This window comes from Heptranchias perlo, chromosome 18, assembly GCF_035084215.1.
Source record: "Heptranchias perlo isolate sHepPer1 chromosome 18, sHepPer1.hap1, whole genome shotgun sequence".
Lineage (NCBI taxonomy): Eukaryota > Metazoa > Chordata > Chondrichthyes > Hexanchiformes > Hexanchidae > Heptranchias > Heptranchias perlo.
Genome location: NC_090342.1, coordinates 36362452 through 36472404, shown reverse-complemented (window position 1 = coordinate 36472404; position 109953 = coordinate 36362452). Strand labels below are relative to the sequence as shown.

Below are 109953 nucleotides of genomic sequence, written 5' to 3'. Positions count from 1 at the left end.
TAACTCTTTTCTCGCTGGTGGAGTTACGTGTAGCGTGACATGAACCCAAGATCCTGGTTGAGGCCATCCTCATGGGTGCGGAACTTGGCTATCAATTTCTGCTCAACGATTTTGCGTTGTCGTGTGTCTCGAAGGCCGCCTTGGAGAACGCTTACCCGAAGATCGGTGGCTGAATATCCTTGACTGCTGAAGTGTTCCCCGACTGGGAGGGAACCCTCCTGTGTGGCGATTATTGCACGGTGTCCGTTCATCTGTTGTCGCAGTGTCTGCATGGTCTCGCCAATGTACCATGCCCCGGGGCATCCTTTCCTGCAACGTATGAGGTAGACAATGTTGGCCGAGTCACAGGAGTATGAACCATGTACCTGGTGGGTGGTGTCCTCTCGTGTGATGGTGGTATCTGTGTCGATGACCTGGCATGTCTTGCAGAGGTTGCCGTGGCATGGTTGTGTGGTGTCGTGGACGCTGTTCTCCTGAAAGCTGGGTAATTTGCTTCAAACAGTCACCTAAACTCAAACAGACCATTGTTCGCAGCAAATTACCTAATCGTTCGCAGCAAATAATCGCCACACAGCAGGGTTCCCTCCCAGTCGGGGAACACTTCAGCAGTCAAGGACATTCAGCCACCGATCTTCGGGTAAGTGTTCTCCAAGGCGGCCTTCGAGACACATGACAACGCAAAATCGTTGAGCAGAAATTGATAGCCAAGTTCCGCACCCATGAGGACAGCCTCAACCGGGATCTTGGGTTCATGTCACGCTACACGTAACCCCACCAGCGAAAAAAGAGTTATCTGTTTTTAATACAACTGGTCATTCTCTCTCTTTCTCTTCCTTTTGGATGTTTCTCTCTCTCTCTCTCTGTCTTTGGGTTCTGACTATTTGTATATTCAGTAGTCCTGTATGTAATGTCTCTCTGTCTGAACACTTTGATTGCCTTGACAACGAGCAGTTGGAAAGATTATCTGTAATCACCAGGCATTGTTCTCTGACTATATATGCGGTAACCTTCATGGAATCCCACACTCACCTGACGAAGGAGAAAGCCTCCGAAAGCTTGTGATTTTCAAATAAAACTGCTAGCAAATTATGACCAAATGTGATTAAAAAATTGTTGTCGACAAATGAAAATAGGCCATTGGTAATAGCAATCACTGTAATCATTCATGATTATAGTAGACTATGGAAATATGTCTTTAAGGGCAGGCCACTATTTGAAGATATTAACTGGGTTCCAATTTGTCCTTCCAGTAATCACCCAATAAAACTGTATTGACTTTATGCTTAGTTTGCTCAGGTGACTCGTTTGCCTGGCTAATACAATGTACACTTGATCAGATCGCAAAGTTAAGAGAGGGTCAAAGAAGGTGATTTAAAGCAATCTGTGTTCTCGTCATTAAGAGTTACATATTGAACTAAATGCATGCAAATAAAATGGGGCATTTAAAATTTGCATGTACAGTAGGTTGTAAGTTAGCCATTGTGATCTTTTAAGATGGTCATAAATATAAAATAGTCACTAATAAATTCAATAGGGAATTTAGGAAAAACTTCTTTATCCAAAGAGTGCTAAGAATGTGGAACGTGCTACCGTAAGAAATAGTTGAGGCAAATAGCTTAGATGCATTTAAGGGGAAGCTAGATAAGCAGAGGAAGGAGCGTATGTTGATAGGGTTAGATGAAGTAGGGAGGGTGGAGGCTCGTGTGAAGTATAAATGCCGGCATAGACTAGTTGGGCCAAATGGTCTGTTTCTGTACTGTAGTTTCGATGTAACTTGATGTAAGATGCAGATTTAAACTCTTTATAACACCCATGCAAGGAGATAAAGCTTGCACTGGGGAGACGTATACCCTACATATATTTATATTATTTCTGTAATACTTTATTTATCAAGATTTATTTTTATTCTGTCATCAAGCTGTAAATCTTATTCCATTGACTTTCTCAATCCTCTCTGATATATCTCTTTTCAGTCACCTGATGATTACTAGTAATTGTACTGTAATAGACAGACAAGCATTTGTAAACCCTCCATGTTGTGTAACTCACTCCAACCATGTCTTTAAGTGCCACGGGTACATTTCTAGCTGCATGTATTACAAGCATTGCATCTAGTTAACATTTTGTGGTACCTGCAGACATGTTTTTGAACAAATTTGTGAACTATTTTGAGTTTAATGGTTCAATCATCAGGATCGTAATGACGTTTAAATTTCTGCAAGTTTTCAAGATGAGTTCTAGTGTGCTTTTGTATTCATAGAAATCTAACTGACATTTGTCTTTATTCGTTCATTTTGCATAAAGACAAATCGCATTCAGTCTGTTACGTCTAAGTAACCTAGTATCGTTTGGTGTTATTATGCACCGACTCAATCCTAATTGGTTGTATGCTCTTGTGGGTATAACATTCACCTGGTCACTCTTATTGCTTGTAGGTCTGTCATTTTTTTTTAGTGGCACATAAATCTCAGGGGCAGAAAATTGTTTGCATTTCACTACGTTTTTGGGCACAAAATCGGCATTCCACTTACCAATTTTGTGATGGGACACCCTGTGCTGGAAGTGTGTACAAAAAGTGGTGGCTGCCATATTGGTTAAGGCACTCCTTAGGAGTCTGTGGTGGCTGCCTGAAATGAATGCTGGCCTCATTAAAATATTTAAATAGGGGTCCTGCGCTTATATTAGGACCCTTTTTGGAAATTGGTGCCTGGGATCTTTTGATTCACTCATTCTTAAGCCTGCCCAGAAAAACATGGCGCTCAGCAAGCAGACTGAAACAACGATATTTAAAGGGACCCCCTACCTTAATTCGGTAAGTCTCTGCATAGTCATCTTTGGCTGCTGGGGCTTTGTGGAGCTATTTTATGGCTGCTTTTGCTGACTGTGGAAAGTCCTTCATACTAAACAGCTGTTTGAGGGCTGACTTTTGGCTGCAGCTGTACCCTGTCACTTCACTGGCTGCAGGACTACTGGAAAAGATGGGAATGTTGCTGGGATTACCATTGAGACTGTCACAGCAGCGACAACAGCAGCAGCAGTCGTGGCAATAGCAGCAAGCATGGCAGCATAGACTTGTGCAGGCTCAAAGAAGAGAGCGAAGGAGGCCTTGCAGCATGTGGGTGTTTTGCAACAGGATGTCTTACCTCAACATGACAGAAGGAACAGTGTATGAAGAGACTGTGCTTCAGCCGGCAGGCAGTCACTGACCTATGTCACCTGTTGCAGCAGGAATTGGGTCCTCCAGCCTCATCACGTCCTTGATGCGACAAACAGCACTGCCTGCGGCTGTGAAGGTTACAGTGGCCCTCAACTTCTATGTCACAGGCACGTTCCAGGTTGCAACAGGTGACATAAGCAACATCAGTCAGTTTGCAGTCCATGTGGTCATCAAGCAGGTGACTGATGCTCTCTTTGCAAGAAGACAGCAAAACACCACCTTCCCAATGCAGGCTACTGATCAGGAGAGAGGTGTTGGATTTGCTTGCATCGCTGGCTTTCCCCAGATGCAAGGTGCAATTGACTGCACACACGTTGCCCTGCGCTGTTCCCGTCAAGAACCAGCCATATTTTATAACAGGAAAGGGTTACACTCCTGAATTTCAGCTGGTCTGTGACCACAGGTAGTGAATAATGCAGGTCTGTGCCTGGTTTTCTGGCTGTAATCATGAAGCCTTCATACTGTGCCAGTCCTCAATTCCTCCCTGTCTTCAGGCCATGAGGGCCTGGCTGCAGGCTGCTGAGTCTGGGCGCAGCCGGGTCAGCTGGTTGTGTGGAACCAACAAAAGCACTGGGTCGGAGGCTGGCAGGGGAGAAGGCATACTGTCATTCTAAGAGAGGACAGCATAACTCTCTCCCACGGAGCCAATGCCACTGTCATGGGGCTTCGACTCTACACTCCCTCTGCTCTGCGTGAGAACAGAGCAAAGTTGTGCAATGATATTCTGAAAAACTCCAATTCATGCTCTCCACATTCCTATCCATGCTCTCCTTCATGGATTAAATGGCTGAGGAGATGCTAGACCCCAGAGCCAGCGCTGACCACTCGTTCCATAGTTGACTGCACGGTCTCAATACCATGCTGGATGACTCAACACAAGTTAGAGCTGTACTCCTCTATGCTTGCTGCCATTGTGTGCAAGCTCACTGGCAGGCAGCCCAGTTCACTTTAAAGGTACTGGTATAGATCTTTGAACGTAGATTGTGCCCTCAAGATCTTCATCTGTGCCCTCTGCAGCAGGGCTAAGATACCAGCTCTCCATCTGGGAAGCTGCGTCCTGGGCCATCTCTTCCTTGTGCCAATGCTCCTGCGCACTAGTGGTCAGCGAGTTTCCCAGTGCAGACCTATTTAGGATTAGCATTTAGTGTCAAGGATAAGCAGAGACAGATGAGTGGCTACTGAAAGCAGGTTCACTTTGTCATGCATAGTGTGTGAGGGTGAGATTTCAGTAAGAGTGTGAGATAGCCAAGAACCCTGCAGGACAGGTCTCCAGCCTCACCATGCCCTTGATGTGACCCACCCCCACAATCTGCATGATTTCCTTCTCAACTGGTGAAAGGACTTGAATAAATGCTATCCCTCCTCCTGTCCTTGTCTCCTCACTACTATTCTTGTGAGCTTGCCTTGCTAGAAAGAAGTTAAGAGTGTTAGTGGTAGCCTAGTGAGCTGCTTTGAGGATGTGCATGTCAACGCAGAATAGTGGTGCTGGTGTGTGAAGGGGGCAGAGGTGTGAGGAGGTGAAGGCAGTAACAGTGAGGAGAGTAGGAGGTGCAGAGTGTGACATTAGGAGCAGAAAGAGGTTAAGTGTGATGTAGTGAATGGAGGAGAGAGCTAGTAATTGGGGGAGGGAAGAGTTGTGAGTGCTGGGGCTTCAGGTAGTGCAGGGTTATGCACAGAGTGATGTGAGATAGGAGTTAGGAGTCTTACCTGAGCAAACCTGGTCAGGTCACTAAATGTTTTCTTGCATTACCACTATGTTCTGGGGGCAATGCGCCTGGCCCTGATGCGCTCTGCCACCTGTGCCCACTGCTGCCAAGCAGCTTGGCAAGATACATTCCTGCTGCCTGATAGGAAGAGGATGTCCCTCCTCCTGCCGACCTCCTTGCCTAATGCTGTATCCGAGAAGCATGGCGCTCTTGAAGCTACTCCTTGGCCTGCCATTTTAGAAGTTGCCTGCAGCCAAAGTGCACCTCCCCTTTAAGAGGTGCAGGCTGCCTTTGAATAGTATCAGGAAAGCCCAATATGCATGCGCCCCCCCCAAACCCCTAACTGAATAGGTGGGCTGCCAGCACTAGTCGCTCTGTTGATCGGCAGCTCACCTACTTAATGATTTTGCCATGTGATTTGGGGAAGAAAATGGGGCCATACTAAAAGCGTACATAAGCCTTGTTTAAGTAGTATATAAAAATCAAGTTGTATGCCAAATTTTGTGACTTTCGGTGAGGGTCTGCCCACAGCGTGCACCTTGTCCATATAAAATGGAGACTGCTGGGGCCTGCAGTGCTTAACTATGCATCTTGAAGAAGATCATGGTTTCAGTTGCTGGTAGAAGTGATTTTTTTGGGGGTATTTTTAATTACATTTTGCTGCATGCATTTGTTGGTCTTGTTGGGTTCAATTTTTGTTTTTTTTTCCTGCCAATACATTCCTTCATTATTCTTTGTTGCTGCTGCCATTTAAATTGCACGATAGAAAGTGGTAAGGATAGTAATTCCTTTGGGAATGCTGAATATGCTGCAAGATGAGGAAGAGGAGTTCAATAAGGGGCAACTTATCTTGGTTTCATAGTAGGTACACCTCAGGAGGCGGCCATTTGGCCCATTCATGTCTGTGCCGGCTCTTTTAATCCCATTCCCCTGCTCTTTCCCCATAGCTCTGTAAATTTTTTCCCTTCAAGTATTTATCCAATTCCCTTTTGAAAGTTACTAATGAATCTGCTTCCGCCACCCTTTCAGACAGTGCATTCCAGATCATTACAACTCGTTATGTAAAAAAATGTTTATTCATCTCATCTCTGGCTCTTTTGCCTATCACCTTAAATCTGTGTCCTCTGGTTACCGACCCTTCTGCCACTGAAAACAGTTTCTCTTTATTTACTCCATCAAAACCGTTCACGATTTTGAACACCTGTATCAAATCTCCCCTTAACTTCTCTGTTTTTTTCTATATTCGTTCATGGGAAGTGGGCGTCGCTGGCGACGCCGGCATTTATTGCCCATCCCTAATTGCCCTTGAGAAGGTGGTGGTGAGCTGCCTTCTTGAACCGCGGCAGTCCGTGTGGTGACGGTTCTCCCACAGTGCTGTTAGGGAGGGAGTTCCAGGATTTTGACCCAGCGACGATGAAGGAACGGCGATATATTTCCAAGTCTGGATGGTGTGTGACTTGGAGGGGAACGTGCAGGTGGTGTTGTTCCCATGTGCCTGCTGCTTTTGTCCTTCTAGGTGGTAGAGCTCGCGGGTTTCGGAGGTGCTGTCGAAGAAGCCTTGGCGAGTTGCTGCAGTGCATCCTGTGGATGGTACACACTGCAGCCACTGTGTGCCGGTGGTGAAGGGAGTGAATGTTTAGGGTGGTGGATGGGGTGCCAATCAAGCGGGCTGCTTTGTCCTGGATGGTGTCGAGCTTCTTGAGTGTTGTTGGAGCTGCACTCATCCAAGCAAGTGGAGAGTATTCCATCACACTCCTGACTTGTGCCTTGTAAATGGTGGAAAGGCTTTGGGGCGTCAGGAGATGAGTCACTTGCCGCAGAATACTCAGCCTCTGACCTGCTCTCGTAGCCACAGTATTTATATGGCTGGTCCAGTTAAGTTTCTGGTCAATGGTGACCCCCAGGATGTTGATGGTGGGAGATTCGGCAATGGTAATGCCGTTGAATATCAAGGGGAGGTGGTTAGACTCTCTCTTGTTGGAGATGGCCATTGCCTGGCACTTATCTGGCGTGAATGTTACTTGCCACTTATGAGCCCAAGACTGGATGTTGTCCAGGTCTTGCTGCATGCAGGCTTGGACTGCTTCATTATTTGAGGGGTTGCAAATGGAACTGAACACTGTGCAATCATCAGCGAACATCCCCATTTCTGACCTTATGATGGAGGGAAGGTCATTGATGAAGCAGCTGAAGATGGTTGGGCCTCGGACACTGCCCTGAGGAACTCCTGCAGCAATGCCCTGGGGCTGAGATGATTGGCCTCCAACAACCACTACCATCTTTCTTTGTGCTAGGTATGACTCCAGCCACTGGAGAGTTTTGCCCCTGATTCCCATTGACTTCAAATTTACTAGGGCTCCTTGGTGCCACACTCGGTCAAATGCTGCCTTAATGTCAAGGGCAGTCACTCTCACCTCACCTCTGGAATTCAAATTCAGCTCTTTTGTCCATGTTTAGACCAAGGCTGTAATGAGGTCTGGAGCCGAGTGGTCCTGGCGGAACCCAAACTGAGCATCGGTGAGCAGGTTATTGGTGAGTAAGTGCCGATTGATAGCACTGTCGACGACACCTTCCATCACTTTGCTGATGATTGAGAGTAGACTGATGGGATTTATCCTGCTTTTTGTGGACAGGACATACCTGGGCAATTTTCACATTGTCGGGTAGATGCCAGTGTTGTCGCTGTACTGGAACAGCTTGGCTAGAGGCACAGCTAGTTCTGGAGCACAAGTCTTCAGCACTACCGCCGGGATGTTGTCGGAGCCTATAGACTTTGTTGTATTCAGTGCACTCAGCCGTTTCTTGCTATCACGTGGAGTGAATCGAATTGGCTGAAGACTGGCTTCTGTGGTGGTGGGGATATCGGGAGGAGGCCGAGATGGATCATCCACTCAGCACTTCTGGCTGAAGATGGTTGCAAACGCTTCAGCCTTGTCTTTTGCACTCACGTGCTGGACTCCGCCATCGTTGAGGATGGGGGTGTTTGCAGAGCCTCCTCCCCCTCCCGTTAGTTGTTTAATTGTCCACCACCATTCACGACTGGATGTGGCAGGACTGCAGAGCTTTGATCTGATCCATTGGTTGTGGAATCGCTTAGCTCTGTCTATAGCATCTTGCTTCTGCTGTTTAGCATGCATGTAGTCCTGAGTTGTAGCTTCACCAGGTTGGCACCTCATTTTTAGGTACGCCTGGTGCTGCTCCTGGCATGCTCTTCTACACTCCTCATTGAACCAGGGTTGATCCCCTGGCTTGGTGGTAATGGTAGAGTGAGGAATATACCGGGCCATGAAGTTACAGATTGTGCTGGAATACAATTCTGCTGCTGCTGATGGCCCACAGTGCCTCATGGATGCCCATTTTTGAACTGCTAGATCTGTTCTGAATTTATCCCATTTAGCACGGTGGTAGTGCCACACAACACGTTGGATGGTGTCCTCAGTGCTAAGACGGGACTTCATCTCCACGAGGACTGTGCGGTGGTCACTCCTACCAATACTGTCATGGACAGATGCATTTGCGACAGGTAGATTGGTGAGGACAAGGTCAAGTAAGTTTTTCCCTCGTGTTGGTTCGCTCACCACCTGCCGCAGGCCCAGTCTGGCAGCTGTGGGACTCGGCCAGCTCGGTCAGTAGTGGTGCTACCGAGCCACTCTTGGTGATGGACATTGAAGTCCCCCACCCAGAGTACATTTTGTGCCCTTGCTACCCTCAGTGCTTCCTCCATGGAGGAGGACTGATTCATCAGCTGAGGGAGGGCAGTCGGTGGTAATCAGCAGGAGGTTTCCTTGCCCATGTTTGACCTGATGCGATGAGATTTCATGGGGTCCAGAGTCAATGTTGAGGACTCCTAGGGCCACTCCTTCCTGACTGTATATCACTGTACCACCACCTCTGGTCGGTCTGTCCTGCCAGTGGGACAGGACATACCCAGGGATGGTGATGGAAGAGTCTGGGACGTTGGCTGAAAGGTATGATTCTGTGAGTATGGCTATGTCAGGCTGTTGCTTGACTAGTCTGTGGGACAGCTCTCCCAATTTTGGCACAAGTCCCCAGATGTTAGTGAGGAGGACTTTGCAGGGTCGACTGGGATTGGTTTGCCGTTGTCGTGTCCGGTGCCTAGTGGTCCGATGCCGGGTGGTCCGTCCGGTTTTATTCTTATTATGACTTTTCGTAGCGAGATTTTACAACTGAGTGGCTTGCTTGGCCATTTCAGAGGGCAATTAAGAATCAACCACATTGCTGTGGGTCTGGAGTCACATATATGCCAGACCGGGTAAGGATGGCAGGTTTCCTTCCCTAAAAGGACATTAGTGAACCAGGTGGGTTTTTACGACGATCTGGTAGGTTCATGGCCACCATTACTGATACTAGTATTTTAATTCCAGATTTTTTATTTAATTAATTAATTGAATTTTAAATTCCCCAGCTGCCGTGGCAGGATTTGAACTCAAGACTCTGGATTATAAGTCCAGGCCTCTGGATTACTAGTCCAGTAACATAACCACTATGCTACCGTACCCGGTACAATGCCATCTTCTCCAGTCTCTCCACATAACTGAAATCCCTCATCCCTGGTACCATTCTGGTAAATCTCTTCTGCACCCGCTCTAAGGCCTTAACATCTTTCCCAAAGTATGGTGCCCAGGATTGGCCACGATACTCCAGCTGGGGATAACCAGTGTTTTATAAACTTCCTTGCTTTTGTACGCTATGCCTCTATTAATAAATCCCAGGATCCCATATGCTTTTTTAACAGCCTTCTCAATGTGTCCTACCACCTTCAAAGATTTGTGTATGTGCATCCCCAGGTCTCTCGCTTCCTGTGCCCCCTTTAAAATTGTACCATTTATTTTATATTACCTCTCCTCATTTTTCCTACCAAAAGGTATCACTTCACACTTCTCTGAGTTAAATTTCATCTGCCATGTGTCTGCCCATTTCACCAGTCTGTCTATGTCCTTCACATTGTTTACTACATTTCCGAGTTTTGTGTCATCTGCAAACTTTGAAATTATACCCTCTGTACTCAAGTCCAGGTCATTAATATATATCAAAAAGAGCACTCGTCCGAATACTGACCCCTGGGGAACACCACTGTATACTTCCCTCCAGTCTGAAAAACAAGTGTTCACCACTACTCTCTGCTTTCTGTCCCTTAGCCAATTTTATATCCAAGCTGCCATTGTCCCTTTAATCCCATGGGCTTTAATTTTGCTAACAAGTCTATTATGTGGTACTTTATCAAATGCCTTTTGAAAGTCCATATACACAACACATGCGGGTGCAGCAACACATGAGGTACTTTGGCTGCACCTGTCACAATCTCAGTACCTGTGTTTATAAATCCCTTCACACGCACTGTAGAATTTTGGGAGTTTAACCTATTTTAAGCCTGGCAGGGATTTTATTTTAATTCATGTCATTATATTGCTGTAAGGGTCAGATTCAGTTTACCAGTGCTAACTTCCAAAGATACACAAGCCATTTAGAATGCTGATTAGGATGTCTCCAGACAGAGCAGCCATCAAGCTGTACATTTTCCCATCAGCTTTGAGACAACGGGAAGTCATTGAGTACATTTGATACTTAGGACCCACTTATATGAATAAATTAAATTTCTTGCAATTGTTTGCACTTTTGTGTCATATTTTCTTACTTCCTGTGTCACAATTTTATTCAACTTTATGGCACATAGCAATGTTTAAACATAACACTTGCTTATATTAATTTTAATGGGTAATGAATAATGCCTCCTTCACTATACTAGCCTTTCAATCCTCCTTCACTAGGTGGCGGTGCTACCGTTCTCTCACTCTACTACCTCTGTCAGTACCCTGAGTCTCCTTCCTCACTGCAACAAAGTTCAATGTATTTTATTTTAAATGACCTGTAAATAGTTTATAGGTTTATAAAGTTTATTCTGCTCAGAAATAATATTTTTGTGCCTCATATTGTCAGTTTCCCCATATTTTCATGCTGCCCATAAGTAAATCAATAGTTTGCTGTTGCCACAACTACTGGCTGATGGTGCAGTATAAAACAGATCAGGAAAGGACTTTTAGACTCTATAAATTGATTTAATTTTTTTTGTTATTCTGCTCCAAAATAATAATTTTGTGCCTCATATTACCTCATTTTTCAAAGAGGTACAACATGAGAAACTTACAAAGAGAAAGGTTCATATTTCATCTGGAAAACCTCTTAAAATAAATGTTCATAGTACTCAGCACAAGCATATAAAGATCTTAATGTACTGACATTGAATGTTCAAATTAGCAGGTATAATTTTCTGATTCCCTTTTAAAAAGTTGTTCACATTAAAGTTCTTTTTTGCCAGATTTAGTATGTATGATTATTTATCGCATTTTGTTTGTTTGTCATTTGCTGCCAATGTCCTCGAATAATTTTCCTCAATGGTGTCATTGAAAATTGACTTTTTGTTTCACTGTATGAAAGGCAGTGTGAAAGTTTCTCAATAGTGTATTGATATGGTATGCATATTATTGATGCAAGTAGGGTTGATAAGTGGTGTTGTCTGATGTGCAGAAACACACAATTTTTTGCTGTGGTGCATGGGTGGTGGTGGAGTTGGTACCTGTTACTTTGCTTAGGTTGAGTTTTTCTATTGAGGTTACATAGTTGCAAAAAGAACAAAATAACACTATGCAGTAATTGAAGTTTTGCTAACTATTCAGCTTCTTTTTAGTGTGTGTTACAAATTTTGGGTCTGCACTGGATATTCCCTTAAGTTTAACGTTACTGGTTTGTCCTTTAAGCAGATCCCTCATCCTTTCTGATCAGAAGTCTACCTTTAGTACACAATCACCTAGTCATACGATAGCATGACCCGGTGCTGTAACAATGAATTTTATCTGAACGGGATACTGTAATCTCGCACTTTCCATCTCGTGTTTCTCCTATCTTCCAAAAGGCAGACTGATTAACATTCTAGTGAGATGAGGTCAAATATATATCAATGAGTTGATTTATTTTTCATACAATATGTGCCTGTAAAAGTAACAATTTACAGTAAATTACAGCTTATTTCTTAACAATCTTTATAATACAGAAAAAATAACAAAAGCATGTCACACTGTCCCTGTTCGTGGGCTAAATACAACTTCTCTGGCTAGGGTTCTCACTGAATCTAGTTGGCCTGGTACTTAAGGAGAGAGTTTTTTTCTCTATAGGTCTTGTTTCTTTACTAAATCTTGCAGACTGTCCCTGCAGACCGTGTTTCTTTTGTTCCAACCTGAAGAGGAAACCAAGAACTAGACCTCAACCCTCTTTCAGCTATTTGGTTTGGGTATTGGCCAGCTGAGCTGCCAATTAAACTACCTACTGTCCCCGCCCCTCCAAGTGAGAGTTTTCTGGCAGCTATCCTCTGTTACCCTCATATGAATACAGGCCACCCTGAGATAATAGGTGTGACTATTTATGGGATGCCTAAATATCATATTCTTCTGGAATATCGAGATAACATTATATGGATCTTTGCTTCCCGCTACAGGAAATTGCCAAGTATTAAGGTAAAATGTTCAGACTTTGTTGTTAAATTAGCTCAATGTTGAAATCTATTTTTGACTACATCATCCAAGCCCTCTACTTACAACATGACAATTTTATCTTTTTTATATGTCAAACCTGTTTCCCCCACTGATAGCAGTGCTACACTCATTACACTATATTTTACTGATAAAAATCAATAAAACAATTTAATAATGTTCCAAAGGGCCCAGGTACTAGTTCCAAAGCTGTTGTATCTATACCACTTGCTGTTTAAATCCAGAACCCCCAATTCAGCACAGCCAGCACTCAGGACACTGATGTTCTGCTAAGTTCCAGATTCCTCAGTGATTTAAAACCCCAGGACCCACATCACGGTGTTGCCAAACCTCAGAACTTACCAGTTCTGAAAGGCTTCCAACCCACTGGATGACCCCTTCGATGATGCCAAATCTCAGTATCAGCCCTCAGTGCTGAAAAAAATCTAGGCTCCTATCAAGATGCTGCCAAACCACCCGCCCATGTGCTGTTAAACACAAGGTACAGTACTTACTTCCAACCTGGTACAACTTGCCTACCATCTTGCTGTGTGGAGAAGACAACGTAAAAATGCTAACATACTGAGATTATCTCCATAAAAGTGATAGTGTTGCCAACATTCGCAAATCCTGTAATGTTTGGAATGCTTTAGAATGCTTCTCCAATAAATGTGGAAAAGAGTTCAAGCATTTTCAATACAGTTTCTAGTGGACATGGGCCTAAAGCACAAAACTATCTCTAATTTGGTACTAATTGGCAATCTCATTCAGAGAGGCCACAGAATGGCTGATATGAGAAATGGGGAAAAATGTCACTCTGGGGGTGCTCTTCTGAAGTTGGGGCTAAGGCACGTTGTTGGGGCTGAGTAGAGGGAGATTTATTCTACATCTGGCTGTGCTATTCCTGACTGGGAGTGCTTGATATTGAAACTGAGTCACTGAAATGGGATAAGGTCCATTCCCAGAACCTTGATGAACACATCTTCATGCTCCAAATGGTTGGACACCCCTGCATTAGTATATATAAAAAGAAAGTATTTTGAGCAACCAGCATAAATGCCAACTATCAGTTTTTTAAGCTGATAATTAGCTTTTCAACCCCTGTCAACTCGTCAGCAGTTTGCCAGAAAAGTCATTTTTTTTCGGTGGGATTGGAATTTGTCAAAATGAACCAAGTAGATCAGTTGGTAGGCACAACTGGAGGCTGTCAGAACTGATCAGATAAATTGGAAGAAGAAATTAAGGTTGATACATCCAATTTTTTCTCCCACTGTTGGTTGTACAAAAGCTTGAGACACAAAAGTTTTAAGATGAACTGATGGTTTCTGAGAATCACAATTCCACTAATTATTTGTCCCCAAAGAAATTCTTCATAACAAGTAAGCTGCTAAAATGCAGCTTTTAAAAAGTTTCAATTTTCTGCAAAGGAACTTTCTAGGCATGCCCAGTTATTGTCTTAGATACAGGTTTATATTCCTCAAGACTAGTTGCAGTTGCTTTTTTGCAATAAGGAAAATGTTCTCTGTTGTAAATGCATTAACTGGCTTTATTGAGCATTGTTGTCATAGCACTGGGAGAATTGCCAGGTTTTGGAAATAAAGACTGGGGTAGAAATAGTATTACAAAGAATTGCATAGAATGTACAGCACAAAAACAGGCCATTCGGCCCAACAGGCCTGTGCCGGTGTTTATGCTCCACACAAGCCTCCTCCTACCCTACTTCATCTAACCCTATCAACATATCCTTCTATTCCTTTCTCCCTCATGTATTTATCTAGCTTCCCCTTAATTGCCTCTGTTATTCACCTCAACTACTCCTTGTGGTAGCGAGTTCCACATTCTAACCACTCTCTGGATAAAGAAGTTTTTCCAGAATTCTTTATTGGATTTATTAGTGACTATCATATTTATGGCCCCTAATTTTGGTCTCCGCACAAGTGGAAACATCTCTACGTTTACCCTATCAAACCCTTTCATTATCTTGAAGACCTCTATTATGTCACCCCTCAGCCTTCTTTTTTCTAGAGAAAAGAGCCACAGCCTGTTCAATCTTTTCTGATAGGTATAACCACTCAGTTCTGGTATCATCCTTGTAAATCATTTTTGCGCCTTTTCCAACGCCTCTATATACCTTTTTATAATATGGAGACCAGAAATGCGCACAGTACTTCAAATGTGATCTAACCAAAATTCTATACAAGTTTAACATAACTTCTCTGCTTTTCAATTCTATCCCACTAGAAATGAACCCCATAGTTTTGTTTGCCTTTTTTATGGCCTTAATCTGTGTCACTACTTTTAGTGATATGTGTAATGAGCTTTACTTAATTAAACCAAATTACATAGAGATTCCTATATTTACTACAGTGTATCGCTGTACTGTGCAATCATTGGTTTGTTTGTGGGTAAGTTGCAGTACCCAATTACGTTCTCTAACTTCGCTGTTTTCAGTTTTCACGTGTTCAAGGTCCCTTTGTTACCGTGGAGTAACTAGGGAAAGATGCCCACATCACCTATATTATAGCAGTCACCATCCACTGGGAGATATGTGGAGTAATAATCAACAAGAGTATAATAGATACCCCCAACCCGGAAGTAGTTAGGCAGGTGCCTCTGCGAGCTCGAAGTTTATCTCCCTGGAAACCAAATTTTTGTGCACTACATTTTTTTAAATAACTGCAGAGTATAATGATTTCTATTCTCATGAGAAAAAAATAAACCCTTTTAATAGGTTCCAAAAAGCAAAATAGGCTAGAAATCACTATTGGTGATAATAGTGTATAAATACTTAATGGCCCAGAAACTTAGGCCCGTCCATCTTTGGGTGAGTGAGAGGGGATGTGCAGAGTACATTCCCTGTGCCTGAATGGTGAGGCCAGGGGCGCCCAAGATTTTGGGCCTCAGGCCTCATTATAATGGAGCCGACACAGCATCAGAGCCCACCAGCGAAGAGTTGGGCAATATCAGACCGTTACTGGCATCACAGCAGCCCTCAGGTAAGTGGGGCTGAGTGTTGGGTCCGGGATCAGGTTGGGCCGGAGGTCCGGGAATCACGGGCACTGATTGGGGTCGGCAGAGGAGACCATGGGCCCGATTTTAGCAGGGGTGCGGGTTCTCGGCGGGTGGACAAGCGGGTGCGTGGGTAACGTGCCCGGTGAAATTAGTGGGTTTCCCGCGCGATCGTAGCAGGCAACGCACTAATTGGAGCCACTTACCTGCTCCTCCGGGTTCCCCGCTGCTGGTCTGCGCGTCGGGCGGGCTGCGCATGCGCAGTAAGATCTGTCAGCTGGAGGCACTCTATTTAAAGGGGCAGTCCTCCACTGACAGATGCTGCAAGAAATAGCAAAGATGACTGCATGGAGCAGCCCAGGGGGAAGGCTGCTCCCAGTTTAATGATGCCTCACCCCAGGTATCAATACATGGGGTGAGGAGGAGGGGGAGGACAGAGATCTTCCACCTGGCGGGCGGGAGGAAGCGGCCTGCCTCTGCCACCAGGAAGGCCTGGCTCAAGGTGGCAGAGGGGGTCACCTGCGCCACCAACATATCGCCCACCTGCACACAGTGCAGGAGGCGGTCCAATGACCTCAGTAGGTCAGCCACAGTGAGTACACGTAGTCTTTCCCCTACACTCCGTCTGCCACATCACTGCCCCCACCCCACATCTCCTTCGGCACTGCCAACACTACTCTGTCACATCACCCCTCATACCCACTCAAACCCCATCCTCATCTTACCTGCACCTACTCACCCCGCCACTACCACGCAACCCAATCCTCATACAATCTCATGGCTCTATCCCATACTCACCCTCTCGTGCATCTCTCTCACGGCCAGCCTCACTCAACCTGCCACCACCTGTGCTGCAGCCACAGGGCATGCATCACATATGTGCAGTAGGCAGCGTAAGGCAAACGTGTCGTGATCATGAAGGGGATGCACAAGGGTGTTTGAGGGTTTGTCATGGTTGTTACTTCTATTGAATTTCAGAACAACTCACATCACACATTATATTGACACCACTACTGCCATGTCTTCGCGAAACCTGTCCGGTTTGTGCAATAATGCCCGCTCCTGGGTATCACTATGAGGACCCACCACTGATGCCACCCACTGTGTCACTGCAGAGTGGGTGTAGGTGTATTTGCAGGGCTCTTCTGCGCAGACGACTGAGAGACATTGGCGATGTCCCCGGTTGCACCCTGGAAGGCTGTGGAGGAGAAGTTTGGGAGGGCAGTGGTGACTTTGACAGCGACAGGTAGGAAGATGGTGCACGGGCCAGCCAGGAGCAGCTCGGCATGAAAGAGGCTGCAGATGTCCACGGCTACATGTCGAGTGACTCTGAGCCTCCGTGTGCACTGCTGCTCAGAGAGGTCCAGGAGGCTGAGCCTCGGTCGGTGGAACCTGTGGCGAGGGTAGTGCCCTCTGCGACGCATCTCTCTCTGCGGTAGCCCTCCCTCCTGCTGTACAGGTGGATGTGTCACAGCACTCTGTTGTGGAGCTCCACGTCTCAGAGGTGGACGGCGAGGCTGGTGATGCTGTTCGCCCTCCGAGGAGGTCATGACTGCAGCTACAGCGGCCCCCATCCGCAAGATGTACATCTGATTGGGTCCGCAAGGTAGGTACATGTCTCCGGACCCCGGGGTAAGTGTGCAGGTTGGTGACTTTGACCGTCAGGAGGAGGGTGGTGGAGGCCAAACTTTGTCCCAAGTGACAGAGTGGCCTCCTGCAATGGGTGAGGGTCTCCCCCCCCCCCCCCCCGCCCCCTGTCAAATGGACCTTTGCAGCTGCCACAGGCTGACAGCTGCAACACGTCCATTCGATCTGGGAGTGTTTCCCCCAGTGTGGGAAACAGTCCCATGTTGATCCAAAATCACACACAGTCCCTTAATCAGGTCAGTTAATGACCTGAAATAGCTACATAAATACTCTCAAGTGGCATCCCGCTGGCTTTAATTGCCTGCGGGATTCCCACCAGCGGGGGCTGCGCGCGCACGCCGGCGCGTCGGCGGGGAACCCGGAAGTGGGCGGGATCCGGTCGGGATCCTGGATTTTACCATTTTCGAGGCCCCCCCACCGAGAACGCACCAAGATCAGAAGGATGCCGGGGGGGGGGGGGGCCGATTAGGGCCGGGACAGGAGGTCGGGGGTTGGGAAAGGAGGCCTGGGGTGGGGGGGGTTGGGTGGTTGGTTGGGAGAGGAAGCCGGGGTGGGGAGGGGGGGGTTGTGCCGATTGGGGTTGGGAGAGGAGGGCAAGGGAGGAGGGCTAGTGATCGGGGCTCGGGAGAGGAGGCTGGGGGGGGAGAGGAGGCTGGGGGGAGGGAGCAGTGGAGATTGGGAGAGCGGCAGCGATGGGGGTGGGCAGCGGCACCGATCAGTTCCTTTAATGTGGGGTTGGGAGGTGCACTCCTGTTCCACATTCAGGTAAGTTACTTACCTTTTTGGTTGGCAGGCGAGCCCTAGGGCTGGTTTCCGAGTGCAGCCCACGATGGTGCTAGCAGCCTCAGGGCAAACCAATCTTGGAGAGTTGGCCTCGAGCAGGCGTTAGGTCCCTTATTTGCATATGTAAAGGGCCTAATGCCTGGTACAGGCATGGGCAAAGAACGCCTATTTCTTTTCCTTTCCCAATATGGGGGCGTTGCACGCTTCCTGCTCGCCATATTGGGGGCTTAGCAGGCCAGTTAGTGCCCATTTTCAGATGCTGCGTGGCCAACTTTATCGGCCCATGTTTTCATTTGACATTTCTCTATGTGTTATTTTAATGGATGGTGTTAAGCCATTTATTCTGACTTAGACTTACAAAAGATTACTTTTCTTTTCATTTTTAAAATAGCTCTAACCATCCAGGAGAAATTACATTTAGCTTGAAAGGCAGAAGCACAGTGGGCTCCAAAATGCTGGAAAATGCACAAAATAAAGTGTCAAAGATCAAAACTTTTTGGGAGGTATACCCCCCGATTCTGCTCCATTGCATACCAACCATCAGCATTTTACACCGACCGTCAGTGTTTTAGGGGTCTGGTCAGCATGTTACAAATAAATGTAAATGAAAATCTCCTGCATGTCCCACTCCTCCTGAGTCCACTGGCCATTGTAATGGACAGGTCCCGCTCCTCCTCTTCGCACCACTCTGAGCACCAATGGCCTGGATTGCCACCTCTAGCTACTGTAGGCAGGAACACTTGCCAGTACAGGAGTTGCCATCTATGGTATACAAATGCAGCTATCCCGGCTGTTAGCACTGGAAACACGTGAAGTGCATTAGCCACCGGACTCCGGTAGGGACAACCGGGGGTAAATGGATGCCAAGGGAAGGAGAGCTAACACATGACAAGGGGAAAGAAGGGGACAAGAGGGGGCAGAATGCGAGCGGAGGGTGCAGAATAAATGACGAAGGGGTGGGGCAGAATGAATGGTAAGGAGTGGAGGGACAGTGGGAGTGGATGGCAGTGAAGGAGAGATGAATGGGAAAATTAACGGCAATGAAAGAGAAGATAAATGGACAGCAGTAGGGGGAGGGGAGAAATATATGGTAATGAAGGGGAGATGGAAAGGGGCAAAAGCAGAGTGCTTTGGGGTGGAGGAGAATGGAGTGTGGGAAGGAGAACGAATGCCAGTATAAATGGAGTGGGGGGGCCAGCAAAAGTACCAGCTTGAACAGGGGAGCATGGAAATAAAGTTACATGGGAACAGGAATCGGCCATTCAGCCCCTTGAGCCTATTCCGCCATTCAATGAGATCATGGCTGATTGGTATCCTAATTCCATTCACCCGCCTTGGCTCCATAGCCCTTAATACCTTTGGCTAGCAAAAATGTATCGATCACAGATTTAAAATTATTAATTGAGTTAGCATTTACTGCTTTTTGTGGGAGAGAGTTCCACACTTCTACCACCCTTTGTGTGAAAAAGTGTTTCCTAACTTCTCTCCTGAATGGCCTGGCTCTGATTTTAAGGTTATGTCCCCTTGTCCTGGGCTCCACCACGAGCGGAATAGTTTCTCTTTATCTACAATATCAGTTCCTTTCAAAATCCTAAAAACCTTAATCATATCACCTATTAACCATCTATATTCCAGGGAATACAAGCCTAGTTTATGTAATCGCTCCTCATAATTTAACCCTTGGAGCCCGTAACATTCTGGTGAATCTGTGCTGCACTTCTTCCAAGGCCAATATATCCTTTATAAGGTGCAGTGCCCAGAACTCCAGATGTGGTCTAACCAGGGCTTTGTATAGCTGTGGTAAAACTTCTTCCCCATTATATTCTATCCCTCCAGATATAAAGGCTAACATTCCATTAGCCTTTTTGATTATTTTTTGTATCTGACCACTACATTTTAGTGATCTGTGTATACGGACCCTAAATCTCTTTGGCCCTCTACTGTTCCTAGATTTTTATCATTTAAAAAATATAAGGATCTATCCTCTTTTGGTCCAAAATGCATGACCTCACGTTTACCTGCGTTGAAATCCATCTGCCACAGTTTTGCCCACTCACTTAATCTATCAATGTCTCTTAGTAATTTTATGCTTCCATGTACACTACTTACTATGCCACCAATCTTTGTGTCATCGGCATACTTGGATATGTGGCTCTCTATTGTGTTATCCAAGTCATTTAATAAATACAGTGAATAGTTGAGGCCCCAGCATAGATCCTTGTGGGACACCACTAGTCACTTCCTTCCAATTCAAGTACATACCCATTATCCCTACTCTCTGTTTTCTCACCAGGTCAATAATTTGCTTCAATTTCATGAGCTTTAATTTTAGCTCACAGTCTCTTATGTGGAATCTTATCGCATGCCTTTTGGAAGTCCACATAAACTACATCCATAGACATTCCCCTGTCTACTACTTTAGTTACTTCCTCAAAAAATTCTATTAGGTTCGTTAGACATGACCTACCCTTTACAAATCCATGTTGGTTCTCTCTAATCAGTTCAAATTTCTCAAAGTGTTTGGTCACTCTGTCCTTAATTATAGATTCCAATAACTTTCCCACCTTTCCTAAATAATGGAGTTACATTTGCAATTTTCCAATCTATGGGGACAATTCCTGAATCGAGAGCGCTTTGGAAGATCACGGCTAAAGCATCTGCAATTTCCTCACCTACTTCCTTTAAAATCCTGTGGGGAAATCTTCAGGTCCTGAGGATTTGTCAGTCTTTATTGCCATTATTTTTTCTAATATTGTTTTCTTGCTGACATTAACTTTAGTGAGTTCCAGTCCTTGATTCATTATTAGTTTCCCTGGAATGTCCGGTATATTATCCTCTTTCTCTGCTGTGAAGACTAACACAAAGCAATTATTTAACAAGTCTGCCATTTCCTTATTCTCATTTGCAATATTACCCACATCTGTTTTCAAAGGGCCCATATTACCCTTGACTACCCCTTTTCTACTCATATAATTGTAAAAACTTTTGTGTTAATCTTGATATCCCTCACAAGTTTCTTTTCGTATTCCCTTTTTACAGCTCTTACTATCTTTTTTGTCTTCCTATGGTGTTCTTCGTATCTCTCTCAGTCCCCTGGATCTATACTGTTCTTTGCATTTTCCTTTAGTTTTATGTTATCTCTCATGTCTTTTGTCGACCATGGCCCCTCAGGGGTATATACTGTATTAATCTAAATTCTTTTTTGAACACCTCCCACTGTTCATCTGCAGTTTTACTTGATAACAATTTTGACCAGTTTGCTGTTGTCAGTCTCTTTCTCATTCCGCTAAAGTTAGCTGTACTAAAATGTAGAATCTTAGTAACTGTGTTACGTTTCTCCTTTGCAAACCTAATATTGAATTCGATCATATTATGATCGCTATTAAATATTCCCTTAATGTTAGATTATTAACTAAGTCTGGCTGATTACTCATTACCGGCTAGATTGGAGGGGAAGAACGGCAGGTTGAATTGTTGAGGTTGTGAAAGAGAACAATGCCACAATGAACTGGAAGGGTTATTTCTGTTAAAGGTTGTGGAGTTGGATTGGGTGCAGTATCTGTGTAAACTGGGTTTGGAGGTGACTGTTGGGGTAACTTTTGGGTCTAGTTGGTCTGTTGAAAATCCAAATGTAACTTTAATACATCACAATTCATAGTTTTTTTTAAAAGTGCTTAAAATTAACCATAATACATCACCTTTTAATGTAAAAATTCAATGATTTTCAGGGGACCAACACTCTGCACCCCCACCCCCGACTCCTCACCAGAAATGCAACATCAATTTTGACTTGAATATTTGGATTACCCTTTCAGGTTTTCAAGTATTCGTTCTTTTCTTCCAATACAAGTGAACAACAACAACTTGCATTTATATAGTGCCTTTAACATAGGAAAATATCCCAAGGCACTTCACAGTAGCGTAATCAGCCACAAATTGACACTGAACCCACAAAAGGAGATATTAGGAGGGGTGACTAATAGCTTGGTCAAACAGGTGGGTTTTAAGGAGAATCTTGAAGGAGGAGAGGGAGAAGGATGAGAAGAGAGGTTTAGGGAGGGAATTCCACACTGTCGGGCCTTGATGGCTGAAGGCATGGCCACCATGGTGGGGTGGAGAAGGGGAGATGGACAAGACACCAGAGTTAGAGAAAAGCACAGTTCTCAGAGGGCTGGAGAAGGTTACATAGATAGGGGGTGAGGCAATGTAGGTCAGCAGGAGTTGGCGCTTAATAGGATACAGGCAGCAGAATATTGTATGAGGTGAGGTTTATGGAGAGTGGAGGATGGGGAATAGTTGAGTCTGGAGGAGACAAAGGCATGGATGAGTGTTTCCAGCAGCAGGTGGCCTGAGGCAGGGGCAGAGATGGGCAATGTTACGGAGGTGGATATAGGCGGTCTTTGTGACGGAGAGGATATGGGGTTGGAAACTCAGTTTGGGGTTAAGTAGGATGCTGAGGTTGCTAACAGTCTGGCTCAACCTGAGACAGTGGCCGCCGAGGGAGTTGATGGCGAGGATATGGAGTTCATGGTGGGGGCCGAAGATGATGGCTTTGGTCGTCCCAATATTTCACTCAAGGAAATTGCAGCTCATCTAGAACTAGATTGCAGTCAAGCAGTCTGGCAACACAGAGGCATTGGAGGGTTCAAGAGGTAGTTGGGTGCTGTCAGCGTATGTGTGGAAGATGACCCCATGTCTTTGGATGATGTTGCCAAGAGGCAGCATGTAGTTGAGGAAGAGGAGGGGGCCAAGGATAGATCCCAGGGGCACTCCAGAGGTAATGGTGCAGTGGGTGTAAGAGAAGCCATTGCTGGAGGTGCTCTGACTAGGATCAGATAAAGGTGGAACCAAGCAAAGGTACTACCACTGAACTAGACATTGGAGGAGAATGGTGTGGTCAACGGTATCAAAGGCTACAGAGTGATGGAGGAAGACGAGGAGCAAAAATGCACCAGAGTCACAGGGTGTCATTGTGACTTTGATTAGGGCTGGTTCAGTGCTGTGGCAGGGGCAGAAATCTGACTGGAGAGATTCAAACATGGAGTTGCAGGAAAGATGGGCACAGATTTGGGAGGCAACATCATGTTCGAGGACTTTGGAGAGGAAAGGGAAGTTGGACATGGGGCAGTAGTTTGCAAGGACAGCGGGGCCGAGGGTGGGTTTCTTGAAGAGAGGGTTAATGATATCTGTTTTGAAAGGGAAGGGGACGGTACCATGTCAGCTGGCATGGGGGGGGGGCAGGAAGGGAGTTGGGTGGTCAGCAGTTTAGTAGGAAGTGCGTCTCGTGAATAAGATGAGCTTGGAGAAGGCATGGAGGGAGACAGGAGTGAAACTAAAGAAAGACACAGGTTCAGGAGTAGGGAAGGTGGAGGAATATTGTGTATACCTACCATTTATAGTACAAAACATCAGTAACTACTTGTTTTCACACCTCAGGCCTATTCTTGCGTTGTCGACTTCTTTAGAGCTTCTTTGAAGATGTTGGGAAGTTTTTACTAGTTTTCTAGATTAGTGCTCCTTCCATCTTCCTTTCACTTCAAGTAAACAAAAGGATTGAATAAGCTCTCAGCTATGTGTTGAAGCCATGTGTTTTGTGAAGCAAAAATGAAGAATGCACTGGCTATGTTGTAAATAGTAGCATTACAATGTTTACGAAAAGATCTGGAACTTCAACTCCCAGAAAGCTCACACAGCTTACACCATTTCCTCTCCCTACAACCGCTCGGGGAAGTGATGTGCCTCGTGGCGCCAACGTCGCATTCCTATTGGGCACGAACTGCTCAGGAGATGTCTGACGCTACAGAGCAACCGAGTCAAACCAAAAGAGATAAGGATATAGAGCAGGGACAGGTTGCGGTTTCTCTGTGTATTTAAAAGGAAGCGGAATATATAAAGAGAATCAACGGCCTCTCTATCGAACAGGTAATGTAAACAGGCAACTGTACTAGTCAGTGTAACCGCATTGACGCTTAAATCTGGTAGATGAAGAGATTAGTACGAAACGGACTGGGAACGAGAAGGATTCATTGTTGCTGAGGTCAAACGGTCTGAGATAGCCAACGGACACGGGGGAGTGTGTGCAGGAGAAGCAACAGACAGGGGGGAGCGCGAGCGAGAGAACCAACTGACACGGGGAAGCGCGCGCGAGACGAGGAGTGGGAGGGAGGGAGGGCAGGTGGAAGAACAGAACGGAGACACTGGTAAACTAGTAATATCAAACAACAGATGATCCATGTGCAGCCGCACCGCTGTCACACAGGTACATGCAGAGACATCTTTGGGTTTGAAGCACTGATTCTTTTGGTCGTTAAGTTTGAGACTTAAACAAAAGAGAATCGGAAAATGGGGAGCGAGATAAAGCAAAAAAAATACGTGTTATAAATAGAAGCCGTAAAGTGGCACAGATGCAGAAGTTACAGTGGCATATTTAAGGTTTGTGTGATGCAGGTGGCTTTAAAATGAAAAAGAAACATTACTGTTCTTTAAGTCTGGTGTAGGCAGTATTATTAGAGTACACTTGCATTTAGTTTGATTTTAAAAAAAAACTAATACAAATCCAAACTCTTTAAGAGTAGTCTAACTGAGCTGGGTGCATGCAATTTTTTAAATGATTGTAAACATTCCAATGTAATTGATGGCATTGGGCTTGATGCACTGTCGTCCAATTATCTCCCGTCACCTTTGTAACCACTGACTCGGACGGGACGGGTACTGTTCCCTCAGTACATGCAGCCTTCCAGAACTTCATTCAGGTGGCCGTTCCTCAGCTGAGACGGTACATGTCAGCGGGTTATTAAACCATGGGTGGTATCAAAGCTGACCCTGAACCGATCCACACGTAAAGACTTCCTGCAAATATAACAATGCAGAATCCAAAATAGACATCCATCAACATTGGCCCAAGTGAGGAATCTGCTGCTACTAATCTCTGAATCCTTCCAAATAGTGTGATGGTTGAGAAATTTGAGATTTACTTCTTCTTTGGCAGACCCTCAGGGTCGAGGATGACTTGCTTCCACTCCGGGAGGGTGGGTTCTGCAGTGACTGAATAGTCCAATCCTGGAGCCGCAGACTCTGCCACAGGTGGAGCAGGTAGTGTTTAATAAGGCGGGTGGGTGAGACGCTCTGGATTCTGTGCGCTCACATAGGTGCCAATGTGTGTTAGTTTAGGGCACAGCTGAAAAAGTTAGGAATCTTTTAGTTGTGCCTACAAAACACACGAGCTGGAAGTTGGTGCATCAGAAGTTTACAATAGCTTGTCATGTTAAAGAGTGAATATAAACTGGATGATTTGGTTAATCTGATTGTATAATACTCCTAAACATTCCTTTGTTATACACATACCCGCAAAAATAGAACTACCAGATCCGTGAGTAAAATTGTTAGAAACTAATATAACTGAGTATTGCCTGCAATGACTATTGACAAAGTTTGTTGAGCATCTCTTGGAATAACTGTGGCTTGGTGGCTAAGTGGCAGTTAGCTTTAGCCAGAATAAAAATCTCCATGTGATTAAAATGGCATTTGCTTTAGGTGATTACATTAAATTAATTGTAATGTAGAATTTCATCAATCAACAAATTATGTGTTGATACAAGTGTACCATAGCTTCTTTCAAAATGAAACTTCGTGACAAGCCAGTTGTTTGTTCCTTGTGCATTTATAAATGCATGCTTTAGATTTAAAAAAAATATTGTGACCTTGACATATTTGTGTTTTGAATCATTCAACTAACATACATTGTCTGTACTGTAGCTTAAGATAGCTGGTGTCAGGCTTTCAAAAACAGAAGTTTTAGAGCTATTTTCTGTAGTTGACCCTGAATTGTCAGTGTTGACTCCCAATTTGAACTGTTTGTATTCCATATCTGCATGTTGTGTATACACACTTGAATATGGAGTTGTGTTGATTTCAAGTGACAACAAAAATCTGTCAGAACATTGATGTATAAAGCACCATTATTGTCCTGTTACTGTAGACACATTTTAGGCTGGTGAAAAGACTCCTGTTGGTGGTGTAAATAAATGGGAGTTATCCTTTTGGTTCAAACACTACATGTGCAGCTGTGAGTAAGTTAGAGGCAAGACGGACAGGTGAGTTATTTATTGTGCACTTTAAAGTTTAAAATACAGATCTATTGGTGCACATTGTAAACCTCGGATGGCACTCCTGTAAAGAAAAAATAAGATTTTGTTTTGAATAAAGTGATTATAAATCTAAGTTGAACATCATCAATGCTGGTGAAGTTGCTCTGAGGGTGCAAGAGAAAATTAGTACTTTCAAGATGGACTGGATAATTCCTCAACAATCACATTTTAGTTCCAATGAAAAACCTATTTGAGAGGTAAGAATTAGGAACAGTTGTCCAGTGTTGACCATTCTGTCACTTTCAAATATTAAAACTGGTTAAACTGTCCATCCAAAGTAAAGTGTACCAGTTTCATTTGTGAGCAAGGTTAAAACTAAATTCAAAAACTGCAGTATAAAAGGTGGTGGTATCATTGCGGTAGATGCAGCAGAATCAGTCTAGTAATGCCCAGGTAGACTGGATATTTGGTTTTATTAATTTTAGTGTATTGAGTATTGCTTAAATAAAGATACAAAGTTGAGCAATCAAAGGATTACTTGTGAAATAAACCTGACATGCTAAATATGTTCTGAGTCACTGAGTTTGCTTGTGGGAGGTGTGTATTTTTGAAGTGGAAGAATAACATTACTGAAATCCAAGCTCTATAATGTAGGGAATTGCTGTAAGCATTGGAATTTTAGCAAATATATTTGATCACAGCATAAGGACTGATACTTGCAGACAGTTACCGATTTTAGATAGCTTCATTGTGTACTTGAGCTCATCCAAAATTCCGCTGCCTGTATCCTACCTCACACCAAGTCTCATTCACCCATCACCCTTGTGCTCGCTGACCTATATTAGCTCCTGGCCCAGCTACGCCTCGATTTTTAAAATTCTCATCCTTGTTTTCAAATCCCTCCATGGCCTCGCCCCATCCTATCTCTGTAACCTCCTCCAGCCCTACAACCCTCTGAGATCGCTGCGCTCCTCCAATTCTTGCCTCTGGTGTATCTCCTTAAAACCTACCTCTTTAACCGAGCTTTTGGTCACCCGTCCTAATATCTCCTTATGTGACTTGGTTAAATTTTGTTTGATTACGCTCCTGTGAAGCATCTTGGGATGTTTTACTTTGTTAAAGGCGTTGTATAAATGCAAGTTGTTCTTGTTGTACTGTTAAAATAATTAGAGTTGACCACAAAAGTTCATTTGTTTGAAGCACCTGAGAGCCAGTAAAGTGAATTTCTTAACTTTTGAGAAACTTGAGGTGGTGGTAACGTGATTAGATTTATCTCCGAGTAACGATCAGTCAGACCTATTGATCAATCTCTAATCCATATTAGCAGTGTAGACAAGTAATTTAACAATGGCTTATTATGTTTGTGTTAGTTCATTGTACAAGCTAAGTCCTTTTGCATTTGTGTGTGTTAAACTTGTCTATTTCAGTTTTGGTAGTAGCTAACTTCTCTGTCTAAGCGTAACTTAATGCAGCCCACTTTCTAAAAATTTGGCTTAGGGAGGGTTAATAGAATTTATTACCCCTATTGATTGGAGCTCATAAATACACATTACAACCCAATGACTGTAAATTTCAGCTCTTAGCCAATTTTACTCCTAACATTTTTTTGTATAACTGTTTTATACTGTTGTTAGTCTGCTGTCCAGATTGTGAAGTTTTTTAAATGAGGCATTATTTGGTAATGACTTACTGACATTTATTGTAAAATAGAGCATGTATATGAAATAACATATTCAGATTTTTTGTACATAGACTGTCTTGTATATTATCGGGTCACTGACATATTAAAAACATGGCAACTATCTCAGTCTATAGTGAAGACATGGTGTTCTTTAGAAGGGTAGTTAGGATTACATAATAAGACAGCACAATTGTCTTTCATCTTCGTACAATACAAGAGTAGTTTGAAATTTTTGAGTTGGATTTATAATTGGGCCAAATAGCCATGAATCCTTGCACTAGTTGAATATCAAAAGCTTTTGTAGTGTGTAATTGCTTTATTGCAGTGGATAGACTGGCTTGGGGGAAGATATATTTTAATGTATATATTTATCAGCAAATAGGTTTTTCCGCAGTAGACATTTGAGTATCTTTCTGTAATGTGTATTGTCTAAACTAGCTACTTTACATATTATCAAGAGGGTGAGTGACATGGTGTTCTTGATCTGGATTAGAAGATTGTCTAATCAAAGAGGAGTTCTGATGAAGGGTCCCACCTGAAGCATTTAACCTATCTTTTTCTTTTAGGTGCTGTTGTATGTACTGTGCATTTTTGGCTTTTATTTGCTTTAACCAAACTTGGTGTCATTACAGTAATTTCCTGATGCTTGTCTTACTTTACTAAAATTTATTAATCCACACTATGTGAAGATCACTTTTAACCATTGGTATTTAAAGGCCTATTGATACAGGCACTATCACGGTCACTTTTTAATCAATTTTCAGACATTCTCAGTACTCCAGTGTTAAATTTATATGTAAGTTTTTCATAGGGCTGCTCATGGTCAGTTGGAGCATATGTGTTTTTATGACAGATGGGTTGTTAATATAATTTTATTTTCAGCAGGTGGTACAGATAGCAGGGGGCTGCTGATTTTTTTAAAAGTTAGGAGCAGCAAACAGTTGAAATTAATGCACCCAGGAGGAGGAAATGGGGCTGGAGTTTTAGAAATTTTTATTTACAATTAGAAGCACATCTGGGACTAAAGCTGCAATTTTATTTTTAGGGCTGGATGATGCTGCATTTGAAATGGAGGCAGTAAATGGGGAGCAGGCAAAATCTTCTTTTTGGAAGGTAGCTGGGCAAAGAGTAGGGAGCAGGGCAACATTTTACATTTTCTTTTCTAGCTGGAGCCAGGAGGAGTGGAGAATGGTTCCTGGCGAGGCTGGATTTAATTTTTTTTTGTGTAGGTATGATCACAGACCAGGCCCAGTTTGTACGTTTCTAAGTATATTTTTTTCACAGGTACAGCAGGCTGTGTGGCCATGATGAGAATGTAATTTGTATTTTTTAAAAGCAGGGATCAGGGGCTGAATTTCTAAAACTTTTTTTCAGAGGCAACAGGAAGTGAGTAGCTGGCTTGGACAATGCTGTAAGGCTGAGTTTTTAATTTTTTTTTGAGGGAGGCTGAGTAACCAGTCAGCAGGGAATGGGGCTTTAGGATTCAGTTACCAGGAGCAGAATGGAGCTGTAGGCCTGAAGTAGGTTTTTTTTTAGCAAGGAGCTGGTCCACAGACTGGAAGTAAGCTCCTTTTTTTAAAAAGCAGGGCATGAACAGAACGGGGCCTAAATGGAGAGTGTTCGAGGCAAGTGGGGTGGGAGGGAAGGGCCAGAAGTGCAGTGTATGAAGGCTTGTGAGAGTTGTTAGAGGTGAATAGAAAAGGGCCAGACAGCATGAATAATGAAAATGTGTTTTTTTTAATTAAGTGATAATGAAATTCAAATTAAATTTACCTGTAAAATAAAAAAAAACAGAAAATGGGAGGGTGCCACAGTGCCACCAGTGGTGGGAGGCTTGCAGCTACATTGTGATAAGCACTGGGATTACCAATGAAACTGTTTACATATAAATTCCCATTATAAATGTTCAGTAAGCAGTTTCTATTTTAAATGTTAACATAGGGATTTATAATGGGAAAAATTAATAGGACGTTTGTGCAGATGCAAGATTTTTAATGTATTACAATAGATTCCCTTGTAGCGTTACTCAGTGAGTCAAAAGATTCAATGTTGTATTTTAGTAGAGGTGTTTGTGCCATACTGGGAATAACAGGGCCACTGATTTATAGTCAAATTCCATTTTTATTAAATTGTATTCTGGTATTTTTACTGGTGCTGTGGGAATTGAATTTCACCACTATGTCCATTATTCTGTAAAAATTGTGTATCATTGGTCTTTGTACCATTACCTGTGTGTTTAATTTTATTCCTTACCATATTTAAAACTGAATACACAGCAAGATGATATGCAAGATGAACTCTATGGAGGTAGATATCTGATATTTGTTAGTACTTGTGAGGGGCAATGGGGTTTAGCAGCACTTAGGGGTAGTCCTGTGCTTTGGTAGCACTGGGGAGTTGTCAAAGGGTTTGGCAGAGCGGGGTTGGGACTGTTGGAGTTTAGCAGCATGGAGGCTCCTTTGACCTGGCATCATTGTGGAGGGAGAACCTAAGCTTTGGCAGAACAAGGGGTTGAATGTGAGGTTTGGCTTGTTAATGAATTCCTTGTGTCTCAGCAGTGAGGCGAGGGGTGGGCACAGACCTCTTAGCACTAGGTGGCTGGAGAGGAGATCTCTTGTGTGTGAACCCTTGCTGGTTTGTGATTTCTAACGGATCTCGGTAAACATTGAATTTGATGTTTTGTGATTTGGTTCCTATGTGTACTTGTATTTGTCTGTCTCTCTTTTCTTGCTTTTCTCCAGTGTAATGCAAAGGCATGTAGACCGTAGGTCCTAGGTTTGATTCCCAGTCTTTGGTGAGATAGCTGATCTCATGTGGGGTGCTACAGTTAGTTATACTGTCCCCGGTAGGAGAAAAATCAGCAGGGTTCTTACTGCTAATTGCTGTTAGAAAGTGCTGGAAGAACCTGTGATGCCCACCAACGGTGCACTAGTCTGCTGATACTCACTGTGTAGGTTTACACATAAAGTATAGCAACTTGAACAAAGTACCAGAGGGATGCTGACACCTATGTAGCTGTACCGGCAGCAAGAATCGGTGCCTCTTAAGAGAGACGTTTACCATGGCACTGTATGAAACTCACTTGAAATAATTTGGACCCCTTCATCATCACACTGATAGCGAATGCCTGAGAAGTTAACTATATTAAAATCAGTTTTCCTATTTTGTATGATTAGCAAAAAAGATAGTCACAATACCAATGCAGTATTAGCTTACTGCATGTATTAAGAATGACACCTTGTTAAAACAGAATAGAAAATTAATTTGTCTATCCTTCTTAAACAGGTTTCTGAAATCAACTGCATTTCTGAACAAAAAATAAACCATTCATTTTTAAAGAAGAACTTCATATTGTTAACAAACTGGAAGGCCCACGGTTAGACGAGAACCTAAGCCCAGGCTTAAGGAATCGGAGGGAAGGAGTAAGAAACCTGATGTCATCTCAAGAAAATCAGTGTGACACTCCAAGCTCAGAGTTGAATGAAGTGAATCCATTTCTGAATCATGATTTTGACTTGCTGGATGTGAGTATAAAATGCAAATTGGTAATATTGTAACATATTTTGTCAGTAATATGTATCATTTGAAATGTTTGACCCTCAAAGCATGATGGGGAATGTCAAATATTATTTACATTACGTGGCATTTTGTTTGTTGGTTGGTCAAGAGATTGCAATATCCTGTGTTGTGATGAAAATAAACAACTAGCTACCCTCTTTATGTTTATGAATACTATACAGATGAATTCAGCAACAGTTCACCAAGAGTTTTCTTATGTTTTGATTAAAATGTTCTTGTAAAGGTGAAAAATACCCAAGTGACTCGTTATTGCATCCTTTATCAGTTATTCAATGAATTAATTTTAAAACAGCAGACATATCTGTTTTACATGAAATTGGGGTTGGTTTCGAATGTGTTCTAAAGCATAAAATTAGATAATTTTAGGATAAGGAATTATACAAACTGTATACTAAATACATTGTAGTTCACTGAAAACACATGATTCCACCTTGTATGTAAGAGTATCAGAAATTTGGGTGGGTTTGTATTTTTGGAATACTTTCGCATTTATAAACTAATGAGAGCAAAGAGCAATTTATAAAAAATATAACAAGTTTATGTTGATGTACCAGTGTAATTTCGTTAACTCCTAAAATCTTTTCACTAATGTATGTCATGAATTGTGTCTGCAACCGTAACAAATCTATTACCTGGTGCATAGACTCCCCCTTTAAATGAATAATCTCTTTTAATGGAATAGTCGGCCTTGAAATTAATTAATTTCTACCCTAAACCCAAGTTCTTCCAGCACTAACTGGGAAGATTTTATTCTGGGATTGTATCTGAATGGATGGGGGTACAGCATGCTGGGAAAGTTTGGTAATAGCAAGAAGGCACGTAAGTTTGTGGGCAGCAAGCTAGAAACATAGAAAATAGGAGCAGGAGTAGGCCATTCGGCCCTCCGAGCCTGCTGCGCCATTCAGTATGATCATGACTGATCTTCTATCTCAATACCATATTCCCGCTCTCTTCCCCATACCCCTTGATGCCTTTTGTGTCTAGAAATCTATCTAGCTCCTTCATCGATCTATTCAGTGACTTGGTTTCCACAGGTTTACCACCCTCTGAGTAAAGAAATTTCTCCTCATCTCAGTCCTAAATGTACTACCCTGTATCCTGAGACTATGACCCCTCGTTCTGGATCCCCCAGTCAGGGGGAGCATCCTCCCTGCATTCAGTCTGTCTAGCCCTGTCAGAATTTTATATGTTTCAATGAGATCCCCTCTCATTCTTCTAAACTCTAGTGAATGCAGGCCGAGTCGACCCGACCTCTCCTCATGTGACAGTCCTGCAATCCCAAGAATCAGTCTGGTGAACCTTCGCTGCACTCCCTCTGTGGCAAGTATGCCCTTTCTTAGGTAAGGAGACCAAAACTGCACACAGTACTCCAGGTGTGATCTCACCAAGGCCCTGTATAACTGCAGTAAGACATCCTTGCTCCTATACTCAAATCCTCTTGCAATGAAGGCCGATATACCATTTGCCTTCCTAACTGCTTGCTGCATGTTTGCTTTCAGTGACTGGTGTACAAGGACACCCAGGTCCCTTTGTACATCAACACTCCCCAATCTATCACCATTTAAATATAACTCTGCCTTTCTGTTTTTCCTTCCGAAGTGGATAACTTCACATATATCCACATTATACTGCATCTGCCATGTATTTGCCCACTCACTCAACTTGTCTAAATTGCCTTGAAGCCTCTGCATCCTCCTTACAACTCACGATCCCACCTAGTTTTGTGTCGTCAGCAAACTTGGAAATATTACATTTGGTTTCCTCATCTAAATCATTGATATATATTGTGAATAGCTGGGGCCTGAGCACTGATCCCTACGGTACCAAACTAGTCACTGCCTGTCACCCCGAAAAAGACCCATTTATTCCTGTTTCCTGTCTGTTAACCAATTTTCAATCCATGCCAGTATATTACCACCAATGCCATGTTCTTTAATTTTGTACACTAACTTCTTATGTGGGACTTTATCAAAGGCCTTCTGAAAATCCAAATAAACCATATCCACTGGTTCTCCCTTATCTGTTGTACAAGTTACATCCTCAAAAAACTCCAGTAGGTTTGTCAAACACGGTTTCCCTTTCATAAATCCATGTTGACTTTGTCTAATCCTGTTGATATTTTCTAAGTGTCCTGTTATCACATCCTTTATAATAGACTTTAGCATTTTCCCTACTACCGATGTTAGGCTAACCGGTCTGTAGTTCCCTGTTTTCTCTCCCTCCTTTTTTAAATAATGGGGTTACATTTGCCACCCTCCAATCTGCAGGAACTGTTCCATACTCTATAGAATTTTGGAAGATGACAACTAATGCATCCACTATTTCCATGGCTACCTCTTTTAATACTCTGGGATGCAGATTATCAGGTCCTGGGGATTTATCGGCTTTCAGTCCCATTAATTTCTCTAGTATTTTTTTTTACTAATGCTAATTTCCTTTAATTCCTCCTCACTAGTCCCTTGGTTCCCTAGCATTTCTAGGAAGTTATTTGTGTCCTCTTCCATGAAGACAGAACCAAAGTATTTGTTTAATTGCTCTGCCATTTCCCTGTTCCCCATTATAAATTCTCGTGTTTCTGACTGTAAGGGACCTACATTTGTCTTCACTAATCTTTTTCTTTTTATATGCTTGTAGAAGCTTTTACAGTCCGCTTTTATGTTCCTTGCAAGTTTACTCTCATGCTCTATTTTTCCCCTCTTCATCAATCTCTTGGTCCTTTTTTGTTAAATTCTAAACTGCTCCCAATCCTCAGGCTTGCCACTTTTTCTGGCAACTTTATGACTCCTCTTTGGATCTAATACTATCGTTAATTTCTTTTGTTAGCCATGGTTGGGCCGCATTTCCTTTTGTGTTTTTGCGCCAGAAAGGAATGTATAATTGTTGCAATTCATGCATTTGTTCCTTAAATGTTAGCCATTGCCTATCCACCGTCATACCTTTTAATGAAGCTTCCCAATCTGTCATAGCCAACTCACTCTTCATACCTTCATAGTTTCCTTTGTTTAGATTTAGGGCCCTAGTTTCGGTTTGGACTACTTCACTTTCCATCTTAATGAAGAATTCTATCATGTTATGGTCACTCTTCCCTAAAGGACCCCGCACAACAAGATTATTAATTAACCCCTTCTCATTGAACAATACCCAATCTAGGATAGCCTGTTCCCTGGTTGGCTCCTCAACGTACTGGTCTAAAAAACCATATCTCTCACACTCCAGGAATTCATCCTCCACAGTATTATTGCTAATTTGGTTTGGCCAGTCTATATGCAGATTAAAGATACCTATGATTACTGTAATACCCTTATTATATGCATCTCTAATTTCCTGTTTGATCCCATCCCCTACACAGGTGTTTGTGACATGGTGGTGGGTTTGGCATACACCGGCACAAACCTGATACGGGGTTATAAAGATAACTTTTAATGGGAAGTCACTGGTCTGGGAGTGCATGGTACTAAGATTGAAGTACCAGGATTGAAGAAGGTTGCAAAAGTCTTTTTCTAATCTTATGGGATCCAATGCCAAAAGGAAAAAAGGCCAAATTTGGAAACCTGGTGAGAAGATCAAGGATTGGTACTGTAAGTACTTAGTGAGATGGGATCCCTGCTCTGTTGGTGTTTGCAGTTGGGACTACGAATTTATTTTGGCCACAGGCAGACTAAGATCTCAGCCCGAGTTCGACATTGCTGATCTGTATGACCCTTCCACTGGCAACAGGAAAAATCTGCAGCCAGATTAGTAAAGTTATGAGCATTTACTTTGTAGCAATTGTACTAAGGCCTTGCAGAAACAATGAGTTGGAGTGGGATGAGATGTGATCAGTCTTCATTTTATTACAGTGGGGATGCAATAAGGACGAAGAGAATGTATTTGGAACTCAAGGGGAACCAGAGGAAAGTTTAGACATGCAATGACCATAATGGTATTTTTATTGATTTTTTTTTAGAAAGAGACAAAGGTTGGAGGCTGGCAGTGAGAGAAGGATCTGCTTTCAGAGGACAAGTTGCTAGCTCGTTATATCCTGCACTTAAATTAACACCTAGGCTGCCCAATTATGCTACCTTATCAAATGGCACTAGGTATACAAATCATTTGTCCACAATTTACATTTTCATCAACATTTTAGTGTCTGGTTTTTAAGATAGTTCACTTCCTGTTTTGCACTCTGAATTTGTGCCTGCAGAAGCTAAATTATGCAATGTTGTTTTGCAAAACAGGCATATATAACTCTATGTAATGCCTGTTTATTGGCAGCCTCATTTAATCAGAATCTTTGGCAAACTTGAGACTCAATTGCCTGTTCAAGGCCATTGGTTGATATTTAGAATTGTGCTAATGTGGTGATATCCTTGTCAAAAATTAAGGTGAATAGTTACTGTGTGTATTTACAATTTTAAAGCTTAACAACCAGACTAATATTACAACATAAACTGTATATAAAATAATTTAAAGAGCAACAATACTGTGGGAGGCTGTGAAAAATATTTAAAAATACTCCTTGTCATGCTGCTTTGATTTATAAATGCATATATTTCTACTACCTTTTGAGAAGACATTCTCAGACTTGTCATTGGGACAACTTGTTGGAGACCTGCTATCTTGGGTTTCCCAGTGGGAAAGGAGCAGTTTCATTTAGTAGGCAGACATATATCGATAACCAGATCTTGTCCTACCACTGAAATTCAGTAATAACTCCAGCAAGATGACTCAAAACCATTTAAAACTCTAAATTTCCTCTCAAAGATAGGAGAAATAACTTTCGAGAAACAATTTCATGGGGCACTCATTTCAATTTCATTTCAGTTTCAATGCCTCTCCTACTCTCATTAACCCCCACTCCCGGTACTACTGTCCATTAAAGTTCATAACTAAATGTTTCTTTTGCCCTCAACAACTCATAAACCTATAAACCTGACCAAGATTTGAATACTTCTGCCTCGTCAGGAGAGGCTTTTCTAACACCTCCCTTCCACTTTTGGACATGGGGAAACTAGCTTGTCATCTGACAAGTGTTCTATCCCTCCCTATGTTTCATTTGCAATCTTTATCATTCTTTAGTTTTATTCATACTATATTATGGTTATTGCTTTTGTGAACTTTTCAGCTCTTTGTGTCATCAAATACGTGGTGTTCCTTCTCCCTGTGTCTATGCTCTGTTGAATTTAGGCTCATTTATGCTGTCTCCTGGCTCCCAGGACCTCAAAATTATGAAACTCCTCAACTTCATCAGCCATCCCTTCTTAGCCTATGAACTTTTAAAGCCCAAGGATGGTGGTACTTAAACACCCATGGTTTCACTCCCTTTTTGAAGGCATAGAACGTCTCATATCTAAGCTTGCCGATGACACAAAGATTGGTGGCATTGTAAGCAGTGTAGATGAAAACATAAAATTACAAAGCGATGTTGATAGATTAGGTGAATGGGCAAAACTGTGGCAAATGGAATTCAATGTAGACAAATGTGAGGTCATCCACTTTGGATCAAAAAAGGATAGAACAGGGTACTTTCGAAATGGTAAAAAGTTAAAAACAGTGGATGTCCAAAGGGACTTAGGGGTTCAGGTACATAGATCATTGAAGTGTCATGAACAGGTGGAGAAAATAATCAATAAGGCTAAAGGAATGCTGGCCTTTATATCTAGAGGACTCGAGTACAAGGGGGCAGAAGTTATGCTGCAGTGATACAAAACCCTGGTTAGACCGCACCTGGAGTACTGTGAGCAGTTCTGGGCACTGCACCTTCGGAAGGATATATTGGCCTTGGAGGGAGTGCAGCGTAGGTTTACTAGAATGATACCTGGACTTCAAGGGTTAAGTTACGAGGAGAGATTACACAAATTGGGTTTGTATTCTCTGAAGTTTCGAAGGTTAAGGGGTAATCTGATCGAAGTTTATGAGATATTAAGGGGAACGGATAGGGTGGATAGAGAGAAACTATTTCCGATGGTTGGTTGGGGATTCTAGGAGTAGGGGGCACAGTCTAAAAATTAGAGCCAGACCTTTCAGGAGCGAGATTAGAAAACATTTCTACACACAAAGGGTGGTAGAAGTTTGGAACTCCTCTTCCGCAAACGGCAATTGATACTAGCTCAATTGCTAAATTTAAATCTGAGATAGATAGCTTTTTGGCAACCAAAGGTATTAAGGGATATGGGCCAAAGGCAGGTATATGGAGTTAGATCACAGATCAGCCATGATCTTATCAAATGGCAGAGCAGGCATGAGGGACTGAATGGCCTACTCCTGTTCCTATGTTTTTTCATCCTTGGTGTTCTGCATATTGGGTCTGCCCTTTCACTTAGATTGCACAACTTTAAAAAAAACTTTGAAAATAATTGCTAAATGCACAATTTGAAATATGATGCAATAAAGACAAAGGAGTGAACTTTGCAAGGATTTAAAAAAAATTTGTTCATGGGATGTGGGTGTCGCTGGCAAGGCCAGTATTTATTGTCCATCCCTAATTGCCCTTGAATGTTCACAGTGCTCAGACTTGCTGCCCAGGAACTGGATTTCTCAGAGTACATGGATCATTGCTGGTAGCAATGTAGCCATTCAACCAGCAAGTTCCTGTTGCTGTTCCTCTAGCACCACCACTTTCTCCTCCTCACCTGTGCACTCTGCCTCAACCGTTACAGTTTCCTCCAGTACCTCAATTTTCTGCTTGTGGATGCTGGATGCCATGTGATGCTGTTCTGGGTCACTGGTAGTGCTAATAAGCTGCATTTTCTGGCCTACAATGATATAAAAGGGACAAAGATTAGACTGGTGGCTCCGTGACATGGATTAAAACAAGAGTGTGCATTACAAGATACCGTGTGTGATATTTGTGTGAATGCCTGCGTGAGAATGATGGAGAAGATATAACAGGATATAACAGCAGGATGGTACTAGGCCTGAGTCTGGGTGAAGCCTGTTGCTTGAACTTTCCCTAGTCTATATGTTTTGATACGCCAAAATGTTAAGTCTGGCCTCCACCTAGGGAGTTCAGGGCTATGATTTGTAAGCTTTGGCCCAGTTGACACATGCTCCTTGAATTTTGTTTTATTTTGTTGTGCAAGCACAAAATGCAAGTTGAAGGAGCACATGTCAACCTATGTGTTAGTAAGTGACCATACATCATGCAGCCAGGTTGTGATAGTGATTTGATATGTGAAACTGTTGAAAGAGGTCAGTGTTCAAAGCTATTAGTTGGAGGCTGTATTCCGAATGTGTGCCCTGCCGAAGTATACTTGTGTGTGAGGTGCAATGAGAAAGTTGAAGATTGTGGGAGGGCTTACTTATGGGTGAGCTGGAAAAGTAGAATCAGTTGGCAGGCAATACTTAGTGGTATGCAGCCTTGGGTCTTTGACCTGGTAAACAGTACTGTTGATTGTTCTTATCTTGCTGCATTGCTTAAAATTGGCTGTCTTCTCCCATTTTTGTTCTGGCGTCATGCACAGACTGTTGAACTTGGTTTCCGCTTCCTACAAGGCATGGTGTACTGCAGTCCTCTGGTAAGCATGCAAAACATGGCAAATCTTCTTGCCTCCATTTTTTGCAGCAGTTGTCCACTTTGCCAGCTATCAAATAGGTAGCTAGGTGCTGCGGTGCTCTGCTACTTGGCCACCGACTCTTATTTTGTGACTTTGCATGGGCTTCATTTTACATTAGTTGTGCCTGACACTTCTTTTCTCCCATTGCCCCGAAGCCTTGGAAAAGGCAAATACTTAAGTCCATTTTGAGCCCTTATAAAAGCTGAAATATTTGCCTCTATAAGGGGCCACATCTCTTTAAATTTGATTTGCCAGGCAGATTTCCAGCATCCCCCAAGTGCAAGGCCAAATCTGTGCTGGGAATTCATGCTAATTATTCAATTGAGTTGACCCCAGAAATTTGCAGCCAATCGGCTTAATTTGCTTATGGCTAGCTTTGCAGTTGCAGCTAGCCATTCCCACTAGATTGTCAAATCAACCATAATGTATATTGGGTGACTAGGAGAAGAAAAAGCAATTTCATACTAAATGGAGTGCTTCTGTTTCAGAAAATAGAGAAACCAACCAAATGATCTCTCAATGAGCAACATGTATGATTTGATTATTAATCCATAAATTACTGGAGTTTGCAACAGGATTCAATGTTTGTGTTTTCATGATTTGGTGCTTTTTTTTTGCTTAAGAATTACAACACAGAAACGGGCGATTAAACCCAACCATCTGTTTGTGTTTATCCTCCACATGAACAGTCATCCTAATCCCATGTGCCTGCTCTGTTCCCATATCCCTTTATTCCCCATTTCCTTCAACCACCTATTTAACCTATTTTTAAATATTGATGTAGTCTCTGCTTCAATCAGTTACTCCTATAGTGTAATACACAGTCTTACAACCCTCTGTGTTTAAAAAAAAAAGTTTATTTTGCTCTCTGTCCTAAATCTCTCACATTTAATCTTGTATCTATGTTCTCCCATTCTAAACCCCTCAATCATTGAAAACAGTCTGTTTCTATCTACTCTGTCCCATCACTGAATAATTTTAAACACCTTCATCAAATCTCTGCTTAATCTCTTCCGTTCTAACAAAAACACCCAATTTTTCAAGTCTGTCTTTATATTTGAAGCTCCTCATACCAGGCAGCAGCAGCAGAGCCTATCAGGTGACCCAGAGCGGCAGAGGGGAAACTCAAAAAGTGACATCATAGTGAGCACAGAGGAGTGGCGGAGCCAAGGAATTAGAGCTAATTGTTTATTAAGTATTAAGAGCATAATATCCTTTAGCGCCGAGGGTAGGTCAGTGTAAGTATTTAGTTTTTAGTGGATATTGTGTTTAGTGGTTAGTGTTTTTCAGTGGTTGGTTAGTGTTTTCGTCAAATAGTAAAGTGCCTTAAAGTTAAACAAACAGTTTAAATAACTGTTAGCTGACATCGCAGGAGAGCTGGGGCCCATCGCATGCACATCCTGTGCCATGTGGGAACTCCAGAACACTTTGTGTGTCCTGGAAAACCACATGTGCAGGGAGTGCTGCCAACTGCTCGAGCTCGAGGGGCGGCTAGCGTCACTACGGTGCATATGGGAAGCTGAGAGTTTTGTGAATAGCACATTTCAGGAGGTGGTCACCCCACAGCTACTGAGAGTTCAGGCGGAGAGGGAGTGGGTGACCACCAGACAGACTAGGAGGAACAGGCAGGCAGTGCAGGAGACCCCTGGGTGTGTGGCATTCTCAACCCGGTATTCATTGTTGATTACCAGTGAGGGTATTGACACCTCCGGAGTGCAGTCAGGAGCAATTCCACAGCACTGTGGGAGACTCGGCTGCACGGGGTGGAGCCCAAAGAAATGCTGTTATTATGGAGGATTCGATAGTCGAGGGGTAGTAAGCATTCCTGCAACCGCTGACGTGAGTCCCGCATGGTGTGTTGCCTCCCTGGTGCCAGGGTAAAGGACACCATTGAGAGGGTGCAGAACAATTTGAGGGGGGGAAGGGAACAGCCAGAAGTTGTGGTCTATGTGGGAATCAATGACATAGGAAGGAAAAGGGTCGAGGTCCTGTAGTCAAGAGTTTCAGGAGCTAGGGAGGAAGTTTAAAAAGCAGGACCTCAAAGGTAGCAATCTCTGGATTACTCCCAGTGCCACATGCAAGTGAGTATAGGAATAGTAGGATAAGACAGGTTAATGCATGGCTGGAGCAATGGTGCAGGAGGGAGGGCTTCAGATTCCTGGGGCGTTGGGACCAGTTCTGGGGCAGGAGGGATCTGTTCAAGATGGACGGATTGCACTTCAACAGAGCTGGGACCAATGTCCTCTTGGGAAGGTTAATTGGTGCTGTGGGGGAGGGTTTAAACTAATTTGGCAGGGGGGTGGGCACCAGGAGGAGAAAGGAGAAACAAGGTGCACAGAGGACTGGGAGGGACAAGTAGCACTAGAGTAAAGAGAAGTTCAGAAATATAAGGGATCAGACAAGAGACAAATGCGAGGCAGTCTAAGATGAGATTGGAGTGCATATGCGTAAATGCACGTGGGGTGGTAAATAAGGTTGGTGAGCTGCAGGCTTGAGTCGCCACATGAAACTAAGAGACCTGGCTCAAAGAAGGGGAGGATTGAGTACTTAATATTCCTGGCTACAAGGTAGTCAGGAAAGATGGGGAAGGAAGGAAAGAAAGGAGGGGGGTGTGACAGTATTGATCAAGGAAACTATTGTAGCACTGGAAAGGGATGATGTAGTTTTGAGATCAAAGGCATAATCTATTTGGTTAGAGGTAAGGAACAATAGAGGAGCTATTATGCTACTGGGTGTATGCTATAGGCTGCCAAATAGTGGGGAGGAGAATATTTGCAGGCAAATTACAGAAAGATGCAAGAACTATAGAGTAGTGATAATGCGAGACGTCAATTATCCCAGTATAGACTAGGACAGTAACAGTGTAAAGGGCAAAGAGGGGGAGGGATTGCTAAAATGTGTACAAGAGAACTTTCTGGAACAATGTATTTCCAGACCAACCAGGAAGGAAACAATGCTGGATCTAGTTCTGGGGAATGAAGTGGGGCAGGCAGAGCATGTTTCGGTGGGGGAGCATTTGGGGAACAGTGATCATAATAGCATTAGGTTTAGAATAGTTATGGAAAACGACAAGGAACAATCAAATGTGAAAATGCTTAACAGGAGGAGGGTAAATTTCATTGAGTTAAAATGGGATCTTGCCCAGGTGGATTGGAAACAAAAATTGGTAGGCAAAACAGTAATGGAACAATGGGAGGCCTTCAAGGAGGAGTTGGCTCGGGTACAGAGTAGACACATCCCTACGAGGGGGAAAGGAAGGGCATCCAATACTAGAGCTTCCTGGATGACTAAAGATATAGAGATTAAAGTGAAACAGAAAAAGGAGGCTTATGATGAATGTAAGGTTCATAATACAGTAGAGAACCAAGCTGAATACAGAAAGTACAGAAGAGTTCTAAAAAAGAAAAAAGATGGGCAAAGAGAGAGTATGAGAATAGATTAGCAGCTAACAAAGGGAATCCAAAAGTCTTTTATAAACATATAAATAGTAAAAGGGTAGTTAAAGGAAGCATGGGACCAAGTAGGGATAAAAAAGATCTTGTGGAGGCAGAAGGCATGGCTGAGGCACTAAATGAATACTTCACATTCATCGTCACTAGAGACGAGGATGCTGCCGTTGTAGCAGTATAGGAGGAGGTAGTAGCGATATTGGAAACAATAAAAATAGATAAAGAGGAGGTACTTAAAAGATTGGCAGTACTCAAAGTAGAAAAGTCATCCTGTTCAGATGGGATGCATCCTAGGTTACTGAGGGAAGTGAGGGTGGACTTCACTTATGTGGAGAGATTGGAGAAGTTGGGGTGGTTCTCCTTTAAAACAGAAAAGGATAAGGGGAGATTTGATAGAGGTGTTCAAAATCGTGACCGGTTTTGACAGATTAAATAAGGAGAAACTGTTTCCAGTGGCAGAAGGATCGGTAACCAGAGGACACAGATTTAGGGTGATCGGCAAAAGAGCCAGAGGCGACATGAGGAAACAGTGCCTGAAAGGGTGGTGGAAGCAGATTCAATAGTAAGGTTTCCCCCTCAACAATGGTCATCAGATTTCACAGGTCTGTATCTGGCCACTTCCTGTGGTAGCCTCATCATGATACTATGACAACCAGGATGGTTTCTATTACATTTATTACAAACATACCTGGCATACGCTGTTTTCTGTAAAGACTCTATTCTTTTTACCCAGTTTCTTGCACCTGCTCTTAAATGCCCTCTTTTTTGCTCAACCAAGGTTCCCCCTCAACAGTGGTCATAGTTGTTTCACGGGTCTGTATCTGGCCACTTCCAGTGACTCTGCTCACACCCACTCACCCCTCCACTAAGCACATCTTTCCCTCCTCTATTCGCTTTCTGGAGGGACTGTTCCATCCTCAATACCCTGGTTGACTTTTTAACCATCCCAACTTCCATTCCCCTGGCACTTTCCTGTGAAACTACAGCAGGTGCAATATCTGGCCATTCAGCTCCTCGCACCCCATTGTCTAAGGCCACAAACACTCCTTCAGTGTGAGAGCGCAAATTGGGGAGACCAAATGCAGAATAGATGATCACTTTGCCAAACACCTCTTTCATCTGTGAGCAAGACCTTGACTCCCTGTGGCTCATTATGTTAACTCCCTCTTCTGTACCTACTCCTAATCTGACCCCTCGGTCTTTGGCCTGTATACTGTTTTAACCAATCTCAAAGTAAGCTTCAGGAATAGTATCTTATGCTTCTGGGCACTCTGCAGCCTTCTGGCCAGAATACTTACTTTAGCAACTTCAGACCCTTGCTCTATTCTCCCATTTTCTTTAATCCAAAACCTGCTGTTGATGGGGCTGTCAGAGTCTTAGCACTGGCAGTCTGGTGTTCTTGATTTGGCTGCAGCTGGTCGTTTAGTCGTGCTGCTTTAGAAGTTTAGAAGAGTTATCTAATCTAATTTTGAGAGAACAAAAAAAAACTCATTAAATTTGAATGTAATTCTGCTTCATTTATGAACAGTGAGAGCATGGTGTAGCAAAATTCAGCAAGGTACTGTAATGCTAGTCAAGTATCTTATGTTGTACAAGTTTGCACCTGACTCTAATGTTTATGCTTGACTGCAGTGTTTACTGTGTGTTTATAAGCACCTTAAGAGTCCTGTTGAGTGCCTCTAATCAGTTGTGTTCTGTCATCTGTTTGTGCAGTGCAGTCTTGGCAGTGGGAGCATTTTTGATCAATTTTAGTTCTTACTGGCTATATTTGCTGTGTTTGATTTAGAACTGCCACCCATCTTATCTAGTCAGTAATACCCTGCCTGTCAGAAGGCATCATTTTGGCTGATTGTTGTCAATGGGCTGTGGCACCTCACTGACCAAGAATGATGTTTCTTTTGAAATCTCATTTATATATGCTCAACATTTACCATTCTGCCAATTGGTGACATTAATTCAATGACTTTTTTAAAATGGTGAATTTTGTACTGATATTGGTAGCCGCAATATCTGTTCCAATGATGATGTGGAGATGCCGGTGATGGACGGGGGTGGACAAATGTAAGGAATCTTACAACACCAGGTTATAGTCCAACAGTTGGACTATAACCTGGTGTTGTAAGATTCCTTACATTTGTTCCAATGATATAAAACTTCTTGCTATCCCATTGTTAACTATACTGCACAGCCTTCATTGGAATTCTCCTGCTTAGGAATGATATGTATGTATGTATGTGCGTGCGTGCGTCCCGCCCAGACGGTGTTAAACCCATGTACGTGGAGGCTGATGCCAGAGGTATACTGCATGCGTAGTATCACTGCAAAGCCCACAGTGCTGCATGGCTGTGCGAAAGTTACATCCTTAGAGACCTGTCAAAACGGACTTTGAAATTCTGTCGTTTTTGAAAAGTAAATGAAAATTCCTCCTAATTGTAAATATTAAGATATTTTCAATATTAAAAAAAAATCTGTTAGGTGTAGCACGCTGTAGACAAGTAATTTTTCAGTAAACCAGTTGTGGAAGAGTTGCCTTCATTAACTCTGAAATGAAAAACCGAAAGTGAGTCCTGGCGTTTCAACAAGCAAATTGGATGCCGGTTTGTTTTAGATCAAAATTACTGCTGATTTTTATCCCCTCCATAGATAACTAGAATCCTCAGATTACAACAGTTCTCTGCCAATGCTTGTAGGGCACATGCTTTTCAACTCAACCTCTTTCTACTTGCTGTAAATACAAGCTGTGATTTGATGTTCAAAACTTGTGTAGGTGCCTAGACAGCTATTTTGTTTGACTTGTCTGACACTCTTCTTATGATTTAAAAAGAAAAAAAAATTGATTGGAGAAAGTTGAAATGCAAAAAGATTGTATTTTTAATGACATCACATGTTTTAATCATTTATCTCACATTGCACATTTCGTTTTTCCCATCCTGGAGAGCTAGCTCATCGTGTTCACCCTCCCTCCTCAAATTTTCACACCATCTCTTTGGAAGGCACTGGGTTATGGCTCCACAGATGTTGGCAGTTCTTCAGTGCTTTGCCTAAGTGGTCATTCTTCATATGTGAGTCCAGACAATGAGTACCAGCAATCTGTTTGTGATGTATTACAGTCAAGCCTGATCCTGTCCACACGTGGTCACCAGCAAAAGCTAGTGGATAGTGATCATAGGGGTTAAATTCCTCTTGTCAATAATTTTAGCAAAAAAGTCCGCATGACATTTTAAAAAAAAATTATTACGATGGGGAATTTCAACCCCTAGATTTGGGAACCCAAGCTTTTTGTTTCTGTTTCTTCCACTTCTTCTTAAAGGCAGGGACATTCAGATCAATTGTAGCAACCTTACTGCCACCCTGGCTGAGATCAGCCAAGTCAAGCCTACATCAGGGGTTTAATCTAGGATGATCTTGGTCTCTGTGGTTGAGTACCAGATCATAGAGTGCACCAACGCACAGAACCATTGGGCTAGCTCCATCATTTTCTTTTATTTAAAGAAATTTAAAAGGTCTGCATGAGCACTTTATAATCTGTAAGTTTTAAAAAGCCAGCTCTGCACTAGCTGCAGTATAGCTAGGACATTTAGTCTGATTATTGAAGCCTAACTGCTATTTTCTGAACAATTGCATTATACTGCAAGTTTGGTGTCCGTACAATGCTGAACTTTGTGCTACCCTAGTGCCAGATGTGTAGTAAAACTGAGGATAGGAAAGATGTTGAGCACATGGAGAATGTTCCCCATTGCAAAGAAAATTGGTGAATGCAGCTGCTAGTTGAAGAGCAGGATTCTCTGAGATTGAGCATATTGTCTACTTCTCTTGGTTTGAAAATATCGCTTGATTCTGTAGAGCGTGGAAACTAAAGTAACTGACAAAAGATGTTGTGTAGATTTAAGGTTTAATTAGTCGCAGAAATGTGGCCTTCATATGTTTTACAGTAACAGTTTGTCAGTGTGGGGTTCTCAGTTACCTATAATTTGATATCATGACTTTGACCCTTTGTTTGGGTATGGCAGTGTAGTGGTTATGTTACTGGACTAATACTCCAGGAACATGAGTTCTCATCTCACCATGACAGTCTGAGAAATTGAATTCAGTTTTAAAAATCTGGAAATAAAAAGTTGATATCAGTAAAAGTGACCATGAAGCTGTTACATTGTTATAAAAACCCTCTGGTTCACTAATGTCCTTCAGGGGAGAAAGCCTGCCATTCTTACCTGATCTGGCCTATAATTGACTCCAGTCCCCCACCAATGTGATTGATTCTTAACTACCCTCTGAAGTGGCTTAGCAAGCTACTCGATCGTATCAAGCTACTTTTAGGGCTACTGGGGATGGGCAATAAATATCAGCTGTGCCAATGACGCTCCATCCGGAGAATGAATTAAAAAATGTGTGGGAAATGTGACTAAAAGCCTTGTGAATAGCTTTCAGCTTGCATGTAATTCTAAGCCTTTTTTATTTTATGGGGAATTGAACTTAATGAAATTATTTAACCAGCCCAGATTCACTAATTGAAATCTGCTCATTGAAACACTGCATCTTTTTTATTCATAAAAATATTGCATTATTTAAAGCAGTGATTGCACGAATCATTAATGTGTCAGATGGAACTTGGCAATTAACCCTTGAAGCACTGGGAGCTCCATGCTATCTGGACTGTCCATTTTTGAGTTTTCAGCTTATGCATTGATTCTACAATAACCCCTAGTGTTATGGTCATGTTACTCATGTCAGGAGCAGTTTTATCACTGTGCTAAGCATTAAACTATTTTAAACTCTTCCGGCTGCCACTTCCCCTTCCCCCCCCCCCCCCCCCAACCACCATTATCCTCTTGTTCCTATTTTTCTAGCTGAAGTCCCCAGTTCTGCCTATTTGTTAATGGTTCTGCTACTGCTGCATATAAAGGTTCAGAATCAATGCCGAGTTAAAGAATTGAAAGGTTGATTCCATTCAAGCACTGAGCCATGTTCCTTACCTAGTATAGCAACAAGTTGTAGGTAATGACAGAACCTGCTGTAGTCCTATTTATCACTGTTGACTTATTTGCTTTGCACCAGCAGTTTCTTTTTCCCACTTCCGTATGTTGTTGCTGTTTCTAAATAGTTTCCTTTAATGTAGAGGAGCAAGGCATCTGAGTTGCATCATTAAGCTATGATGACCTTTGTATATAGTGAACTTTGTTTCCGAAAGAATGAGTCTACAGTGATGTAATTTGTTTCTTGCATGCAAAGGAATGGATTTCAGTAAGCACCAGTGATTTGAATTTCATTTTGCATACATTGCTGAAGTATTTATAAGGTGGGCTAACAGCATTAAAGTTGGGCCTCTGGTGTCCTCATGTTCAGAAGATGATTCATTTTCTTGTACAAACTTCTAATCCAAGCTCTATTGAGCGCTTTATTTATGAAATGGTTTGGGAGATGCTGTGCGCTTCTTTCTTATCAGTTGATATGTGCAAGGACATTCCGTTCATGATATATACAACTTATTGTTTGGGCTGCTATTTTTATGGCAGTATACAACATGTAAAAAGGGCTGAGGTTTTCATGACTGTGCGTGTATATACGTCTGTTTAAAAGAACAAATTTAGATTTATATAACACCTTTCATGACCTCCAATTGTCACAAAATGCATCTCAGCCAATTAACTACTTTTGAAGTATAGTGACTGTTGTAAAGTAGGCAAACGAGGCAGACAATTTATGCACAGCAAAGTCCGACAATCAGCAATGATTGAACATAAAATCTGTTTTTGGTGATGTTGGCTGAGGGATATATGTTGGCCAGGAAACCAGGAGAACTTGCTTGCTCTTCGAAAAATGCTATGGAATCTTTTACGTCCACCTGAGGGTGTAGATGGGGCCTCTGTTTAACGTCTCATCCTTCAGTGCAGTACTGAGGAGGTGCTGCACTGTCGGAGGTGCCATCTTTTGAATCTAGGATATAGGTCTTTTCTAGCTTAGTTTTTTTTTAATTCATTCTTGGGATGTGGGGGTCGTTGGCTAGGCTGGCAATTATTGCCCATCCTTAATTGCTCTTGATCAGTGGGTCAGTGGTGACCCCAGGATGATATATGTGATGCTATATATTAATGACTTGCACTTGGGTATACAAGGCACAATTTCCAAATTTGCAGATGACAGAAAACTTGGAAGTGTAGTGAACATTGAAGAGGACAGTGATAGACTTCAAGAGGACATAGACAGGCTGGTGGCATGGGCGGACGTGTGGCAGATGAAACTTAACGCAGAAAAATGCGAGGTGATACGTTTCGGTAGGAAGAATAAGGAGAGGCAATATAAGCTAAGGGGTACAGGAACAGAGAGATCTCTGGTATATGTACACAAATCGTTGAAGGTGGCAGGGCAGGTTGAGAAAGCGGTTTTAAAAAAAGCATACGGGATCCTGGGCTTCATAAATAGAGGCATAGAGTACAAAAGCAAGGAAATCATGATGAACCTTTATAAAACACTGGTTTGGCCACAACTGGAGTATTGTGTCCAGTTCTGGGTACCGCACTTCAGGAAAGATGTGAAGGCCTTAGAGAGAATGCAGAAGAGATTTACTAGAATGATTCCAGGGACTTTAGTTACGTGGATAGAGTGGAGAAGCTGAGGTTGTTCTCCTTGGAACAGAGAAGGTTGAGAGGAGATTGGATAGAGGTATTCAAAATCATGAAGGGTCTAGACAGAGTAGATAGAGAGAAACTGTTCCCATTGGCGGAAGGGTCAAGCACCAGAGGACATAGATTTAAGGTGATATGAGGAAAAACTTTTTTACCCAGCGATTGGTTAGGATCTGGAATGCACTGCCAGAGTGGGTGATGGAGGTAGATTCAATCATAGCTTTCAAAAGGGAACTGGATAAGTACTTGAAAGGAAAAAATTTGCAGGGCTGTGGGGGAGTGGGACTAGCTGGATTGCTCTTGAATAGAGCCAGCACAGACTCGGTGGGCCGAATGGCCTCCTTCCATGCTGTAACTTATGATTCTATGTTGATGGTGGGGGACTCGGTTTGGTATAGTTTCTCTCTTGTTGGAGATGGTCATTGCCTGGCACTTGTGTGGCACGAATGTTACTTTCCACTTCTGAGCCAAGCCTAGGTTTTGTCCAGGTCTTGCATGTGGGCATGGACTGCGAATGGAGCTGAACACTGCAATTATCAGTGAACATCTCCACTTCTGAACTTACGATGGAGAGAAGGTCATTGATGAAGTGGCTGAAGATAGTTGAACGTAGCCCCGAAGAACTCCTGCAGTGATGTCCTGGGGCTGAGATGATTGGTATCCAACAACCACAGCCATCATCCTTTATACCAGGTATGACTCCAGTCGCTGAAGAGTTATCGGCCTGATGCCCATTTACTTCAGTTTTACCAGGGCTCCTTGGTGCCACGCTCAGTTGAATGCTGCCTTGATGTCAAGGGCAGTCACTGACCTCTCACCTCCTAGAATTCAGTTCTTTTCATGTTTGGACCAAGGCTGCAATGAGGTCTGGAGCCGAGTGGTCCTGGAAGAACCCAAACTGAACATCAGTGAGTAAGTTGTTGGTGCGCAAGTGTGGCTTGATAGCATTGTTTCTACTTCTGCTATCGCTTTGCTGATGATTGGGAGTAGGTTGATAGGGTGGTAATTGGCCGGATTGAATTTGTCCTACCTTTTGTGGATCGGACATACCTAGGTCATTTTTCAAGTTGTGGGATAGATGCCAGTACTAGAATAGCTTAGCTAGGGGTGTGGCTAGTTCTGGAGCATGTGTCTTCAGCACTACCGCCGAGATGATGTTAGAGCGCATAGTCTTTGCTGTGACCCGTGCACTCAGCCATTTCTTGATGTCCTGTGGAGTGAATCGAATTGGCTGAAGACTGGCATCTGTGATGGTGGGGACCTCTGAACGAGGCCGAGAAGGATCATCCATTCAGCACTTTTGGGTGAAGATGGTTGAAAATGCCTTAGCCTTGTCTTTTGCACTCGTGCTGGGCTTCGAAATCGTTGAGGATGGGGATGTTCATGGAGCCGCCTCCTCCCTTTAGTGGCTTAATTGTCCATGACCGTTCATGACTGGATGTGGCAGGGTTGCAGAGCTTTACACTGATCCGTTGGTTGTGGGATCGCTTATCTCTGTCTATAACATGCTGCTTTTGCTGTTTAGCATACATGTAGTCCTGTGTTGTAGCTTCAGGTTGGCACCTCATTTTCAGGTACGCCTGGTGCTTCTCCTGTTATGCTCTTCTACACTCTTCTTTGAGCTAGAGTTAGCACCTGCCTTGATGGTGATGGAGGAGTGAGGGATATGCCAGGTCATGAGGTTACAGATTGTGGTTTACAATTCTGTTGCTGCTGATGGCCCACAGTACCTCATGGATATGCCCAGTTTTGAGCTGCTCGATCTGTTTTTATTCTATCCCATTTAGTGCAGTGGTACTGCGACATGATACGATGAATGGTGTACTCCGTGTGAAGACTGGACTGTACAGTCGTCGCTCCTACCAGCCCAGATACTTGCATAAAGAACTGCCATCCTCAGACTTATTCCAGTAACTAAACTGCAATGAATGCTTTTAAAGTTTAACTAGTTACCATGTTCAAAAATGCCAAAAGGAGGTCTGATTTATTCCAAGGTCTGACCTTGGTTTCCCAACATAATACTAGGCAAATGGCCAGTGTTGATTTTAAACTGACCTACCATTTCTTAAGGGATGCTCTAATTTCAGTGTTTGAATACCTGTCAGTACGAAAGGATACCTGGACGAGTGACCCAATCTATTGGCCTCCTTTGTTGGCTGGAGTTTTTAAAAAAAAAATGATGTTACTGGAGTTGCTTAGCAACAACAGCTGATTATTTGCAATGAATTGGCACCCACACATTAAAATACTGCGTAAGGGTTATGGTATTAAGACTTGGTATAACTGCAATACTTATTATTGCACAAATTAGATTAAGGTGCTTTATGTTTAAAGCCACTGCTTTCTACTGCTAATAGAAAATTAGCATTGAGATCTGCATTAAGATTGTAATTTCATGGTAACATGAATGTGATTAATTCTGTTAGGTGGTAAGTAAATTTAGGATGTGGCATTTAAGAGGAAAATAAAAACCTATTTGACAACTTTGTAGTTAACTACAAAACTTGGCAAAAGGTGGCGGGCAGCAGAGACAAAACTGCCAAAAATTAGCAAAGTAGCTTTGCAAAATAATGCAAACAGGATTGCAAAATTAAATGTTGCACTCAAGGCCTGTGTAGTTTACAACCTCCTGAAGTTTTACAGCTTTGAAACACCATTCTTGATCTCTGTGTACATAATGCATATATAAGATTTGCATATTTTTGTTTCACATTGGGATCCTACTTTGCGGAAATCTGGTTAAGGGAACTAACAGGAAAATACAGTCAGTAGCCTTAATATAGCAGTGATCTCCCCTGATAACACTTTGTAATTATTAGAAATCCTAATACATCGTACTTGAACTTCCATTGTGGCTTGACTTCAGAACTCTTCAATTTTATTAATTCAACACATGCCCTACTAACTGCAACTTTCAAATACTTTTTTTTGGTATAAATAATATGCTTCTTTTGTATTGGTTTCAGGCTCCAGTACAAAAGCAGTTATTCAAAGATCCTGTAGTTGCAAATGGCATAAAAAGTTACACACTTGCCAAACAAAAGACGGCTCACCACCACCTTCTCGAGGGCAATTAGGGATGGGCACATCCCATGAACGAATTTTGAAAAAAAACTTGCCAAACGCGCTAACATTTGCACAGCTCCACTAAGCACTGTTCGTTCATCTGAAGGCAGTGTGGATTTGTTGGTTAGGAGGTGCACTGACGCTGGGATAAAATAAAACTGCTCTTAGGCCACCACTTGGGAATGCTGTCATGTGACTACAGGAGAGTGGCAGGAAGTCTGCCACATCTGTGGGACCAGTTTACTGAAAATAGTGTGCAACTGCTAAAACTAGCATAATGGCTATAACTACCACTACTTGTCCAGCCCAAAACCACTGTGGTATCAGTTGACCCTTTATCACCAAACTTACACATTGGTGTCTCCCCTAATTCTTTTGGCACCTTCTTCTCCTTTTGAGCACATCACCTAGTTCCACCCCTCTCCCTTGCCCTTTAAATTCCTCATTTTCTACTGCCCTCTCTTTTCTCTTCCCCAACCCCCCCTTCCCCCCTGCCCCTACCCCCGGCCCTTCCTGAGTTTCTCTGAGCTATCCTCCCTCCTTTCCTCTCTCAGCCTTTGCACTGCGCGACTACTCATCCTCAGTGATTTCAATCTCCAACTCAACTATTCCCCCTAGCATGGCTCCCACTTTCACTCCCTCAAGTCCAAGAGGCGATGACTTAAACCTGTTTAGCCATCCATCACCAGACCTGGCTGGGCCACATCAAGCAATATTGAGCTTCACTCTCCTGCCAAAAACACCCACTGCTCCAGAGCATTATAGAGAGCAAAGATAATCCTCCTTAAACCCCTCTGTCCTGTCCCCTCCACCCTCACCTCAACCAACTAGTGTGAGGAGCTGATGGACTTTGTCATTAAGATTGAGATAATCTCTGATGGGGTTCGATGAAGTAGGGAGGGAGGAGGCTCGTGCAGCATAAACACCAACATGTACCTGTTGGGCTGAATGGCCTGTTTCTGTGCTGTACATTCAATGTTATTTGTTCAGCTCCCTGCTGCTTTCCCCCTGCTTTTCCCCCACTTTCCCTTGCCCACCAAGCCAAACTTCCCCCTTGCCATAGGCTCATCCTGCATTCTTCTTTAGTTTTTTTCCTATCTCCCCTCTTGCCCACTGTGACCTCATCATGTCCATGCGACCCACCTCCTGCAACCATGACCCCATTCCAACTAAACTGCTGACCATCCAACTTCCCTTCCTGGCCTTCATTCTAGATGACATTGAAAATGGTTCCCTCTCCTTGGGTACTGTCCCCTTTTCCTTTCAAAATAGCTCTCATTATTTCCCTCCTCAAAAAAACAATCCTTGACCCCGCTGTCTTTGCCGCATGTCCAACTTCCCTTTCCTCTCCAAAGCCGCCATCCAAATCTGTGCCCATCTTTCCTGCAACTCCATGTTCAGATCTCCAATCAGGCTGGCCAGGGGAGCATTGGAATAGTCGAGTCTGGAGGTAACAAAAGTATGGATGAGGGTTTCAGCGGCAGATAAACTGAGTCAAGTGCAGAGATGGGTGATGTTATGCAGGTGGAAGTAGGCAATCTTGGTGATGGAAAGGATATTGGGTCGGAAGCTGAGCTCGGGGTCAAATAGGGTGCAGAGGTTGCGAACCATCTGGTTCAGCCTGAGACAGTAGCCAGGGAGGTAGATGGAATCTGGCTGGGGAATGGAGTTTGTGGCCGGGGCCGAAGACAATGGCTTCGGTCTTCCCAAGGTTTAATTTGAGGAAATTGCGGCTCATCCAGGACTGGATGTTGGACAACCAGTCTGACAACACAGAGCCACTGGAGGCATCGCTGGAGGTGATGGTGAGGTAGAGTTGGGTGTCGTCAGCATACATGAGGAACCTGGCATCATTTCTTTGAATGACGTTGCCAAGGGGCAACATTTAGATGAGAAATAGGAGGGGTCAAGGATAGATCTATGGGGGACTCGAGTTAACAGTGCGTGGGCGGAATGAGAAGCCATTGCAGGAGATTCTCTGGCTGTGACTGGATAGATAAGAGTGGAACCAGGCATGGCCAGTTCCCTCTGCTGGAAAACGGAGGACAGGCATTGGAGGAGGATGGAGTGGCCAATTGTGTCAAAGGCAGTAGAGGGGTCGAAAAGGATGAGGAGGGATAGTTTACCATGGTCATAGTCACAGAAGATGTCATTTGTGACTTTGATTAGGGCATTTTCAGTGCTGTGGCAGGGGCGGAAACCTGATTGGAGAGGTTCAAACATGGATTTGGGGGAAAGATGGGCGTGGATTTGGGAGGTGACAACACGTTCCAGAACTTTGGAGAGGAAAGGAAGCATTTCTTTCATACTATGAAGCATTTTTGAAGTGTCTGTGTCTGAAATTATGAAAGTTTGACTCTTTTGAATTTCTTTCGAAAAATGTGGAAGGGCAGGCTTATTTTTATGCCTGCTTCAGAAAATCTAGTTGCTTCTGCTCACGTACATTTTTACTGTGTATCAAGTAGTAGGATTACTTGCCTTTCTACATTGTACCTCTTAAATCTTTCAACATCTGACAGGGTGAGTAAGTTTGTGATAAGTCTCAACCACTCAAAATGAGATGTTTCGGTTCCACTGGAGCAATTATAACTATTGAAGAAGGATACATGAGATAAATACATATGATATTTTTGTGATCTAATTAAAGCGGTGGGGTTTGCCTGCTTTCAAATAAAAACTCCATGGGGGAGAGGAGTTAAGTAACTAAATGGCAGTGTTTTTTCTTTTTTTGCCCCAGAAGGTATGATTGCAATCAAACAACTATATTTACTGCAACAAAAGCTGCTTTATGCATCAATTTGTTAAAACAAATTTATTTTATATAATGCATTTCCAAAATTACTCTAGTTTCTGAGTAGATTATACTTCAGAACTTGTTCAAATCTGTCATGACTGTATTTCAGTTCCCTACTTCTCAGTTTGAAAGTTTAATGGAAAATGAGGGAGATTTTGCCCAATACCCAAATGGTAAATTAGAAGGTCAAAGTTATAAAGGAATGCATTGGTGCCTTGAGAATTGGATGCAATATTAATAATTATACTTTTCAGGGCCATTTCTAACATTAATGTCTGTGATTAGAGTTTTTTTATTTCTAGTTGACTGTGGAAAGCACAGAAATCATCTTTGCTCAGGAGTAGCACTATCGCCTGTGAATCAGAAGGTTGTGAGTTCAAGCCCCATTCTAAGGACCTGAGGACATAATCCACACTGACACCAAGGCCCTGTCTACCTGTTCAAGTGGATGTAAAATATTCCACACTTCGAAGAAAAGCAGAGGAGTTCTTCCAATGTCCTGGCCAACATTTTTCTGTCAACCAATACCACCAAAACAAATTAATTGGTCATTACTGTTTCTGGGACCCTGTTGTGCACAAACTACTGCCGTCTTTGCCTATATAACAGTGACTGCGCTCCAACATAATTCGTTGCAATGTAAAGCACTTTGGGCACCCTGAGGACTTGAAAGTCCTCCTTTCTATCACTTAAAGCCTGAGCTCATTGGTGGGTACTTGCATATCTAGGCTGCCTCAGGGAACTTAACTAATGGGAAGAACACCTTCTACTCTGTGGTCTTTGAGCTTTTCCTTATGAAGAGTGCAGAATAAAATGTACAGGTGACTTCTTTGGACAGTGCTGAATCTCAATAAAATTCAGTTCAGTGGATCACCTTGTTCACTGCAATTACTGTAGGGTTAATTGGCACAAACAATACTTTTTTAAACCTTCTGTAGCAGATTGATTACTAGGTAGTGATAAATTGTTAATTTGCAGTCTTCAGATCTTTGATTTTTTTTCAGAAAAACATTCAAAAACAAACACTGTGCAGTTGTCAAGAACCAAAATGGTTAATTGGCATGTGTTTAAAAATACTGAAAATATTGATTGATTTTTTTTTTCTCTCATCCCTGAATTTTCTACTTTACTCCTGTAGGAGACAACTCAATGATTCTATAAGTGCTGCCAGCCCTCCAGTACCAAGTGGCCATTCTCCATGTGTGAGCCTAGACTGATATCTCAGCCAAGCCATATCCTTAGCAGACTTTCACATGCACATGCTTTCCCGCAGGTGTCATTGGATGCCTAGTTAATTTTTTGCCCTCCCACCCAGCCAGGGGAGCTGAGAACGGTTTGCACATCCACTACCCACTGGCCCAGATACATGAGGCTACAGCACAGAAACAGGCCATTTGGCCCAGCTAGTCTATGCAAGCGTTTATGTTCCACATGAGCCTCCTCCCACCCATTTAAGAGGATTAACTCTGGGAATCAAACCATAAATATTTCTGGTCCCTTTGATTCAGTCCCAGTACAGAGCGGTTGATTTTTGCCATCACCACTACCTGTAAAAGCTTTTGTATTTGACTTGATGTGGCCCCCCTGTGTTAATGTAATATGTATTTTCACAAATAGGGCAGTTGTTTTCCCTAATGTTGTAGACTGACTTTCAATGATGGCAGTAGTGCTGATTTATCTGGGGGTGGAAGGGGCATAGTTGAATTGAAAGAGCCACTTCCTAATGTCAATGATTTTATAAAGAAGATATTCCTGTTTGCTTGTCTGGGAGAGGTAAAAACATGCTGGAACAAGTAGAAACTGTTTGTGTTTACCCCTGTCCTGGGAGTAGAGCGTTTTCATATAATTACTGACCAAATTATAACTACTATAGAAGGGACGTATGTGATGGTGTCTTGAGGCAACTACTTTGTTCATTGAACTTGTATGTATTTAGTATTATGCCCATTACCTCATGGTCAGGTAGAGTTGAGCTGGTAGCAAAGGACCTGCAGTTTGAAACCTGCAGTAAGAGTTGTTTTAGTTCTATCTGTTTTGAATAGTTTTAAACCGATTAGATAACTAAACCTTCGCATGTCCAGCATACTACAAGGGACAGCGATGTCTAAAGGTTTATGTGCTTTTAAAATTACTTACTGTGTAAATAATACAGTAGAACAATTTTTGTTCCCATTATGGTTCAGCTGTTTAAAGCAGTGATTAGCTGAGTATCCAGAGCAGGAAAGTGCCAGGTTCAATCTTCAGTCTGTGCAGAGTTCTCTGGTATATTGCTGAGGTATTACAGTTGACCTTAGTGCTTTAGGCAATGTCAGGAAAATTGGTCAATGTTCCTGATCCTGATCATAATTGGAAATGAACCAGTGGACATCAGATGAGTACAGGATTGAGCTCAGCTGTGATGCCGTCCCTGTAATTGAATCACTTACTGACGCTCACTGTTGAAGGTTGGATATGAAGAAAGGCTGCTTGGACAAGGTACTGGAAGGCAACTAGAGCCCATGGAGTTGTACCCCAGTAAGGAGTTTCCCATCCGAGTGGAAGGGAGATATCAAACAATTTTTGACTCAAAGCTGCTTTTTAAAACACTAGTTGCGCCCCCTCAAAAAGCTTAACTCTGTCATTGGTATATTGTGCACTGTTTTTTCAGCCAATGTGGAAATCACAAACACTTTCTTGAATGTTTGTTTTGTAATCTTGAAAACGTGTGATTAAAGCAGATTAAAGATATGATAATTTTTTTTTGCTGCCTGGAATGGAGAATATAGAAAACTCATTAACCTTCTGTTTTTGTGCAGAACATCACTTAGACATCAACTGGTTCAAAGTTTTAACTTGAAAAATAGAATTTTAAGTTCCCGGGGAAAGAAATTCAGCATTAGTCCTGATATGAATGGATGTGGTGAGCTGTGGGAGCCAAATGGGCATCCTGATGCCGGTGGGCTGACTGCTCACCCATTTATAGACCTGCATCAGGTGGACCTTGGAACCTAACTAATTCTGGTTGGCTCCTCACAGGTAGGTCCTTGGAGGGGAGGGGGGGTGGGAGGAGGAAAACCAAGGGGGACGGGCCCAGGCTGACAACAGCCCTTAATACCTTTAGTGGAGCCAGGAGGAGCACCCTCGAGAGGGAACCATTTCCTCAGGCGATCAAAACCAGTCTAGGAGATCACATTGACCATGCGTATGTTAACTGTTAATCCCACTTACCTTTTTATATGATGCAATCTGTACCCCAGCCAAGAACTAGTCAAGCTCCATCTTGAAAGTGTGCTAAAGTCTGCATCCCTTGGATCTGAGGGAGCAAAGATGGGGGCCTTACCAAGAGGAATGACTGGATGAGAGACAGTGGAGGTTTTGCTGTAAACACGTGCATTGAAAGTGTTGTTGAGTGAGTTGTTGAGCAAATAAACATGTGCAATGGTATTGTGGTGAATGAAGGGCCAAAGACTAGGCAGTTGGGAGTTTGAGTATGTAGTTGTGACTTGAGGAAGAGTATTTTTCTAGGGGTGGGTTCAGAAGGAAGTGGGGTTGAAAGAAGGTAGGGGAGTATGGGTGGCAAGGGATATAAGGAAGTGGTTGGACATGGTCTTGTTGCTGATCAAGACCACGGGAGATGGTGAGGTTGAGGGGATGGCCATGAATATGGGTAGGAGAGTTTATGTGCAATATATTTGTGTTTATAATTGTTACACTTTCCCTTTCCTGGATTCTGATTACCAGTGCATCTAATACTGAGTTCCCTTAAGTCCCCTTCTGATTGCTATTGGCTCCTTGAATAAACCTTTGGTTTGGCCTTTTTTTTAAACAAAAGAAACAACTTGGCTCCAATAAAATGTTTAAGAGCCAAGTGTTTGAAACAAATAGAGAAATTATGCTATAAATTCCCTGATTAACTACTGCAAAGAAACAAAGTTAATAAACAAGCTTTTGTTCTCTTATTTCACGCTTGGAATATTTCAATACTGTTTTGATGTAATCATCTTTTGTGAAACGGAGTCCTTATTTGATAATTTTAGCAGGATAAATCTGTTGCATGCTCAAAAGGAAAAGTTTAATTGAAAAGACAGCAAAAATACTGCTAGCAAAATATTGGGTAGTCACAATGCATCTGATCAAACTTCTCATTCAGTTGAAGATTACCTTTCTGAAACTTTCAACTACACTACTTCATGTCATTGCTGGAGGTGGCACCTCTTGTCTTGCGGAGTGAAGATGAGCATAACTTCACAAATTCCCATTTGTATTAGTTCCATATTTCCACAATATAGTTCTGCTCACCCTATTTATATTGTGGGGCTGCTTTGGCAACAGCTGAACAATTGTCATGCCTTGAAATGCTGAGAGGTCATGAAGTGTGCCATAGCACACGAATGGCTTACAAGCCAAAAATTAAACTTCTCTGTTGGCCAGCAAAAATGAGGTTTGTATCCTGTGACTGGCAATAGAAATTTTTCATTTGTCAATCATCAACAAATTCAGTGGGAAGCCACTGCTTGAAAAATAGTGCTGAGTCCTAATTGTGTTTGAACATCAAACATTTGTCCTTTAATTTGGATTTGTATTCTGCCAAAATCCACATTGGTGATTTGGAAAAATGTTATCACCTGGCCCTATGGAACACCAAGGTATGTAGAGGGGGAGAGTTCGAGTTATTTACAGGAACAGTTTTTAAATGCACTCTTGCGCTATAGATTTCATACTTCAAAACATTCCTTGAAACTTTTTTCTTTTATCTCTTTTGCTATTTTAAAAGGAAAATGTTGCTATTTTTCCCTGAATGCATTGTGAACTTTAGAACACTGATCACTGACTGTGGCTTACGTTCATTTCTTTCTCTTTTGGTTCTATTCCTTGCCCCATTCTCTCCCCCACCACAAACAAAACAAAACCCAACTGCTTTAAACTGAATATTGCCTTTTCAGGTAGTAACTCACAATAGTTTGAAGTTTTCCAGGATTAGAGGGTGTCCTATTTTGTTCTGTGTTTTTCTGCTTCTTTAGTAGAATGCTTAGTCACTTGTGCATGCCAGCATTATGAAGTTCTAATTACTCATGAGCGGCAATGTTGCGATGAACATTTTAAGTGTGTGGCTTTATCTTCACCCTTTCAGTAGGTAAATTTTAGCTTCCTGCAGGATGGTATCTAATGTGTGTAATATAATGGTAGGATGCAGAACATTGAACATAATAAAACAAAGTCCAAGTTTTTTTTTAATGGCTGGAGTTCACTTCTATGTGGGTCATTTCTCAATCTTAAATAAAAACGGATTGTCAGACAAAGAAGAGGCACTTTGAAGTAGGTAGCTACAATGTAAAATACAGTAGAACATTCATTCCCTTTCATTATGAGGGAATTTGGCAGATAATCAAGTTCCTAAATTTTGGTCAAGCAAGTTTGGTTCAACAGTATCTTAAGGATGGAAAAGACAACACGTACAGTACAAATAAGGATGTTGAGGCAATGGAGAGGGCATAGTACAGATTCATTTGAAACTTGAAGAATTGGGGCTGTTATTGGTAGTATGGAGAAGATCAAGAAGTGATTTAATAGAGGTGTTTAAAAATTATGAAGGGATGGGTCAGAGCAGATAGAAAAAAGATTGTTTTCGCTTATTGAGGGGTTTGGAATGAGGGTCTTAAATGTAAGATATTTAGGACTAAGAGCAGGAGAAACTTTTTTTTTTACAGAGGCTGTGGAATGTCCTACTGGAGTTATCGATTAAAGCAGGGATCATGACAACATTTAACAACTGGTTGGAAAGGTGTTTGAAGGAAAGTGGGATAAAGGGATATGGCAACAGAGAATGGACAAAGAATTAGGGCTACTGCTTACGTAGAGGATAAACACCAACATGGGCTATTGGGCTGAATGGCCTGTTTCCGTGTTGTAATTCTGTGTAACCTTGGCTTTAATTTTTATTGAGCTGTGAAGCTGATTTATGTTAGATAGGAGATTAATGTTAGTGGGCAACTTGCACAAGGCTTTGTCCTGCAAAATTCTAGAGGATAATTGGGAAGGTGGATAACTTTTTAATCAGGGATATTAAGGTTCCATTTCATCTTTCTTTGATGCTTTTGGCTCAAAGTTTGAAAAAATAAAATTACCTGGGGTGCATATACACAAATCTTTGAAAATGGCAGAGTAAGTTGATACGGCCGTTAAGAAAGCGAATGGGATACTTGGCTTGGTAAATAGGGGCATTGAATACAAGAACGAGGAAGTCATGCTAAAAATCACTGTTACAAATCACTGGTTAGGCCTCAGCTGCAGTATTGTGTACAGTTCTGGGCATCACACTTAAGGAAGAGTGTCAGTGCCTTGGAGAGGGTACAGAGGAGGTCTACCAGGATGATACCAGGGATGAGGGACTTCAGTTATGTGGAGAAGCTGAGATTGTTCTCCTTTTTAGGTATAGAATGTTAAGGGGAGACCTGAATAGAGGTATTCAAAATTATGAGGGGTTTTGATAGAGCAAGTCGGGAGAAACTGTTTCTTCTAGCAAGTGGGCCAGTAACCAGAGGTTACAGATTTAAAATAATTGGCAAAAGAACTAGAGGGGAAATGAGGAGAATTATTTTCACACGGGGTTAAGATCTGGAACGCACTACCTGAAAGGGTGGTAGAATCAGATTCCGTAGGAACTTTCAAAAGGCATGTACTTGAAAAGGACTAATTTGCAGGGTTATGGGGAAAAAGTTGGGGTGTGGGACTAAATCGGACTGCTCTTTCAAAGACCCGGCACAGGCACGACAGGCTGAATGACCTCTTTCTGTGCTGTAAGATTCTATACTTAGAAATCCTTAATTGGACCAAAAACTTGTAGCCCTCCTCAGCAGCACACTCACCTTCACACCCAACCTTAAAGGTTACATGACATTTCAGGTCTGGTAATGCAGCTCGTATGTAGGGGAATGAACTTCAAGTTTTGGATCAGTATTCAAGAATGTGAAGGATATTAATTTCTGTCCATTCGGTTGCCTGCTGAAGTTGTAGTTTTATCTGATCTGAAATGTGGGGGAAAAGTTGCAGGGTAAGATTGAGTATTTTGCATTTTTAAGAAAAAATAAAATTCTACAGCCTTTCTCCTCATCCAACCCCACCCCACACCAAATTGCAGACCTTTTTAAATGAGCCAGAGATCTAGATAGGGCAAAAAAATCTCGAGTGCAAGTATTCGAAAGTCAGCTTAGCTAAGTTGGTAGAACTCTTGCTTCTCAGTCAGCAGGCTCAAGCCTCACTCCAGTGCTTGCATACGTAATCCAGTGCTGTACTGAGGGAATGCTGCATTGTGGGAGATGCTGTCCTTTGGAAAGACCCCATCTGCTTGTTGTGGTTCAGGTGAATGTTAAAAATTCCATGGCACTATTTGAAGAAGAGCAAGTTGCTGTTCTGGTGTCTTTGTCAACATTCACCCTCCCCAACTAGCGCTACCAAAAATTGATTAATTGGTCACTCAGCTCATTGCTGTTTATGGGGCCTTGCTATGTATAAAATAGATGTCTGATTTACCACATAATTCTGGTGATTGCACTACACAAAGTAATTCATTATATGTGAAGTGCTTTGGGACATTTGTGAGATAAGATGCTGTATAATATGCACTTGTTCTTTCTGTTTGAAAAGCGGGAGTGCACTATTTTCCAAAGCTGTGTGTATTTTTCTGCTTTTCATTTATTTAATTATTCCCATATCAGCTGAATTCATGAAAAGTCACCACACTGACTATGTACATGTTACTGTTATTTCTGCTGTGAAGTAGAACTTCAAACAGATCATTTGAATGTGTATTATCCACGCATATAGTTGTTAAACATGAGCTTCAATTGTTGTATGATAACTATTGTAATTTTAGACGCAAGTTTATATGATTTGTTCCTGACACTCAACAGCCTTACAAAATAATGGATCAAATTTTATTATTCAGTGTCAGTAACATGCCTGACTATTATTTGTCTTGTTACAGATACAGCAGCTGTAAAGGGTAAAACTATTAATTTCAATGGAAGTAGGAATTATCTTCTCGTGACTGATTCTCATTTTAGCTTCACTACAAATTTACCACCCCCTCCAGAATCAACAGAAGTTTTGTAACTGAACTCTCAAAATTTTGCAAGGAAGCCAGGTTCTGAAATTATGTATATGACAGGCAGCAGAGATAAGCTGCTGTGATTCAGACGTATTTGTGAATGGGTTTAATGTTGCAGTAATTAATGCCCTAGTTTCCATCACAAAGTAGATTTGGATGAAGGAGGTCTTTTGGACAACTTGATTTCATCTTTCCAGAATAGCAACCCTACTGTCTACAGCAAACTTAATTAATGCTGTCAGAGGTACTGTAATGCACAAGTTAGCTTTTCTGGAATATTGCAGCCTAGAGTGTTGTATTTCATCTAATTGACTTAATGGAACATGATATACATTCCATAAATTATGAAAGATACTTTCCTTGTTTTGAATGGAAACTTGCTGCACAGCCTTATTGTTACTTTCTCCCCGTGTTATTCTGTGCTACTTAGGGTGCGACAGTAACAGCAAAGCACAGTGAGGGGGAGGTTAATAATTCTGTGTTGGTGAGGGAGCAATTTATAAAATATCACAGCCCTTAATGAGCTGGGCCTGCAATATGTGTCTGAACATGTCCTTCAGTTACAATATTCAAGGCAAAGGTATAAAATATCTGCAAGTTTGACAGACAGTTGACCCATTGGGGAGACTGTAATGTGATCATGTAAAACAGTTCTGGTACGAACAAGACCACAATTTCCAAAATAGGCCATTTTCACACTGTATCTCCAAACGTGTTTTATTCGATCAATGTACATTGTCTGTGAAATTCATTAGTTGGTCTATGGAAGCCCACTAAATAGCTTGCTTAGTCCATACAGATTTGTATCCGTTAACACTGCACATGTGGAAAAAGATTTATAAGAAAATGAGAGGGATTCATTTCCTTTTTATTCTTTGGAGCTTTTCATACACAAAGCCAAATGAACCAATGGGTAGTTGGGAGTGATTTACAAGGTATCATTCTAGTAAGCAACTAAGGAATTTGAACCCCAAAGAGTTAAGTGAAGTACTTTTCACGTGAAAATTCCATCAAAATAATATGAATTACTAATATCTTCACATTTTTATTGTCTTTAAACTTGCTGCTTTTCACTTTCCTTTTAATAATGCTTTCTTTTGCTTGCTTTTGCCGTTTCTTAAAGCACAGTATTTCTGGCTTGGTCATAAGCATCATGAGGTAGTTTTAAACTGCTTATCTTTTTCTCTTGAACAGATCCCAGATGGGTGTAATAAAATGGTGACATTTCAGATTTCTATCAAATACAAATGTCTTTATAATTCTTAAAATACCAACAACAACATCTTGCATTTAAATAGTGCCTTTTAACGTGGTAAAATGTCCCAAGGCGCTTTACAGAAGCGTTATCAAACAAAATTTGACACCGAGGTATTAGGACAGATGACCAAAAGCTTGGTCAAAGAGGTAGGTTTTCAGGAATGTCTTAAAGGAGGGGAGAGAGGTAGAGAGGCGGAGAGGTTTAGGGAGGGAATTACAGAGCTTGGGGCCTAGGCAGCTGAAGGCATGGCCGCCAATGGTGCAGCAATTAAAATCGGGGATGCGTAAGAGGCAAGAGTTGCAGAGATCTCGGATGGTTGTAGGGCTGGAGGAGGTTACAGAGATAGGGAGGGGTGAGGCCATGGAGGGATTTGAAAACAAGGATGAGAACTTTAAAATCGAAGCGTTCCCGGACCAGGAACCAATGTAGGTCAGCAAGCAAGGGGGTGATGGGAGAATGGGACTTGGTGTGAGTTAGGATACAGGCAGCAGAGTTTTGGATGAGCTCAAGTTTATGCAGGGTGGAAGATGGGAGGCCAGCTAGGAGAGCATTAGAAGAGTCCAGTCTGGAGGTAATAAAGGCATGGATCAGGGTTTCAGCAGCAGGTGAGCTGAGGCAGGGGCGGATACGGGCAATATCACGGAGATGGAAGTAGGCGGTCTTGGTGATGGAGTGGATATGTGATCGGAAGCTCATCTCAGAGTCAAATAGAACACCAAGGTTACGAAAGGTCTGGTTCAGCCTCAAGCAGTGGCCAGGGAGAGGGTGGAGTTGGTGGCTAGGGAACGGAGTTTGCGGTGGGGATCAAAGACAATGACTTCAGTCTTCCCAATATTTAGTTGGAGGAAACTTTTGCTCATCCAGTACTGGATGTCGGACAAGCATTTAGACAAATGAGAGATAGTGGAGGAGTCAAGGGAGATGGTTGTGAGGTAGAGCTGGGTGTCATCAGCGTACGTGTGGAATCTGACGTGGTGTTTTCGGATGACGTCCCGAGGGGCAACGTGCAGATGAGAAATAGGATGGGGCCAAGGATGGATCATTGGGAGACTTCAGAGGTAACGGTGCTGGAGTAGGAAGAGAAGCCATTGCATGTGATTCTCTGGCTTCGACTGGATAGATAAGAATGGAACCAGGCAAGCGCAATCCCGCCCAGCTGGACGACGGAGGAGAGGCGTTGGAGCAGGATGGTGGGGTCAACTGTGTCAAAGGCTGCAGACAGGTCGAGAAGGATGAGGAGGGATAGTTTACCATAGTCACAGTCACATAGAATGTTATTTGTGACTTTGATACAGTTTCAGTACTGTGGCAGGGGTGGAAACCAGATTGGAGGGATTCAAGCATGGAGTTGCGGGAAAGATGGGCACTGATTTGGGAGGTGACAACACGTTCAAGGACTTTGGAGAGGAAAGGGAGGTTGGAGATAGGGCGATAGTTTGCAAGGACTGAGGGGTCAAGGGTGGGCTTTTTGAGGAGGGGTGTGATGATGGCAGATTTGAAGGGGGAGGGGACAATAGCCTGAGGAGAGGGAACCGTTAACAATGTCAGTTAACATGAAGTTATTCTGGCTAGGTATTAAAGATAGATTTAACAAAATTAGAATCTTGAAAATGCATGCATGTCGACTCCTTTTGGTTTCTGTGGTAATATCTAGTTATTTCAACCAGTTTAGCAATAGCATACAGCTTATATTGTACCTTACTCGGTTACCAAAAATTCTTAACTATTTCAAAGATGTTATAATTAAGTGGTTATATAACTAGAAATTGCGTCATCGATTTGCTGTTTGAAGCAACCTTTTGTGGTGCAGTACTTACCAGGTAATGCTACCAGAATGGATTGTCACAAAGATCAAATTTTCAGTATAACAATAGTGGAAAAGCCACTTGGTCTAAAAATCTGAACTAAATCACTACAGTTCTGGCTTGTGTTTCCCCACATGATAATATAGAAATTATTACATATACAAAGTTTGTTGTTAGAAGTAATCCAAAACCAATTCTGAAATGTTTCTTATGAGAGAGATTTCTGGGGAGTTGGGGCAGGGGAGCAAAGGCGGGCAATAGTCCCCAAATGAAAATTACTCAAAGGAGCTAATGGTAAAATTCTGGTTTGGTGGTTGAAATGTGGTGTTGCCCCACATTTAACTTTGTTACCCTACACTTGATTTTTGTCATCGGTGCCCGCTTTCATAAATGTAACTTTCTTCCTCTGCTCAAGATGCTGACGCTTGCTGAGACACAGTGCTAATGGCCTCCAGTATCTTGCTTGAGCGTCATGTGCAAGCTCAGGTAGTAAATGTTGGTAGTATTCAATGATGGACGCATTGTAGCCAAGCCCATTTCAGTCCTTGCCTAACATCGTATGCTTACCAGCAGGAATCATCAGATAGCGATCAAAAGCAGGAACCATGTCCCATCCCCCTCCACATCAGAAGTTTGAAAGTTTAGAGGCCAATTGTAGTGCTCCCCTCCTGCCTTAGCTGAGATCAGCTAACTGCCCATAGACTACTTGAGTTATCTCCCTCTGCCTTATGTTACTACACACACCCTTGACTCCTCTAATATCACACTTCTTGCCTCTCGCTCCCTCTACTCCACTATTGGCTGCTCATTCAGCCATTATGCTCCTGACCTTTGGAATTCCCTACTTTGTTCCTGCTGCTTTGCCACCTTCATCCCTGCTTTCAAAGCCATCCTCTGTGAATTGGTTCTCTAGTCCCCTTGTTTTCTTAATGTTTGATGTCCACAAAAAACATTTTTTTTTAATAATGAAGTGCCCTGCAGAGTCTTCCTGGATAAGAGTGCTATATAAGTGCAATTAGCTATTGTGGCATCTTGGACCTTCTAGTCTGTATCACTTGGTACTATGCTAAGTGTAAATTTACCCACCTCCTTGGGGAAGGGCAGGATGAAAAGCTGACTTGAATTCTCCAGTTTTGTTTTTTAGAATGTTTTGTTCTCAAGATGAAGAATGCCAGTGGGCAGGACATTAGAAGAAGAGATCGAAAAAGATATTAAAACATTTAAGAAAGAAATGGGGGAGATAATTGACAAACTAATCAAACTCGGAGGATAAGACCCCTGGTCCAGATGGATTGCCTACGCGAATATTAAAGAAGTTAGGGAGGAGATAGCAGAGGCACCATTACATATACATAAAAATTTACTAGTAAAGGGCATAGTGCCAGAGGTCTGGTGGACAGCTAATGTTATTCCTGTGATTAAAAAGGGAGATGGAACAAGTCCAGGGAACTATAGACCAATTAGCTTAATGTCGGTGGTAGGAAAGATAATGGAATCTTTACTCAAAGATCTAATAGAAAGACATCTAAGAGAACAAAAATATAATTATGAATAGTCAGCATGGATTTCAGAAGGGAAAGTCATGCTTGACCAACCTTATTGAATTCTTTGAAAAAGTAACAAAGAGAAGACAAGGGTAATGCAGTAGATGTTATATATTTGGATTTTCAAAAGGCCTTCGATAAGGTACTGCATTATAGACTCATGGCTACGGTTAGAGCATGTGAAGTCAGGGGACAGGTAGCAGAATGGATAGCAAGCTGGCTACAAAACAGAAAACAGAGAGGGGTTAAGGGTAGCTACTCGGACTTACAAAAGGTGGGAAGCGGTGTTCCACAGCGATTGGTGCTTGGACCACTGTTGCTCACAATTTACATTAACAATTTGGATTCAGGAATGGGAAGTACAATTTCAAAATTTGCGGACGACACCAAATTGGGGGGAGGTGCAGTTAATACAAAGGAAGAATGCGTCAAAATGCAAGAGGACATTAATAAACTGGCAGAATGGGGGTGTAATTGTCAAATGAATTTCAATATAAACAACTGTGAGGTGGTGCATTTTGGTAGGAAGACTAAGGAGGCCACATACTGCTTGGATAATAAGAGTCTAAATGGGATGGAGGAGCAAAGGGATCTAGGGGTACAGATACACAAATCACTAAAAGTAGTGACACAGGTTAATAAGGCCATAAAAAAGGCAAATAAAGCTCTAGGGTTAATTTCTAGAGGGATAGAATTGAAAAGCAAAGAAGTTATGTTAAACTTGTATAGAACCTTGGTTAGACCACGCTTGGTGTATTGTGCACAGTTCTGATCTCCACATTCTAGAAAGGATATAGGGGCATTGGAGAGGGTGCAAAAAAGATTCACAAGGATAATACCAGAACAGAGAGGATATTCTTATCAGGAAAGGTTGAACAGGCTGGGACTAAGAGAAGGCTGAGGGGTGACCTCATTGAGGTCCTCAAGATAATGATACAGTAAACGTAGAGAAAATATTTCCACTTGTAGGGGAGTCCAAAACTAGAGATCATAAATATAAGATAGTCACTAATAAATCCAATAGGGAATTCAGAAGAAACTTCTTTACCCAAGGAATGGTAAGAATGTGGAACGCACTACCACAAGGAATAGTTGAGGCAAATAGCATAGATGCATTTAAGGGGAATCTAGATAAGCACGAGGGAGAAAGGAATAGAAGGGTATCCTGATGGGGTTAGATGAAGTACGGAGGGAGAAGGCTCATGTGGAGCATATACGCCGGTTTAGATCAGTAGGGCCAAATGTTCTGTTTCTGTGCTGTAGTTTCAATGTGACTCCATGTAAGTGCTGTAGGTGAAACACCAATGTCAGCACAGGTATTCCAGCTCAGGTATAGAATGGGCTATATCCAGAGTAATGCTCTCTACACTATTCCAAGAATGTATCTTCATCCAACTTCAGAAGAGCACGTTCCACTACACCAATATGACATTTCCATTTCTCACACCAATCATCTTAGTGAGTTGTCTGAATGAATTTGCCAATTAGTGCCAAATCAGAAAAAAATTGTGCTGTGGGGCCCAACAGGAAGCAAGTTGAGATTGCCAGAAGTCATTTTACATAGGACCACCTTCAGCCGTCAGAAACAGACAAGATTTTTGTTTCATCGTTTGGAAGTGAATTAGACTACTTGTCCCAGAGGCAAAAAGACAAAGTGTTAAACCACTATGCTACTCAGTCCCCTTTATAATTTACTTAAAATTATATTCTTGGTTCTTTCTGTGTTTGAAAGCTTTGTTGAAACGGTGAGTATTGATGACCTAATTCTTTGAACAGGCTAGGAAAGTTAATGAACTTGACAGTGTGATGAAATCGAATAAACGCAAGAATCCAACATAGAAGAAAAAACAATCTGTATTTGTTTATTGATCCAATAATGTCTGTGGGGCTCATTTTTAAAGAAATTAATTTGTACGCTTTAATCCTTTTTTCTAAGGTATATAGTACTGTAATGCAACCTTCAACTAATAGCCATTTCCAACTTTCTTTGTCCTCATAACCTCCATTTTGTTGTCAAGAAATACCTTGCACAGTACAACATGTCAACAGTGCAGTGTTCCAAAATAGAGGTTAATTATCTCACTCAAACTGTGTTAATTAGGTGATTCATATATAGTACATAGTACTTTGTGAGAGAATAGTGTCTGTGGTGCAATTTGAAACTGAAAGGAGTAAAAACACACTCGTGGTTGTCATATTTCAGGATTTTAAAAACATTTTTCTATAGAAAGGATAAAAGAGCTTTATCCTTGGGCTTTTAAAAGCAGTATGTATTCTCACAAGTTTAAGGAAAACGGTACTTTCGCCAAAAGCTAGCTTTCCTGGGTAAATGGAAAAATACCTCTTGGACATTGCGATGGAATACCCTTTGAACTTGGTCTGACTGAAGTGGGGCTTAAGAAGAATAGACACAATGACCAAAAAGTCAGTTGGGGTTTTTGGAAAGAGGATGCAATTGGGCAGCAAGAGACTGTAGGGAGAGAATGTTCTTCCGTGGACAGTAGGACAGAATGCAGTCCTTAAATGTGGCATGAAGTGAATTAATGATCGAAACCAAGTCGTGCCTTATTTAGTGTTAACCAGGTTCATTGTAGGTACAGCACAAGAGGAGGCCATTCAGCTCATCGTGCCTGTGCTGGCTCTTTGAAAGAGCTATCCAATTAGTCCCACTCCCCTGCTCTTTACCCATAGCCCTGTAAATTTTCTCCCTTGAAGTATTTATCCAATTCCCTTTTGAAAATTACTATTGAATCTGCTTCCACCACCCTTTCAGACAGTGCATTCCAGATCATTACAACATAGGAACATAGAAAATAGGAGCAAGTGTAGGCCATTCGGCCCTTCGGGCCTGCTCCGCCATTCAAAATGATCAAGACTGATCATCTAACTCAGTACCCTGTTCCCGCTTTTTCCCCATATCCCTTGATCCCTTTAGCATTAAGAAATATATCTATCTCCTTCTTGAATACATCTAATGACTTGGCCTCCACTGCCTTCTGTGGTAGAGAATTCTACAGGTTCACCACCCTCTGAGTGAAGAAATTTCTCCTCATCTCGGTTCTAAATGGCATTCCCCGCATCCTGAGACTGTGACCCCTGGTTTTGGATTCCCCAGCCATCAGGAACATCCTCCCTGCATCTAGTCTGTCTAGTCCTGTTAGAATTTTATGTGTCTCGATGAGCTCACCTCTCATTCTTCTATACTCGAGTGAATATAGGCCTAGCCGACCCAATCTCTCCTCATACGTCAGCCCTGCCATTGCAGGAATTAGTTTGGTAAACCTTTGTTGCACTCCCTCCATGGCAAGGACATCCTTCCTCAGATAAGGAGACCAAAACTGCAAACAATACTCCAGATGTGGTCTCACCAAGGCCCTGTATAACTGCAGTAAGACATCCCTGCTCCTGTACTCAAATCCTCTTGCAATGAAGGCCAACATACCATTCGCCTTCCTAACTGCTTGCTGCACCTGAATGCTCGCATTCAGCGACTGGTGTACAAGGACACCCAGGTCTCGTTGCACCTCCCCTTTTCCCAATCTATCACCATTCAGATAATCTGCCTTTCTGTTTTTACAACCAAAGTGGATAACCTCACATTTATCCACGTTATACTGCATCTGCCATGTTCTTGCCCACTCACCCAACTTGCCTAAGTCACATTGGAGCCTCTTTGCATCCTCGTCACAGCTCATTCCACCCAGCTTTGTGTCGTCTGCAAACTTGGAAATGTTACATTCCGTTCCCTCATCCAAGTCATTGATATATATTGTGAATAGCTGGGGCCCAAGCACTGATCCCTGGGTACTCCACTAGTCACTGCCTGCCACCTGGAAAAAGACCTGTTTATTATTACACTCTGCTTCCTGTCTGTCAACCAATTCTCAATCCATGCTAGTATATTCCCCCCAATCCCATGTGCTTTAATTTTGCACACTAACCTCTTGTGTGGGACCTTATCAAAAGCCTTCTGAAAATCCAAGTACACCACATCCACTGATTCTCCCCTATCTATTCTACTAGTTACATCCTCAAAAAACTCCAGTTGATTTGTTAAGTATGATTTCCCTTTCATACTTGCCACATAAAAAATGTTTCCTCATGTCGCCTCTGGCTCTTTTACCAATTACCTTAAATCTGTGTCCTCTGGTTACCGATCCTTCTGTCACTGGAAACTGTTTCTCCATATCTGCTCTATCAAGGCCCTTCAAGATTTTGAACACCTCTTCAATCTCCCCTTAACCTTCTCTGTTCTAAGGAGAACAACCCCAGCTTCTCCGATCTTTCCACGTAACCTGAGGTACCATTCTAGTAACTCTAACTCTCTTCTGCACCCTCTCTAAGGCCTTTATATCCTTCCTAAAGTGTAGTGCCCAGAATTGAACACAATACTCCAGCTGAGGCCTAACCAGTGTTTTATAAAGGTTTAGCATAACTTCTTTGGTTTTGTACACTCTGCCTTTATTAACAAAGCCCAGGATCCCATATGCTTTTTTAACAGCCTTCTCAACTTGTCCTGCCACCTTCAAAGATTTGTGTATGTGCATCCCAGGCCTCTCTGTTCCTGCACTCTCTTTAAAATTGTACCATTTAGTTTATATTGTCTCACCTTACACTTTGGTAGCAAGAATATCACTTTACTTCATCTGCCATGTGTCTGCCCATTTCACCAGTCTGTCTATGTCCCCCTGAAGTCTGTTACTGTCCTCTCACGTTGTTTACTACATTTCAGAGTTTTGGGTCATCTGCAAGTTTTGAAATTATACCCTCTACACCCAAGTCCAGGTGAATAATATACATCAAAAATGTTTGGAGAGATCAAAGAAATACATTTGCAAAAGATATGGATATTTGGTTTAGGTCACAAGGGGGTTTTGTTGTAACGCCTCTAGGTCCTGCTGCTATGCAAATAGAAATTAGGCAATGTAAGTCAATGACTTATGGGAGCGACTGACACCACTGAACCCAAAAAAGTATTGATCATGGACTCTAATTTGTGATGGTGGTATTTGTTGTCCTGCGTGCATTATGATATTTAAATCATCTGTACAAGAGCTGATAAACTGGGTTTGCCCTGTTTAATCTCAAACTTTGAAGTGGTTTAGAATAACTTATTAAAAACTGTTTATATTAAACATTATTTTATGTAAACTTCTTTCTGTTGTGTAAATTTTAGCATTGCTAAGAGATCTTTATCCGTATGAATCCTTGTGACACCTTCATAGATATAATGTTGACCATGCAGGATAAATACATGCCCAAAGTCAACAAGCTCCAATTAAGTAAATGAAACCCTAAATGGATTTTTAGAAAAACAGGAAAAATGGCTTGTACAAATCCTGCAGGGAGAAATGAAAAGGGAGTCGCTGGAATTAAAATAAGAAAATGCAGAAACACTAAAAAGGGTATTCAGAGGGGCAAAGAGAGACCTGGCAAAAAGCATGGCAGCTGAAGCTATTCATTACAGTTTAAAAAAAAATCTTTCAGCACCACAACAAGAAGAGGGCAGTTAGAGAAGAAGTGAAAATCGTAAAAGATGAAAATGGGCTTGAAACTGAGGCTGAGCACAAACTAGTTACAGACTACTTCCTCTGAGTATTCACCAGGGAATATATGAACAACATGCCTTCTCCAAACAAAAATATTCCAAGTATAATTAGTGAATTCACCATGAATGACATGGAAGTCCTAGACAGGCTAAATGGGCTCAAAACAAACAAATCCTTAAGAATAGATGGTATTTATCCCAGAGTTCTGAGAGTCTACGGAAGAGATTTGTGAGGCATTAATTGGTTACGAGGGAGTCAATGGACCCTGGGGAGGTACCAATAGATTGTAAACTGGCTAATGTGGTGCCCATATTCAAAAGTATGACAAAACAGAAGGGGGAGCTACAGACCATTCCATGTAAAGTATTGGAATCGATTATCAGGGGTAAACATGACGATCATCTGTGCATCAATATACTAATTAACAACAGTCCTCATAGATTCAGATGGGGAGGACCCTGCTTGACCAACCTCTTCTACTTCTTTGAAGAAGTGACAATCCCACAGTCCACTTGGAAGCCTAATAACATGGTGTACCTTGACTTCCAAAAGGCTTTTGATAAACCTCCACACAAAATATTATTAAGTAAACTCAAAAGCTGTGTGGATCCAGAGTAAACATTGGGAATGGATAAGAAATTGGCTGAAATCAAGTATTGATTAGAGGAATTTGTTAACGAGTTGGACGGGGTGGAGGTGGGACAAGTACTGAGTAGGGTGCCTTAGGGCTCTGTAATAGAAACACAACTGTTTCTAATTTACATACATGGCCTGGATTCAGAAATTCAATACAAAATGGTTGAATTTGTAGCTGATACCAAATTAGGAGGGGCAGTAGAATTGGAAGAAACAGCTCAGATATTACAGAATGGATTGTATAGAATATATAACTCAACAAAACAATGGCAGATGAAATTTAATGTAAAGACACATGTAAAGTGCTATGCACTTTCTTGGAATGCTGATCAACAAATAGTGCTATGGGACCTTTCAGTTCTACCTAAATAGGCAGATAGGGCATGGTTTAACATCTAATGCAAAATACTGCACTTCCGTCAATGCAGCACTCCTTCAGTACTGCACAAAAGTGGTACGCCTAGAGAAAGAGCCATAATTTGCTGTCAAAATAATGGTGAGGCTAATGCGCTCACCGTTATTTATGCGCAAAGGCTACAACAACTTCAGGTGAGGGGCAAATGTGGCGTTAAACTCAAAATTCCAAAAGTTGCTGTCTGAATTATGCCGCTCCGCCATTGGCTTTGTGAAAATAGCCTCTCGTTTGCCTCACTATCGAAATGCATCGAATGGCGTGAAGTTACTGTATTTGTGCGGTAAATACGAACTAAACTCGCCACAGAAAATTAAGTCTTGTCCATTTCAGTCTAAGTATTCTTTACAACGTGATCAGTGTCAACCTCTCTGCACTGACAATTAACTATTACAAGTGTGGAATCTCATTCCTTCAAGTTTTAATTGTTGTTGGAGATTTTAAAAATGTAAGCTTTTAAATTAAAATTTTTAAAACTTTTCCTTTTTTCTCTCTCTCTTAATCCAATCTTTAATTTCCTCTCACTTTCTCTTTCTGTACCTGATTTGACATTGAATTTATCCACCTTAAATTACGCATCCTTCTCCATCCTTACGCTGTCAATGTCACAATTTTTAAATCTGTTTGGTTAAGGAGATACAGTTGCTTGCCCTGTTCACTCAGGTTCCAGATGCCATCGGTGTCCCTCGCTGCGACGTTATTGGCTCACACTTACGGCAACTTGCCACGCAAAAAATTTATGAACCTAAACATGCGAAGGCAGTCTAACTAATGGCAGATGCCGTTAGATGCCCTGACACAGCAAATTATGGTGCAGTGTGATACATCCTGCAGTGGAACTTAAATCCATGACCTTAGTCAGAGGCAAAAGTACTACCAACTGAGTCAAACTGATACCTGGAAGGCTGCATTTGTTTAGAAAAAAATTGAACATTGAACATTTCATTTTGTTTTTTGCGTTTGGAATTTGGGGATGATGGGTAGGAAGAAATTCTAACCAAATATGAGCATTGAAGGAGCTGAATTGTCAATTAGTCATGAGCCTAGTTTCACCTGATACTATGTTTCAACCTTTTTAAGTTATTCAACAAAAATGGACTGAAATTGGGTGGTTTCATAGTCCCAAGTAAGGTTAGATAATTCAGATTTCCCCAACGTTTACTTGCAGGAAGAGCAACAAACTGATTCCAAATGGAGGCACAAATTCACCTGCTTTTTGGTGTGAAGTCAGTCTTTTGGAAAAATTAAGAGCATTATTTTAATTGGATTTATTTTGCATGTGACCTAATATTGTACCTCACTTGGGAGTGCTTGATGCTGACACTAGATGCAAATATTGGGGAGGAAAATGCTTCATTTTCCAATCCTAATATCTCTTGCCTTGATGGCACTAAATTCAAATATTTGTATTTTAAGGCCAGTTTTGTCATCCTTGTACTTTCTATCAATAAATTATGTACACTTACTCCATCCACAGCAGTTTCAAGTGCATCAGACCACTCAAATAAAAGTGGCACTAACTGCTAATCTAGCTAGTTACAGAATTGCCATAACTGTACTGATGTGCAATAAGGGCTTTCTGAGCTTAATGTATTTTTATGCTCATACTAATGTTACTTTCATTTTATGTCCTGAATTGTATTGTGCAAGTAGAGCAATAGTAATGTTTTAGCCTATATTAAAGGGGTTACCTGGGGGGTGTTGGGTGTGTGCGCGGGGGTGGGGTGGTGGAGGTCGTTGTATATAGTTTACTGCAAGTTAACTGGTGGCCATGAAATAGTAATTCAGCATGAGTTGCTGCCTTTTTGGGTGCTGGCATAATTTTTCAGGCTTACCCTTTTCAATCAGTACCAATCTGAAGCTGCAGCTGCATGTTACCCCACCTGCAGTATGATCTAATTTCTCTATACTTGAGTCTCACAAACCAGAAGCTTCTAAGTTTGACTCTTGATCAGCTGAGTTAGCTAACTTCATTGGGTTAGCACTAGGTGTGCTATAATTGGCCATAGCACCAAGGTGTAGGGAGGAGAAAATTATCCAGGATTCTTACTCATTAGTATCCAGTAAATCCTGTTGAAAAGTGCCAGTGTGTGGATGTTAAGTGAGTACAGGATCATGCACAACCGTGATGTTACCGCATTCATCAGTCTACTTTCTTGATTGTAAGTTGCACTCCTAATAATAGTTTCCTGATGTTGAGCACTCTACTCGTACTGTGGCTGTATGAAGGACATGAATGGTTCAGAAATGGGTATTGTTTAGTTCCTAGTGTGTATTTTAACTACCATGGTTAGTTTCACAATTACCTACGACCAGAAAGAAAATTAAACCAGCACAGTCCGGCAGCAACAAACTGGTTTTGGTTCTGGATTGTGCATCCCAGCTATATTAATTGATGTATGTAATGTAATTGCATTGCACAGTAGTTTCTGCAGACGTTCACGTGCCATAAAAGAGACACTGGAATTAAGGCTGGATGCAAGTTGGTTCGCTGCTGTTAAGGTGGCTCTAATTCTTGGTGCCTAAGTAGATTATTTGCTACAGTGACGTATTAGCATTGTTGATAAAATGTAATTCTTTAGGATATATCAGTTCATTATAATCCAGTTTAGTTAACCTCATACTGTCTTGAAATACTTTGGTTGTGGCTGTTTGATTCTTTGCAAAAATTTGTCCAATTTTATAAATTCTTTGACTGACGTGTGGCAATTGTTCACATTGGTTTCTGTTGCATGATCTTGTGACGCCCGCTCCAAATGAACAAAAGAGCTTGGCCCAATTATTTCCTTTGCTAGAAAACTATTCTTTGTCCAGAGTGTGCAAATTTGATTTTTTTTTTAGGGTCAGAGATCTGTGGTTATGAATGATTTGACCATGAAGCAGACCTCCAGTGGCAGGTCTGATGAGGAATCCTGTGTAAGTCAGATTGCATATTGTACAATCAGCAGCATTCTGTGTTGTCTTGGCCTGGCAGAAGCCATTAGAACTTCTGTAATGTGAATTGTTCACGAAGCCAATGGGATAATTTTTTAAAAATCTGAAGACAAACTCTAAATCAACATTTATCACTGTAGTTGGGAGATATCTGAAAAGTGTGCTTTAACAAAGAAATGTTGACAATAGATGTTTAGACGGTGCCTTTTATTAATGGAGCTTTAAACAATGTATGTTATTTGAGGAGGCTTGCTGTTGTCCATTTGAAACTGCCTGAATACAAACTATTGTTTAAGCTTGGCATCCAATGGAAACCTGATACTTAAAAATAATTGCAGATTCTATACATTTTCCAAACTCGTGATTAATAATTAATACTATTTGATACATCCACTGTTTTTATAAGTAATATCCTGTATATTTGAGTATACATTGCTGTGAGTGGCTTGCCTTGAATCCACAATTACGACAAATGATCATTGTGAATTTGAGGAATAATATAGAAATTTTGAATGAATGGGGAAATCCTGTTTAACCTAATAGGCTAAACGATGCATAGATAGGGTTTAACAAATGGCTGTTCAGAGGGCTAGAAAACAGGGTTTTGGTTGTATTTTTAATAAGTAACCTCTTGTCTTTCAGAAAAACACAGAATCCGAAGAAACTGAAACTGTGGAAGAAGAGGGGTTCATGAGCATTGCTCCACTGCTACAGGCCCATCATGCCATGGAAAAGATGGAAGAGTTTGTCCATAAGGTAAGTTGATCAGAGTAAAGGCTATTGAATGTAAATTCTTTCATTCTGAAAGAATAATTGTAATCTACAGTTGAAAAATTTTATGTAATTGCTTTCATGAATTATTCTTGTTGGCTCTTATGACCATTTTTTTCATGACCAACATGTATTCCAAATTTACTTTTCATTGGTATTACTTGCTTAAAATACTTTTTTTTTACATTCTTTGTATATTCTTAACAGTAAATTTGATTTTAAACAAAATGAAATATTAATTTATATAATTCTACTTTACCGTTGCCGTAGAAATTTACAGAAGATAAAGGAAATGTTATATATATTTTGTCACTGAGACGAGTCATGACTCAGCAATGACTTGATGTCGGATAAGCGGTCTGAGGCAGTCAAGGGGTTGAGAGAAATGAAGAGATAGGGCTAGGTAGCATCAGTACACATGACATCCAATCCCTGCCTGTGAATAATGTTGCCAAAGGACAGCATGTAGATAAGTAACAGGAAAGTGCTTAGGAAAGATCTTTGTGGGATCCCAGAGGTGACATTGCAGGGTGAGAAGAGAAGTTATTGTTGGAGATGTGATGGCGTGTGCAGATAAGCAGGAAGGGAACAATACAAGGACAGTCCCTTTGAAGCTGGACCACAAAAGGGGTGCTTTGGAGGAGGATGGCATGGTCAACTGTATGGAACACTGCAGAAAGGTGGAGGAGTTCACCAGAGGCCGTTGTCTATGATTTTGGCCGTTTTAGTGCTGTGAGAAGGTCAGAAGCCGGACTGGAGGGATTTGAACAGGAAGCTTCAGGAGAGATGGGCACAGAGATAGGAGGCAATTATATGTTTGAGGATCTTAGAGAGGAAAAGGAGATATAAATGGGACAGTGGTTGGAGAGGTGGGAAGAGGGTGATACCGACAGTGGTTTTGAAGGAGAGGGGGACAGTGCCTGAAAAGAGGGAACCATTGACTACATCAACTTGCATAGGGGCCAGGAAGAGAAGTTGAGTGGAGAGGGGATTGAGGGAGCAGGAGATGTTTATTGCAGACGAGATGAGTCTGGTGGTGGTTGGGGGCTGGGAAGGGGATGAAGTGGCAGAGGCAGCAGCATAGATGGTCTTAGTATAGGCAGCTGCACAGAGGCCAAATCTTGATGGTAGAGGTCCTGAATCTGGTTGAAGGGGGAGGTTGGCCTGGCAGCTGTGGTAAAGACTATCTGGTGGTATGAACCTGCTTAGAAGTCAGTCTGGCTGGTGGGGTGAGAGGCCAGAGGCTCTGAGGCTGTTGAGGTGGATGGTGTCAAACTGCATAACCAGAAAATATTTTTAGATGTGTATTTTTGGCAGTTTCAGTTTCTCTTCCTTCAACTCTGGCTAGATTCCACCCAGCTGTTTGACTCCATACATACAGCTGCCAATCAAGTCTTGCATGGATCCAATTGAACTGAGAAAAATTTGTCTGTCCCAAATTTTTCTCAGCTCAGTCTCTCTTCCAGAATGCCTGCCTCGATGATGTCACACACTCATTTGACCTTGAATGCACATGGTTGCATTTTGTTCCCGTCGCACAAAAGGAAAATAATATTTGCATAGGTAGAGGAGGAAAGAGCAGCTATTATTATTCAGTATATACACCACATCACCTTTAATTGAATTTCCTGTGTCTACATTTCCATGAACAGGCCTCTTTTGTAAGTAGTCACAGTGACTATTCACTGCAATAACTAGATTTTGATTGCAGATTTTAATAAAAATGCCTGAAATGTGACAATCTAAGTGTAAACTGTTCCTGTATCCCTGTATTTTATATCTGTGCATGAATGAATCCATGCCCAATTGTTCCTTTTTAAAAAAAAATGCAGTATGTGATGTACTTTTAAACACCGTTTGCATTTAGGTGCACTTAAAAAAAAAAAAAAAAAATTTTGATCAATAATTTGTACAGGCAAATAGTAAACTCAGTGAAATATATAAATTACTTGTCTTTAGGCTTGCAGCCAATTTTTTGGTGGTATCAGTTTCCTCCTTGTACTGCAACGGTCTCAAGTTCACCCACGGTCTCAAGTTCACTCAACAGTCATAGCAAAAGGAGTCCAAGTCCATTCAATATCTGTATAATTAAATCACTGGTTCCAAAGTAAAGTTACAGGTCTTGTATGTGTCAATTGGATAACAACTTTTTTTTTAAGTATTTAATTTGTGTGAAGTAACATGCCTAAAGTTAAAAGAATTACCCAACTGAATTTGTTTCTCTATTTTTGTGTAATCCTGATTTTTGTAACTAAACCTGCATGAGCTGGTTTTCTCACTCGATGCACCGTGCAAGTGTTCATAAATATTTGGACTTGTTTGGCATGACCAGTAGATCGACACAACATTATCACAGTACCAGGAGGGAACTGATAAATTGGCTGCAAGCCCAAGGATAAATAATTTATACCTTTTAACAAAGTTTGCTATTTGTAGACTTTTCTTCCCGGGTAACCTAATAGGAATGGGTAAAGTCAAAGCTCTTATAACTAAAATGGGATGCAGCTATTGATAAATTTTATTTTGAGTTGCTTAACTGTGTCAAACCAGTGTAACCAAATGTAAGTGGTGTTTAAATTTATACACTATTACTTAAGATGTAATTCTTTCGATGTAGAAATTGGGTGTGGGAGTAATTTTGACTTGGGTTGCCACATTATAGGCATGGTTTCTAACAGATGTTGCAATTAATAATGCCATGATCTGTCCTGAAACAAGATCAAGAGAAATGCACCAGCAATGTTGGCCCTTTATAGAATCATAGAATCGTTACAGAACCAGAAGGAGGCCATTTGGCCCATCGAGCCTATGTCGGCTCTTTCTAAGAGCAATCCAATTAGTCCCATTCCCCTGCTCTTTCCCTGTAGCCCTGCAAATTTTTTCCCTTCAAATATTTATCCAATTCCTTTTTGAAAGCCATGATTGAATCTGCATCCACCACCCTTTCAGGCAATGCATTCCAGATCGCCTTTGGTTCTTTTGCCAATCACCTTAAATCTGTGTCCTCTTGTTCTCAATCCTTCCACCAATGGGAACAGTTTCTCTCTATTTACTTTATCTGGACCCTTCATGATTTTGAACACTTCCATCAAATCTCCTCTCAACCTTCTGCTCTAAGGAGAACAACCCCAGCTTCTCCAGTCTATCCACGTAACTGAATTCATCTTCAAAAGGAAGTGTTAATCCTTAATCTATACAAATACCACTTAATTTAACAACAGTTTGGGGCACAGTACAGCAGATTATTTGAGGATGGGGGCTGTGGCACAAATTAGATTGTGGCTAGCTATCATGGAAAGACTTTAAGGGAACCCACTGCGTATTCCTTCCTCATCAGCTAGACCACTTGTGATGTTGAGGCCACAAGTAAATAATCTCATTAATGGCCCAATACTGAGCCCTCTGTATTAGTTACTTAGACTGCTGACCGATATGGCAGGGAAGAAACAGCTTCTCATACTAGAAGTAGAAAGTTGCATATGTTGTGAGAAGTGCTAATCTACACTGGTGAAGGAGAACACGAATAGTCCTACAGAAAGTAGTATCCAGAAGTCTGAAGGGTTATTAGGTACAGAAAGAGAAATAAAGAGAGGGGAAGAAAGATTGGATTAAGAGTGAGAGGGAAAAGAGACAAAGAAAAAGTAAGAAAAAAAAATTTAAATTAGACATTTTTAAAATCTCTAACAACAATTTACTATGTGCAGGAACGAGATTGAACAGTTTAAATTGTTCTCTTTCTGGGCCAGAGAGGTTGATTGGCATTGCATTAACATTGATCACATCATTAAAAAGGTACTTGCATTCCAGCCCTAACTTTCTGCGGCGAGTTTAATGGGAAATTAATGTGTTAATCCATCAAGTTCTTAAAAATAATGGGGAAGCTAAGGGCGAGATGCCATATGTACAAAGCAAACGGCAGTGCGGCATAAATTGACTGGCAAGTTCTGGAGATTCGTAACTTATGGCATTTTTCAATCCCCTGAACTTGCTTGCCGACTTGCACATTAATAACAGCGTGCGTTGTTAACACACTGTTATTTTTCCAGCAAGATAATTAAGAAACAAAGTAGACAGCATAATGTTAGGAAAATATTTTTAAAACTCAATTTAAAAAAACATGAAAATAAAAACATGGTGCAGGACTATAACTCCGCTCACAGCCCAGAAGTTACAGAAAAAGTATTCTGCTCAAGATTGCCAACCAGAGCACAACTTTGCTAAGGATTAGTTTGGTTTTATAGATGATTAGAATGTTCAGAGCTATGCAGTAGAAATGAGTAACAGGTTTGACATGTGTCGATGGGATGCAGAAAGCGAATTGGAAGAAAATATTATTAAACAATTTAAAACTGCATTGGTTAAAATAGCAGAGTAAGTCTTGAGGGAAAAGCCAGAGGAGAAGAAATGATTGAAAATTTAAAAAAAATAGATGATTGAAGAAATCTTTGACTAATGAGACTGAGAAGGAAATGTGAAGGATGAGATAATTTTAAATACAAACAACTAAATATATATAATAGAAAAAATATATGGAGGTACAAGAATTATGATTAGAAGAACAGGTACGTGGAGAAAATAATGTCCTGACAGATGCTTCAAATCAAGGGAAATTTGTGCACAGAGAATCAATTTCTGTAACATGATCCACAACAGGCGGTATCCAACCTTGGCCTCCAATTCCTTGCAATCAAGCCCTTGAAGGCCAGGCAACTAGCTTCTATTTTTCTTATATTTCTTGCTCTCTATTTTGTCCTGTTTAGAATTTTGTGGGCCTGGAGTTTTGCAAAGGACTGATTTTAACATTTTTGCCTCTTTGGTGGATAAATTCGAAATCAGAGCACTAAAATATGTTAACATCAGCAAGTTGAAATACGTGGCAATTAATTGGAACATAGATTTAAAATTTATATGTGGCCCCAAGGTTCCATAGTACATACTTGTCTGGCCCACAAAGACAAAAACTTGGACACAATTCTCTGGCACCTAGTACAAATGTTCTGCCCCTGGATATACTGAGGATCCATGTTGACCTACACGTTGCACTCTGAGGGTTTCCCACCTTGCCACTCTGTGCCTAACTTAAAAATGGAAAAATTTTTCGTCTGAGCACTAAACTCTCGCAAGAATCAAACTCTGCTTACTTCACACAAATTTCACACAAAACTCCTGTTCAATTGCACCTCAATGCTGAGATTCCTCTTAAGATTAAACTCCTGCTGAAGCTAATCTCCACAATTTTAAGGCCTTTCGCACTCCACTAGTCTTTTGTAGCTCGAGATTGATTAACCCGTGCATTTCTAAATGCTCACTATTATTAGCAAATTGTTGATTGAGAGATTGCGCAAAGCTGATGTTCGACTAACTGGTCTATAAGTTCTCTGGTTTATCCTTCGCTCCCTTCTTGAATAATTATGTTACCTTGCAGCTCGCCAGTCAATATGACATAATTTGCATATTTGAGGATAGAAAAATTGTGGCAAGAGCCTCTGCTGTCTCCTCTCTGATTATCAATGGCCTAAGGTGCATGCTATCAGGGCCTGGTGACTCATCTACCCTGAGTCCTGTTCATTTTTTAAGAATCGATTCCTTTTCTACAGCAGTCTCTAACAATTGTTCCATATTCTCATCTAGTATACCTACATTCTCCCTTCCACTGACTACCAGATAAAGCTCTATCGATGTAGTTCACAGGGCTTAAAGTGGCAATAATCCAGTACTGCAACATTAGGGAAAGAGGACCTGAATGTTTTCATTCCTAGGGTCTTCAGCCAATACATAGAAGTGCACATATTTCTCCATGTAAGAAATGAGCTCCCGAGCTTCCTCAAAATAGCTACTGAGATATTTTAACGTAAATATGTTTTACATGCATTTATTACACTTTATATTTGCTAATTTCTCTGATTTGTGCAGAAAATGCTGTTAATTTGGTTGACTGTAATATGGTAGCCATTTTTTCAATTTGTAAAGCTTTAAATTACTATCAGTTTACTTGTATTTGTTTATGTATGTTTTGCTTATAGTATAGAGCAGAGTTTGCAACCTACTTACAAAGTTCACTGACTCTAGTGATTCATTTGAATTTCTTTTATGCTGATTTTTAGACAGACCCAACAACTGACTAGAAAACATTGCTTTTTTTAACATTTGGAGGTAATTTTCAACTTTGTCACCTGAGTGGTAACATGGTGATGGGGATCACTTGCCCCTTACACATCCTGCCTGAATGTCATTCCCATGGAGCTAAAATCAGGCGGGTTCGACACCAGTTAGTTGAAAATTACCACTATAATCTCAAAATTAGAACTTGGAAAATAGGCTATATGTACTAAAGGACATTTTATCGTGCTGTTTGTTAAAGCTGTTCCTGTTACAGGTGTGGGAGGGGCGATGGCGTGTCATCCCCCATGATGTGCTTCCTGATTGGCTGAAGGACAATGACTACCTCCTGCACGGTCACAGGCCGCCTATGCCATCTTTTCGTGCCTGCTTAAGAAGTATCTTTAGGATCCACACAGAAACCTTGAACATTTGGACACATCTCATAGGTACAGTATTCTGATAAGCAGCTGATTCAGCACTACCCTACTAACCACTGGTGCGTAATCTTAGAAGCAGCAGAATATAACGAATGGTTGTTGCCATAATTTGTTGGATTTGGTCTGTATTGGTAAATGTCTTAATCCCATATAGATGGAGTTTCAGATCGTTTATATTGTATTTTGGGACTTCCCTCTCTGCAGGGAGCCACTCAGCTGATGCAGCTACAACAGCATGAGCAAATGGCTTTATAAAGATGGACATCCCTTCTTGCCCTGGATGGGGCAAGAAGGGATGCTAGTGCTGTTGGGGAGGGTTTAAACTAAAGTGGCAGGGGGTTGGGAACCTGAGCAGGGAGAGAGAGGAAAGCGTAACAGGAAGGGACAGAAGGCATGGAGTAATAGGTAAAGTGTTAAAAAAGGAAAAAGCAGGAACTAAGCGTCACAAAACAGATTTGAAAGTTCTTTATCTGAATGCACGTAGCATTCGTAACAAAATGGACGAGTTAACGGCACAAATAACTACGTATGGGTATGATCTTGTGGCCATTACAGAAACATGGCTGCAGGGTGACAACGACTGGGAATTAAATATGCCAGGGTATTTAACAATCAGGAAGGACAGGCAGGAAGGAAGGGGAGGTGGGGTGGCTATGTTAATAAAGGAAGGAATCACTGTAATACAGATAAATGATATTGGGACAAAGCATCAAGATAATGAAACAGTTTGGGTGAAGATAAGGAATAATAAGGGGAAAAAAACATTAGTGGGCGTAGTATATAGGCCTCCTAATAGTTGCAACTCTGCTGGAAGAAGTATTAATCAGGAAATAGTCGGGGCATGTAAGAAGGGAACAGCTATAATTATGGGGGATTTTAATTATCATATTAACTGGACAAATCAAATTGGGCAGAGCAGCCTTGAGGACGAGTTCATTGAGTGCATCAGGGATGGATTTCTTGAGCAGTATGTAACTGATCCTACTAGGGGGCAGGCAACCTTGGACCTGGTCCTGTGTAATGAGTCAGGATTAATTAATAATGTCCTAGTTAAGGATCCCCTTGGAACGAGCGACCACAACATGGTTGAATTCCATATCCAATTAGAGGGTGAGAAGGTTGATTCTCAAACAAGCGTACTGAGCTTGAATAAAGGAGACTATGATGGTATGAGAGCGGAATTGATTAAAGTGGACTGGGAAAATAGATTAAAGGGTAAGACGGTACATGAGCAGTGGTGTTCATTTAGGGAGTTATTTTACAACTTTCAAAATAAATATATTCCACTGAGGAAAAAAGGGTGTAAAAGAAATGACAGCCATCCGTGGCTAAGTAAAGAAATCAAGGATAGTATCCGACTAAAAACAAGGACATATAAGGTAGCCAAACTTAGTGGGAGGATAGAAGATTGGGAATTCTTCAAAAGACAGCAAAAAGTAACTAAAGGATTGATTAAGAAAGGGAAGTTAGATTATGAAAAGAAATTAGCAAAAAATATAAAAACAGATAGCAAGAGTTTCTATAGTTATATAAAAAGAAAAAGGGTGGCTAAGGCAAACGTAGGTCCCTTAGAGGATGAGACCGGGAAATTAATGGTGGGAAACATGGAGATGGCAAAAATGCTGAACAAATATTTTGTTTCAGTCTTTACAGTAGAGGACACTAAGAATATCCCAACACTGGACAAACAGGGGACTCTACGGGGGGAGGAGCTAAATACGATTAAAATCACTCAGGAGATGGTACTCAGTAAAATAATGGGACTCAAAGCGGATAAATCCCCTGGACCTGATGGCTTCCATCCTAGGGTCTTGAGGGAAGTGGCAGTAGGGATTGTGGATGCTTTGGTGATAGTTTTCCAAAATTCCCTGGACTCAGGTGAGGTCCCGGCAGATTGGAAAACTGCTAATGTAACACCGTTATTTAAAAAGGGTAGTAGGCAGAAGGCTGGAAATTATAGGCCAGTTAGCTTAACATCTGTGGTGGGTAAAATTTTGGAGTCTATTATTAAGGAGACAGTAACGGAACATTTAGATAAGCATAATTTAATAGGACAAAGTCAGCATGGCTTTATGAAGGGGAAGTCATGTCTGACAAATTTGCTTGAGTTCTTTGAGGATATAACGTACAGGGTGGATAAAGGGGAACCAGTGGACATAGTGTATTTAGACTTCCAGAAGGCATTCGACAAGGTGCCACATAAAAGATTATTACTTAAGATAAAAAATCACGGGATTGGGGGTAACATTCTGGCATGGGTGGAGGATTGGTTATCGAACAGGAAGCAGAGAGTTGGGATAAATGGTTCATTTTCGGACTGGCAACCAGTAACCAGTGGTGTTCCACAGGGGTCGGTGCTGGGTCCCCAACTCTTTACAATCTATATTAACGATTTGGAGGAGGGGACCGAGTGCAACATATCAAAATTTGCAGATGATACAAAGATGGGAGGGAAAGTAGAGAGTGAGGAGGACATAAAAAACCTGCAAGGGGATATAGACAGGCTGGGTGAGTGGGCGGAGATTTGGCAGATGCAATATAATATTGGAAAATGTGAGGTTATGCACTTTGGCAGGAAAAATCAGAGAGCAAGTTATTTTCTTAATGGTGAGAGACTGGAAAGTACTGCAGTGCAAAGGGATCTGGGGGTCCTAGTGCAAGAAAATCAAAAAGTTGGTATGCAGGTGCAGCAGGTGATCAAGAAAGCCAACGGAATGTTGGCTTTTATTGCTAGGGGGATAGAATATAAAAACATGGAGGTATTGCTGCAGTTATATAGGGTATTGGTGAGACCGCACCTGGAATACTGCATACAGTTTTGGTGTCCATACCTAAGAAAAGACATACTTGCTCTCGAGGCAGTACAAAGAAGGTTCACTCGGTTAATCCCGGGGATGAGGGGGCGGACATATGAGGAGAGGTTGAGTAGATTGGGACTCTACTCATTGGAGTTCAGAAGAATGAGAGGCGATCTTATTGAAACATATAAGATTGTGAAGGGGCTTGATCGGGTGGATGCAGTAAGGATGTTCCCAAAGATGGGTGAAACTAGAACTAGGGGGCATAATCTTAAAATAAGGGGCTGCTCTTTCAAAACTGAGATGAGGAGAAACTTCTTCACTCAGAGGGTGGTCGGTCTGTGGAATTTGCTGCCCCAGGAAGCTGTGGAAGCTACATCATTAGATAAATTTAAAACAGAAATAGACAGTTATCTAGAAGTAAAGGGAATTAGGGGTTATGGGGAGCGGGCAGGAAATTGGACATGAAGCTGAGTTCGGATCAGTCATTGCCCTGTGGGTGGCGGAGAGGGCCCAGGGGCTGTGTGGCTGGGTCCTGCTCCTACTTCTTGTGTTCTTTAGATTTGTGGTTGGGATCAGATCAGCCATGATCTTATTGAATGGCGGAGCAGGCTCGAGGGGCCGATTGGCCTACTCCTGCTCCAATTTCTTATGTTCTTATGTAATTTAGAGGCATCTGAGTTGGGAAAATTTTAGCACTGGCTATGTGGTGCAATGGAGGAAAACATTAAACCCACAGATATCTGCTATGAGGTGAATGAATTCATACAAAACATTGGTTAGGCCACAGTTAAGAGTACTGTGCAGTTGCGGGCACCTCTTTATAGAAAGAACATTAAAGACATAGAGAGGGTACAGCATAGATTTGCCAGGATGATGCCAACGATGGAAACTATAGTTGAGGATAAATTTGAGATACTGGACTATTTCTAGTGGAGCTGAGAAGACTAAACGGAGATTTAATGGAGGTTCTTAGAATTTTGAAGGTTTTCGATAGTGAATAAGGAAAGACTATTTACTCTGGATGGGGAGGCAGTGACGAGAGGTTAGGAGAAATATCTTTGCACAAAGGGTTGTTGGAGCATGAATTGCTTTTTCACAGAGTGGTTGAAGCAGAGGCTATTGGATTTTTAAGGGAAAATTGGATAACTATTTGAAGCATATGGAGGTACAAACTCTGGGAGAGCATGGGGGAGTGGGATTAGTTTTAATGGCTTCAGTAAAGAGTGGGCACAGGAACAATGGGCTTAATGGCCTCTTTTTGTGCTGTAAACTATCATGATTCTTAAATTGTCAGCTTAGCTTAGTGGTAGCCCTCTCACCTCAGAAGGTTTTGGGTTGAAGCCCTCCTGGATTTGAGCATATAATCGGCTGACACTTCATTGTGATACTGAGGGAGTTCTGCATTGTCAGGTGCAGTCTTTTGGATGAGACAAACTGAGACATTATAGATCCCATGGCACTATTTGAAGAGGAGCAGGGGAGTTTGCCTGGTGTCCTGGCCAACATGCATGTCTCAACCAACACCAGCAAAAAATGATTAAAGCCATTTATTTCATTGCTGTTTGTGGGACTTTTTATGTGTGAAGCAGCTGTCATGTTTGCCTACATAACAGCAGTGCTGCACTTCACAAGTAATTCATTGGCTGTGAAGCACTTTGTAATCTGCTGAGGATGTGAAATGCGCTATGTAAATGCAAATTCATAGTATCATAAACAGGTACAGCACAGGAGGAGGCCATTCAGCCCATCATGCCTGTGCCGGCTCTTTGAAAGAGCTATCCAATTAGTCCCATTCCCCTGCTCTTTCCCCATAGCACTGTAACTTTTTCCCTTCAAGTATTTATCCAATTCCCTTTTGAAAGTTACTATTGAATCTGCTACCACCACCCATTCAGGCAGTGCATTCCAGATCATAACAACTCACTGCCTAAAAAAAATGTTTCCTCATGTCACCTCTGGCTCTTTTGCCCATTACCTTAAGTCTGTGTCCTCTGGTAACCGACCATTCTGCCACTGGAATCAGTTTCTCCTTATTTACGCTATCAAAACACTTCATGATATTGAACACCTCTATCAAATCTCCCCTTAACCTTCTCTGCTCTAAGGAGAACAACTCCAGCTTCTCCATTCTCTCCACATAACTGAAGTCCCTCATCCCTGGCACCACTCCAGTAAATCTCTGCTGCACCCTCTCTAAGGCCTTGACATCCTTCCTAATGTGTGATGCCCAGAATTGAACACAATATTCCAGCTGAGGCCTAACCAGTGTTTTATAATGGTTTAGTATAACTTCGTTGCTTTTGTACTCTATGCCTCTATTAATAAAGCCCAGGATTCCATATGCTTTTTTAACAGTCGCTCAACTTATCCTGCCACCTTCAAAGATTTGTGTATGTGAACTCCCAGGTCTCTCTCTTCCTGCACCCCCCTTTAAAATTGTGCCCTTTTGTTTATATTGCCTCTCTTCATTCTTCCTACCAAAATGTATCACTTCACACTTCTCGGTGTTAAATTTCATCTGTCATGTGTCTGCCCATTTCACCAGTCTGTCTGCTTATGTCCTCCTGCAGTCTATTACTATTCTCCACATTGTTTACTACATTTCTGAGTTTCGTATCATCTGCAAACTTTGAAATTGTACCCTCTACACCCAAGTCCAGGTTATTAATATATATCAAAAAGAGCAGTGGTCCTAATACTGACCCCTGGGGAAAGTTCATTCTTTCTCTCTCTCTCCCTCTCTCTCTATTGCAAATGTCCAGTGTTATCCCTGATCCAACTGTTAGGAGATATCCAACAATGCCCTGGTGATAGCTGTATAACCCTTGCCGTTTTCGTTATGATCTTCATTCTCATTCGCCTATTCTTCATCATCGTGGCTGATATCTGAAATGGGGTGGAGAAGGAGACAAGTGTAGTTTGCTATTTAATTAACTAAATGAGACTTTTGGGACTCATTCATTAACTTAAATTGCAAGCTAATAAAGCAATTAACTCAAACTTGAGCGAGAAGGAAAATAAAGGTACCAAGACATTTTCTGCAGACTTTTTTCTTACTCTCCTGAGGGCATTGATTCTTTGCTAGGGTGTGGCTCTATGGATGGCATTGCCCTCCAGTGTCTTGTCAGACTGATGACATGTGTCTAGATTAACAGTGAGGTGCGTTACAGTCAAGCCCACTGTGGTCCACACATACAGCTGTTGGAAGGGGAAAATGAGAAAGGGGGAGGTCAGCAGAACAAACCCCACCTGCCCTCACCAGATGTCAGCACATCCGCTTCCAATTGGATAATGATCAGGAGCAGGAACCCTGTTTTTTTTCCTCTTTCCCCCCCCCCCCCCCCCCCAAACTCCAGAGACTCCAAAGCCATTTGCAGCTGTATTGCTTTCTTGGTTGAGATCAGCTAACTCTCAGCATAAGCCTAGGATCCATCTGGTCTGTTGGGTCAGCTATTTCTTGGATTAAACTTGCTGAGCCATTGACAGAAAACCTGAAACCAGGATATTTTTACAATTCAATAGCTTTCATATTCATCAAAAATTATCCAGTTTCAGATTCTGCAGGTGAACTGTAAACAGAATTGAAATTTAATAGCAACAGAGTAAGAATTAAAACAGATTTAAACTGTGAGTTATTTAATATCTAATTCAGCTCTCCATTTTGAAAGATTCGGTGTCATCTGCATCCAGAAACACATTTTGATGGGGGAAGAATGTTTTTTCCAATGTGCATGTGTGTCTCACCAGTCTGAATGACTTAACCCACTGGCATTTGTAAAAGATGCACATTAACACTCTTAAGTATGATGGCCTGCTAATGTGTGACGTAGAAAATCTGCATTACAACATTAAAATTTGTCATGTTGATTTGGCAGTGGGACAAAGAAATGTACTGTGCCAATACGCAGCTGTTTATTTCAGTTGATGATCCATGGGAGAACTGCATCTTTACTCAGATTTTGGCAGAGTGACGCACTGCACAAAACTGGCTTTGATATACATATTGAAAACTGAAAATTTCAGTCTGCATAGTTTTGAGGTATTCCCTTAGTATATGTAGTTCATCATTTTAGTATGTAATCCAGATAAATTTTGAAGCGTAAGCAAAGTACTGGAATTGAGTATAAACCCTACATAGACTACAGGCTTAGTACTGGGGAAAAAAAATCACAACACCTGACAAGTCCAAGCCTGCTTTAACTGCCTTGATTTTCTTTCTTTATCCTTTGCATCATTTCCTAATGAATGAGCAGGTGAATACATTGCTTCTTGTCCTTCTTCCTGTTTGTCGGAAGGTGATGACACTCTAGAATTGTGAATGCAAACCTATGTTGCACCACTCATAGCAGCTAAAAATGATGTCTGACCCAGTTGTGAAACTATTGCACCACCATTGTGTTTGCAGTAGCTGGAGATACAATCTAGAAAGTTGTGATAGAGGCCACACTTTATAAGGAAACCTTGTATAAACATAGTAATACCGAGTAGCTGCTATACAATCCTGAAACATTGGTCAGTTCTTAAAGTAAAACACAAACAAAAAATCTTGCTGTGTATTGCCTAATCCAATTGAGTTCTTTTATTATAATCTGGTTTTGTAATTCAGTGCTTGTCACTGCTACATGCTGATATGCCTCGCCAATGGCTTAATGGGTAAAGTACTATCTGTTAAGTGTTAAGGCATACAGATCATGGGGTCCCACATTCATTTTCTGCCCTGTGCTAAATTTACTGATCTCAACTGGCCCAGCAATTGGAAATGCTACAATTAGCCTCTTCATCCCTGGGCTAGAGAAGGGAAAAATCAACAAAGGTTCTTACTCTTTCCAGCAGGGTCATTGGAAAGCAAACATCTGTGGAAGTCCACTGCATTGCCCTTCCCAATGAAATAGCTGTTGACTAGGCTGACACGTGCAGCATGGCCGCTTATGTCACAAAGATGTCCTCACTGTACATTCGCACAAGTGTGAATTCCAGGGGGGGGTCACCAAATAGCAGGAGGACGTGCCCTAGCCAATTTTCACCCTTTCCAGCTAGGAAACACTGATATCAACTGTAGCACTACTTTAAAAACTAACTTGTATTTATATGAGCATCTTATTACATCCTCGCGATGTCCCAAAGTGCTTCACAACCAATGGATTACTATTAAAACGTAGTCTAGTAGTTATGTAGCCAAGTGCAGATGCCAACTTGTGTACAACAAGCTCCCATGAACAGAAAATGAGAATGACCAATTAATCTATTTTTGATGGTGTTAGTCAGGATATCAGGAAAATATTTAAGCTGTAGAGTCATAAGGGAATTTCTTTGAAAAAGCTGTTTGAGCCAATGTTTAGTTGAGCTGAATTAACATGGGTAGTTAATATCACTGCACCTTGATTTCTTGGCCATCTCTACTCGCATCCCTTTCTGTTTTTCAGTAATGTTGATGCCTTATCTTTAAAAACAAACCAACCATGAAGCCATATTCCTCTGTTACTGATATCTTAATAAATAGTAATATGCAGAATCATAGAATGATACAGCACAGAAGGAGGCCACTCAGTCTATTGTGCCTTTGCCGGCTCTTTGGTGAATTTTTCCCTTCAAATATTTTCCCTTTAAGTATTTATCCAATTCCCTTTTGAAAGTTACCATTGAATCTGATTCCACCGCTCTTTTTCAGGCAGTGCATTCCAGATTACAACAACTCATGTTAAAAAAAATTGTCCTCATGTCATTTCTGGTTCTTGCCAATCACCTTAAATCTGTGTCCTCTAGTTACCAACCCTTCTGCCACTGGAAACAGTTTCTCCTTATTTACTCTATCAAACCCGTTCATGATTTTGAACACCTTTAGCAAGTCTCCTCTTAACCTTCTTTGTTCTAAGGAGAACATGATGTGGAGATGCCGGTGATGGACTGGGGTTGACAATTGTAAACAATTTTACAACACCAAGTTATAGTCCAGCAATTTTATTTTAAATTCACAAGCTTTCGGAGGCTTCCTCCTTCCTCAGGTAAATGTTCAGGAGCTCCTCGAAGCCTACGCATTTATACATATAGAACAATACATGGTGTTTACAGAATGCCCCTGCAACTGCCCGTTGCCAAGGCAATCACCGTGTTCAGACAGAGAGGTGTCACCTGCAGAACCCCCGAATACACATTCAACAAAAAAACAAACAGGAAAAAAAAAGAGAGAGGCAGAAACATCCGGAAGGCTCAGAAAGCCAGCAAATGACCCATTATATTAAAAACAGATAACATTTGTTCGCTGGTGGGGTAACGTGTAGCGTGACATGAACCCAAGATCCCGGTTGAGGCCATCCTCATGGGTGCGGAACTTGGCTATCAATTTCTGCTCGACGATTTTGCGTTGTCGTGTGTCTCGAAGGCCGCCTTGGAGTACGCTTACCCGAAGGTCGGTGGATGAATGTCCATGACTGCTGAAGTGTTCCCCGACTGGGAGGGAACCCTCCTGTTTGGCGATTGTTGCGCGGTGTCTGTTCATCCGTTGTCGCAGCGTCTGCATGGTCTCGCCAATGTACCATGCTCTGGGGCATCCTTTCCTGCAACGTATGAGGTAGACAACGTTGGCCGAGTCACAGGAGTATGAACCATGCACCTGGTTCATACTCCTGTGACTCCTAAGGAGAACAACCACAGCTTCTCCAGTCTCTCCACATAACTGGTCCCTCATCCCTGGTATTTATTTATTCCAATGTACAGATTATTTCTATTAAATGAGAAAAAGGTGATACTTTAAAAAACAACTCCCCTACATAATAAAAATTAGGAAACCATTCAACTGTGTAAATCTCTTCTGCACCCTCTCTAAGGCCTTGACATCCTTCCTAAAGTGCAGTGCCCAGAATTGAATGCAATACTCCAACTGAGGCCTAATCAGTGTTTTATAAAGGTTTAGCATGACAGAAATATGTCATCTTTATTTACAAGACCTTATTAATGATTACACCTCTTAATATTTTGGAGCTGAAATAAAGAGCTGACCTGGTATTTCTCGAAGCTAGGAACTGCGAGAATAAAGATGCTGCCATCATCAGAACTTAGATTAATTACTGAAAATAGATCCCTGTTTCACTCCTTTGACCCTGAATTACTGTTTGGTCCCTATTTCCCCTGCTACACTATCAGATCCTTCAGTCACCAAGCCCCTTGACCTCTAATTTGTTTCCCCCAATCACTTCAGCTTGGGTGGGACCCTGCATTGGAACACCGCGCTTTTCCTGTTTCCATTTCAGACCTTCCTTACCCCCCACTGCCTCTGCTATTTGATGTTCTCTGTGTCTCTTTAATCACTTCAACCACTTAACTATCTCTTGTCTTTAAAGAACCTTACAGGTTGTTCTACTTCCTCTCGCGTGTGTGTGTGTGATTTTCCTTCCCCATTCCCTTCATTCTGTTTCTTTTTAAATGCTGCTCATCTGTAATTTTTTTCCAGTGCTGATGATGGGTTATACCTGAAACACTAACTTGTCTGTTCTCTCCACAGCTGCTGACTGACCTGCTGAATGTTTCCAGCATTTTCTGTTTTTGTTTCAGATTTGCAGTTTTTTGCTTTTTATTGAACTTGTTTTTCCCTTCTGCGCCTTCAGGAGCCTTCTAAATGGTCTTCTCTGTGAACTTGCCTTAAGTCACTTTCCACCCCATGTTTTTCTTCTTTTCATTTTTGCCCACCTTTCTGCTTTAAGTGCTCTGAGACTTTTCCTGTTCCATGAGGAGGGCTGTATAAATGACATGATAATTCCTGAACTTTTTGTATAACCATTTAAAAAAGATTCCATCTAGTTACCCCATTTATTTTGTTGGTGTGCTTAAAAATCTCTGTCCACTGTCTCCACTACAGTCAGTAAATATGTTAGCTCCAATAAAAATATGAAATTTGGTTTGTAAAATGTTTGTAATATACCATAATACATTAATTGACTAAACTATTCCTTTAAGAAGTGTTCTTGGATATATGATGCCATTCATTGTTTATTTCTGAGTGATTTTGTTTACATAAGTTTACCATACATGTTAATGCTTTCTTTCTTAGGTTGTCTTTTTTTCCTGGGTCTTGGAATTTTCTACATGTTTAGGCCGAACATATCCTTTGTGGCTCCTGTGCAGGAGAAAGTCGTATTTGGAGCGTTCTTCCTGGGGGCCATACTCTGCCTGTGTTTCTCTTGGTTGTTTCATACATTCTACTGCCATTCAGAAAATGTTTCACGTGTATTTTCCAAGTAAGTAACCAATTGTGAAATGAGAATTTAGAAGTAAATTGATAACCTGGTGGTGGTAATTTTAAGTTGCAGTTTAGAACTATACTATTGAGGGATATTTTTATCTGGATGTTTTGAACCTGTTGAGGATCATTTTTCTTGCTGAAATCAACCTTGAATTGAAAGCGGAACATTTGGCTGTGTTTGACAAAACAAAAACTTAACAATGATCTGTGGTCTTCCCTTACTTACCCCTCCACCCACCCACCACCAACAAGAAAAAAATTGCTGGGCATTAAACACCTGCCATCTTACAGTTTGCATTTAATCAAGCCTGGCAATAGAAATTAGATCTCGAGGAACAATGCTGTGCTGGTATATAACTGTTGGTAATCGGGTGTTATAGATTCTTTCAATGCAGCTCTCCAGTATTATCTTTTGAAGCTTTAATGTTGCCCTACTTGTAAATGGTGCATGCAGAATAAAACCCTCTTATTGGGTCTGCAGTCCTGATTAATTAAATTTGAACTAAACTTTACAAACTTCTGTTTCTTTCCCAACTTCAGTACTGTTCTAGCTGTTATGTCTAAGTTGTGCTAAAATAGTGGGTTGAACTGTAGACCTTCCCCCCCCCCCACATCAAAAAGGTTTTTATTGGCCTTTGCTGCTACTGTTCCATGCCCTTTTCTGCAGAAATTCTGTAAACACTGAGCTTTACTGACTAGGAGCTGCAAATTTGACTGTAGTCTTGCCTGTTATCATTATCTCCTGCCCTAATGCCTCAGGGTAGTGAGCTCAGACCTGCATGTTGTGTGCCATTTGCTGCACAATGTATCTTGCTTTCTTGCCTAGGTTTGTCAATTTAAAAAAACATGAAGTTGGTTGAGGTAAGACTTAACGTATAGTGCTGCAACCTGACCTCTCACTGCCAGCATGATTTTTGTTTTCAATGATTGAAAACAATTAACAAAGATAGTCAGCTCTTTTCAATCAGTCATTAAATGCGAATGAATGGTAGTTTAGTGGACCATCAGAGTTTGTTTTAACTTTAAAGCCTACTTTCTTTAGTTGTGCTTCACAGTAGCTGCCATTATCCCACAGCCACTGCTCATCTTCTAGGTGATTAGCTAAAACCAATTCTTTCTTTAGCTACCAGGAGACACAACACAATTGATCTAACAATAACTGCAGAATATTGGTGACAAATAGCTGCATCACCAGCAGAGGTAGGATTATAGTCAAACTGTCCCTGCAATTCCTATGATGGACACAACTTGCTGTTTTTAACCATGTTTGTTTTTGCAGTGAGGTGATTGATGCCTCTGGTATGTGCTGACTTATAATTTGAAAGCTTCCCCAATAGCATTTGCTCCTTATTGACAAATGTGGTGAACTGCAGCTAGAAATTGTAAGGCCAGTTTTTTTAAAAAAAACAAACTGATTTATACAAATTTCAAACCTAAGTCCATGTATGTTCAATATTAAGCTAGCTAAATGTTGATTATTTTTGGTCTGCATCAGCCTAGTCTATGTAATCAGAGTCCATTGAGTAGTTGAGGCAGGGACCATTGTATTTTTTTTAAGGGAGAAGTGGATAAATATCTAAAGTAGAAGAAGATACACGGATATGGGGAGAGAGCAGAGGATTGGATAAGTTTTGGACCGATCTAACAAAAAGCTGGCACAGTCATGATTGGCTGAATGGCTTCCTTCTGTGCTATAAACTCCTTTGATTCTGTTGCACTTTTTATGAACTGTGAACTAAAGTACCCCTGTGTGTCCAGTTTACGTTCACAGTCTGGTATATGCATGCTACAAGCGGCAGTCACACTTTTTTTTGTAGGAAGACAATGGGAAGAGCACTTTGGAGCTTTTGTGGCATATTGGGTTCAACAAGAAGTGCAATTTTTTCTAGTATTCATTTCATTATTGACTGTAAAACCAGTTCCCTAGCTTACTTTTTTACTAACGGAAAAATCACTACGGTGGAGGAAACATCTGACGTGGTATGGGGATGGGGGATGTGTCATATATTAATAGACCTCAGAATAAAGAACCAGGGAACAAATTGTAAACCAGTCAGAAGCAGTTGCTTCCATTACCTATATTTTGTAGAATTAATTTTAGGTCCTGTTCAAATTTACTCGATCCAGAAATACGTTGTGCTGTCTTTGCTGCCAACAGTTGTTAGCTGCAGAATATTGGCAACCAGCCTCATCTGCCGGTTTAAAAATCTCTTAAATTAGGTGGCCTAATCTAGGACCTAGGTTGTTGCCAGGCACTTCCATACAGGAACAGGGAAACTGGATGGGTAATCTTCCCAGGGCTACTCTGACCCTCCTGGTGGTTGAGGACAGGTGTCCATCATAGGAACTGCAGGGACAGCTTGACTATAATCCTACCTGTGCTGGTGATGCAGCTATTTGTCACCAATATTCTGCAGTTATTGTTAGATCAATTGTGTTGTGTCTCCTGGTAGCTACAGAAAGAATTGGTTTTAACTCTATTATCTTGGATGTAAGAAGTGTATGATAAGGATGGAAGGCACACTTAAAGCCAAAGAAAAGGACATAATCCATATCCTCAAAAGAGAATATACTGAATACTGGATCATTGTGTAATTTCTTTTTCCAGCTGAGCAGCTAGTAACTTTGTTGGCTGGATGTTTTTCACTTGTTTATCACTTGTTTTTCACTAATCATTAGATGCTTTGGAAAGTTTGTTAGCAAACCTTTCTTCTAATTCCAGTTTGTATGCTGCTGTTTGACATTGCTGATATCCCATGTAGTTCAATATTGTTTTAATTTGGAGAATTGACAAAAAAAAATTGTGTTGGGAGGGAAGAGCGAGGAGAAATAAAGAACGGGGATGGCATCAGCATCTTGTATTCGAGGCTTATTGCTCCTTTGTGAGAAATGGTGCACATCTTCGTTTTCCTACTTGCCTATGTTTTAGTAGTTGTCACTGACCCACTATGTTGACATAAGGCTGTAACATGGCAAGTTGAAGCATCCAGCCTGAAACTTTTTTTTTTCCACTGTGCTAATAAAATTAGTCAGTATTAGAAACCAGATGTTTTAGGAGTATTCACTGCAAAATGTTGAGGTTGAATCTGGAGTTTCTTTTTTTGGGTTACCTGTATTCATTTTCTTTGTTTGCTTCTCATTTACATGTAAATGTATCATACCTTTTATAAGAGTTTTGCATTGCTACAATGAACCTAATGTATGTTCCTCTCTTGTTTCCTCAGATTGGACTATTCTGGTATAGCACTTCTAATAATGGGCAGTTTTGTGCCATGGTTGTATTATTCCTTCTACTGTAACCCCCAGCCTTGTTTCATTTACTTGATTGTTGTCTGTGTTCTTGGCATCACAGCAATCATAGTCTCCCAGTGGGACTATTTTGCAACACCACAGTACAGAGGTGTACGAGCTGGTAAGTTAATTGGAATTTCACCCCACTTTTTATCATGTGGTTTGCTGATGTAGACTTGAGGGTGACCTATCTTTGTGTCTTCTGTCAAATTGTCACCAGAATATTCATTACGAAAGTGTTAAGTTTTTTTGGGAGTGAGGCGAGTTAGTTTCTTTGCCTTGCCTCAAAATACTAGACTGTAACAAAAGAGCAATTAAATTGTTCGAGTGCTCATTAATCCATGATTCAAGCTTGAATTGCTTAAACAAGCTTAATGAATGAAAAAAGTCCATTACAGTTTTTTGAACTACCGCTACTAGGTCACCTTGCTCTATCTTGTATTCTGTAATAGTGGGCCAGATTTTGCTGTGAGTGGCGCCATTTGTAAGACTTGCACTTGCCCATAGAGTTTCTATAGGTTTTGCATGGTAAGTTGCTATCAGCCAAACATTCAAACAGCGTAACAATCTTCACAGGGCATCTGAGACCTGTGTGAACAGAGCAAGAAATTGTGTCTCTCCTTAACCAATCAGATTGAAGAATTGTTAATAAGCAGCACAGAGTCTGAACCAGGAAGTGTAAGTTAGAATAGTGAATTAAATGTCAAATCAGGAACATAAAGCAAATTAAATGTCAAATCAGGAACATAAAGCGAAATAGAGGTGATGAAAGAGACAGAACAAAAAAGTAAAAAAAAATTACATTTTTAATAAAATCTCCAACAATGCTGAAGGAATGAGACTCCACACTTATAAGAGTTAATTTTTAGTGCCAGAGAGGTTGTTTGGCAGTAATTAAGACTTAGCACACCATTAAAAGGGTACTTAGACTGGAATGGACAAGCCCTAACTTTTTGTGGCAAGTTTAGTCCGTATCTACAATGTCAGTACAGGATTGTCATGCCATTCAATAAATTTGAATGGGGAGCCAGTCGACGCAATGCCGTTTTCACGCACCTTACGGAGGGGGGGGGTAGCGCATCTCGGACAGCAACTTCCGGAATTTTGTGTTTAATTGCGCGTGTGCAAAAATAATGTTGAACGCTGTTAGTCTCACCTTTATTTTCACAGCAAAATCCAGCCCAATGTTCTAGCATATGTTATGCTGGAATAGGGGACAGAGCTTATTTAAGCATTCAGCTGCACCTTGTACTTCATACTTCACGCCATACTTCACCATAAAACATGCTGGTTTACTCATTTTAAAAAATTGTGTTAATACTTATCACTTTATCACCAACAGCTGCCCCAACTTTAGCACAGAGCTGAAATGTAAATGAAGTTTCTCCACTGCCACTGTCACAAGCTCCAGCTTCACAAAATATACTGCCACTGGCAGTGTGCGCTGTTCTTTTTTTTTCTGGCTGCTCAGCCTACCCCACGTGCTAGGAGTAAGATTTTCACATTTCTGGTCAGTACTTCCCCGGTCCATCTGGAAAGGTCTAGAGGCTAGAAATGAAGCATTTGATTTTTCCAAAAAAAGCACATGTAAACTTGCATGCGAAATAAGGAAGAAGCTTGTACACTCGATGGTGTCTGTCAATCTTGTTCTATTTTATGCTTTATAATTGCACAACACAATGTAACTATGGTGTAGGATTCCTTCTGAAGTACCATCAACATGGAAGTATGGAACAAAAGACAATTTGTCCCATCATGTCTGTCCATGTGAAAATGATGTGCACAGAATAATTAAACACAGGTGAACATTCACAGAAAGTAGTCCTTTCAGGTGAAATAGAGCTGACTTCTAAATTCAATCTGTGCTTTTCACTGCTGGCTTATTCATTGTTGGGGACCTGTTTGGCATTGCCAGGAACCTAAATTGGTATTCCATTTACTGTGTTGGGATGTGAAGCAAAAACTCACTGTCATGATGTTTGGATGCTGTGCTCACCCTATATTGAGCTCTAAACACTTGGTAGAGCTGAGCTCTTTCTGTTGCCTAAACTGACTCTTGCTAGAGCGTCATCAACCGTTTTCAGATGAGCTAACTTGGACACAAGCCCAACCAAGACTTCCTTTTATATTACAGAACCACATCAAGTGGAAAATGGTTGTGTAATATGTTAAGACTGCTGATGCTGTGGAGTCCAGCCCATTTACATTACAGGATGAATTCCCACTGTCAGTGGTGACATGGAATGTCCCGTGTGTGCTTTTAAAAATATATTTATGACTACTTTATAGTCAGCAGATGGATGAAGTGGTCCATCTGTACCACCAAAGTGAAAACCTCATTGCTAGCCTGTATTGGTAGGCTAAAATGACATGCACACCCAATGACACCTGTTTACACTCGTCACCAGATGTGCTACTATATGTAGAGGACCGGCTATACACCACCTTTTGAGGTAGTGCTCCATGCCAAGTGTGTCTGGGCCAATTGTAATACATAAACATTTGATCATCTAGGTCTCAATTTAGGCCTATAAGCCATAATCCTATTCTAAAGTTATCAGACCAGCTACATTGTAAAGGACTCAAATCTACATAGCATAAGTTACGTTTGATCAGATTATATTCCTTAATATCTAGGGAGGATTTTGTTTCCAGTGGCTTCCCTGGTTTCTTATTGGGATTCAAGTAGTTTAGCATTGTAGCTGTTGAGCCCCAGTATGAATACTGGTCCTACTTTGTGATATGTCTAACCAGCAGAGCACATTAGTCCTGTATGGTGACAGTTGATCGTCAGATTGCTAACATTTCTGTTCATCTGTATCTCTGGAAACAAAAATATCTGAAGATTCTATGATTCTATTTTCACTCAAAGGGTGGTGAGTGTCTGGAACGAGCTGCCAGAGGCAGTAGTAGTGACGGGTACAATTTTGTCTTTTAAAAAGCATTTGGACAGTTACATGGGTAAGATGGGTATAGAGGGATATGGGCCAAGTGCAGGAAATTGGGACTAGCTTAGTGGTATAAACTGGGCGACATGGACATGTTGGGCCGAAGGGCCTGTTTCCATGTTGTAACTTCTATGATTCTATGATTTCAATAGTGTAGACACTCGAGACCTCTGACCTAATCCTGCACAAGCTGTATTGAAGTGCAGATGTGGTGTTGGCCTCCAGTGGTAAAATTTAGATACTGCAGTATTGTAACCTGGTGCAAATTTCCACTTATCACTGGGGATATTGTCAGACCAGCAAGCCTGAGTTCAAATTGATTTAATGGCCACGTTTTAAAAATTGCTCTTTAATCAGCATGTTTCAGTTCTTGTTTCAACTGATGTGTGCCCATAGACTGACCAGTTTTATGCATTGTTGTCATGAAAAATACACTTGCATTCAGTGTAGTTGTGAATAAGCTACATAAATAAAAGAAAGTACTCTGAATTGGAAGCAAGAGATTAATTCTGAGATCATGTGTTTCAAATTAGGACACTTTGTTGTAGAGAGAGCAGGGTGGGTCTGTAAGAACAAACGAGGGTTGAACCTTTGAACGATATGGGAAGGGAGCCTGCCACATCGTAATGGAACTTGCCCTCTGGGGAAGCCCAAGTTCAAATGTCCATCCAAAACTGGACTTGGAGCCCTGGTTTATTATCTTAGCATTGTCGCTGCTGTGCCCCCAGCATGTTTTCTATAATAATTCATGTTGCTATATAACTGATTTGTTAAATAGACATAAAGCACTCTAATTCAAATGAAATAACACTCCTGGAATAGTTGCCAGGCATCTGTTATTGGTAGTACTCAATACCTGCTTTACATTACTTACTCGAGTGATTTTGTAATAAAGCTGTTCTAGTTTGATATTTTTGCATTTAGACTGTCACTAATTGTCTGTCTTCCATTTATCTCCAGGAGTATTTGTAGGATTGGGGCTGAGTGGAGTTGTGCCTACCCTGCACTTTATGATATCTGAAGGATTTTTCAGGGCTGCTACAATTGGACAGATTGGCTGGTTGTTCCTGATGGCAGCATTGTATATCACAGGAGCTGCCTTATATGCTGCCCGTATCCCTGAACGTTTCTTCCCTGGAAAGTGTGACATTTGGGTGAGTATTTAGTGATTACTCTTCTTGGCTGTCTGTTCCATTTCTGACTTTATAAATCTTTAGGATACTGGAGAATTTGCTACTAAAATGTCATGGGTAGGAATAATAGGGAAAGAGAATTCTACAATTCCAGAAGACATTTTTAAACTATTCAATACCTGTATTCTTTGTAGAAGTTCTAAGCAATCAAATCTGAATTCCCCCTGCCTCATTTCTGATATTTTCTTTAAATACCATCCCTTATTCAAGACTAATCACTTGCATTATGCAAGTGGCATTCTGCATGTGTGAGCCTTGGTGTTGATTGCTGAGTGGTTAATAAGACGTCCTAGTTAACCTGACGGGAGTCACTGAAAATGAGCCCTGATTACTTTTGTCCCTCCCTCGCCAAGAAGTACTGAGGCCAGAAACACACTTCCTCCTTCTCTTCCTTTTTAGTTGTCGCCCTCTTAGTTTCTCTCCTGGCCGCCCTCTTGGTTTCTCTCCTGGCCGCACCCCCGCCCGTCCCACTCCTTGCTCTCCCTCTCCGCCCTTGCCTCCTTTTGGTTTTCACATTCACTTGGACCACAAAATTGTTATCTCATCCTTTTCTCCACTTCACAAATCAGACTTGAAATGCTGACTTCACTGTGTAGGTGCTAGAGGGCCCTTTTTTTTATATATACTGTGCATACAAATTCCATTTCCAAATATGCCATCTTTTTATTACTTATGATCAAAGTTCAAGGATATCCTGACTTCAAATAAAGATTGTTCAACTGGTTAGTTGAATGTATACTTTGGCCAATGGATTTGTGAAAAGCCAATTTACTCATTCCATCTCTGCTGCTTTGGCATCATTGCAAAAAGTTTTTAATTGGTCGCATATATAAAATTGCCACCTGGAGTAATCCACACTAATGTTTAGAATTAGCAGCCGTAGATGTTAGCCTTTTTGGCAAAACTCTTGTGGGACAAGAGCCCCTCTGTTCCAAGAAATTGCGTTCCTCCTTGGTTACGTTCCAATGGTTTGTGCAGGGTGCTGAATGAAAAGTGACTACCTACCTTGTAAGATTTTTTCATTGTTTGAACAGGAAGCACCCTTCACGTTCTATGCTTCTTTCCTGCTATCCTTGAAGGGCTTGGAGGGGATCACTTTTTTTCTTCTGTTGTATTTTTAGCCAATAAATCCCTTGCAGCTAGGTGCCTTTTATACTTGTGTGAGAGCTGAGAGGTATCACATTGGTTGGTTCCAGCAGTGTTCATACACTCCGTGAAAAATATGACAAAGTGGGCATCGCCCACCACGTTTCCCCCAGAGTGATTGAACATTCAGGTCAACTCTAGCAATGTGGTTTCAGTTCTAAGAATGTAAAAGACCATACAAAATTGAGATATCTCGTTACTGCTATATCCATCAACCTTTTTCTCATGTGTTTTCTGTTATAAAACTGGTAAAAGTTCAGAAACACCTATTTTGTCTCTTCAGTGATAATATGAATTTGTGATTGATACACAGAGCCCTCTTGAGTTTAAGGTCATTGTTTTGTCATCATACCCCTTTTTGTTGGAAAAATAAATAATCCAGATAACTTGTCACTGAGCCTCCAAAACATTTGTCCTACTTCCTCAAAGGGTTGCATCAGTATTATTCATTTTTCCAACAAAAGGGGTACGATGACATAACAATGACCTCAAGCTCAAGAGGGCTCTGTGCGTCAATCACAATTCATGATATCACTGAAGAGACAAAATAGGTGTTTCTGAACTTTTATCAGTTTTTATAACAGAAAACACAGGGGGAAAAAAGGTTAATAGATATAGCAGTAACCAGACATCTCAATTTTTATAACTTTTAGGATTATATAAAAATTCAAATAAATACTCTTTCCCTTTCAAGATGTTCAGAAACTCGCTTATAGAAAAGCTGCAGATTTGAAATTGGTGTGCTGTTTGATCGGATAGAGACATTGATACTTAGTTTATGTTCTTGGATCTTAACTATCGATCCTGCTTTTGTTTCTACAGTTCCATTCTCATCAGCTGTTCCACATTCTGGTTGTGGCAGGTGCATTCGTCCACTTTCACGGAGTCTCAAACCTTCAGGAGTTTCGTCATGGTCTTGGTGGCGGATGCACTGATAACGACTTGCTATGAAACTGATCTCCAATTAGGTGTGCGGTGGAACTTTGATCAATGTTATTGGAATTGGTGATAGAATAACTGAAAGACTTGTTCTGATCAAAATTCTTACCACAGTTGTAATTTGGGTGAATCAGTCCAATATTGCGTGTTTCACGACTAGTGATCAATTTTCTCACCTGTTTTGGACGATGCTGTAATATTCAACTAGAAACTAATGGTAACCAGATGAGCACGAACCAACTGGTAGGATGAATAACTAGTTTGAGCTTCATCGGGAATACAAGACTACAGCTGCATCAGAAAGGTGTTTTCCACGGTGATCATGGGTGTTCAAAGGAAGCAACGCTTCTAGTCGAGAAGAACAACGCCACTAGGTTGTGAAGTCAGCAAATGAAGGGTTACCAATGCAATCGACCAACTAGTCGTAAAATCCCAATTAAAATATGTAAATTATAAATTATAAGCTAGTATGTAATTTACATAATTGCTGAATCTGAAGCAAAGTTCTGCTTTTACTGAATACCATATTTATTTCTATGAAAAGATATAAAGTGGAAGAAGAATTTGAAGGAGTTAATACTTCTGAGCAGGGTCTGGCTACTTCTAACAAAAACAATTCTTGTAAATAAGATTTCTAACTTTCAGTTAATTAGAAAATTTATATTATAAAAGACTTTTGTACAGAAAGCATTCACAAGAGTACCACACACTGTTATCTTACATTGCACAAATGTTGGTAGACATCACTTCAGGTAGTAGAAAGATGCTAGTATAAGAAGCAATGCAAAAAAGCCTTCCTTGTGATGGCTTGCCCACTAAATGTGCTGTGAGGCCTGGTAATTTTATTTTCTAATCTGCCGTATGCTATGTTAATAGATAGCAGTGACCGGTGAAATCAACTTGAAGCAGGCGTATGCAAATTTCTATTGATTGTGCAGCCACTTCAACTTGTAAGAAATCACGTGCATATATATGTATACATATGTTTTATATACATATTCATGCATATATAAGAGCAGTTTTATTTTAACTGTTGTGATGTTCTGTGCATGGGATGGGCGGGGTGGGTCTTGTCACTACATTTGTTGGTTAGTTTGTAAATGGTTGGTGTAATGTGATGTAACTGGACTGATGCAGTTTGCTTTCAGGTTCAGTTAGAATTGGAAATCATCAGCTTTAAAACATGTTTTCAGTTTCTTTTGTCACTGTCGATGTTCCAGCAAATCTAAAATAAAGAAATAGGCAGGTCTGTTCATGGTTTCCTTTATTGTTAAGAGGACTATGGTGCAAAATTGCTTCTTTCCTAATTTCTGACCAGAGCTCCTCAAAACAGTAGTGAGGAAACTAAGCACTGTTTCCACTTAACATACATGTTTTGAACAAATCTGAAATTTCTTTGAATCTGCCCACTTCAAACTATTTAACTCATTCACTACACACACCTATTTTGAAATCAGTTGCTACAGCTTATGTTATCTACACAGCTGTAATGATGCCAATTTTTTTATGGTTAGACGTTTTCAGTGGAAATGGTGGTGAAAATTTTTACTCTGACAAAGGACAGTCGAGTTACTCAGTATTATAAGGTGATTAGTGCTTGCTTTGGCACTGGATTACCATGGGTAATCTTATCTTTCTTCCCTTCCCCCACTCTTCCCAAATTATTGAAGTTACCCTGGTGTTGGATTGGTTCTGACTGGACTGTTGAGGTGGAGTGTTTACAATGGAGGAGGAAAGAGGAAGAAAGATAACTGTCCTCATTCAACAACATGTTGGCCATGAAGTAACATTGACTGCAGTTATGAAGAAGCCGGCAATACTGACTAAAGGGATGCATTACGGGCAAAGGGGGAGAAAGAAAAGAGCAACAGAAAAAGAAAACTAAAATCTTAACTCTGCTCCAACAGTATAAAGTACTCTCAACCCAGAGGTACTCATATCCAACTCCCACCTTCTAAAATCATTCAGGTTCATAAAATTAAAATAAGAGGCTATAGTGGTATTTGAGGGGAGTTTATCTTGGTCGCGCTGATATTTAGTGTTTGCTTGATCTTTTTGTTTCCTTCCCCTGCACCCCCTAAAAAAAGAGACCAGTGTATCTTCCTGTAATGCAGTTAGAATGAGTGCGAGTAAAAGTATCAAATTTGGAATGTAGGAGTGTAGTCTTCAAACCATTATCCTGCAGGGAGAAAAAAAGTTGGTGTATCAAGTTTTTTGGCAAGAGCAGGTTTGACATGAATGCGAGCGTTAAATGTGATGGATCAATTCCTTATATTGCACATGATTGATTTAAAATAAGGAGTAATTCTGAGATATCTTGAGAGGTTGGCAAAAATGTTCACTTAATGTCCTCAAGCTTCACTCGCAAGTACACCAATATAATGGTATCTTTGCCTCCTGAAAATTACCTTGTAGATTTGAAACAGTCAGATACTAGACTTTTTGTTGTGCTGGAATGTTGCCATGCTACATACATGAGTAGATCTGAATGATTGGCATTGTGCAGGATCCTAATTTATCTTTTGGCAAAACAAACACTACTTTTTAAAAAAAAAACAGACACAAACATATCTGGTCTGGAAATGAATTAACCATGTCCAAGATGAGAAACCTTTTTAAAAACAAAATCCTACTGTACTTTGTTTTCTTATATTACATACACAGCACTTGCTGCTTAGCTCGGCTAAGATTTCCCAAGTGTTTGCCCTATGCCTTATTAGGTTCAGTGTTTTGCTTGCTGTGAGGAGTGTTTTATAGTCAATAATATTTCATTTTCAAATAAACGGAGGCCTTGTTTATTTTATTTTCCACTGCTTTAGTTCGCGTGTCTCTAGATTAAGTATATATTGGCTGAGGGTGCATAATTGGATTTTTACTTGATGTAATGTTTAATTCAACTAATAAAAAAAATAATAATAATTTCTTATCTGGTTTTATAGCATTAATTTGATTTAATAGCTACCAATAGTGATGTGTCTAATAATTACTGAACTTATTTTTTATTGTCCTAGCTCTTCTCTTTCCCCTCCCTCCCCCAGCAAATTCCCCAATATCCAGCTGTGAGCTCAAGCAAGAAATTACTTCCCAGGTCGTTCTGCCATTGTTTGTTTTGAGGCAAGTGCTCACAAGGCAGTGCACAATCATTTTCTTGCTAACTCTGCCCCTTCCCTTCCTAGGGCAAGACTGAGAGTGGGAACTCCCAGCAAGGGAAGTTGCTGTGATAAACATGTCCTACTGCTTCTGGGATGCTGTGATGTGGGGGGAAGTTGTCATTACAGTGCCTTGGCCATTTTAAACTGGTCATGGCACTGTTTGGAGCATCCTGTCTAAATGGAATACATACCTGGACTTCAGTATCAATGATTCATAGCTATTTAAATAGAATCTCTTTTTGGGTTCCTTTTTCGGACTCATTTAATTACATTTGAGAAAATATAAGACAGGGATTAGCTGTGTGGAATGGAAGTTCTCTCGCCCTGTTATTCAAAGAGTGAGAGAAGGCTTGCGGTTCTGCTTTTTCCTGAAAGTGGGCGAATGGCTTGACAGCATGGCAGTTTGAGAATTTGAATTCAATTTTAAAAAAAATCTGGTACCAGTAAAAGTGACCATGAAGCTGCCAGATTGTCGTAAAAACCCAACTGGTTCACTAATGTCCTTTTAAGGGAAGGAAACCTGCTGTCCTTACCTGGTCTGCCCTTTGTGTGACTCCAGACTCACGCCAACATAATTGACTCTTCATTGCCCCCTGTAGTGGCCTAGCAAGCTATTCATTGTATCAAACTGCTAGAAAGGAACCAAAGAATAAAACCGGATGTGCTGTAACCTAGGCATCGAATCAGGATGCAATAAAGGCACACACAGCCAAGTTAACCCTGCTAAGTCCTCTTCACTAACATCTGGTGCCAAAGTTGGGAGAGCTGTCTCACAGACTAGTCAAGCAACAGCCTAACCTAGCCACACTGAATCATGCCCATCAGCCAATGTCCCAGACTCCTTCATCATCAACATCCCTGTCCCATCGGCAGGACAGACCCACCAAAGGTGGGGGCACAGTGGTGTGCAGTCAGGTGGGAGTGGCTATGGGAATCCTCAACTTTGACTCTGGACTCCATGAAGTCGCATGGCTTTAGGTCAAACATGGGCAAGGAAACCTCCTGCTGACTGCCACCTACAGCCCTCCCTCTGTTGATGAATCAGTACTCCTCCATGTTAAACGCCACTTGGAGGATGTCCTGAGGGTAGCAAAGGCACAGAATGTGCACAGGGATGGGCAAAAAATGGCAGCCTTACCAGTGATGCCCACATCCCAAGAATGAATTTTTAAAAACACAGGTTTCTGAGGGGGCTGCCCTAGTACCTTTTGAAGTCTTTGAATCATAGAATCTTACAGCATAGAAGGAGGCCATTTGGCCTATCATGCCTGTGCTGACTCTTTGAAGGAGCTCTCCAATTAGTCCCACTCCCCTGTTCTTTCTCCATAATCCCTGCAAGTTTTTCCTTATCAAGTATATATCCAACTCCCTTTTGAAAGTTGCATTTGAATCTGCTTCCACCACCCTTTCAGACAATGCATTCCAGATCATCATAACTCACTGTGTAAAAAAAAATTCTTCTAATTTCCCCTCTGGTTCGTTTGCCAATTAGCTTAAATCTGTGTCCTTTGGTCATTGACTCTCCTGCCAATGGAAACAGTTTCTCCCTACCTACTCTATCAAAACACTTCATAATTTTGAACACCTCATTTAAATCTCCCCTTAACCTTCTCTGTTCTAAGGAGAACAATCCCAACTTCTCTGGTCTCTCCACATAACTGAAGTCCCTCATCCCTGGTACCATTCTAGTAAATCTGCTCTGCATCCTCTCCAAGGCCTTGGTATCCTTCCTATAGTGTGGTGCCCATAATTGGACACAATACTTCAGCTGAGGCTTAACCAGTGATTTATAAAGGTTTAGTTAACTTCCTTGCTTTTGTACTCTGTGTCAATTTATAAATTGTAAACAATTTTACAACACCAAGTTATAGTCCAACAATTTTATTTTAAAATCCACAAGCTTTCGGAGGCTTCCTCCTTCCTCAGGTGAATGTGGAAATGAGGAAGGAGGAAGCCTCCGAAAGCTTGTGGATTTTAAAATAAAATTGTTGGA

General features: G+C 41.5%; 1 protein-coding gene across 1 annotated transcript; it reads left to right on the top strand.

The window, feature by feature from the left end:
* The first annotated feature begins 23684 nt into the window (after window positions 1-23684).
* On the top strand, window positions 23685-107727 carry LOC137334761 (adiponectin receptor protein 2-like). The gene is made up of 8 exons (XM_067999698.1): window positions 23685-23828; window positions 30960-31198; window positions 77587-77700; window positions 84092-84263; window positions 95100-95286; window positions 98516-98703; window positions 102491-102684; window positions 104692-107727. Exons 2-8 carry the CDS (start codon window positions 31109-31111, stop codon window positions 104818-104820), a joined length of 1074 nt encoding a protein of 357 aa, XP_067855799.1. The 5' UTR covers window positions 23685-23828; window positions 30960-31108; the 3' UTR covers window positions 104821-107727.
* The last annotated feature ends 2226 nt before the right edge of the window (window positions 107728-109953 follow it).

Excerpts from the sequence above, each read along its gene's own strand:
- LOC137334761 (XM_067999698.1), top strand. The coding sequence starts at position 31,109 with ATGTCATCTCAAGAAAATCAGTGTGACACTCCAAGCTCAGAGTTGAAT. Across the intron at positions 31,199-77,586 it reads ATGATTTTGACTTGCTGGAT|AAAAACACAGAATCCGAAGA; the intron begins GTGAGTATAAAA and ends CTTGTCTTTCAG. Across the intron at positions 84,264-95,099 it reads CATTTGGACACATCTCATAG|GTTGTCTTTTTTTCCTGGGT; the intron begins GTACAGTATTCT and ends TTTCTTTCTTAG.